Source organism: Alosa alosa, chromosome 18 (assembly GCF_017589495.1).
Source record: "Alosa alosa isolate M-15738 ecotype Scorff River chromosome 18, AALO_Geno_1.1, whole genome shotgun sequence".
Lineage (NCBI taxonomy): Eukaryota > Metazoa > Chordata > Actinopteri > Clupeiformes > Clupeidae > Alosa > Alosa alosa.
In genome coordinates, this window is record NC_063206.1 from 22582915 (window position 1) to 22686169 (window position 103255).

At 42.0% G+C, this 103255-nt stretch overlaps 6 protein-coding genes across 14 annotated transcripts; 2 read left to right on the forward strand and 4 right to left on the reverse strand.

The window, feature by feature from the left end:
- Window positions 1–817: 817 nt before the first annotated feature.
- Window positions 818–15747, reverse strand: LOC125311481 (chitin synthase chs-2-like). The gene is made up of 19 exons (XM_048269574.1): window positions 15654–15747; window positions 13099–13234; window positions 8016–8198; window positions 6813–7903; window positions 6610–6699; window positions 6364–6519; window positions 6066–6240; window positions 5781–5882; window positions 5435–5576; window positions 4711–4911; window positions 3963–4247; window positions 3584–3763; window positions 3036–3459; window positions 2672–2718; window positions 2515–2579; window positions 2273–2383; window positions 1919–2136; window positions 1664–1763; window positions 818–1514 (listed from the first exon to the last, which is right to left on the reverse strand). The coding sequence occupies exons 1-19, from the start codon at window positions 15740–15742 to the stop codon at window positions 1494–1496; spliced, it is 3816 nt and encodes a 1271-aa protein (XP_048125531.1). The 5' UTR covers window positions 15743–15747; the 3' UTR covers window positions 818–1493.
- Window positions 15748–18765: 3018 nt separating this feature from the next.
- On the forward strand, window positions 18766–23108 carry irf1a (interferon regulatory factor 1a). 4 transcript variants are annotated; one of them, XM_048269579.1, is made up of 10 exons: window positions 18773–18790; window positions 18879–18937; window positions 19178–19314; window positions 19617–19743; window positions 20975–21154; window positions 21321–21404; window positions 21802–21954; window positions 22043–22095; window positions 22186–22279; window positions 22601–23108. In XM_048269579.1, the coding sequence occupies exons 3-10, from the start codon at window positions 19210–19212 to the stop codon at window positions 22678–22680; spliced, it is 876 nt and encodes a 291-aa protein (XP_048125536.1). In that variant the 5' UTR covers window positions 18773–18790; window positions 18879–18937; window positions 19178–19209; the 3' UTR covers window positions 22681–23108. The 4 variants fall into 4 exon arrangements, with proteins under 4 accessions (XP_048125533.1, XP_048125537.1, XP_048125535.1 ...); XM_048269576.1 differs by having other exon boundaries at window positions 18766–18937; window positions 19035–19314; XM_048269580.1 differs by having other exon boundaries at window positions 18766–18937; window positions 19035–19314; window positions 19644–19743.
- On the reverse strand, window positions 22950–35597 carry ddx21 (DEAD (Asp-Glu-Ala-Asp) box helicase 21). Its single transcript, XM_048269575.1, has 15 exons — window positions 35444–35597; window positions 34274–34492; window positions 34003–34155; window positions 32228–32300; window positions 30607–30785; window positions 30343–30460; window positions 29976–30161; window positions 29276–29421; window positions 28761–28910; window positions 27933–28094; window positions 27088–27281; window positions 26389–26548; window positions 24765–24899; window positions 24609–24653; window positions 22950–23432 (listed from the first exon to the last, which is right to left on the reverse strand). Exons 1-15 carry the CDS (start codon window positions 35522–35524, stop codon window positions 23178–23180), a joined length of 2256 nt encoding a protein of 751 aa, XP_048125532.1. The 5' UTR covers window positions 35525–35597; the 3' UTR covers window positions 22950–23177.
- Window positions 35598–36890: 1293 nt separating this feature from the next.
- Window positions 36891–40081, forward strand: LOC125311758. Its single transcript, XM_048270072.1, has 3 exons — window positions 36891–37019; window positions 37586–37973; window positions 38166–40081. The coding sequence occupies exons 1-3, from the start codon at window positions 36960–36962 to the stop codon at window positions 39686–39688; spliced, it is 1971 nt and encodes a 656-aa protein (XP_048126029.1). The 5' UTR covers window positions 36891–36959; the 3' UTR covers window positions 39689–40081.
- Window positions 40082–45264: 5183 nt separating this feature from the next.
- Window positions 45265–68239, reverse strand: vit (vitrin). Of its 6 annotated transcripts, XM_048270411.1 has the most exons (23): window positions 68016–68239; window positions 62021–62114; window positions 61475–61540; window positions 61224–61380; window positions 60429–60562; window positions 59926–60003; window positions 59084–59317; window positions 58447–58494; window positions 57662–57694; window positions 57461–57514; window positions 56296–56361; window positions 55248–55310; window positions 52951–53025; window positions 52581–52643; window positions 51971–52033; window positions 50989–51051; window positions 50474–50521; window positions 50022–50090; window positions 49558–49705; window positions 48618–48721; window positions 47323–47549; window positions 46437–46950; window positions 45265–45630 (listed from the first exon to the last, which is right to left on the reverse strand). In XM_048270411.1, exons 2-23 carry the CDS (start codon window positions 62052–62054, stop codon window positions 45452–45454), a joined length of 2520 nt encoding a protein of 839 aa, XP_048126368.1. In that variant the 5' UTR covers window positions 62055–62114; window positions 68016–68239; the 3' UTR covers window positions 45265–45451. The 6 variants fall into 6 exon arrangements, with proteins under 6 accessions (XP_048126368.1, XP_048126369.1, XP_048126371.1 ...); XM_048270412.1 differs by lacking the exon at window positions 57662–57694; XM_048270414.1 differs by lacking the exon at window positions 52951–53025.
- A 1259-nt stretch (window positions 68240–69498) lies between these two features.
- On the reverse strand, window positions 69499–80745 carry LOC125311806 (opsin-5-like). Its single transcript, XM_048270142.1, has 6 exons — window positions 80461–80745; window positions 79372–79577; window positions 73881–73980; window positions 71541–71645; window positions 70748–70971; window positions 69499–70114 (listed from the first exon to the last, which is right to left on the reverse strand). The coding sequence occupies exons 1-6, from the start codon at window positions 80627–80629 to the stop codon at window positions 69635–69637; spliced, it is 1284 nt and encodes a 427-aa protein (XP_048126099.1). The 5' UTR covers window positions 80630–80745; the 3' UTR covers window positions 69499–69634.
- Window positions 80746–103255: the final 22510 nt, after the last annotated feature.

Sequence of the window (103255 nt, forward strand, 5' to 3'; positions counted from 1 at the left end):
TGTTGGACTACTTTTTGCACCTTCACCATGACACTCACTCTCTTGAGCACCTTACCCTAACACAGAACTACAGGCCAGTCCCGGCCCTGTCACTGCAAGCGTCTCATGCTTGATCACCCTCAAGCACACTGTGGATTTCATTTATATAGTATATTTAGTATTTAGTTTTGTTTTTCTTATCTTCTACTGTCTCTATTGTACAGTGGAGTTTTGTTATATGTTTATACTTATATTTATCATTTCTGCTGTAAGTGCATGTTGTGTGTGATGTCTGTATGCTACTGAGACCTTGAATTTCCCCTTGGGGATCAATAAAGTATCTATCTATCTATCTATCTATGCTCCATCGTGAAGTGCTTGTGGCTAGACAGTACATTTCAGTACATTTTCAGTAGTATCGTCAATAGGTTTAATAAGACACTTTGCAAAAGGAGGGCCTTGGCCAGAACCTAGTGGTATTTGGGAGGCCTTGTCATGGAAAAGTTTGGGAACCCCTGGCCTAGGATTCAGACAGAATGAACATTTGTCAAAAGGTGCCCAACATGAATCATCCCTTTTGTTTTTTGTGCACACAAAGAGTGCGCTCTCTTTAGGTGGTCTGTAGAAACAACGATGACACATTTGTATTTTTCGTGGACAAAAGACATCATGGTATTACTGGTAAATGGTTTTGTGATAACATAATGGCCATAGCATGCACAAAGAACAATTGGGCTACCTAATTAAGGTGTGTTACATTTGGCTCCCCATACCTTTCAGGAATGTTGAATGTAGTGGTCAAGTACCAGATGACACAAGTAATTGCAATGAGACTTCATTCATGAGATCATTTTTTATTTGTGGTTAGTGGTTGTCATATATTTTCCAGAATTGTTCTCTTATCTCAGTTGCTTTCATCTTAATGTTTGTACCACACCCAAACACTGGGTAACTAACTTATTCAGTAGGCAACGGCATGTACAATGAATTATTCAGTTTTGTGCCACACAGGAGTGGTCATACAACTCTATGAGAAAGTTCATTTTGCAGTGCATTAAATTGAATTACCAGTGCATCGGTTATCACCCACTATTCAAGGACGAGGCTTATAGAAATGGATAATATTGACTACATTACCATAATAATAAAGTGCTACATCAGTCTCTTCTCTGTAGTTCCAATGGTAAATAATAATAATAATAATTCAAATAAAACATTCAAAGTCAAACAGTTTAACACTGTAACATTAAAACATCAAATTACAACACATATTTTGAACTTAGTGTGTTTTATCTCAGAAAGCATAGTATTAAATAATTCTTTAAATGCCCATTTCCAAATTATAAGTAAAAATAAAACCACAACACTCCCATGTTAACATAATAGGTGCAGCTCATAAGTGTTATTACATAAAATTAAAAAAAAAAAATGCACATAATTTGTGACCAAAAGTGCTTATCTTGCTACTGTCTTTGTGAGCTTGTCAGATGGAGATTATCCGCTCCATGGAACTGTCAGAGAAAGTGCTGGAGGTTCTGGAATGTAATAGTGTTAAGACATTAAAAAGTTGGATTCACATTTATGTATTGAATTAATCTGTATACACTTAGGCAGCGACATCGATTACATTACCAAATGCAAAGCCAATAACTGAGTTTAGAAGATTGAAATATGTTTTATATACCTTTTCATTGTTTAGATTCTCGTAAGACTTATTCAAATTATTTTTGAAGACTGCAGACTCAGTTCCTTGGTAGGCTATGAAGTGGATCAACGTTTGTAGTCTGGGGGAATAATGAAGGAAAGGATACAGGTTTTGACTAGATCTTGACAGAACTGTTGCCTTGGATATGGGAAGGTTTACCATCACTTGTAATGGCCAGAGAGGACATTATTGGCAGACAATAAGAAATGAAACAGTACATTTCAGCAAAGTTACCTGTGCCACAGCATTGCGAAAAACTGAATCGACAGTAGCAATGCAAAGCCAATGACAAACATTAAGCCAATGGGATCAATGAAGATTTTTGCATCACGATCTGTCGTCCCATTGGCATAAATCTTGGGAATCTGGATGCTGACAGACCCTCCTATCTCCTGCAGAAAGAACGTCGCCACAAGCCAGAGGGCATTGCAGATGAAGAACACAAATGTGGCCTGTAGATGGAGGTAAAGGGATGAAATGTCGTTTATTCATTTTGAGATATGGACATTACAAGTTCTTGTCCATCATGAAATTATTTTGATGGATATGTGTATTGATAGATAGATGAATCAATAAAAAGAGGGAAACCTTGTTTCTTAGTTCTTTGAGCTCTTTCTCAATTCTCTTCTTCTGGTCCTTATCCTCGTCCAGAGGTTTGAGATAGCGTTCCTGTAGACCCTTCCAAAACTGCACTTCATCCTGGAATATCAATCACTCAGTTTCAGATTCAACCTCCTAGATCGCCGTTCAATTAATATGATTAAAAATGATAAATGCAAGTGTGAGAGAAATAATCTTGAGATTTGTGGATTTTTGGTCTTGAAACATACGTCATTTAAGACATTTCTTTCCAGCTCCAGCTCCCCAGATCGTTTCACCAGCTGTTCAACCCAATCTGACAAAAAACACATAAAAGCATAGCAAAGTTGATGCATGAACCCTATTCAGTGCGCAAAATATCTTAAGACAAAAATACACAATACTTACAACGGTCTGGATCTGGATTGGGATCTGGATCTGGATCTGATGATACACTAGAAAAAACATAAAATTACATTGCATTACATTTAGCAGACATTTCTTGACCAAAGTGACTTACATATGTCAGCTATATTACAAGGAATCACATTGTCCCCGGAGCAATTTGGGGTTAAGTGCCTTGCTCAAGGGCACAGCGGTGGAAGCCGGGAATTGAACCGACAACGTTCAGGCTACTGCACGCTAGCCTAGCTCCTTAACCACTACACTACCACCGCCCCCAATAAATAAAATTAATGTTAAATTGAATTTAGTATTGTAGACGTCACATTAGCAGTAGTGTTGGATCATAAATGATATTCTGTGTAAATACCTTTTCACCTCCAGTGGCTCTTTGGGACTGTCTGGAACAGGTTCGGTCTGCGGAGCGCTAACAGGCACAGCCTGTTTCACCTCCTCGTACTCGTTGACCTGGAACTCCAGGTTCCAGCTGCAGCACTTGCACTTCTTTTCATACTTGGTCTTCTTCTCGATCTTTGTCTGCGTGGCAGCAGCACCGCCAGCTTTTTTCGGGGCGGCGGTCTCTCTGGTTCCCCAGGACACGTTGTTCATGTTGACCATGGAGTAGATGGCCAGCAGGAGGTAGCCGCTGGGGATGCAGAGGACGTAGAGGAAGCCGTAGATGATGAGGTGGAACTCGCTGGGGTGGAGCAGGGCAGTGATAATGTACATGGACACTATGCCGATGAAGAAGAGACCACTGGGGGTCACGAAGGTGCCCTCTTCAACCATGTCACCTGCACAAAGAAGTGTGTGTGTGTGCATGCACATATGCAAATACATTATGTGGTACCCCTTACTGTAAAGAGAGAGGAAGTTACACTACCATGATTGTGTGTTTGTGTGTTTTATGACACTTACCAATGATTGAAAGAATGCTCGCTGTCATGAGGAAGGCATAGATGATGCTCATAACGGCTGCAATGGTGATCTGGGTGTTTGACTTCAGGAGGTAGCACAGAATCAAGTAGATGGCCGGGGGCACAATAGCTAGTACAAGTGACCAATTAGGTGAAACGTCAAAGACAAAGGAGAAGCTTCCTGGAAGAAAATAATTAACAAGATATTTTAGATTTACATTTTTTATCATCTCTCATATTTTACATTGAATATTTACATGTATCCTTCAGTACCATACTTTTCAAATAATTTAAGAATTTACAATTTGTGACTACATACACAAACCTAGAAGGCATAAACCTCCACCCCATGCATTTTTGAAAGCATGCAGTTTCCTCACCTGCAATCATCAGACAGACAGTAGCTGGGCCGAGGATGGAGGCTCCCATGGTGAGGGTCTGGTAGAGGATGAAGAGGGTGGAGATGGATTTGTTCTTCTTCACCGTCAGCTCACCACTGCCCAGCAGGTCCAGGGTGTTGGCCATGGTGGAGGGCCCCCAGCGGCGTCTCTGGTTGTAGAACTCATTGAACTCCTGCGGGGCATTTGTGTAGGAGTCCGACGCAGCGTTGTACTCCACACGCCAGCCCTGCTGCAGCAGTAGTGTGCACAGCCAGCGGTCCTCACCTTTCAAATTATAGAAGGGAAATACAAAGAAAATGCACTTTAAGAACTAGTCTGCATATTTGAGGATTTACTGCAAAAAAACTAGAATTCAAGCTGAACTTATTGTATTTATGCACATACTACACATTCATGCACACTAGGACTGCAACAATTAATCAATTAGTTGCCAGCTATTAAATTAATCACAAACTATTTTGTATACTGTATTACTGTATATCAGTAATTTCGTTCAGGAAAAAGTATACTGTATTACTGTATATCAGTAATTTCTTTCAGGAAAAAGACTCAACATTCTCTGTTTCCAGCTTCTTAAAGTTAAAAATTTTCTAGTTAAATTTCTACTCTACTACTATGTGATGTAAACTGAATATCTTTGGTGAATGGACAATTATCAAGTGGATTAATCAATTATGAAAACAATTGTTACACACAAACACACACACACACACACACACACACACACCTTGATCATACTGCACATAGTGGCCTGCCTCTGATGCTGTGGTGGTGTACTTCTTCATAATGTTGTCATCCATGAGAGCAGATGCCCGAAAGAGGCTGAAGCAGCCGGGGCTGCACAGCACGCAACCAAACACATGCTCTGCTGACTTCTGTAGCCAGTGACCCACGGCATACTCAAACTTCTGGTACCAAACCATCGGCCCTGTGGTGGACAACAGTGAATGGTGGGTGGGTGGATTAACTCATTGCATTGGACACTTAGGGCCCTATCTTGGCGATCTGAAACATTTGGTCAGAGGCGCAAAGTTTAAAGACATTTAATGCATGTCCAGTCCAAATTCACTAATTTAATGGCCTGTTTTGTTTTTTGGGGCGCATTGTTCAAAAGGGGTTTTCTTATGTTTCTTAATCAGTCATGGGTGTGTTTTGGCCGTAACATCCTTTAAAAGCCAGCAGCGCAACATCAAACACCCCGTTGGTATTTTGACAGTCAATGCATCTGAAGGAATCTGCTTGCACAATTCCACTAGTAGTGGAGATCCTGCAGAGGAGTTGTTTGGTACATGCTTTTAGAGTCTTAGATAATTTGCCATGAGTGATTATTGTCTTACATTTAGACCTTACCTGCACGGCAAGGTCCATACTCTAATGAAAAAAATCTTTCATACAAGCAGCTAATGGACTGTTTTGGTGTTCAGAGTGTATCTGTCAACATGAGATCTTACCGGTGCCAGTGGGATGAATCCTTCCGCATGCAGCCCCCACCTCAGGATACATTCTGAGACGGTCCACCAAGAGCATCACAGCCGAGGGCTGAAAGTCAGTGTCCCCATCCAGAGCCAGAATGTAGGTGTTCCTTTTATCTTTCTGATAACAAAAATGTAACAATTATCATTACCTGCTTCACTGAATAAAGCTATTCATGGCTAATTTAGCCATGTCCTATCTAGACATTTTTAATGAAAACATTTAATTGTTAATATAGAAATAGCAATCTGCTACTGGCACAAGCTACTAGCAGCCCTTGCATTAGTTAGTCTATTTTGTCATGAGAGCAGTTTTGTCCCCTACCTTCAAATTCTCTTCCACAGTCATCCTGCCAATACCACTCTCATAGTCCTGATAACATTTCCTGTGGAGTTTCCATCCCAGAAGGTAGTACAGGTACATGATCTTTTAGAGAAAAGTATCAATAATTCATTACTTGTTGCACTTGGTGTCTCTTAAAGCTGATCAATCACACACACACACATTACATATCATCCCCTTGGAATTATTGGGTTCTATTTACGCTCTGAAAAATTCTGAGATATTGAGCCAAAATGTCTGATACGATATATATAAAAAATAAATTACTTGAGACCATCTCTTCTTGTGCCTAATTCTGTGTTTGTCCTTAAAGTGAACTGTTAGTGTGTTGCCACAGGGTAGCGTGTACTGCAGTCGGCCACCATAGGTTGTTGGGATTATTTTTTGTTTCATAAGTAGCTTTGTCTCTTTGAACGTGCTTGTGTCCTCTTCAATGAAAATCCTATATGTGCAAACAAAAACATAACAAATGATGTAATGATTCCTGTTTTTCGTCATAAATAGTAATGTTGGCATTTATAGCTTTGATGAAAGTAATCAAAGAAACAGATGGAGTTAGCCTTACGTGTATACTTCTTTGATCACCTCTACTAGAGTTTCTGCATATTCATTCACAACACGATTCCCATCATCATCTTGTTGGAAAGCATCATCAAAGTAAATGTGAGCATCGAAACTCACATCTTTGAAGTTGTTTCTCTTGGGCCTGAATTTGTCCAACCTTTAAAGAGCAAATGGAGTGTTAAGTTCACAAAAAATATAGTTGTCAGTCTTCAGACCTTGATTTCCATTGGTGAAGAATAAGATGTACCTCATCATGGAGATGAGCATCTTCATCATCTCATCTTTGGTCTCATGCCACATGGTAGCACACAAGTAGATGGTCATCATCTCATTCTCCCTGTCAGCAAAGACAAAATTTGTTTTTACATCATAGGGCACAGAGGGCATTTGCTACACTTTGAAGCCATAAATCCAAATGACAAAGACTGAAAATCATTAGTGTATACATACTTGATGCTTTCCTTTTTCAGCTTGGAAATGTTGAATTTTGTGTTGAGAAGCATAGATTGCTCAATGAAGGCTGCTTCATAGAGGCTTAACCCAAACAGTTCCCGCGTCCTCTGGATGCGACTAATCCTCAAGAAGCTGGCGTAGATTGTACAAAGCACCAGCCCTAACCACCAGCTACTAATACAGCTGGCCAGGAGCCCTTGGCCCAAAAGATCGCCTTCATAGAACATGGGGCGTGAGCACAGGCTATGGGTGACGTCTGAATGTATTAAATCAAAGGTGTCAATGCTTTGGAAAAAGACGGTGTAGAAGTCAGATACATTATAACCAGCCACGATATTCTGGCAGTAGAGTGGGAAGGAACTATTCGGTAATGTGGCAAAATTTGCGTCCTTGTAGTAGGGGACCCAGATGAACAAAACAAATGATGCCAACACAGTTGGAGAGACAAACCACATTGGGTAGACAAAGCTGCGTTTTACGGCATGCATTTTACACGAAGCAACTGCAAACCAGCGACATAATGCAGAGGAGATGGCCTGGATAGCAAACAGGCTCAAGACAGTCACTTTGTCTTTCTGTGAGACCGACAAAATAGACTCCCATTCCTGATCAGAGAGTTTCACGTAGACCCCTAGCACTACCGCCGTAACAGCTATTCTGATCATGCTCGAGAGAATTGCCACCACGTTTCTGGCTCTTTTCACATCTTCAGTAGCGTCTTTGAAGAATTGAACGTTAAACAGGCTAGCGTAGTTTTCCCACCAGTTGGAAGACACACAAAATGTACATGCAATTGCTAATCCAATCCACATTGCAGTGTTTTTTTCAGTCAGTTGATTTCCAGCTTCTCTGATGTAGCCTGTTACAAACAGGGCAGATCCAGCAAGAAGTAAAACCACTGCAATCAATGAAATGATAGTAAATCTTTTTCTTCCTCTGGCTTTTACATTGGCAATCACTTGGCAGACAGCAGACAGTATTCCTATGCTGTTCAGGATCATCACATTTGTTAGGATGTCAAAATGGGGCATCGTGACAAGGGCGAGCACAGCAGAACCGAGTGACACAACTATGTCGATAGAGCACACCTGTTGAAGAGAAACAATATGGCCATTAACATAATGTTCATTATTAGAATTATAGTTTAATCAGAACATGTTAAAATATGTAAATGTAATGTGAAGCTTGAGTATCAATTACCCATAACAATGTTTTTCTTGAGGGAGTCTTGGAGTCTTTGAAAGAAATTTTCCACGTGTTCTTTAGGAGGCTTAACACACTGGGTGCAGTGAGAAGTACTCCTATGAAGAGCGAGGCGTACGGCTTTGTAGAAATGGTGATTCCGTCCGGATTTGTTATCGTTATCAAGATCAAAAATGATGACTGTCGAATAGGAAAAGGAAACAGACAACACTCAGTTTTACAACAAGAAAACATTAGCATTTCTTGAAGGCTATCATTTAGCAGACTCTTATCTACTTGAAACATCTCATAGAAATCTCATCACTATGTGCAGTTCCTTGGTAGGAAACAGATGCAGGCATTGGTAAATACAGTAAATACACATGTTGCAGTTCCAGCGTTATGGATGTGACAATTGGACTCATATTGGTAAACAAAATGTCTTAGAGTGGGGGCAAAATTAGTATCAGTGAATTAATTTGCATAACTTTTAATGTAACCTCTGTCCTCTGAATACTGAGAAATCCTCAAATTTCATATAATCTATTTCATCCTAAGAATACAAGGCATTTTATCAGCGTTATGGATGTGACATGAAATGGACACACTTTTGTGAGAGATTACAAGTTTTCTACAAACTCTGTGAATTTTGAAGGAAACTGCCGAAACTATGATATATGTAGCATGAAGGAGACTTGAATGAAAACAAAAAGTGTGTTTTTGAAACTATGAGTCATTTTCGTAATGCATTATGTAGGAAAACTTATGAATGTGACGGTTTCACGTTATGGATGTGACGTGTCTGAACCAGTCCTTGACAAACTACATAAAACACATAATTAAGTAGTGAATTTTGATATGAAACAATTGAAATAGTAATCATGAAAAACTAGCGATGAAAGTATTGCTTCCTCAGTGCCCACTAAGAGACACAGGAAGAATCAGGACAACAACATTTAAAATATAAAAAAAAAAAAAAAATATATATATTTTACCGTCATCAATTTTGGTCAGTGATTCCCGGGTTACTGAAACACCAGGGAACATGAAACTTGGTGGCCACTCCCTTAAATAACTAGCCATACCTGAACCGTTGCACCCAAGATGACAAAATATTTATGGTATGTTAGTCTCAAGAGCCCGCATCAACCTAACCCATACCCACTCATTTGTGATTTGCACACATGAAGTAGGCCTACATGTGCACACACGCACATGCACACACACACACACACACACACATGCACGCACAGTCGCACACATACAGACAGGCAAGCACATAAACACATACAGACAGGCAAGCACACACACACACACACATGCACAAACAAACACCCACATGAATGCAGACACATAAACACAAACACAGGCACGCATATGCATGTGCGCGTGCAAACACACACACGCACACACACACACATAAACACACAAACAAAGGCACTCATACGCACATGCACACACACAGACACACACACACACACTTATAAACAAAAGCAAACTCACATATCACACACTCATTTACATGCACATGACAGAAAAGGGATGTAGAAAAGGGAGACAAATTGACAAGCGTGATTTATTTTTGCGAAGAGAATATGCAGGACTGAGAGGCGGTCATATTTTGTACCGCCATGCGGTACATCTAGTTTATTGCTGCCGTTACTTATGTTACTCTGTGGGTATTAGCTACAGAGGACCTGACACTTCAAATGCTGGCATATCGCGTCACATTTAAAATTAAACTGTGTTAAGCAGACGTGAACGACAGGCTGAACAGATCTGCAACAGAAGGAGGTTGCTATGTTAACTCCAGCTGCAAAGTCAGCCATCTTCACCAGCTAACACGATAATCCAGTTATTGTACAACAGCTACAGGAAGATAATCGCTCAGATTTTCGTTATTAGGCCACTTGAAAATAGGCTATGGCTAGGCTAATCACTGGAGGTATTTTAATATTATGTTTGTTTTGCTAATGGTTAGGCAAGGCCTCCCTGTGGTTTTGATCAACCTAATAATCTTTGAAATGTCAATTGTAAACACTAAGGTGAAATGCGTTGAAACTGACATGCCACCAGAACAGACATTTTATCGGCTTTGAGGTATAATAAAGTCTCCAGTCTTGTAAATTCACATTATGTAACATCCATAACGCACCATTAAAGGTTTTAAAAGCAAGAAAGTGGCACAATTTGTCAAAGTCAAAGTCAAAGTCAGCTTTATTGTCAATTTCTTCACATGTTCCAGACATACAAAGAGATCGAAATTACGTTTCTCACTATCCCACGGTGAAGACAAGACATATTTTACCAATTTAAGTCCACAGACAAACATAACATTCAAGTAAACAAAAAAGTAAGTAAATAAGTAAATAAGAGGGCACATATAATAGTGAAAAAAATAAGAGCAGCAAAATTTGGTTGAAATTGTGCATAGACAGTCAATAAAATACTAGTGCAAAGTCAGGCCAATAAAAGGCTTGGGTAGTTCTGTTTGACCTAAGAAAGAAAGTGGCATAGTGGTGCAAGTTATGTAAGAGCAGCAGAAGTGTTGTGTTTTCAGGACAACAACAACAAGTTGTAAAGTGTACAAGTGTGCAAGTGGAGTAGTGCAGGCGGCCATTGTGGGTCCAATGTCCAGGATGTTATGTAGCTGAGGGTGGAGGGGGGAGAGGAGGGAGAGAGTTCAGCATCCTTACAGCTTGGTGTATGAAGCTGTTGGTGAGTCTGGTAGTGCGGGAGCGCAGGCTTCTGTTGGTCATCTCACTTTACATTAATATAAATCAGCTTTGCACAGACACTATGGACATTGTCGCATCAACACTGTACACTAACAAGTTTAACATAAAATTTACAGCAACTTGCTGGCAGCAAATAACCAGCAAGTTGCTGTATTTCACTCTACAGTACACCTACTGTATATGAAATCACAGTACCTATGCCTGATACTGTAAATGCAAACTACAGTAGTACTACCAGAGCTGTAATGTATACAGTATTGAATTGTCTACCGTATTTTTAATCACAGTACTTATGGATCATACTGTAACTAAGTACAGTAGTAATACCAGTGCTGTAATATTATAAACAGTAATTTTGTGAAATTCATATCCTGCTTTATCTACAGCCAGGATACATTTGGCGAGGCCTAGGTATGGTTTAGGCTACACAAACTTGCATAAATTACCATTGACAACTTGTTATCAGTTTGAAAAGCAAGTACATTTATTCACTTTTTTCCGTTTAGAAATTCTCGTGTGCTACATCCTAACGTTAGACCAACGGTTGCAGTCAGCCTGATCCACCAGTAGCAGAGTGAAGCAGCACCTAGCAGAAATAGAAGAAAAAAAGATAAACAGTGTTAGATAACAATTTTCAACTGAAACTGAAGGCTACTTACAAGTGAAACTTTAGAATAATCATTTATATATATATATATACTGTATGTTTTTTGAGTTTACTGTCAAATTGCCAGGCTGAAGATGGTGTTAGCATAACTCAGTTTCACAAGGTATATTTAACGTTAGCCAGCTGGGTGAGCTCATTGATGATGTTTGCTTGCAGCAACAGCCATTCGCGCTGTTCGTCCGAACAACGGTTAATGATAGTCAGATGTGACTTAAAGTTAACTTATCAATATTGCTAAAGTTAGCCTATTAAACTCACAAAACCGTACATGATTACGAGGAGTTAACGTTACATAAGTTAGCTGGTAGCAGCTAAACCTCCACGTTAACGTTAACCAGCAGCACATCATCTTCAGCCTAACATTGTGACAGTAACATACTAGGCCTAGCACTACTAGCGAATGTTTTATATATATTATATAAATGTAATAAACTGTAACTTACTGAGAACTAAGGTAGGCCTAATATAAATGAGACTTCCATAACGTTAACGTAACATAAAACATTAACGTTAATGCCACCGTCACAGCAACAGCAACTATGATAGCTAGCCTAACGTTACTTAGTTGATCCAACAAGCATGGATGAGTTTGTAAGTTAGACAGTACAACGTACATAGACTGTACACATGCCCGAATTTAATGTAGTACAATGAAACATTAACGTTACATAAATAAATGCTTGCTTACCATTAAGGTGGAGCTGCGAACTTGACAGAGTGCTGAACACCGTTGGTCTGACTCTGACTTGAACTGTTGCTCAAAAATGATCTCCCGCCGGACAGTTCAAACGTCGTCGCGCGGTGCACGTTTCAATCACCACGTCAAAATTTCCCAGTAAACCATAAATCCATGACTTTTCAATATCTTTTCAAAATGATGATTTGGATGGAAAATCAACATAATATCAATGTCACCTTGCTATCTGGGAGCTTAACTTTGTATTTATGTGCAAAAAGAAAACAGAAAACCCCAACTGATTTTCCGCCATGTTTTTTCAAAAAGCTGACAAGTGAGGGAGGAGTCAGATTTATTACTCTGTTATGATTCGCAGCAAATTTTTATTACTGTAGCAGAGAATGTCTAATAAGTAGACGGGCTCTGACTGTAGTTTGACCATTTTTGACCATAATTCATAGCGAAACCACAGCAACATACTGTATTCACAAATACAGTACACATTTTTATCAGAAACAGCAGTGATGCTGTGAAAATCACAGAATCTTGTTACAGTGTGTGTAGCATAAACGTTTCCTATAAAACGTTATGGATGTGACATGGCCATGGAACTTGCTGACTTAAAAACAAAATCCTTACAAATGTAAGGAGTTGTGCTCTTAAAGGCAAGCTGAGCATAGACATTGCTCTACCATTCCATTGTCAATCTGGAATTTGTCAAATGGCACAATTTGTTTGAACCTTGGGTCCATTTATCCACTTTTTACATATGTATAATATTACCATGTGAAAAATGTTGTTTCTGTATGGTTGCACACCATATTTATGATGTAAAAAGAGTGTAATTCTCCATCAAATTCAATCAGATCAGTTACAAACAATAAATAAATATAGACCTAAATGAAGATTTTAACAACAGTTCTATTTGCGTATGCACAACTTTTTTTTTCCATGGTAAGGATGACCTTTGCATGGAATTGCCCCATGACAAACATTTGGTAAATACAGTAAATGCCTTACTTTGCTCAGAAATGCCAGTCCAAACATGATGAGACCAGCTAGGCTGGTGACTAGAAAATGAACGAAGCGCAGCATTTTTCTTGGTTTCTGTTCATCCTGGATTGTGGGCACCTCTCGTGCACAATCCCACGATTTCCTGCCATTAGAAAAGTCAATTTAATTTGATTATATAACTGTATATGTAATTTGCATTAAAACATGCCATTTTAAATTCTTCAGTGCATTTGGTTTCTTACAAAAGGACATTTTCATTCATTTTATTATTGTCATTTTGACATGTAATTTGTCACTGTTGTTGTTATCATATTCGTATGAAACATAATGTTATTTAACTGTTAGACATTCTCATATGTCATAGTTGTCTGATATGGTCTGGTAAGTCATGTTAAACAGTGGATAAACTAAGCATTCACTGGCTGAAGGTTGTGGGGAGGAATAGAAAGGCTAGTTATGAAGACAAGCTCTTCCCAATCATGAGAGGCCAGAGTGACTCTCTTCACAAAGTGAAATGAGGTAGGCTACTGTACATTTACACTACGAACCCAAATTGCTACTTTTCATGAAACATTGTTAATTTGGCTATGTGTCAACTGTAAGATCTGATTTTATATAATGATTAAATTAATACACCGCGGGGTCCTGCTTCCCCTGCTGGAGCGAATTAGATACAGGTGATATAATTGTGTGCTGTACACACATTTGTATGTGATTATCAATTCACTCTATTTTGTTTTGTTTATGTGATTATGAATATTTATTGTGTTCAAGATCTGTTTCATGAGGATATGATCTGTAAATTAAGTCATAATTAAGAGTAAATTATATACAGTGATGTAAAAGTCCGGCTTCAGAAAGTAAAAGTCCTGCCACATATTTACTTCAACCATTCACTAAACCAGCTGATTCTAATTGGCACAACTCAACTTTTACATCTCTGATAGGGTATATAACAAATTCCAAGAAACCCCATCCATCATTTCTGCTTATTTTTCTGATTCTGATGGCATTCTTGAGTAAATGCCAAACATGCCTTTGTGCGAGACCTGTATGGCATGTGAAAAATCCAGAGATGACACTCTCATGCATAATTGATGTGACCGTAAATTAAGTCAACAAGGAAGTTGAGGCTTAAACATTTGCCCAGGGAATTTCAAAATGCAAATGAAATGGGGTGCAGTAAGTAAGCAAGTAAGTACAATTTATTTCTAAAGCACATTTATAAACAGCTTGCACTGACCAAAGTGCTCTACAGAGTGCAATCAAAACAGAAAAAAATAAAGATAAAATAAAATACATATACACATACATATACATAATAAACAAGGAACAGCAGGTCACAGAAAGCAAACATAGCAAGTTAGAGGGCAGAGAAGGCGAGAGAGTACAGGTGGGTTTTGAGCCTGCATTCAAAATGGAGTGGGCAGTTCTTATATCAGGTGGCAGCTGATTCCATAAGCATGGGGCAGCATCTGCAACGGCTCTGTCACCTTTTTGTCTTAGCCAAGAAAGGGGATGTAGAGAAGGTCAGAGATATAGGTTGGAGCCAGATCATTTTGTGCTTTAAAAAGCCATTAACAGAATCTTGAATTGGATCCTGAAATGGACTGGGAGCCAGTGAGGTAACTTCTGTTTTTTGGTACCAGTCAGCAGCCTTGCCACTGTATTCTGGACCATCTTAAAGCATGACAACAGTGATTGAGGGAGGCCTAGGGTTGTATAATATTTATCTTAAGTGTCAACTTTTCTGATGAAGTTAGCATGTAATTAAATGTAAATTAAATTATAATCATACAAGAATATGATTGGTTGCAGTTATTTAGTGCATTTTAAATTCACAAAGTTTGGAGTACACTTTTATGTTCAGAGTCAAAGTCAAGACCAAGATGTCAGAGGAGATGCAGTCTTGATGGGAAGCAACAGTTACTGGGCATCACAGCTGGGCTTATGAGCACCATCCCCATAGCTACATTAAATTGAATCATAAAGCTCATTTTTCATTGGGGCAACCGTGGCCTACTGGTTAGTGCTTCGGACTTGGAACCAGAGGGTTGCCGGTTTGAACCCCGACCAGTAGGAATGGCTGAAGTGCCCTTGAGCAAGGCACCTAATCCCTCACTGCTCCCCAAGCGACGCTGTTGTAGCAGGAAGCTCACTGCGCTGGGATTAGTGTGTGCTTCACCTCACTTTGAGTTCACTGTGTGCTGAGTGTGTTTCACTAATTCATGGATTGGGATAAATGCAGAGACCAAATTTTCCTCACGGCATCAAAAGAGTATATATACTTATACCATCCCCATAGCTACATTAAATTGAACCATAAAGCTAATTTTTCACTTGTGTGATTCAGCATTTTTCTTGTCTTTAATGTTTACTGCTGTGAATTCTTTGCTGTTTACTGATTATAATTCATGTTGCATTTTGATCTTGATAGCAAATTAATCATTCATAAATAGGAAAAGGGTCATATTATTATTGTTATTATTATTAATAATAATATTGATATTATTATTATTATTAATAATAATAATAATAATAATAATAATAATTACAGATACCTGAAAGTTGTGTTCCTCAGCTTCAAATCCTCCTCCATGTCCCACTCCTTGTCCCCGCTCTTCAAGTACTCCATATCCACCTCCTCCATGTCCTCCTTTACCAGCTCAAGCACAACTTCTTCCTCTTCCTACATCAAACACTTTATATACACCTGCTGTGGGTGGTTCCAGTTTCAAAGATAACTCTCAGAGAAAACAAGTTTTACAACCTTTATGCTAATGAGAGATGTAAAATGTGATACATCCAACGAGGTTTGACTAGCTTAAAATATATTCTTCTTCAAATACAGTATACATAAATGTGTTGTTTTAGTGTGATACAGATATACAGAATAATGATACAAAACATATATTTATTTTTAACAGTACAAGTATTCATTTTGTGCTGAATGCGCTGGGAAGGTTCTCGTGACTATACTGATTAATCTCTGCTTAGACCATAAGGCTACAAAACTGGCATATGATAATACCAAAGATCCTTAATATTTATCAACCGTCTCTGATAATATTATAATATGATGTGCTTACAAAGATTCAGACAGTTCTTGACATCATAAGAGCCATGAGGCCGTAGGTTCCAGGGGTTTTAGAACACGCAGCAGAAGGCTTACTGGAGCGGTCCAGAAAGAAGAAAAAAAACTGTACTGACAATAACTGTGCTGTAACCATGGGGAAACAATGAAAAAAAAAAACCTAAAACAAACACGAAATTTGGACTATCATCAATCTAAAATGTGACAGCATAATACTGTAAGTCTACACAGAACAAACAGATAACTCACAGAGCAGTCACAGAGAGACAAGTATATTATGATTAAGGCCTTGGATTTAATTGAAATTGAATTAAGGCCTTTGCACATAGTGCATCGACACTTTCTGTCACTTGCCCACTAACACCAGCGTTAAATTTTTCAGCTGAGAAGCATACATAGAGCCCAGGAGATATCATTGCAAAATGTTTTTGTATATTGAGAGAATGTGCGTTTGTTTTACTAAATTGTGTGCTCATTGGACTGATAATGCACACAATTTAGTACCGGTATATTGTGTGCTCGTTTTACTAATTTAGTGCACTTTAGTGAGCTCGTTTTACTAGATTGTGCGTTCATTTTAAATAAGTGCACTATTTACTAAATTGAGCACACAATCTAGTATAATGAGAGCATAATTTAGTAAAACGAGTGCACATTCTCTTGATATATGTGGAGTTGTGTAGATAAACAATGGATTTTATGAGTAGTGGCAACAAATATTGAGCTGAATCATAATCTACAAGGTGGCAGTGAAAGAATTTGGTGGTGTCGTGGAGGGTTGTATTGGAAACAATGGAATCTAATGGAATCGAAAGTCGAAAGTGGAGTGTGCCACACTCATGCGTCATTCAGTGTGCCATCACTACAGTGTTTTGTAAGCTTTACTTCGATTTTCTTTGCTTCACACTTAATCATTGAGTTTCTATACCCAAACACTACATAACAAACACTTGACCACTTTCTGAAATGGTGTGATGGTTGGTGCTATAGGATACGTCAGAATCAACTGGTTCCCTTATCATGGTTAATTTGTACTCACTGTACAACTCTGAGGGTTTAGCATGAATAGTTGTCTCTAGGCTTTCTCCCCACAAAGGGTCTTCAGTGTGTTTTGCTGTAACATGTGTAATATGTGTATTGGATTAAAAAAATATTGGTTTCAAATGGGTGGAATCAGAAGCTGGTTAATTGGTCTCCCTCAAAATGCTGTAACTGTAATGTTTGTTTGTTTGCAAATTCTCTGGAATCATTGTAAGTCTCAATTATTTCAATAATTCCCTTTGTGTTCAGGAACTTGTTCAGTTTACATTTTCTGACTGTAAAGTTTATCATGGATATGCAACAGAGACATGCATTACAGAAGGGTCATTCCACGTCAATTCAACCAGGGCCCACGCACTTAGTTCTCAAAAAATTCTGAAAAAATGACCAGGTGTACCTATGTTACCCAGGAGACACACTGTAAAATTACTCTTATGTAAGATCAATACTTTCCAAGATACAGCCAGTTTTACAGGGGGAGGGGGGTGTCCTCATTCATTCAACATGAATTATAATCAGTAACTAAACCATGTAGGAGGCTCAAATTTTGCATACTGGTACATAAATAGGAATAGTATGTAGCAAAATCGTCACGTTTGGTCTGGATAATCCTGCATGGTCATAGCTGTCCCTCAAAGTTGATACAAATTTTATTGGAGTTTTTGGCTGGGCTCTGTTTAAGCCTTCAGAAGACATATTTGTACTCAACATAGGCTCTTGATTTATTTTCCTTACTGAGATAAGTAGAAACACTCTCACAAAAAACAATGAACAGAAAATAAATTCCTTCAGGGTCTGAACAGCAGACCTTAGAAGTCTAAAAAATCATTTTGGTTCTCATTTTCAGAGCACCTAAACACCTTGTGGGAATATACAAAGATTTGTTTTAATATTTTTTTCTTTATTCTCAATGATATTTTCTTTTTAAAAACACCAATTTGACTTGTCTTATGCAAATCTTTCTTTTTCACTTTCCACCCTGAACATGGGCAAAATGCACCATTGACATCAATATGTTTTGTATAGAGCTACCACAGGTTACTCTATACAATCACAGGTGGCAGTGTGGTGACTCTATATAAAACATAATGATGTCAATGCACAGCCAACTTAAACAAGGTGCTGGTGGATTGCAGGTTTTAAAGTTCATATATAAAAAGAGGTGGCCACCGCACACTGTTATATTTTTTTAGTGATTTTTATTGAGCAACGCGTTGTAAAAAAAAACTGTAAAAAAAATATAACAGTGTGCGGTTGCCACCTCTTTTTATATAGAGACATGCATTATGTTAAGCTCATCTATTAATTCCAGAAGTCAGTCAATGATACAAAACTATTTCATGAGATAAATTAATTCCCCCCCTTCCCAAAAAAAGTGGTGAAAAAGAAAAAGAAGCAATGAGCCAAGCCCTAGTATGATCAGATGCAAGCATGTGACAGTGGGAGGTAGTGGGAGGAGAGATCTACAGGAGGGGGAAAAGATTAGGGTAAGTTTTTGTCTGACCAAGTTCATCAGAAATTCTCAGGTAGAGAGCTGGAAGCAAGGGAAACCTGTAAGTTCAGGTGAGCCATGCACTGATTATCACTCTTCAGCCTTGCCCACACCAGGAAGAGAATAATTTAACCACTAGATGTTTTCCAATCTGTCAAGTTTCGAGATGCACCAAGTACTTCTGGGAAACACTGCTGACTCTTCAAACTAAGGAGAAGGTAAGACATGGCTCATTTAAGCGCCTTGGACTGCTTCCATGTAAATACCTGGTCTTTTATTCTTTTATTGATAATAATGTTTCTTTATTCTCTTAAGGTGACTTACTGCCTAGCTTTAAACTTCAGATTTACCATCAAAAGAACTGCTTGAGGAAAACTGACTTATGACAACTATTTATGGAGTGAGAGTTTATTAGTCCCTGGAGAGATATATCTGAACCTGCACTGTGTCTTGGTCAGCACTGAACGTTGGGAGAACTCCTGGTGATCCAATGAGGCATCAATCAAGGATGCACCAAGGTCGTCTACGACTTCGCCCATGGCTAGAGGAGCAGATTCATTCCGGAAAGTACCCTGGAGTTGTTTGGCTTGATGAGGTAAGCTGTGGGCATTTAAAATGTGATTCATGGGTCGCAACTTAAGTAGCCTTCAGACATGCTAATTAATAGCATTTTTTTGCACACAAAGAAAGCTGCCATACCTAGGAAACATTATGAACTAGAGCAAGATTTATTAGCCGTTTATCATCTCTTAGATAGAATATTTTTCATGAAGATCAAGACTACACTATTGAGTAATTCATCTTGATTAAGCACCTTAATACTTATCAGGTAGTCTCTTTAAATATGTATGAAAAACTTCATAGCATTACACTTTGTTTTGTCAATCAACTCTACAGATTGTTCAATTGTTTAATGCACTACAGACTGCCAGGGTTTTCCAGATTCCATGGAAACATGCTGCTCGACATGGTTGGAATATAGACAAGGACGCCACTCTGTTTCGAAACTGGGCAATTCACACTGGTAAGGGGCAAGTTCAGACAAACAGCGACAAGAGCAAGGATCTCTAATTACACTTTCTCAAGCATGCTGTCTAAGGATGCAGATACAGTTGCATGTGTAAATATCAGATTGCCAAGCCAAAACAAGCACTCCTATCCATCATTAGAGTTGTGTGCTTGTGACAGTGTGCAGTCTAATGATGTTCCTGTATGGCTTCATTATTCCATGGTTGGACTTCCTTGACAGTTGAAAGAATGCTGTAAAACAACAATGTAGAAAGCAAGTCCCTGGCTGAGTTACATTTGAAAATACTCTAGTACTGGTTCAAGTTCAAGTAGTTTATTGTCATGTACTCATAAAAGGAATTATAAGTAATGGAATTCTTGTGCTCCAGAGCCAGCTCAACTTTAAAGAATAAATTAAAAGTAGTAATTAAAAAGGTATAAAAGCAACAACAAGCGTGTTAACTAGTGAAGCACTGATGGTTTCTGATAAACAACAAATTAAGGATTTTAAGGTCATTCTTAGCAAATTAGACCATGAAAAGACCAGCCTGTATAGAACTTTGCTTGACCATCAGGGTTTGTTAGTCCTATTTATCTGAATTCAACAAGATTTCCATTGTGATGGCTTAGACAGAGCTACGCTGTAACCAACTTGGTAGCTACATAATGCCCTTTGTACTATTTGACAATTCGCTTTGTATGATAAAATGTAAGGGGTCACATTTTTTTATACTATATTTTCCAACTAATCAATGCTCCTATTTCCTATTCCTATGCAGATGTGTTAACACTTTGACAAAAGGGAAATATATATAAAGGCATCTTGAATTTCAACTTGTACGCTGTGGTTTATCAAAATCCCTCCCCAAGGTAAACAACATTCTAGCAGTCCTGAAACAGTTCAGATCAGCGTAGATAAAAACAAGTTGCACTGAGCTTCCCAATCAGTCAATCTTCTATATTGTTTTGGTGTATTCCGAAACTGAATACAACCAAAGGCTGACAACAGTGGTAGCAAGTAATGAACAAAGCAAATATCAAGGTTTCATGAACACCGCCGAGTATGCTTGTATTGCCTGTGTTTGCTGTGGGTGTTTATTGATGAGATTAGGTGGACCATGGTCACTTCATATCCATATGCCAAAAAACAAAAACAGAATGCCAGAGCAGGCATGCTCAAACAGAAGTGACTGCCTTATCACTACAGATCTGTTTTCATAGTAAACGTTTCTTCCCATGCATCCAAGGCAGGCACAAACCTGGCATCGACAAGCCAGACCCCAAGACATGGAAAGCGAATTTCCGCTGCGCTCTCAATTCTCTGCCAGATGTGAGGGAGCTGCATGACAAGAGCATGAAGAAGGGGACCAACGCCTACAGGGTCTATGTGATGCTACCAAGTGCCAAGAGCCAGAGGAGAAGGAAAGGCAAGCACCAAATGTCACTCCATAATCTTAAATGTGCTTGTCACAGGCTCCTAATCATGGAACAAAATTAGTCCAAGACCACCAGAAAACGTCAATGAAAAACTTTTATTTACTACAAGATTTACTACATGCTGAATTAATGTGTTGGAAATGTTCTTTTTCAAAGGTCTGCAGCAGCCTGATGTTGACATCAAGAGCCGACTTCCCTGTCTGTCACCAGTCACAAATGCTCCACTGGAGAGATTCACAGGTAGCGCAGAATTTATGACTGTAACAGGTCTTGTGCAACACTGACATTCACTCTCTAGTATAGTGGTGCACATACTGTACATCAATGACATGATATTGACAGCAGGCCCGAAGGGAAAACGTAAACTTCAAAGCAGAAGTGACATCATTCAGGGGTCACCATGTTCTTGTTTTCAAAAGTAAGAATAGCTTTGGTGTCTCAACCCTGTTCCAGTGGTACACCTCAGTCTTTCTTTTGCAAACTCATATTGTTACAGTATAGGATTGTTTAGCACCATAAGTAGCTGTAATGGACCCTAAATTACCTTATTTTTTAACAATATGTCCTTGGAAATAAATTGTGAGTTTAGGCAACACTAGTTGCACGGTCCTCTGAAACAGTTTTTGTGTCTTCTCAGAGGCTTTCTGTAAGTACAGAAAAGATGAGCCTGACCCCATATCCAACATCTTCTGCAGAAGAGATCATTTTCCCACGTTCAATCCCATAAAGGAAGAGGACAGGTCCAAAGATGACTTCCATTCCCTGACACATTTCAACACTGAAGCACATGGTAGGAGGGCACATAACTAACTGTTCTATAAGAACCTCTAAGTAGTCTTGTGGACACATCACTCACAGCATTTCTGAAACCCCCACAGATGGCCAGTTTGTTTCCAGTGATGACCAGGAGCAGGCAGAGGCTGTCTTGAAGGCAAGTCTTAAACCTTATTTATGCTCCCTTTGCCTATGAACATATTGATTCATTATTGAAATGTATTTAAATGGACTTTCAATTCAACAGATAGTTGATCATCTCAAAAGTGTGGACCACTGGAACCCCGCCAGTGAGTTTGACAGTAGCTGGAGGCCAGCAAGCTCAACGTGGATGGACTTCGGTCAGTATCACCGATTAATACTCGTGATGCAGCAACCAAAATACACTTCCAATTCAGATTTACTGAGATGACCAATTTTGGGTAGAACTATCCTCAGCCTGGACTAATTTTGCACATAACAGTACACATTCATGAATGCAATTGGGCAGTGTATGCAAACTTAAGATGTAGATCTGACGATAAACCATTTACTTATTAATTAAAATAGTGTTTGGTTGTAACAAATTCATAGAAGTAATGGTGTGTGAAGCACTGCCTGTTACAAATTTCAAACTGTATGAATACCTTGTTAAAGTTCATAATGTTGATGTATATTTGCAGGTGACACCATGGACAGTCCAGGATGCCCCTTACAAAGGGACGGCCAATTCAACACCATCATTCAAGGACAACTTTTATAGGTGCAAGAGTGAAGACAAATTATGGATAGAATATTTACTTTTTTAAATACATTTTATACATATTTTATTGATAATTTGTTATAATGTGAATGAAGCCAACAAGTTTAACCTTCAATGGCTGCCTGTAGAAAGTACCTATTTAGCTTGTACCAACACTGTTTCCCTTCCTAAATAAACTCAGTTTTGCCTGTTAGTTTAGTCATGGATGCTCTTTCTGGTGACTTCCTACACCCTAATTATGAGGTAAAATGATGTACACAAAACCAGGATTTCTTATAAGACCATGTTTAATGATTCATCGCATTCAAGTGAATGGGCTCATTAAATTGTGACATTTAAATACCAAATTGCAAAGCAATCAGCTCATAGCATGAACATTTCGGGGAGAAACTTTCCGGTATGGAGTAGCTTTCCCCCCAAAAAAAACATCCCAAAAAAGCCAGCCTGAGGGGCTGACAACAGTCACCTCAAGTCCAAATGTGTGTGTAGGCCCTTGGTTATTCAAAGGCCTTGCTGAAGCTGCGTTTCTGTCCGAAACCCCCTCTTCCTCGACTTCCTCCTCCTCCTCCTCCCCATCTGTTGTTGCCGTTCCTGTTGCCAAATCCACGGCTGCCGCCTCCTCCCCTACCACCAAAGGAGCGGCCACCAAAGCCGTTGGAGTTTCTGTCACCACGGTTACGCATGTTTTCCTCCATATCGGGCAGCTCTGTGGCAATGGTCAACTGACACCGACGACCGTCTGTCCAGGCGTCCTGAAAGTGCACAAAAGGGATTTTATTTCAGTAAGCGGCATTTTCTAGAGATGGGGAATATTTGTGATCTGTTTTCTAGCTCAAAAGATCTGTTCATTCTCAAAAAACATGTGAACTTACTTCTACAAGTCAGCAGTACTGACCCAAAAAGCCTGGGCCAGAATTATCCATAATCTACTAATAGCCAAAACTGTCTCTTCTCCACGTAACCAGCAGTGGACCAAGGATCATCCATATTTTACTATGTTTAGGTCTTACTTAAAAATAAGTCTGTTTGCCTTAACATACGTATCCATATTAACAAAAATCTGTTAGTAATAGTAAGTAAGTATAAATTTATATGACCCCCAAAATATATATGCATATATGTAGTCTGTTAGACTTGCTCTTGGCTTGATAGCGTGCATGTAGACTTCTGTCATCACGAACAATCAGTATTACCACTAAGCTTGCAAGTTAAGGCAGCAACATTAACTGAAGCATTTCATTGCCCTAACCTCTTTCTCACAGAATTGAGAGCTGACCATATTTAAAAAAACTGACTGATACAGTCACTTACCCTATCATTTGATTTGGAGTTTTGTAAAAGAACTTCCTGCTGTTCTGACCCTAACTTTCACACTGAAGTCCAATAGCTAAAACAAGCACTTGTTAATTCTCATCCTTACTTGCATGAAAATGGAAGGCCATTCGAAGCAGGATTAACTGCGGTCACAGAAAGTACCTAACAGGGCAGCGTGGCATTAAGTGCAGTTTGAAACGGATCAAACACAGCTAGCATACTGTACATCTATCACAGAAAAAATGGCTAACATACATCTGCTTGACTCGGACATGGACTCTGCAATATACACGTTAAGGCAAGAAAACAGTCGTTGGACTGTTGTGTAATTTGAAGACTGCGAAGCCTCACATCCCCAAGCTTGAAATAATAATTTGCTGTGTACTGGTACTCTGCAGCTGCTTGGAAAATGAGCTTGTGTGTACACACATGGCATTTACAGGCTTGCATTCCAAACATTTGTCACTATCCAGCTGATCAAGGTAACCAATCAAAATCACCCCCACACCTTACCTCCCTCTTCTGCTGGTTCTCACCCCCTAACACACACACACACACACACACACACACACACACACACACACACACACACACACACACACAGGTTTTCATACCTGATAGCTTTTCACCTTGTCGGACGGAACATCAAAACAGACACCCTACAGAAACAAAATCAAAACACAAAGACAAAATTGTTACACCAAACCAAAATCACCTTGAAAGAATACATTTGTTTTGATGTTTAAATGTAGGCAAATTCAGTGTCTTACCTTCCTTCCTTTAAGGAAAGTCATGCGCTGGATCTTATCGTCGATATCCTCCCCCAGTTGTTCCTTCAGGCAGCGCCAGCCGTAGCTGATGCTGTGCATCTCAATAGAGCAGGTCATAAGCATCGTTGTGTATCCCTGAAATGAGGCATACACCAAGCAGTCATTCAACAAAACACTGTATTTAGAACTAACTACAAGTGCCTACTCCTACTTAAAAAATAAAATACAGACAACTGTTGGAAGGCCATTTAATTATTTAACGACACTAGGGCTGGGATAAACTATTATTTTTTTAAACGATTAATCTAGCGATTATTTTTTCGATGCATCGATTAATCTAACGATTCATTTTTTCAGTCCGATTCGATTATCTCCCCATTAATTCACTAATAGCAACTTATACATGTTTATTTACATATCTGAATGAAAAAAACATGAATTCTTTAACATTGCAATATATATGTTTATTGCTCTTAAGATTCCAAAATAAAAGACTATAGAAGTGCAAAGTAATGCATTCTTAGTCAGAGGTAGCATTCAATAAAGTTCAGTAGTGTATGTCTAATTGAGTGCCTGTCAATTTAAGACGTTCATGTGGGAATCCTTGCAATTAACATTAACACAGTTAAAAGGCTGCTGATGTGTGGATGCAATTCATAACGTAGTTAGTTCAAATAACGGTTCGTACTTCTCCTTTGGACAAGCACTTTTGAGTCTTGGAAAACACTTTTCCATTTACATCGAGATTTTGCAAACATTCAGAGTCAATAAAATGAGCCCTGCATTACGAATACAAGCAGCTGCAAGTAAGCATGCTAAACTTGACACCCAAACAGTATTCTAACGTTAGCATTGAGATACTGCTTGATTGCATACTGTAACTTAACTTAGTTTAGTCTCCTCAATGTACTTTGTTGTGATAAGACCTTAGCAGAGTTCACTTTAACTTTAATGCAGTAGTTTTGAACAAATTTGCGCAGCATGGTCACAATGCTAAGCGGATTTAATAGCAATTTAGCCCACTGTGTTCTATGCGGCAACAACAATCCTTCAACAATCGTGAATATTTTGTTAAATACACATGCAGAGGAGAGCGGGCGGGGCGAGGAAAGACTGTGTGAGTAAAAAGTGCACCTCAATGAAATTATTTTATCTTATCTTTAATTTAAATAGGCCTTAAACATAGAACATGAATGTGTGGTGGCCGGTTTTGATTTCGTGGGGCCCAGCCACAGATTAGTCAACGTATGGAAAACACTGAAGGTGTAAAATAAAAAATATTTAGCAGCACACGTTATGCTTGACGAATTGACGCTCATATTTTGCGTCGACGTCATCAATCGACGCAAGCAGTCCGCTGATGTGCATGTCACAAAACATTTAAGTGAAAGTTCATGTATGCAATAAAGGCATAATAATGATTGTGATAGTGATACTGATAATTTGATGGGGGTGTGGGGGGTGTGTGTAGATGAGCCAAAGTCTGCCATGACCGGGCCTCAGGTCAAAGAAGTTTGAAAAAGGCTGGTCTATATAACCTGCATCAGAATAAGGTTTGCAATGGTGCGCCTAAGTCTAAGATGACCTAAGTCTCTTCCACACGTACACACACACACAAACTCACCGATTCAGAGTTGAGGAGGGACCTCTGCTCAAGGCTGGTAGCCCCAGAGATGTGAGCAAGGGCAGCCGCCAAGGCCTCCACCGCCCCCCTCTCCTCAATCAGCCTCTCCGCTGCCTCCCGGAAATATCCCACAGCAGCTGGAGGAACAGAGTCCAGAAATCTGCGAGACACACAGAGTGAACACCCCCAAATTAGGACTCGAACTAATGGAGATGGAGTCAAGGACATGGGCAGCCGTGGCCTACTGGTTAGTGCTTCGGACTTGTAACCGGAGGGTTGCTGGTTCGAATCCCGACCAGTAGGCACGGCTGAAGCAAGGCACCTAACCCCTCACTGCTCCCGAGTGCCGTTGTAGCAGGCAGCTCACTGCGCCAGGATTAGTGTGTGCTTCACCTCACTGTGTGTTTACTGTGTGCGGAGTGTGTTTCACTAATTCACGGATTGGGATAAATGCAGAGACCAAATTTCCCCTCACGGGGAGGATTGAAACCCCTTTGGTTTGTTTGATTGTGTTCCAATTAGCAAAGTACTGCAGCAGAACCATTAAGCTTCTGTACAATATACACAACAGTACACCAAGAAAATATAGCAAAAAACACTGTACGGTGTCCCATCTACAATGCAGGCACTCTGATTATTAAACCTCTTCCTGAAAGAGCCATGCCATCCAAGTCCCTCCACAGATAGCTCTGCACTCACTTCACGGCATCTTTACTGGACGATTTGATGATGTCATTGGCTGTGGGCACACCGACACGCTTGAAGGTGATGCCCGCTTTCTGTTCGACGTTGCGGAGCTGGTCTTCCTCTTTGCGCTGGTAGAAACAGATACACACACCCGTCCTGCCCGCTCTGCCGGTACGGCCAGAGCGATGGATGTAGGAGTCCACGTCCTAAAGTCCAGGAGAGAACAATACGACATCTACTTCAAAATGCTGCCTCCTGTGCCCACCGGTCACCTTAACGTGTAAATATTTACAACTTAACTAGTTTGTTTCACTTCTTTGTGTTTCTAATATCTGTCTTAGTCTATCTTAGTCAGTGTCTTTTTTTGTTTCCCTGCCTTCATTTTGGTTTGCTTTCAGCTTTACAACATCATTTTAATGAATACAAAAGAGATCAGAAACCCATTCCACCTCTGCTTCACTGGACTGGCATTCTGGTCTAAAACTGATGAGGCACAAGAAACCTTGAAGCAATGCTGCAGGGCAACGTTTCTGAGTATTGGGTCATGATCATCCAATCAAACACATAGAACCGGTTATGTTGTTGCCCGGCAGCAGCATTGCTCAAAAGGTTGACCCATGTATCATCACCTTAAGTGAGCCTTCATCCACCTTCAGTATTCAGGGTGAGGCTTAATTAACGGATAAAATGAAATGTCACCTATTCCCTTAGATCAGTCAGAGCACAAAGTATGCACGTAAAGAAAGACACATTGGCATACCGGCTGCGTGCTTGACCTTATGTAATGTATGAATCACCAAATCCTAGTTCCAAGAAGGAGACAAAAAAAAATGATGGGGGAGATAAGAAAAACACACCTTGGGAGGAGAGCACTGCACCACCAGGTCAATCTCTGGGATGTCCAGTCCTCGCGCAGCGACATTGGTGGCTACCAAGACCTCAAAGGTGCCGTTTCTGAAGCCCTTTAATGTGATTTCCCTCTGCTTCTGAGGAATGTCCCCGTGGAGGGACTGACAACTCTGTTGAACAGTCAAAGATGGAGAGAAAACATCACACACTAAAAAGATATGGCCTGAGTGGAGAGGCCACCTCCTTACCATGGTTTTGCGGAAATTAAAGAGAAAAAAAATGCAGTAATGAGCTCAACTGCAGTAGGCATCACATGATCGCGGTATTGCGATCGCGATGTGGATATCGTCACAGTCCTACTCTCCACAAATTATGTAAGTTCTCTGACTGAGTTATATGGAATTTTAAAGATGTGGCATTGCTATTTAATTATTCATTACGAGTCAATCAGTTTAGGAGATAATTAATTCCATTTCCTCATGTTCTTCCAATGAAGGAAGAAGAGTGACAAATACGTCACGCAAAGGGGCAATCTACATATAAATTAAAAGAAAAATATGAAAACAAATCATAAAAATAAAAAGGCCTAAGGCTCGCTCGCATAGTAAGACTACATTAAGGACAATATCAATAATAAACAACAATGTCAAATGAATCAACAGCCTAATGGAAATAAAACAATATTATACAAACCATAACACATAAGAAGTGCTTAATGAACTAAGTTTATATATAGTTTTACATTTTTATATTTTTTATCAATGTGTAAATCTGTTAATTTGACCAGCAATAAGAACCCTAGCAGATGCTAAAGAGATATGGGGCTTGTGGGGTACCTGTTTGACGGCGCTGTGCATGGCGAGCTCGTTGGCCTCTTTCTTGGTTTCACAGAAGATGATGGAGCGGCCATGGCTTCCGCTGTATACCCGCACCACATCTCCGATGACTGCAGCCCTCTGAGACCAGTGGCAGGCAATGGCCAGGTGCTGAGGACGCAAGGGGGGAAATCACAAGATCACAAACAAAGCATACTTCTTAATATCGGCTTTTCAGACCTGTTTATTTTGATGATCACATCTTTCAAGAACCAGACTTCAAGGCCAGTCATGACGTTTCAAAAGGTTGAGATTGACTTGATGGATGATAAGGATATGCAAGACCTGCATAGTTCACCCTTATTACCGATTCAAGCCTCAGGGGAAGTTCCACTGAGGGCATTTTTTAGAAGCAAGAACGAGGAAGGAAAACTACTGTGGAACCATCAAGTTGCCAAAGTTGTCATCATCAACAAGTCAACGAACACCTAAAGCATAACACCATGCACCTGTTCACACGGTCATATAGAACTTACTTCAACAGTGGTGGCAGCTTTCTGGGTCTTCTTGCCAATCAGATCTACATGCATGCACTGAGGTCGCATGTACTTTTTGGCGACGGCGTACACCCATGATGGGCAGGTGGCAGAGAAGAGAAGTGTCTGAGGGTTGCTTGGCGAGTCTGTGAATAAATCAGTTTAGGTTCAAGTAGACCATGCTGATGTTTGCCAACAATAAACTAAACAAAGACAAAGGAATCTAATGGGTCAGGTTTCAGGGCAACATTTTATGAGCCTTTCTTTTGTTTGCATATTAACATGCATTGCTTAATTGGCTTTCTTTTTTTTTTTTTTTTTTTTTAAATGGTAAGACTGTAAATCAGTTTCACTGAGAATTTGTGATCATGAATTGAAGTAAGATGTAATATTTCTTTTATACACACAAATGGCTTATTTCACTGAAATGTTTTTGTTCAAATCTGTGTTGATTAGCACTTCACATAGATAAATCATTTACCAGACAAGTAACGTTAAAAGATCCTGATTAAAGGACAATTCCGGTGCAAAATTAACCTAGGGGTTAAAAACACATGTGTACCGAGTTTGACCGTTCTCTAGGATATGTTTACATGCTAATCGAATGTGACCCATGTAAAATGTAAGCAAAATGTGTTGTTTATATTTTTGTTCAGTATCACAAATATGCAGAGTTGAAAAAAAACTGTCCTAAACAGACCTTTTTGATATGAGGTGGACAGAATCTCCTCCACCGAATCTGCGAAACCCATGTCAAGCATTTGGTCCACTTCATCCAGTACCACATGCTTCAGCAGGGACAAGTCCAGTTTGTTGTTCTCAAGATGGTCTTTGATTCGTCCAGGTGTTCCCACCAGCACATCAATACCATTTCTAATAGCGTCGACTGAGTATGACAACAAAGACGACAATATAACTTCACCAGATAACCATGCACATGATGTCAAGTAACAAGGGAAAAACAAATTAACAACAGGGTCTCTTTAGTTCACTTCATCCGTGAAGAAAAATTCATCCTCGGAATTCACATTCAAGTATGTGATTATCGACACCAACATCATACTTACTCTGGGGATTGTAAGAACTTCCTCCATAAAAGCATGTAACAGACAGTTTCTTGGTGACATCTTTGAAGTCTTTAGCCACTTGAATGGCCAACTCTCTTGTTGGAGTCAGAACCAAAACCTGGAGGAATACAAGCAGTAAAAAAAAAATCTAAATTCAAAAACTCAAATATTTAAAAACTTAAATTCAAATAGACCCAAGGGACTACTGCGCTCTGGATACCGATATAGGCACACAAGGGTGCTTTTGAGTCTGCCAAGTCATACCTTTGGGGCTCTACCCCTTTTTTTGTCCTCTGCATCGGCCTGGATTTTCTCCACAAGGGGGATGGCAAAGGAGAATGTTTTTCCCGTCCCTGTTCTAGCCTGGGCGATCACATCTTTTCCATCGTACACATGGTTAAAGGTCTTCGCTTGGATGTCAAACAGATATGTAACTCCTCGAGCTGCAGGCAGATGGCACCATAATCAAGCACATCATTATTTCAGTCAAGAAGCAACAGTATACAAACACAGCCCTTTACACAAAAAAGCAGAACTTAGAAGAAAAAGCAGGGGTCCAGAGAATTTCCATGACTTTTCCATGATTTGACAAATTTACATGACCTTATATTCCTCAAAACATCACATCAACTAGCCTACTAGAATAGAAACCCATTCTTTTGAAACAGTCTGGGAAATTTGAATTGAAATTAGGCTTATCTATGTATTTATAATACAAAAAAAAAATATAGGCCAACACTGACACACCAGCAGGCACATTAGGCTATATTTAGGCCCTACATTAAATTAAGCAAAGTTGTGTATTTCACTTTATTTGATCACCTACTGTAGACAAATACCCTCACATACCCACACCTTGAAATCCTGATTAATGTAATAGCCTGACCAATTACTAATCATCTCTTCTTCAACTCTGTCGGTTCATCATGACCAGTATGTAATTGCCTGTTTAATTCCTGCAGCTTTGTAGCGCCACACACACTGGCTAGTGAGATGCAATGCTGAAGTTACGGGGCTGTAACCTGAAGAACCCCAGTAGGCAACCACAAACGCAAAATGCCATCCAGCTGCAAACCTTCGCCTACATAATTTGTTGGCACACTCGCTACTGATATGCTGACGACAACCCATCCACGTTTCTGAATCTTCACAAAATTGACACGCAACAGTGAAAGAAATAATCTCAATGCAAACAACGTGGAATAGGCCTTACATGGCTAAACAACTGATTAAAAGGTTAATGTGCCAAACGTAAGCTGACAATTATAAAAAACCTGTTTTATTTATCCAAGTAAAGCTAGACGTGATTAAATTGGTAGCCTATTTTCCTGGCATAGCACATAGCCTAGTACAACACTGAATTTAAAAGTTCAAAGATAATTGGGCTTTCCGAAACATATTACTCCACCCTCCGACTCCTATCCACCGTTTGTGTGTTCTACGGCAATGGGTGAGTTGAATGAGTAGAGGGAGGGCAGAGTAGTTCCTTTCAGAAAAGGCCAATCTCTGTCTCTGCGCGAAAGACATAAGAAAGTGTGCAACATGATCTGCCCAAACGCGATACATTTCAGTTGAATTGCAATGGGTGAAGCAGGCCTGGAAATTGCCATTTTCAAATTCCATAACTTTTCCAGTTTTTTTTCAAACATAAATCTATAAGCACAATTTTTTCAGATTTTGTGTTTTCTCTAAATGACTTGTCTGAGGACAGATTCTCCCACATTCTCAATATCCAGGGTGATAATTGAAATCACTGCCAAGGTCATATTTTCATATCAAAAGGAAATAAACAGACTTCTTTACATAGGTTACACTGGCAATTTCTTCATATGACCTTGGGCCATTCTGACCAACAATGTAACCCTTTGATTACACAAGACTTTACCTTTGAGGAGATTGATTGTGTTTTGGGATATCCTGAAGTTTTTGAATGCTCCTTCTTTCTGTTCTGGTGTTTCCTTTTAGTTTATAGGGAAAGAGAAGGCAAGAGGAACACAAAATTTAAACAATGACTTGTAATTTCACAACCACTGTTTTATAGGTTGTACAACATTCTTTTTAATGCAGATTTAGCCTCAATGTAATCATTACAGTGGTTTCTAAACTTTTATGGCTCACGGCACCCCTAAACATATCTCTCTCTCCATCCACGGCACCCCTATTTTTTTTAACTTTTTACTCTCAACCTCCTTTTGTGCATTATTTGTATAACATTTTATTTAACCATATGTTGGATAGGCCATGACTGCTTTTATTATAAACGCATTACTATGAGAAGATGAGGTTTCTCATTTTTGTTTTATTTAAATGAACCATTCTCTTTAATTCAACTAATTTAATAGAACTTTTGAAAAAATAGTGAACAGAATATGAACAGAATCAGAATCAGGAATAGGCCTTCAACTAAAGGCGAGACACTACAGGTGAATAGGGTAAACTTTTTAACTATCAGATAACACTATGAAACTTCCCCAGTTGATTACTTACATTAATATGACAAAAAATGTATTACAAGTTTTCTGTAATTTATAAATATGCAAATTAGGTGTTATCATATTATGTGCTAATTTGCATACATTTTAAAACTCGAAATCTGAGCTTTGGATAAAGCCAGGTTCAAAATTATTATTTCATTGTGTTCAATTATTAGATGGGAAAAATACAGAGGGATTTACAGATATCTACTTTTGTAATCCTGTAAATCAGAATATACTGTAAATAGCCTTAACAAAAAAAACCTCAGCAAAAGTCTTGTAGATATAGTTACGTACTGAAAAGTTTGATGTATGTACTGTAAGTGCTTCTGAAATGGAGATTTTGTGCTCAGAGTGTGAGGAAACTCAATTTGAGAAAAGAGTCTTGAAACACAGCCAATGAGATTCCATTGTAAGCCTAGACTCGCCCTTGAACTTCTGCGATTGGCTGCTGATACTAAGGAAGTGTCCATATTTGGATTGCACATCGTCATGCAGGAAAAACAGCTTTCCAACGGTACTACACATGATGTTTTGAATCACGGTCGTGGTAGTGCATGAAACGTTAGAATACTAACTTTTGGTGAATTTAGGAGAAATAATGGCGCAAGTGGACAAAATATAATGAAATAAACACCTAAATGTGTAAATTAGACTTTGTTGTAGTAGTAGTGTGAAAGAATATATGCTAAGGTAGCAAACTAGCCCATAATCTCGAAATTGGCCAGTGCATTAAAAAACAGTGTTTGTACCTGCCGTGTCTAACCATAAAACGGTCTGTCCTCTCTCACAACTGTATTTTAAAAATTGATATTATGGCTAATTTCTTTTCTTTTTTTTAAATAAAATAAAAATAGATCATTAAATGATCAAGCTTTGGACCATTCCGTGGCACCCCTGAGTATACGTCACGGCAAAATTTCCAAAGAATGTTTGTTTGTACACTTCTGTTAAGCAGATGTTTGACAGGGTTTGTTTCTGGGTCGGTATGGGGGATTATGTATGTGCTTTTGAACTTGACTTAGAAAATAAAAGTAATTGTTCAAAAATACAAAGAAACATGGATCCTTGCATGACAATTAGCTTGCATAGTGCAAGGAAAGTAGGGGGCATATACTTCTGATGGCAGAGCCTTGAGGATATGGCAATATCACACACAAGAGACTACATCAAATAGGGAACGTACCATTTCCTTCTCACTGTCACTGCAGGAATCCTCACTAGACTGTGCTGGTGTGGTAGATGTGGAATGTTCATTGGTTTTTGCTATGAGCTTAGGCGTCACTGCCAGGTTTCCATTGGCTGTTGATGTTGCATCTTTTTTTATCTTTTTCTTTTTTTCTGAGAAAGAATTTCAAAAACGAATTTATAAATGCACAGTACATGCTTGTGATCTCACAAAGTGGGTATTGGCAAAAACAATACATGGAAGTGAACAAATAATGGAATAGCTTTACCACAATAATTTGGTCTTCTATTGAGTCCCCATCAAGCCCTTCAGTGGAAGACTTCACTTTCGTGTTGCCGTTTACATCAGTCAAATCTCCCAAGGCTGTGTCCCGTTTCTCCTTTTTCTTCTTTTTGGGAGTTGGCGGCTCACATTCATCAGGTTGTTCTTCAGCCACCTGTTTCTTTTTCTTGATCTTTCCATCCTTGGTCTTATCCTTCTTGGCTTTCTACAAATTGTGACATAAGACATTAATTATCAATGCAGGAATGTTCGAGAACACCAAAATATCTATGGGTTCTCATCACAGGCTCAAATCGTAATTGATTAATCACAACATAGGCAATGTTAATTATATTGTATTTCAGAGAATAATACAATTCAAAACTAGAACTCCCAGAAGAGGTAGAAAAAGGAAACACTACAAATAAAAAAAGTTCAGAGTAGATATCAGTACTGTACACTGACACATCAAGTTCTTCAACTACAACAAATGTTTACTAGTATACTAGTAGGCTAATCTAATGTTTTTTTTTTAATGCCCGTACGTTTAATGATACACCTTCAATGTCTGTTTGGAAGTGCCAGGTCGCAAAACATACTAAAAAACAATTGACCTCACAACATCCTGGCATTTACCAACACCACTTGGCATCATCCACGACCGCATCCAAGCCTACTGTAACCTATGTAAGCTGCTACATAGTGTGTTGAACACAAATTAAACTATTGCTAGCCGGCTAAAATACACCTGCCGTTATCTGTAACGCCTCTACAACTTCCGTAGTGGAGTCGGCTTCATCTACAAATATAAAATATCCATCTAAACTTGAACTTCAATACGACAAAGTTGGCATATTTAAATGGCTAGTCAGACACGTGGCTCGCCTAAAAGCCTTCATGTGTTTTCAGGGCCCCGGTCCACGTGCATCACACACGTACATGTCTCAGACTACAAACAGAACATTCGGAATGTCTGGAAGAAAATTACACACACATCTGACCCTTGATTGATATACGATTAAGATCGAACAATGTTACTGACACGTCGAATGCTATTTTGCTTTCGAGAAAAAATCTAAGCCGCAAACTCTAACCCGATCGTAGCTAGGCTAACGTTAGCCAACTCGTTTGCGGCTACAAAGCGAACGTGTTGATATGATCATGACATTTTTCTTACTTTTACTTTTGCAGGCGTATCCATATCGTCAATGCCGATTACAGTGGCGTTTTCAGGATCTTCAAAAAGTTTTGACGGCATTCTTGTTGTTGACCCGCTTAGGTGGACACAGCCTGATTCCACGGGCGAGGTCCGGAAAAGGAAGTTGTCTTTCGTACTGCAAAACACATGCAGCGATACACTACGGCAAGTGCTAGTGGCCAAACCGAGCAGCTCTGCACTTGGCAGCTCTGCAAATGGCCTACCTGCAGAATTTGAAGAGATGCTTTAAAAAAAAAAAACTCAACAAATAATCGGAATGAATATTGATCTTTATCTACATCTGCTGCAACAGTTGAACTATACCCCGAGGCAATACAAATGTTTTGTATGATCTTTGAGTAGGCTACTCGTCTAATAATAGGTGTTGGCCCTAGTCCCCATCACAAGAGCCCGAGTTGAATTTAGAATAGGGTGGCACGAGGTGGGCATTTGAACAGTGGAAGGGGGACTCCTCATCTGATCTGTACGTGAGCTTTGACAGCGAGTGCCCCCTCAGTGGAAACGCACGTAGCATGTCAGACAAAAAAAAGTAGGGCAGCTTTCATGGGCACACTGTGTTGGGTATAACTTGTGACAGGGCGGACGCCCCTGTCTGAAAATAGTCTACTGTAACATGCTTCTGGCTGCAATCCGCCTGGCTGAGATTTTTCTTATTAGGCCTATATGTTTCTTTTCTTTTCACAGTTTTTATTTTCATTATTTATCTCATGATTTTCTTTGTTTAGTGACAATTCATCGAAAGTCAGAATAAAAGCACAGCGCTGTGCACATGTTTTTGGACAGAGCAATGACCTACGATGAAGGTTTACATTTGTCCAAGGCAAGGGTTTCATTATTCACCTTTTGCCTGCTCAATAGGCCTAAACTTACACTCTGTTGCGTGATAGTCAGACTGCTATCATTTAGTCATTTTGATTTGATTAGTTAACTTCACCTCACGTTAACCTAAACATTTCCAATTTGCAGGAATTATTCCTACTTTTCCAAGAAAAACACACCGTGCACATCTCACGTTTATTTTCATTCATTATTTCATTACTTCCACCACTGCATTGCGACTAATATATCTAATCCTGTCACAACTCTCACCAGTGGTATTTCCATTGCGATTCAACTGGAAAGCAGATCCATGGAATTACGAGGATTAGCGTAACTTTACACCATGTACAGTGCCCGTGATGTGAACAACACGTGGTTGGTCCACTTCTTTTATGGAGATATCAACAAATCGTCATCGAGGGCTTGCGTAAAACCATGGTACTTGAGAGGACAGTCTCAGTCACTGCCCTGGAAATGAGGGCGTGGCTTTACCTTATAGGGACTCGGAGACATTGACGTCATGGCTGGGACTCCCTAAAAGCAGCTGTCAAAGGGTGTCACGTCGGGCTCGTAGGCTACTATGAAAACCTTGTGATTGTTTTCCGAATGAAAGCGCACGTAGCCTTCAGAGAGACTATATACTTTGGCTACATTCATGACAACTCATGCAAACTTCTACATGAAAACTTCTCTCGCCTTGTGTGGCAGAATGAATGTAAGTAACACTAACACTGGTAGCATTAGAGAACTTGTTGATTTGACTATTGTTAGGACGGATGCAGAGATTAATGATAACGACTAGGCTTTTGCATGGAAGACCCATCGGATATTGATACAGTTAGGCTACAGTGAGCCTACCCTACCATCAACAAAATTAGTTTATTTATGTTTGTACAAGCCTGTAGTAGGCCTAAACAAACTTTGCATACAACACCGTAAAATGTATTTGTGTTGTATGTTATTTGTCACAGGTTGTATTTAGGCTATGTATGAAGCCTTCTTATCTCATTTGCTGCCGATCTTGAACGGGACTCCCTAGCAGGAGAGATGTAGACTATTTCAATTGAACCTTCATGGCTAAATAGCCTAGAGAATCCATTTAAAAAACACTATATAACTGACCAAATCTCTGTGTATTTTCTGAGACATATGTCCATGAATCTCTGCACAGTGAGGACATAACATTCTTTATCTATTCGGCTCCTTGTGAGTTATGGTCTAACCATCTTAAGGTTTCTTGTAATTGTGAGCTACTTAAATATTTACTTATTTTTGTTTTAGGTGGCAAATGAGCCCTTAACTGACTGCAAACATGCAGTGGCCCTCTTGAGGGGGCTAAACATGCAGCGAGAGTTCGGGCAGTTTTGCGACTGTGTCATACAGTTGCAAATCAACCCTGGAAGGCTCTTTTTAGCCCATAAAAGTGTCCTGGCTGCATCAAGCCCTGTGCTAGCTTCTCTCATCACCAGTCAAGGAGCACTTTTGGATTTGCAGTCCCCCTGTCTCTCTCCAGAGACCATGGAATACTTGTTAGACTTTATCTACACGGGCAAACTACCTCCAAAAAGCCAAGAGGACTCTGTACTGTCGGTTGCTGTTGACCTACAGATGCAAGAACTCCAGTATGCATTGATCTTCAGGAGAAGTACACTGTCTGAGTTTTTGAACAGTGAGTAGTTTAAAGTTTGTAATGCAGTGCATGACAAAAAAAAGTGTTTTTAAGAAGCATCATAAATGCATTTTGGAATTGCAAAATGACATTTGTCATCTGGCCAGGCTCCACAGCAAGCCATGTTTTAACAAGAGTGTTTTGTCTGTGGCAAGCATTTTGTATCTTATTTGGTGTTCCTTTGTATTCCAGTCCAAGATAAATTGAACAGAAAGTGGCCATTTCCTGAGGAGCAACATGAAGAAGGAAACCGTATGTCTCCATCGTTCCCACACGGATCAAAGAGGCCTTTGCCATCCTGCTTAAGTTGTGAAGCGGTACCTGTTATTCGTCATGCAAGTGCCTGCAGGAAGTTGTCACCGATGCAAGAATCAAGCACACCAAATTATGACCTGGACATTGCCTCTGACCTGCATGGCAGGGAATCTGACAGTAGCCAAAGTGTGCACCTTCCTTCTTATAGACATAAACTACGTGATCACAACTTTCAAAACATGGACAAGAATGATGACAATTCATTTGAGCCAGTATCCAAAAAAGCTAAGGTTGTTTCCCATGTGCTTCCTTCAGAAGTACTCTGTCACCAAACTGAAACTCCCAAAGACTTTGAGGATGAACTTTTGGAATCAGGGAGTGAGGCATTTGTTAAAACAAGCATTACTGTGTCTCCAAAGACGGTTTGTGTGTCTGCACAAATCAGGCATGCTATACACCAAGAGGAGGACTTGAGTCCACATGCAAAGGCCAGCAGGGGTCTTGTCCTTAGCGATGCCTCAAGGAACGATGGCTGTCATGGCCATCTTCATTTGAACAATTCACATTATGAGCACAATGACGATGTTTCACACCAGTTCAGACTTGCTGAAAATGACCACGGCGAGTCTCATGCCTCCCTAGAGTTTTTAGATGTTTCAGACAATATTCCTGTGGACAACTCCCACTGTATCAGTGAAGCACACGCTGAAGCAGGTCAGCGCAATGTTTTGTGTCATTTGCAGTCAGAGGATGACCAACCGTACGCGGTGCATGTTGCGATAAGCAGGGAGAAATACCACCAGGCTGTTGACTTGCAGAGCAGTAGGCCGTCTTCTGATTCTAAATCATTGTTTGATTTAGATAGGTGTGATGCACAAGGCGCAGTTGTTTCAAATCACAGTATTACAGCAGACACTCCTGTAGTCCATGAATCAGCCCAAGATGATCGTAGCAGCACATCTGAGACTTCCAGCATTGATCAGGAGGATGACTATGACCTGTTTGGCCCTCAGATCTCTAGTATGCACACCTACCTAGGACAAGTGAGGTATCACTGTATCAGCAGAGAGCCTCAACAAGTCACAGGGTCAAGCGATTCAGACGAGGAAGGACTTTACACAACGCCAGCGGACACTGGCAGCGGAAAACACGGATCCGTGCCTGGCATTCCCCTCTCCGATGCCTCCGCCAGTGAGCCATCCATGGGAACATTTGACCTTGGCAAGGCCCAAGTGAACCCCGGGCTGAACCTGGTGGCGCAGCCGTACCAGTGCACCATGTGCGACCGGGCCTTCAGCCAGCGCGGTTCCCTGAACAGGCACATGCGCTCCCACCTTGGTGTCCGGCCGTACTCCTGCCCGCAGTGCCCGATGACTTTTTCGCGCCAGTACCGGGTCACTGAGCACATGCGGGTCCACCAGCGTGGCTGTGAAGACCTACAGAGGGCAGGGCCCACCTGAGTCCAACCCAAACTAGACCACGTGTGCCCACTCAAAATGTACGATCTAGCTCAGCCAGCTCAACCATGAGGTGGTGTTCATCTAGGATAAGTACAGGGTTGCCAGCCTTTAAGTATTGTCTTGATGTGGTAGATAGAGTACCTAGCATTTCTGTTTATGAAATTACAAAACACACATGGACCTGGCTGTATGAAATTCAGGAGTCTCACATCAAAATTGGGGGAGTTGGCAACCCTGTAGATAAGCATTGTAATGTGGATAAGCTGGCAATCTTTTTTTTTTTTTTTTTTTTTTACTTTTTTGATCCCGTGAGGGAAATTTGGTCTCTGCATTTAACCCAATCAGTGAATTAGTGAAACACAAACAGCACACAGTGAACACACAGTGAGGTGAAGCACACACTAATCCCGGCGCAGTGAGCTGCCTGCTACAATGGCGGCGCTCGGGGAGCAGTGAGGGGTTAGGTGCCTTGCTCAAGGGCACTTCAGCCACAGCCCACTGGTCGGGGCTCGAAACGGCAACCCTCCGGTTACAAGTCCAGAGTGCTAACCAGTGGGCCACGGCTGCCCCAATCTTGCCTGTTTAAGTACAGTGACCTGTCACAAAAAACGAACCCTATTCGGGTACTCATTCATGCCAAAGAGCCAGATAGATAGCAGACAGAGATTGACCTTACTCAGCACGTCTAGTTTTTCACAAGTTCTTACATGTGAATGGCATGATGTCTATTCTGTTGAGATGTGAGATTTTCAACTAGAACCAGATATGAGTAAAATGGCTGCTGGACTTCCTTTGGAGAGGTTTTATATTTTAGCTGCAAATCTGTCTGTAACAATGTAATGAGCACTGTTTTTTATCATGCAGTCACATTGCTCTGGTTACCTTTACCTTTATTTTAAACATTGTGACCAAACGGTTTTGCTGTTGCCTATTGCTATAGGATTTCTGCAGTAGAAATGAATTGAACCAATTAGGCTTGCCTTTGGGGAATACATGTTTAACCTAACTTTGCCAAGCATATATTTAAAATAATGCTTTGTTTCAAACATGAGAACACATTTTAGATTAAGCTTGTACTTGCTGCATGCTGGAATTGTTGTATTGTGTTATGTTTGACTGTTTGATTGTAATGTGTTAATGTATGAAGCTAGACCCAACCATTTATAATGTAGCCTGCCACTTATGCCACACTGAAGTTTCTATATTCAGGTGCCTTCAAAAGTGTTCATGAAGCCAAATAAAAGACATCTGTTTAGGTCATCACACATGTCTTTGACGAGAGACAAGTATTTTAATCTGTTTTATTATGTAAAGGGAAATATTATATAAAACATATTGATACATTATTAATAAAACACGTTTAAAAACATTTACTGAAGTTGTGAATATTCTTCATTACAAGTGTATGAATATATGAACACAGTGTTGCTTAGAGATTGTTGTGACCTGTAAAAGTTTATCATTCAGCTGGTGGACAGCTCTGCATCACAACAATCGCGTGGACAGAAAGACCATTTCAATTAGCCAAACTCTGTTTATGGATCCATTGTACTCTGATGTAGGCCTATGTGATCTGTCAACAATAATACATTTACCTTAGTGTTACTGGATCGTAATGCAGCTCTTGCAAACCATGCATGGCTATGAGAATAGCTCCACCCAAAAGACTTTGAAACATGGCCAAACATTGCACTGTCGTCTACTGGTCCTGTGAAACAAGTGTAACATTTCAACAAATGCAGTGGCTGCATCAGAGCCAAATATGTGAAGATGTGCGAGGAAAGATGCATACAAAATGGCAGAGAATCAAAATGCATTTAAAGTGCATAATAATAACAATTTAAAGTGAATAATAATAACAATAATTGTTAAGATACAAGGATAACATATGATCAAACAGGAACTTGACTTACCTTAAATTGTCTTATATATATATATGATCTGTCATATTATTTTCTGTATCAAAGGAATCTTCCAAAAAAAAAAAATTCATCGATCCATATGCAGAAACCTACTCCAACTCCACATAGAGAGACAATACTTAAAGCAAATCCGGCAGTAACCTGCAACATTTGTAAAAACAAAAGAGAATGACTTGAAAAGTTATTTACAAAAACCCTTTACTAACTGACCAGTTCTAATGATTTGAAGATACAACCCTTTCACATAATTATGTGATATGAACTCATCAAAATATCTGAAGAGACTTGCACAACCGTCCCAAGAAGATGAATTATGCATTCAGAAGTAATAGGTTAAAGAGATACCACTTACAAGTTGTTTTGTGATATTCAGTTCTGTTAGTATGAATAGGATGCCAGAGGCAATGAACTGCAGATAAGAGACAGATTGCAAAAATAACAATTGTATGTATATTCATAAATATGACATATAGGTCTACACACATTGTACAGTACAATATTTGACCTAATAAATAACACTTTAAAAAGTTTTATGCATATTACAGATACAACTGTATGACACAGAACATTAAGTATAATTAAGTCTAAGGGGTTTCATTTGGGTACAATCCTACACATAGACTGTTCTATACAGTCTATCATCCTACACGCTTACATTGGTGAACTATCATGCACAGACAGCATGTCCACCCACAGACGAGGAAGTTCTCTGCAAATTAATTCCTTAGCCACACCATTTCTGTGAACCTTATAAAAACATAGATGACTTTAACTTTAATTTCAACTTTAATTTCAAGTCAGTCTCTGTCATGTTCTTCTATGAAGAAGCACTACTTTAAGCCATTTGTTCTAGATATTTGTATTAGCAATTACTGATATAGCCTATTTGATATTAGGAAATATTAATACTGTGGTTGTCACAGTGCCAAAGCCTGTTTTCTGTGCGGTTGCATATCAAATTAAAGCCTTAAAGCCAAAAGTCTTTGCACATGCATGTAGGATATTATACAGACCAAAACTCCAATCACAAATGGGTGCAAGGTATGACCGGAGAATTTGAAACAGTTGAAAGGGTTGTGGGACCAGGTTGGTAGAAAGCATATAATAAGCCTGTAGCCTAATAAGAGCAGTCCAGTGACTGCAGATCCCCAGCCCTCTTTTACATTGTTAAAGAAACTAAAACCGTATGCAGATGATGATGTTATCATGTAAGATAAGTACATTAGACCAGTACTTTTTAAGATATGAGAGTGGACACATACACAGACAGACAGACAGACAGACACTGAAACTGAGCTTATTGTTGTGCCTCCTATACTGCCAGCTTTCCATAACATTTACCCAAATGTGTTGCATTGCTGGACAATTTATTTGCATTTGAACGGACAATGACAACAAAACAACAACAAAATTAGCTTTGGACAAAAGTGTCTGTCAATAACCATAACCATAACAAGTTTATGGACATCTCACCCCCACACACTTGGGTTGTCCTCTGAGAAAGCGATGCAGAGGTCTTCTACGCCCTCTGCTGGAGCATCATCAGTCACTACCGTAGCAGACATCGTGCTGAAAAGCATGGCGTACACACATAGCAAAGTTGTTGACTGGGAATTCCACCTGTAAACCACATCAACCTCTTTTTCTGCTCATAACACTACGAAACAAACCCCTTAATTTCACGTCTTATAAATGCCTTACTTTTGGGCTTACCTGAAATGTAAATAGGCCGAACTATAGCCACGCATAACATCACATAACAGCACATTGCAATGTATGAAGTTTTGCGTTGCTGATTCAAAAGAGTGATTCAAACAAACCCCTCCCATTGCAAATAGCGGATTAGTTTAAGTTGTAGCCTATGTTGAAACAAGAGAGTGCTCGGTAGACTTAAGCACACAAGCATGTAAACAAACACTTCTCATATCCCTCAAAAATTCTCAGTAACTAGGATGCTAGTGTGTCAAGAGAGGGAGAAAACTACCTGAGAAAAGACTTCTAGAAAGTCCAGTTGTGTTATATAATGGCTGCTGAACAGAAGACTGGTGCAAAAGTGAGAGAAGGCAAGCAACTGGGGTTTGGAGGCGGAGACAGAGTGATTTTTTTTTTTTCACTTGAGAATCCATTCTATTCTACTCCACTGTGTTAATATGGATATCTAGTTGGATAGAAACTATGCATTGTTGTTAGCATTTAATTTTTTCTTTTGAAACTGCTCTTCCATGGTTTTTTTGAAAAGGGGGTAGAACGCAGAAGAAAAGACTGGGAAGAGAAGAGGGGGGTTGTAACAGACGACCACTGTTTCAACCCTCTGTTACATTTAATGATACTTTGTATGTTGTGTTGTGATACTGTGTTGTAACATTCCGATTCATTTAGAAGAGAAGACAAGAAGACTGTTCTAAATGTTCTAAAATCCTAATATATTTTCACATAAGTAATAGTCCTAAAATCTAATGGGATGGGCCAACTCACAATTCCATAATGTAATTGTTATGACTATTCAAACAGCTGCAGAGTAAATCAAGTCCACTTGAGTCACCACAGCCAAATGACCCCCTATTTCCCATGAGGCACTGTAGTCTCCTATAGGTACTGTTGTCAATTAGAATTTTGTCATTTAAATTGCAGAAAGCTTAGTAATGCAAAGTGGTGAGAAACTTAAGGGGTAGATGAAGCCGGATCAAATGTATTACTGCAAAGGAAACCCAAACGCATACGTATAAGACAATGGTAGAGGACATTTTACTTTACTGAGTGTTTAATGAAACAAACATAGAACTGAACTTAGGTAATCTTTTTTTTATTACAAATCGCATTAAAATCGGAATCATTTTGGCAACTTTTAAAAATTACAAGCAAAACATTTTAATAAGCATATGTACAAACTGGACAAAATTACACAAAAATTACACACTGAGTGAAAAAAAGGCTGTCTGTGAAAGGCTCTTGAGGGACTAGGAATGTTGTTTAAGTATAAATTGTGGTATGGTATTTGTGGTCTATAGCAATTACACAATTTCCTATCAATCGTTAGGCAAGCATACCTAAGTATTTTCATTTAAGCAAGTGAAGATGGCATAAGCATTATGAAGACATGCTAAAAGGACACCCTATTATTTTCTGTCTCTTAAGTTTCCAAAATTTCACTTCAAGTCTCTCCTGAGAGAGAATCACTGACACATTAGAGTGTTGCTCTCTTCCGTTGGTTTTTCTGTCCAGTAAATTGGATAAATTTGACCTTATCATCTATATGCTCTACACATCTCACAGTAGTCTGTCATCTCATTCTGAGCTACTGCACACTGTGAGACAAATATGTCTGTCAACTGCTGGAGAGAATATGTTATAGATAGTTTAGCATTGTAATACCTATTTAAATATGCAGTATTTAAAATGTGGTTATTTTTGTACAGTTTTACTTCTTCCTGCTCAGATTTTTTGGCCTGTTCTGTCTTCCTTAAATGGCCATCCATTTAAAGCGTCTTCTGCAAAAATGTGATAAACCACATAAATGTGATAAACCACCTCATGCTCACATTACACTTAATCACATTCTCTCGTTCTGCCCCATTTACTATCTGGCAATCTGTTAGAACTCCCCCCCCCCCCTCCCCTCACCTTCGTAAAAAAAAGGTACACCTCTATGAAATCTTTACATTATGGACATGTAAATGTGTTGTAGTACTGTGTTGTAATACTGGATGTTCCGGTGATGGTTGCATCTTTTTTTCCTACTGTGTTGTGTAACAGCAGATGATCTTGTTGCAATGTGTTTGTTAAGTGTCCCAGCCCTGTTATCTGCAGTTCCTTGCGAGAGTCCCGGGGCGCTAAGCTGCGCTCAGTTTCGAGGCTGGGAATTGAACTCCTGGCAGATGTTCTGTATGATCTTGGGCACAAACTTGTACAGGTTGTCAAACTCATCCACGAAGTAGGAGTGCTCCTTGTCTGGATCTGTGGCAATGTACTCCAATTCATCCTGAGCAGCCCAGGCAATACCAATGGAGTAAGCGATTACTCCTGGAAACAAACACAGAAAAAACAAACAATGGTTTGTACAGGACTCCAAAAATACAATTTGCTGTTTGATTTTGGTGTATATGTAATAAGGAAAAGTACAGAGACGGACAAAATGTCAAAATGTTTAGTCGAATGCATTCTGAAAATAAGACCGGATTAACCTCAGAAAGACCTTAAATGGAAAATTACACTAAAGTAAACAGCCAAATGAGGAAAGCCACAAGCAAAAACACATCTACGTTGTTTTGAGTTGTGAGTCACAAAAGAAGGATCACTTTGTTGATCTGTTCATCTCACCCATCTTTCCCGCTTTATTTGTTGGCAAATCCAAGAGAGATGTTGTGATTGAAACATTGTACTGAAGGGCGTTTTTCTCATAGGCCAACTCACCTCTGACATTTGTTTGACCACAGCAATGATCAAAGCTGTGCCCTCAATGAAAATACGATCATCCTTCATACTGTGCACACCTCCTCATATAACACTCTTCCCCCACTTGTTTCCTCTTCATGGTGCTATTTTCCCTCATGTGTTTTTGTTCCCTCAGTCCCCCTGTGCTCCAGTTCAAAGACTGGACTAAGAGGGCAGTGAAACTCCATTGTTTATCTCCTCTCTGAATCAAAGCCCCTCACTCCTCTGTCACCTCTTCTAACACTGGACGTTTGACCACAGCAATGCAACCTATCACAGCTTTGCAACTACCACATGTACAATCTGCATACTTCCTCACTGCACCTCTTTCGAACTTTGACCATTTCTGTTTGCCCCCCCCACCCATCATCCTTCCCTCGTCTCTAATGTCTCACCTTTGCGGTGAACGGCGAGCGCTGGTGCCCTGACATCGTCGTAGGAACGGCCGTCGGTGATGACGATCATGATCTTGCGCTTGTTGGGTTTGGACTTGCTGAAGAGCTGCTCGGCGGCGAAGGTGATGGCCGCCCCGGTGCTGGTGCCGCCGCTCCAGTAGTTGATGCGCTTGATGGCGTTGAGCAGCTCGGCCTTGTTGTTGTGCTGGCCGAAGGCGAACTCCAGCCGCTGCTCATAGGTGTACTGGACGGCGCCCACGCGCGTGTCCGTGTCGGAGATCTCAAACTCGCGTGTCACGTTGGCCACGAACTGCAGGACGGTGCGGAAGTTGCCCGTCCCCACGCTGCTAGAGCCGTCGATGACGAAGGCAATGTCGTTGGCGTTCAGGCATGTCTTGCTGCACATCAGGCGGTCGGTGTCACATACACGCTTGACCAGTGGCTGCACAGTCTTACGCAGACCAAACCAGCTGGACACTGGCAGGGAGTAGAAGCCATTGGTCCGGCAGACGGCCTGGATGTAGAACAGACAGTCACTGGGAGTGAATCTAGAGGGCCAAAAGCTGACCTGCAGCAATCTAAAAAATCTACCCTACAACAGTGTGCTCCAGAGATAGGGGATCAAATCAAACTGACCTCTCTACTTTTAAAGCCGTTTTCAGAAAAGAGAAACTCAGGTTGGATTATACCTGAACCTGAACCTGAATGGTTATTCAGGCAGTTTATGGTCTTCTGGCCAATGACACACAAACACACTGCATACCATACCTTTGTCACATGGTAGCTTTGAATACAGTATTTTAATCTCACCAGACCTACGAGATGTTAGGGATGTTATGCTTATGCAATGCTACGAGTTTTCATACAGTCTTGTTGTTGCCTGTACCTTATCCACAAAATTGGGCTCCACCACGTTTTGTTTTTCATTCTCATCTGGACCCTCAATGGTGACAAAGAAGATGTTGATTCCAGATTCTCTGGCTAGCCTGGAGGCCTCCTCCACCTTGTCAGTAGGCCAGCCATCTACCAGCACCACAGCCACGTTGGGCGCTCCTCCACGGTTGCCATTGGCATCGCTGAAGTAATGCTTGTTGATGTAGGAAAGGGCCTTCCCTGTTGGAACACAAGGGGGCAGCAAAAGGACACAGTCCTGATCAGATTATAGTTGTTGACAGATGTGTGTTTATAATGCACCAGTGGTTTGTGTATCCTACTCTCTCTCCCATAAATGCCTCTCTTACAAATTGTTGACATTCATTAGGAAATATAAAAAGGTGCCACAATCTCTTCTAGAAGATCTTCATCAGTAGATGGTTTTCATGCAACAATTTCATGTGAAATTAAACTTTTCAATATTGACAGATTTCAAAGTCATTCTGGAAATAAAGTCAACAATCTTGATCTGGACCATTTAATTGTATGGGAAATATCAGCTTCTGAAGTACTGCAGTCTTTCTGAACAAATGCAAAATGATTTACACCAGTGTCTGCCAGGCTTATTCCATAAAAAATAGGCCCTATTTGATTTGAAATTACAAGCTCTCAACCCTTATTTATTCGCCTCATCGTAGCGTGTTCCTGGTAAGAAGCTGCATCTGGTGTGTGGTGTCTGAGAGAGCTGCCCCAGAGATGGCAAAGTGCCACTAGGGCATAAACTGACCCCCATGATGGATGAAACTCAAACAACACTCGGTTAGCTTACTGGGGGAGGAAAACAAAAATCACCCCTCGGGCTACCAAACATGTAATTTACCAAACAGTTCCTGCATCAAATTTAGATTTAATTCCTAGCTCACATGTGCATGGCCGGTAAAGAGGGCCATCTCCACGATGCGATAATTGCACCCTTTCAATTTCACTTCACACTACAGTGGGTCATGCTGCTGAGACTCTGTAGCCCAGGCAGATGGCATGTGTCTCACATTATCAACATATCACATCGGCTCCTATCAGCAGGGTGTCTCCCTCTCTCTCTCTCTCTCTCTCTTCCTCTCTCTCTGTCTGTCTCTCTTTGCTCTCTCTTTCTCTCATTCTGTCTGCCAGCATCTCCCTCTCTCTCTTTCAAAGTGCTCCCTCTAGTCTCTCTCTTGGTGCGTCTGTCTTTCTGTCTCTCACTCTCTCTTCCTCTTCACCCCTTTCTCTCTCTCTTTCTCTCTCTCTTTCTCTCTCTCAGTAACTCACCCACATTGGACAGGCCTCCCTTCTGTGTGATTTTGTCCACGGCCGGCTTGAGCTCCCGCGAGCTAGAGTAAGCCTTCAAGTTGAATTCCGTCACAGGGTCATCTCTGTCAGAGAAGCAGAGAGCAGAGCAACAACAGGAAGAGGATGAGGTAAGTCACCCTGTCTATCTCAGCCCTGTAGGAAAGCTATCAGACTAACATCAACCCCTACCCACCCATTCCCACCACCACCACCCTCAACACCCCCTCAACCTCAACTTTGATCTTTTTATGGTCTCCAGGGCTGCCGTCGGGCTGTCTGCCAGGCTCGCCTCCCTGGGGGAAGGATGGGAGGGGGAGCGGAGTTGAGCCCAGGCGCCTCCGGACTGGGCCTCTCAGATGATGACGAAGACGTGAATCTGTGGATCTGGGAACCTTCCTGCTGCCCTGACTGGAGATCCCTCAGGAAGGAAGGGAGCAGGCCCAGCTCTAGCCCACATCTGGCCCTGATCTCTGGGTGGCTCAACAAGGTGGGGACGAGGTCTGTCTGTTTGTGTCCAGTACCTTGTAGGGTGTGCTGGTATGTGTCTACATGAAATAGCTTATCAGCCCTCCCTGAGAAACAATAGCGTGCTAAGTAAATGGTTGTGATGAAAAGGAATTTTAACAAAGCCGTTTCCAAAGCACCACATCAATAGACTTTTTAAAAAAAGCAAGTTTACATCTATTGATTATTCCTACACCACCTCTATCCAAAGTAAAGTAAACTGGGGACATACATTTATGTAGGAAACATCTCCCATGGAATCTGACCCTCTGAGATTGTCCATATGTATAAGTATAAGTATATATGCTGTGATCAACTCCAGCAGCTGGTATGAACCTTACTGACTAGGCCTGGTTGTAAAATCAAACCCCAGAGAGCTGCCTTCATGTGTAAAGGGCTGACTAGTGAGACATACCCATACTGGATGATTCCCATCATGGGACCGACAACTCCCACATCCAGCGCCTGAGAAACCTCAGCCAGGAAGTCCTTCTGGATCTTAAAACGCCTCTTCCCAATGCTCCAGCTGCCATCCATAAGGAAGGCAATGTCCACTTTACAGTCTACGGATGAGACACAAACAAATCAGTCACATGTGTAGCACTTAAACATAGACTTTCTAAACCCACAAGATTGTATTGGCAACAACCCTATTGTCTGTGGTTGTCTGAGCTACAGTGTCACATAATGCACAGCCTGGCCCCTATTAATGTGAACCTGATGGAGGTTCAACCATTCCTGTAACACACCCAGAGACATGACCCAAAAACAAGCTTTTTTTCCAGACACAAAGTGATAGAAGTCAAAGGCCATTTCCATTGAGACGGAGAAGAAATCGAGGTGCTCCATTAACTGCGGTTCAAAACAATCCCAACGTACTTGGATCTCCCTGGGAGACGACGGGCTCAGGGGCCCTGGGTATGGAGTCCTGCTCGCGCACGTTGAAGCCTGCAAGGGGTGAACAGGGCAGTATTAGATACCAGAGAAACTGCTGACCACTCTGTCTCTCACCACATTCTACCCACTGCTTATGCCCTCTGTGGAGACAGTCTCATTGTACATGGCTAATTTCTTTTTAGACTTTGAGCAAGTGGGTGGTACCAAAAGCTTTAGAGTAATATAGAATGACCCCTTAAGACTGAAAAGCAGAGAATAGAAGAGAAACAAAATGGCGGCGGAAAGCTACAGTTTCACCATTGGCTTGAGGCACCTCTGGTGTCCCAGCATACTGACAAATTGCTGGAACAGGAGAGGTGTCCGGTGGCGCAGGGGGTCGGAGATTGGGGAGTGAGGGGGAGTCAGTTGAGCAGCGACAGTGCAAGCCACCTCACCTGGGTCGAAAGGGTTTACTTCGGGTTTCCAGGCATCCAGCGGCTCCACTGTGTTGACAATAGCATACAAGCTTGAGTTACCAAAGTCCTGGATCACTACATCAAATCCCTAAGCAGCTTGCATAGCAGCACCCATTGCGTACCGGTATGTGTATTTGTCTGTTGGTGTGCATGTGCCTCTGTGTATGTGTGTCTGTCTGTGTCTGTGTGTGACAATGTATGTGTTTGTGTGTATGTGTGTATGACTGTGTGCATAGCAAGGAAACACTTCAAGATTAAAACCTTTTGTTGAAACATTAGCATTATGCATCTGTATGCAAGCTGCATGATCGCCAGGGCATTTAAAGGACCACTATAAAGCATTTGCTATTAGGCCTTACGCAAGCTTGCAAAAGCCTTAATGCTGTAAAAATGACATTACCCACGATTGGGAACATGATTCTCTAGCCTTACACTGGCCTTGGGTCCGTCTGGGCCTCAAGTACAACAGGGTGGCACATGTCAGCGAAACCTACCTCTGGTGTGTGTCATCTCAGGGAGCAATTTACGAGCAGTGTCTGTCTCAGGGCCTCGAGGCGCTGAAAAAACAGAGAAAGGACAAGTCAAGGAGTGAGACGGCGTCATCTGTAATCTTTCCATGAGGGAATTACAGAGCAACGAGAAGTCAAATAACGAGGCAAACTCCACCACAGCCGTTGCACTCTGTTTGGCTCTTCCATCGCTGTAACTCTGGACTTGCAACGCTGGTGTTTTTTTTATTTATTTATATGGGCGTCCTCAAAACAGCCTCACCCGTTGATCCACAAAACCCAAATCATTTCATTTAAATGCCATGACAATGTTGCATGCCGAGCAAAGCAAAATGGCCTGTAATTTTCTTAAGACTACAACTGACTGACAGGATGCCATTTGGTGTCTTGTCATTGGTGTGTCATGTGTGGGTTTTCTGGGCTTCCTTGATTTGTAGCTTGTTCAATGGTATTGGTATGAATGGAGATGCTAAATACAGGGGAGGCCCTTGAAGTTTAACCTACTCAGCTGCAAATTCTCACGCTCGCCTAAGCTACTCAGCCTATCTGGAGACTGGATTGCAAACCAGTTGTTAGAATATAAAACTATGAAGCCTTTAGACACAAAGAAGTGAATTCCTGTTCCTCAAAGATCTCAAATCTATAAACAGATGGTAACACATGGGGTGTCATTTACTTCTGCCATTTCCAGGACGTAATAAACACTTCCAAAGATGTGGGAAAGCTGACGGCTATGTGGGTCATTCCTGGTGTCCAAGACAAACCAGATCCCTTCCCCTTACTATCACTGGTTGTGACTTCATCTCAGAGCAATCTTAACATATCATCACTGAACATGAGCATTCCCATGTTTCCATTCATCACCACACAACATTATAACAGCATCATAAAAATGAAGCATAGCATATGTAATGGCAGAACAAACAAGACAAACAGAGGTCTTTCTTTGGAAAGAAAGGATACTTACGGTACTGTCCAAAGCTATAATACCAGCGTTCATAGTCTGTGATATCAGGCCGTGCATCCCGGCCTAAAGGGAGAAAGCCAGCCATTTCAGATGCACTTGGTTAGTGTTGCTAATCATGAGAGGTGATTGACTGTCACACTGATTGACAGTGCACAGTCAATTACAAAGCTTTAAGAAGAGGTGACTCTTTTCATGTCATGCCCATATGGCTTTCATACACTGTACTGTGTGCACACATGTGCATGTGTACAGTCAGTGTATTTCGCATATGGCCAGGACATATTACAACATCTTGAACGGTGCTGTCATAGACTACAATCACAGCATGACAGAATAGAACACACATTCCACCAAAAAGCTGCAGATAGTCTTGTATATCAATGCCTTTGGACATGGTATATACAGAAACACATACATATGCACAAGCACGCACACACACACACACACTTATACACACACACACACACACACACACTTATACACACTGACAGAACCAAATATAGATGCACTCTCGGGTGTGTTGAACCATGTCTGTTCAGCAACAACCAACATGTGCCATCTACTGTGTTGGAGTCAGTGTTGGGCACAGTGTGTTAGCGTGGGGACTTACCTGTGGTCTCTGCTGTGTCCCCCTCAGTCCATGTGTATCCCATATCTGGAGAGTGATTAACATCTAAACATAGAGAGGGGCAGGCATGAATGTGGCCATTAAGGCACAGTGGTGTCATTAACTATTGAGAAACATTTAGAACAAGGGGATTCATTTTTATTTATTTTTTTGTTTGATCTTCTTTAGATTTCGATTTTAGATTTCGTATTAATTGCATTTTACTTTAAATGAATGCCCTCACAAATCAATTTATACTTAGTTTTAGGAATAATTTTATGTGATGTCTCTGGTTAATGCTTTCTGCTGTTTGTTCCCATGCATTGCTGGAGGGGACAAGAAAGAGGCTTTTCCCCAGGGTTGGCAGTGGTACCTGTAGGTCGCCTAGCTCCGGGATACCACTCAGGTCGTGGGTAGCCGTAGGGAGGCCAATCCCTTCTAGCAAAAGCTGCAAGGGGGAGATTAGAAAGCTGCTTGTCAGGCATACGCCAGCACTGGCACAAGTTTACAACACTAAACATTCATTATCAGAGAACACTGCCGTTGCTCTACTTCAACAGCCAAAGGCTGAAACATCAGGCCACATCAAGCAGATGGCTGATTTCAGCTTGGTGTGAGATTGATGTTGTTTTACTGTTGTCTCCAGCTGCAACTAATGTGCGTTGTGCTGAAGGATATCACAGGGACTGGCGTGTGCATTCATGAGAGTATGTCTTATGCTTACAGGGCTTGTTCCCTGCACTTACCATCCTGTAATGGCTGGCTGCACCCTTAGAGAATTGCAGTGGTAGAGGCTAGCGGAACAAGCATGAAGACACCATGAATGAACCCCTGCCCAATCCACTCCTCTAATTCCTCCAACTTCCGGAGTATTAACCCCATCATATTGTAGAAGCACTGTGACTATCATATCAGTGGCAAGTCATGAGAGCCCAGCACGCCAAAACAACAGCGAGAGGAAAAGCCTTTCCATCCCTGACCAGCCCGCCTGCTCACACCCGCACCCACCCCACCCCACCCCCTACCTCCCACTACCCTGCCCTCCACTCTCCCACAGTCCAGGAGAAGTGACTGATGAGGTCCTTAAAACAACACAGGCCCACGGGCCACTGGCTCCTACAGTGGCGGCCACTGATGCATGCCGGTGTTGACTGTGTGCATCCCGCTTAAATCAGGCTCGGCGCACCCCTGCCGCCAGCCAGCCAAGCGTGGTTGCACTAGGGGCTGTTGGTGGGGCGAGTCCGGGTCCTGACCTCTCTGCTGCCTCAGTCACCGCCGCTGTGTGTGTATGTGTGTGCAATGTATGTGTGTGTATGCGTGTGTATGCGTGTGTGTGTCTGTGTGTGTTTGTGTGTGTGTGTGTGTGTGTGTGTGTGTGTGTGTGTGTGTGTGTGTGTGTGTGTACAACTTGACCCAGACCACAGAAGAGCTCCCTTGGCGCCTCCCAAAGCCCTGGCATCAGGGATAGGATAGCATGGCACAGGCTGCCTAGCGGGCAGACAGACACACAGACAGAGGAAATGTTCCCTCTGCCAAGTCTGCTGTTTGAGACTTGAGCTGCTTAGAGTGGAACAGAACAAGCTTAGGGCTCAAGTATGTCTTCCTGACAAAGGAGTCCCCGGTATATTACAACAAGAACTCTACAAGTCTTCACAGAGTCCTTGGAGAGAAATTTCTTAAAATAAGATTATTTGAGTTAAGTTTTACAGGGACTACTGAAGAAAACCAGGGCACTACATACAAACATTTCTGTAGAAAGAATATGAGTTTCCAGCAAAGAGGGTCTTCTTTTCTAAAAAACAATAATACCTTTATTCTAAATGCCATAATTTGCAGGACATATCAGTAGGGTGTAGATATGATTTTGCCTTTGCCATAGGAGGGGTGTTTGACAAAATGCTCCAGGTTATTTACAATCTCCCTCACATCTTAAATTTATTTTAAAGAATTTATAGTCTTTCTAAGAGACATCCTGCAGTTCAGAAGTATGTGAAGTCAGCTTGGGTACACCACAAAATTGTTGACTAGAGAGTATCCCTAGTTTTTTTTTGAGAAGGAGAACATAAAACATAGTTTGAGACTTGGTAGGATATTAAACATCCAATCCCTGCCACGCAAACAATTCTTAAAAATATACTGCCACTTGAGTAACCCTAAAATGCCTTTGAATTCTGCAGCTCTCAGTTGTAGCATATTGTATTCATTTAGTAAAACAGACCAAATCAGATGGATTCTATTACAGGTTATTACAAGAAGTTCCTGTGATCTCTTTGATGACAATTAAAATAAAAGGTTAGTCAATAAACATTCTACAAGCAAATACCAGAAAGTCCATGACACTATCTATGCTCAGGTATCAATTCTGAAATTTCGGTTTAATCATACTTATAATAAACTTTTCTTCCTTTCCATTTCGAAATACAATATGCCAGAATGGCATTTGTGCACTCAGAATTATGTTTTGAAAGCAGGGCAGGAAATGACATCACTTTTTATTTTTCACTGTAGAATTTTAAGATTCCCCGGTTACTGGCCATGTTGAAATCGATCACATTTATGGGGATCTTTTGTAGGCACACTAACCATGAATGGGAGCATACTGTTTTAATGTGTGTGCCGTTTGATGTTCCGCTCACGTGGTCATGCCCGGACCGTCCTGCACATACTTACTGGGGTTCGTCTGAACAGCTTGCTGGTTCCTCTCAGGCTGAGCCAGCTGCACCCTGTTGAAACCTGGTTACCAATGTAAAACAGGCAGAGAGAGGGGGGAGGGGGGTGAAGGAGAGCAAGGGCAAGAGGGGGAGTCAGAGTGAAAGAGTAAAGCAGAAGAGAGGGGAGAGAAGTAGAGAATTAAACAGGGCAGAGGGAGAGGGGGAGAGAGAGAGAGAGAGAGAGAGATTGAAGGGGTGGAGTGGACAGAGATGAATAGCTGGAGCACAGCTGTTTCATTTAAGGGTGCTAGGTGTCTGCTTTTCCAGTGTGATCTCTAGTGATCTCTGAAGCATGTTGACATGTCTTTATAAAAAAACACCTTTACATCAACAGTGCAGAAGACATAATGCATTAGTTAACTAATATTAGATATTGCACTTGTTAACATACTCTCTTTGATAGATAAACTTGGAACATTAATTCAAACTTGTAATTCACATTAACAAACCTGTCAATAAACTAAAAAAGTCTTATAGTTAATATTTTACTTAAGGTATGTTAACAACTGCATGAAATCAATATGTGTTAAGGGATTTGTTGCATTCTCAAGCATTAACTGCCAGCCCTTTCGATCTTTACAGGAAAGGCCTGGATGGTTTAAAGAGAGGAACCTCCTCCTGAGTCCTTATATACTGTATCCTCACTTACTGAAACCAGGGGCAAGTGCTGGGGAGAGTAGCGCTGACACAGGTCAAAGCATGATATACAAACCCACCACCTCCAGAGGTCCGCCACCCTGACTCAGCTGCCTGAAGGCTTTTACCCAGTTCAAACGGCACTCACACACTAAAAACAGTGAGATTTACGGTTCCTCTCAAAAGTGTCCAAGAAGGCAGCCTGCACCCTGGCAACAACCCAATCATGCAGTGATTCTGCCGATTTTGATTATACAGCTGTAGGTCGCAACTGAAATATCATGCTAATATGTGAGACCAGGTGAGTCCAGGCAGCCTGAACTTTCTGAAGTTGCGTCCATGTGAGCGTGGTGCATCGGAGAGGTGCTGACCTGTTCCAGCGGGGGATGCCGGTTGTCTCCTAACGGCTGACCCAACAGTTTCTGGTCTTCTCAGACCTACCACAGGGAAACATGTTCAGTGTTATGGTGTGTCTTAAAATCCAACTGGCTGTTATCATTTGGAATTTAACTTGAATCAGAGACGGTTGATAAAGTTAGGCATCAACAGGTCACTGTAGGAGTCACATACCATGTTTAAAGCCTTATGACAGAGGATTTCTGATGTTATAACAATGTCATATCATAAGACATCTTGGTGCTATAGTCAACATGTATATTACATTTGTATCTACATAATCTATGTACATTATTTACTTAAGACTCTGGATTAACATGGTATCTGCATCTAGTTTTAAACAGTTGACACCTACCTGTTTTAATTTTCCATTTTCATTCATGGAGCAAACCATTTTATCAGTACAGAGTCAGTATTTACATTACTGAGTTCCTGAGGAATATCTACTGAATGTGAATAACAAGTGGTAAATGGGATTGATGAATGGGGTAATGAAGAGTTATGTGCTGCTATTATGAAGACATGGTCTGGGCTCCACACATCCTCACACAAATGGCTCAAAAATAAACACTGGTGACGAGTGTGTACCATGCTTTTCAGCCACATATATTTATACATAGAGGCACTGTGTCTCCTTGGGTGTGTTATGTGTGTGTGTGTGTGTGTGTGTGTGTGTGTGTGTGTGTGTGTGTGTGTGTGTGTGTGTGTGTGTGTGTGTGTGTGTGTGAGGACCATTCATAGGCTTTTCCACATGTTTGGCAGCAATAGGGGAAGTGCTGGACAGGTATCAAGTGCTTTGAAACAGGAGGATTTGAGGAACACACACCAAAAGAAAGAAAAAAAAACCGAGTGGTGTTAGTTTTATACAGGAAGGTGGACGTTCCAAGTCCGCAGGCTGGCTTTAGGAGAAGGGGGGGGAAAGACAAGGCTGATCATGTCCAGGATATTAAACATTTTGTTGGTGCTCATCGAAACGAGACAGCTGTTCACATAGAGAGTAGAAGCACCATGCAGAGCAGAGAGGTTTGAACCCAGCTAGTAAAAAGGAACAAGACAAATAGACAGTGGATTTGTCTCAGAAACAGGCCTTGATGCCAGGAATGACAAGGATATTATTAGGATGGCGTGAGAGGGATTTACCTGTGTTTGGTCGAGGTGAAAACCTATTCGCAATGGCTGAGCTCCCTCTGAATGCTTTGAAGAGATTTTATTGTCACATTAGTTTGAATGCTTCAGTGATGAACGGCGGACTCAAAAACAAATGTCACTGAATAAGACGCTGCAGTTTCCCCCTGAGAGGCTGAGTGTCAGGTTAAAACGTGGATGCAGGACCAGACATACCTTGGGCTCTTCCATGAGAACTCTGTGACTGTCCTACAGTAAATGTTGAGAATGAGAGGTTTGTTCATGTACAGTGATCGCAATCATAAACTACCCTTACCCTTACAGTAATTATTTAGAATACTGCAAACATTGTCTTTACAAAATGCTGTCCAACTGCAACTATGGCAAAGCATCTACGGAATGAACCAAACTACATAATGCAATCCATGCAAATCCAGTTTTCAACTGGTCTTGCAATGGCATAGAACATCTATCTCATGCAAAACACACTGACACTAAGAGTTTAGCCCAAACGGGAGACCAATAGCTCCACAAATATAGATATTTGTGGAAACTGAGATACATAACACTACAGTTTACTGTATGTAGTAACTACCAGCCCAGAAAATGATTACATTTATGTAAGGCATAGAACATCTATCTCATGCAAAACACACTGACACTAAGAGTTTAGCCCAAACAGGAGACCAATAGCTCCACAAATACAGATATTTGTGGAAACTGAGATACATAACACTACAGTTTACTGTATGTAGTAACTACCAGCCCAGAAAATGGCTATGATTACATTTATGGAAGATTTTTTTTTTTTTAAAAAAGCATTCAGAAATATCCTGATGGATATGGCAACACTGAGATGTGGACTAGAACAAACTGACAGGAGAGCCACCACCGGTGATAAACTAGAGAGACTGAGTGACTGTGATAGAACCCATATGCCCCTGAGAGTCCCTGACACCACAACGACGGCGGTCCATCATGCCATCACTGTCTGAACTTACTTGCACTGGCTCCTGAGGCTAAAGACGCATAGTAGGGGTGGACACTGCCTGGAGCAGAGAAAGAGAAGTGGGATTAAAGCAGGGAATGAAAGAGAGAGGGGAGAGAGAGAGAAGTGAAGAGAGACAGTGAAGAGAGAGAAAGAGAGAGACAAAAAGACTAAGAGTGATAGGAAGTGGGAGAGAGAGAAATAGGTGGGATAGAGAGAGAGATAGAGAGAGAAGGAGGTGGGATAGAGAGAGAAGGAAGTGGGATATAGAAAGAGAGAGAGAGAGAGAGAGAGAGAGAGAGAGAGGGCATCCTGATGTTGTGAGGGTGCTGGAGTAAACTCCAAACCATTTTAAAATGACATTTAGCTGTTTTTGTTTGTTGTGCTTGTATGATTCAAAGACCGTGACAGCCATGATGGTCTTTTCCCAAAGCAAACACAAAAGCAAACAAAGCCCATCTGAGTAATGGTCATTTTAAAGTACAAATTAGAGGAGGTGCAAAGGATAGCCATTACTGGCCAGGACTGAAGGTTTGAAATGACAGCATCCATTCACTGCACTGGGTGGAAATGCACATAGATCCAATAAATGAGAATGTGCAATTAAATTGCGAGCGAATGACAACCACAGGTTGTCATTCGCAACCCACCTGCGTCGCGGACTTTGTGCACAGCAGCGCGTGGTTTGGCTGCGGCAGTGGTCGTGGTGCTGGTGGTTGATGGCGGGTTGGTGGCGGCCGGCGTGGTGATGGGCGTGGTCGGTGGGGGCGTGGTCGTGGCAGCAGCTGTAGTGGTTGGCTCCACCGCGGCTGTTGTAATTGGCTCGGCCACTGTTGTCGCTGGCAACGCGGAGGAGGCCGGCAGTGCTTTGGCTTCCTTCTGGCCTACAGGGGTGACAGATGGGGAGAGTGGCAAAAATAAGCTTCCACAGTGACTCTACTGTTTCAGTACATTCCTGCAGAGACAGACCCCGAGGTTTGGATGCACCCATAGCCTCTGAGGACAGCAAGCGCACTGCACATTTTTTTTTAGTTGTTTGGACCCTAGAAAGAGAGAAAGAGCGTGCTATGACTTTATTTTTTCACCAAAGCAACAACCAAAAAACTCCCTTACTGGAGTCCAAACTAAAAAGTTATACTTAGATATGCACTGCTGAGTACAACAAAGAGAGGACTGCTGAGATGTTCAAAAATGTTTGTGATGTTCACACAATGTTCAAAGATTGTGTGTGTGTGTGTGTGTGTGTGTGTGTGTGTGTGTGTGTGTGTGTGTGTGTGTGTATGTGTGTGTACGTTGTTAACAGTGTTTCAAAGTCTTTTTAAAAGTGTATTACAATTGCTAATGCACCTCTTACTGGTCACTGGATCTATGTCAACACAGGACCAGATCCATCCCAAAAGCTGATCTCTGTGAATAATCTAAGAGGATAGGTGCCACATTTCTGGTAATGGGGGATCCCCTTGTATCATCTTCACCCACATGTCTCACTTACCAGTTTTCACTGTTGTGGGTCTTGATGGGCTGTAGTCCAAACTGGTGGGATAGATGACACCTTTCTTTGGTTTACCCACTAGCAAGAGGCAGGGGACAAGAGCAAGCCTTTAATTACACTACAAATCTGAGGTCATTCATATTTTACAGTCATATAAAAGTCCTGAAGCACTGCTCTCTGTGTGTCCTTTTACAGTTATTATAGCAGGCACTCTTTGATTGATGATGGAAAAAGTATTCAAGGCACATTTTCATTTTGTTGAACTATGCATAGCTTTTAAAAAACATTCCTTTTTTTATAAACATCTGTTTTTAAGGTCCTTCACTGACAAGCTATGATAGTAAAATCTTTTTAAAAGTTCCATAAACAGAAGATGGGCCTCGAGCTATTTCCACTCCCATTGCTAGAAACGGTCAACCTATTTTTATGTTAGATAAATTCCCCTCAGAGCATAGACCTCCATATTTCCTCCTGAAACAGGAGAGAAGGGAGGTTTGACTGACCTGCGACAGTGAAGGACTCCCTCCAGTTGGGAAGAGACAGGGAGCGGATGCCGTGGGCAAGGCTGCCCTTGTAGGATGCCTGTCCAGCCATCTTCCTCACGATCACCTTACCTCCAGCATTAGTGATGACACCACTGCAGAAAAAAACAAAACCCAGACACACACAGACACACACACACACACACACACACACACACACACACACACACACACACACATTCGTTTTGCCATCCACAGAGTAAAATACTCCTAAAACAATACACCCAAGGGAGGGAAATCTGCAACTGTTAAATCAGGTGCCACATTTCAACTCTACAAAGAAAAGCAATTGTTGTGCAAAGCCAAAAGTAGCAGCAATGTCCACTTCATTGTTGACATGCACTCCTGAAGAACAGCTGTGCACATATCCTCTCTATAGATGCTAATTCAAAGTATTTGAATATAGTTTAATCATCCAACTCAAAGTAAATATGGTTGAATTGTTCCAACTCATTCCATTCCAAACATCCAATTATCTTGTAAAGTAGTCTCATCCACTTTGTCAGTGAAACAACAATCTTTTATTTGAGACTGGTGAAAACCTCAGAGTACCACCCACTATTTCAAACCGTGAAAAATGTGTTAATGAGGAAAATGCTATTGCTAAATTGGATGCTTAACTATAATTCAATGGAAAGTGCTACTTATCTTGTAAAGTCAAAAGCTGGCTATAATGTCCCCCTTGGCAACAAAACAAAGACCTTCAAGAGGCCCTTATCAAAAGAGGCCTGGCATCTGTGCAGTACCCACAATTACCTGTGGATGGCAGCATTGCAAATACTGGAGATGGAGGCAAACACTCCTGTCCCATAGACCCTCTGCTTGGTCTCCTTACAGTGGGCTGGACATTTGGCAATGAATTCTGGGAGGCTGATCTTGCCTGCGCGTACATCACACTCAATAGAGGGTACCACTAAAGATGGGCGAATAGATAGATGGCAGGTTATTCATGACTGGTTTGGAAACAGTCTTTTGGCAGAGAGCTGCTGGGATGTGCAGTAGTGTACCTTGTTTTGGCTTCTTGTTCTTTTGGCTGTTGGGCTTTGCCAGGCTACCACTGGTGAACAGAATGACTAAACAGGGAGGGTAAAAAAAACACTATGAAAGACACTGCATGTGTTACATATGGTAAGGCTTCATGAGACGATAATGAACACAGAGCTTTTTGTTATCACAAGAGTATTTTGAGAACAAAGGTATTATGCTAAGGGATTCTTTGGTGTTGTAATGTTATATCCCCAAAACAAAAGTGCTTTTATGTGCAAACTCTTTTTTGGATAATGGCTTGTAGTATTAGATGGAGCATCTTCTAAACCACACCACATTACCACACAGAACAATACAAAACAGGGTTGACATTGAATTTTATTCAATTCGATATGTCCTATAAGGGCAATGAATGAGGGCAATCATGCAATGGTGCAATCATGAGTGATTCAATTGCCATAAAGGCAAATGTTTTAATAGTGACTGTGAAAGAAATCCATTAATCTACGATAAGTCATATAATTTAATGAATCACAACATCACAGCCATAACCCATAGAAGCCTACCAATACAGATGGCTGTTAGCGGTGCTTTGAGCATCTTTGCAGACAGGAAGAGTAGGCTGGTCAGCAAACTCAGTTGTGGTCTCCTAACTCCAACCTACAGGGGAAACGCTTGATTAATCATCTCCTTTTCATCATGTAGAGGATGGGAGTATCAAACAGTGTAACTGAACAGCATACAGCCCTGAAATACATGCTGTAGGCAGTGATGTGGACTCTGATGAACAATCCTACATCGAAACGTTAGTCTTTTGCTGCACCGTGTGATCACTGTTCTCCAGTGATCACCTCATTTTACTGCATGTTGTCTGACATTTCCAGAGCAAATAATCTATAAAGGGACTTCTATTAATTCTTATATATTCTGACAGTTATATTTACCACAGCATCTTTTAAGCTGTCTCTGACCAAGAAAGACTCTGTTGTTTGGTTTGGGGCAAGTAGCCAGAGATTGACAGTTGAATGATGAAGGTCAATGAGAACCTGATGTAGCATCAGTAGATATTTGTAGGGAACCATATCTTTATCAGACCATGCTTCCTCTTTGATCCAAACCATGCTTTCCCTTTACATACACATCTTATGGAGTAGCTGACTCTGGACCAGAGCTGGTTTAGATCTGGCCCCGTCCACAGGGTCCACAACAGATAGATACTTTATACAGATAGATATGTTTTTATTGCCACACAACAATGTTGGTTACAGAAGGATTTCGCTCAATCCAGTGAAGTAATAATAATAATTAAAAAAAATAAATAATAATAATAATAATAATAATAGTAATGATTAAAAAAAGGTTTAGAGGACCAGAATACAATCTCACCATGTCGGTGTCCCACAAACTCTGTAACCCACCCGTCTCAGGCCCAGCAGGCTTTAGATGTACCACAAATCAAACACATTCAGCTCTGATGCATGCATATCCCTCCTCATAAGCTAAATCAAGTGTATATGGTTAGGATTCAAACTTATCTTTAAAGGAGAGTAGAATGTGATTAGACAGCTCTTCTACAGACATATTACATATTTATCACATTTTTGTGGCATTTGCCAAGTCAGACATTAAACATTAGACAGCTCCAGTGTTGCGAGAGGTTTTTTTCCTCCAACCAGACTGATCTTCCCAGTCAGTCAATCAACTAATCACTGTCTGCCAACAAGTTGTTTTAGGTGTCTCCATGCAGCAGCAGATGGACTGTGTGGAGAAAGATGTCCTCAGCTTCCCCCTGCATTGACATTGCACGCTGTGATTCACATTCAGTTTTCCGAAGGGTTGTTGACATTTAAGGCCAACAACCAATGAAAATACACCCCTCCCCGTGCTCCTGAATCAAGTGTGATGATTGGCTGGTGATGATTCCAAGCCTCTATGTTTGTTTTCCATTTGCAGAGCCAGGACTGTGTACAAACAAACACCAATGTTTTTTGGGGTTTTTTTTGCAAAAACTAAACAGACAGCTATTGGACTGTAACGAGCATTTCACTGAATTTGACAAACAGTGTTGTGGATAAGAGTCACAGACTGTACCTTTAAGGTTCTTAGATCACACATATTTCTTCAGTGACATAAGCTGGCTTTGAATAAACCAATTATTGAAAATGTAATACAGTATAAACAGCATGACAACATAACTCTGTGTTTCCCTATTTCTCAATAGTGCTCCTGATATAAATCTGTAAGCACACAGACATGTGCAGACAGAACCACCTCACTCTCGCTCTCAGTTTCATACCAGCACAAACGCTCCCTCTTTGACAATAGTATCCTAGGTGATCATGGAGATGGCTTGTTTGTATTTCCATTACAGTGAGGCATTTATGACTCTTGAGTGAACCATATGATTGACTGTTCCCCAGACCCCAGCCACGATAAAGTATAGTGTTGAGAGAGACGTCAGGGAAAGTCCTCTACCTACATTTTCATCTCACCGAGATTAGGCTGCAGACAGACATAAGACCCGACAAGGCAGGTCAGCATATTTCCACAGTTGGGACACAACAAACGAGGCCTGCAATTTAGCCCTCTGCTATCTCTGTTATGAATGGTATGCTGAACTGTGTCTCGCGCCGTCCTGTCCTGTCTCTCAGAGAGACCATATTACAGCAGGTTAAAGATGATTAAATATGAGCACGTGCTTTAAATTTGACCCTAATATTTCGGGACCTCCTAAGGAAAGAGCCTCAAGATATGCTTGTAAGATGTAAATATGGATATATACGGTACATTCCTAGAAAATAAATGAATAAATACTGGATATTTAGTAGCACTCTGAATAGTTTCTTTGGTGTGAATTTAAGGAATGATTTTTAACACATCAATGGAAAACACTAAATAACACCAAAGTATAAATATCATTTTTAATAATTATTCTAGGACTTTCTGAGATATCTGTTTTGAGAGATTGTGTGTTAGTTGAGACCCAGCTCTGCCATTTCTTAGATATGTGACCTTTGTGATAGATTGCACTACTCTCCACACTCCGCACTCCACAGTGCTTTTTTGCAGGTCTATTAACATGATGTAACACCTGTCAGATCCTTTCATATGTCGAAACATCTGCAGTAGAATCCCAACTGCCTGCACTACGACACAAATATTACTACCTCATATCATGTGTCGTCATAAAAGCTATGCCAGTAAACTCCAAAGACAATTTAGCTGCATCATGTGATGTCCCAGGCTAAGAACAAACATGTCAGATGGCGGGTACAGTAACATTTTTATGGCTCTGACATGTTATAAGGTCAATGGCATGATATACTGTCATGCATGACGTTATTATGAGACACATTATGTATGAACAGAAAAACAGTAGCAGGTTATTCACAAGTTCATCCTTTGCCAGACAAATAATGAATTTTGGACCAAATCAATTTTGATATTTGACTTAGAGAGCAGGTCTGGTAAGCTTTAAGTATGTATGACAAAAAACATATGCATCTCTCAAAGACCTTTTAATACAAGACGTCTTTGAATGGAAAAAGCTGACAGTAGTATCCCTTTCAAGGTCTTCCAGAATTGGGAATGTCTCTAAACAAGCTGGGACAGATAGTCCATAAAATGAAGTCCTACTGGTTCCATGCGCCAAGTAAGGTCATCCCACCAAGGAAACTACAAAAGCCAAACACCTGTCATTATATCAACAGAAAATCCTTCTGTGTGCTTGTTCAGATTTTCCTTTTTTTTTCAAACAAAGAGGGAAAAAGGTGGCAGCATGTACACACTGAATTGAATAAACCAAATAAACTCCCCATGGGGGTTTCCTGGGATTAAGCACAGACGGATGAGAGCAACCAGGGCGGGTAGAACCAATCAAAGTAGGCCGGAGGCGTCCTGGGTGGCAGGGCCCTCCTGGGAGTGTGAGGGGAGGGAGGAGAGTACCAGCACCGAGGCGTTTAAAGGGAGGACACTCCCTCACACCAGCACTCTGAGGTGCTGTGGGAGAGGCAGCATACTCTTCACTCCCCTTTAAGACATGTAGAAATGTTTTTTTCCCTTTAAGACATGTAGAAATGTTTTTTCCCCTTTAAGACATGTAGAAATGTTTTTGTTTTTTTAAAAAAAAGGGAATTCAAAGGGGAAACCATTCACTGTGTACACACAGCCATTCAACTGAGGAATCACCCATGAACAAACATTGACATTAATAGGTAGAAAAACATTCACAATGTGAATGGTTCCTCTGATCTTTTCACTGAACATTCACATGTGCTTTAGGTCTAATTCATACCATGATGATGACCCAAGGCACTTTTCCCCCCTTTCACATATGACGTGATGATTCCTTTCACCTCAAAGCTTCCTATGAGATTTCATGTGAACACTTGCATGTGAAGGTTATCCTGCTATGAGCACACCCCAACATGCATATCACACATTTCTAAAATACTTACTAGGGCAGGGACTTTTCTTTTTCTTTTTACAGTCCCCTGAGCCAAATACTTCTCTGTCCACTTTGAACTCTCCTGAGCTCTACAATCTTGCATCACAAGACCAAGCTGTGCAAAAACACGCCGTGAAAAGGCTGCTGAGGTAAATCGTTCCTCTTTCAAACACCACTAAACCTCGGTCCCAAGGCTCATAGAATCATTTGGGTGCCATAGTTTGCATTTCACAATCGGTGGAATAAAGAACCGGATGTTTTAACCCAGTTTTAACCCAGGCTGGTGGAAACTTGATCTCATTCACTACGGCCGCTCCTTCCAACTTACAATGAGCCAACAAACTGTACCCATTGTCCACAGGTGTCCCTCGATAAGATAAGGACTAACGAGACTAAAGAAGAGGACCCGCTGAGATAGCCGGGGCTTGTCAAAACACACAAAAGACACACAAAACTGCTGAAGGTGTAAGAATGGATGGACTTGCACCTAAGAACACCTGGAAACCCACCATGCAGGTGCACACACACACACACACACACACACACACACACACACACACAACCCAGACACACACATACATGTACACACACGCACACACACACACACACAACCCAGACACACACATACATGTACACACACACACACACACACACACACACACACACACACACACACACACACACATACATTTCCTAGGGCTTCCACTATCAGTGTCACATAATTTCCTCTGATTACCTCCTCCCAAATCTAAACACAGAGCCCAGTCCAACCCACAGAAATGCCATCTGCTGCCTGCCATCCAGACAACAGTGGAGTCCGGATCAGCTCTTGCCCTGATCTGGCACAGATCCAGACCTGTGCTAGGTCGTGGTCAGGTCCGTACCATCATCAGCTCCGTACATATTTGAACCATGATAATAAGATCTGAAGCAGCAAACCCTTACCATAAAGAACTAACTCCAGTGTAATCTCCAGTGTATTCTACAGTACAACAACTGCAAATTCAGCAAGATTAGCAACACACTGACTGACTATTTGTTCCAAACAGTAGCTGTCTTCTGAGTTGACCCACAGCCTTGATGTGGTGCATGCCCATTCCAGATGAGGACCAGATCTTCTTTAGGGGTATAGCTGATATTTATGATGATACGTGTGGATTTTGTCAACTGCATGTAAATACATGTGTGTGTGTGTGTGTGTGTGTGTGAGAGAGAGAGAGTGATGAGTGAGGGAGAGAGAGAGAGATCACTGTACCAAAGACTGAAACCTCCAGCCTATCCAGCCAACCTCATCCCTTCAAACCAGCAGTGAAGACTGTGCATGGCCTTGATTCACAAAAAAGACTCACTAGTGTTCACTGTTGCCATGTGCCTGACAAGTGGTCAACAACAGGACTTCATCCCAGATGAGGGATTTTGGACACTACATGTCTTAACACTTGCACTGATTTAGTCAAAGACCAAATCCCTTGCACCTTTTTATATAAGTCCTTTGAAAATGAATCGTTGTTTCAATAAGGCACCATGAAGTCTGTGTTTTGTTTATGCTTGGCTCTGTCACGTTCTGCAAGTCCTATCAGGATTTTGCTACGGTCATATCGAATTTACGTGAGTCTACAGTCTGTAGCCTACAGCTGCAGGGAAAATAAATTAGTTTGATGACGTTTAAAGTGTCGAACACCTCTCGACTCGTTGACTGTCCATAAAACAAATTGTAGCCTACAATTATAATGTAAGACAATGTAAATGATAATCGACAGAGGTTTGTATTTCCAGCATTTTGTCATTTTAACACTCATTTTCTCTATGCATATTATCAGCTCTGATTTTCCACTGTGAAGGGCTGGAAATAAACTTAAAAGCACAAACCAGACACGCAAATTATTCCTCAGAAGTTCATATTAACTTTCTAACTCCAAAGGACAAAAAAGGATAACCGTCTTAATTAAAACCAAATACGTGTATCCTTCTGACATCCCATATTGAGGTAAACGCTGTATTAATATACCGGTATCCGGGCTTGTCCAGTAAGACGAGATGCCAAGCCTGACCACATAAAACAGATAAGAATGGTCCAAGTTCTGTCTATACTCCGTTGTGTGACTTTGACTTACCTTGAGAGGCCGAAGCAATGATGCTGTGCGGGTTTTCAGGTGAAGTACAAATTCCTATAGCTCATAAAAGTCCCATTCGCATGGCTGTAGTTACGGAGAATGTCGGGGGCTGTTGGTAATCCCGCGTGCTGCACCGCCAGCACACCTTAAATATTTTGTTTGCCTGCACAGTGATCTAAAGTCCTCATTATAGTGGGAAAGGGAGCCAGCGAAAGTAACTCCCTCTGCCCGCCCCACTAGGCGCAGAAATACCTCAGCAATCAAGTGCATACGCCAAGGGCACGACATGAGGAGATGTAGAATTGACGTAGGCTACTGTCAATACATGATTTAAGGCACTACGTTCAATGCGCAGAAGATCAACTCTCATGTCATTGTGTGGACAAATCCACTCAGTCCCTGCCAAAATGTAGTCTTTTGTGACTAATCGTTATGATTTAAACTGCAGGAGAATGTTGCAATACTACACAAGTAGGAAAGGCTTTAGGCTTACGACCAGTTTGTTATTTATTATCCATTGTAATTTTATGTGTATTTTGTAATATTAGGGTACTTCATTTGCTAATGTCAGAGTTGGTAGCCTACAACACTGCCTGCTTCCATGCCATGTGCAGGTTCAAAGATTGCCATGTTGGTGAATGTTATTACACAGGGACATCCACTGTTTGGTGTTGGCTCCGCCTTTGACAGCCACTCACCAAACTGAGTAAAATCTGGTAGGTGTGACAAATCAACTCAAATCTCTTTCTCTCCTTGGTCCTGGGGGAGGGGAGATCTCCCACCCACCTCATTAACCTATTGCCACAACCTTTACTGAGCACTTGGGGGTCACAATATGGTGGGCCATAGAAACTGGGGCTGTTATGGGTTACCCAATGCAGGTGTACAGGGTAAGCACTTACTTTGATTTTTGATTTGCTGTTCCCAGATGGGACTCAGTAGTAGCCTACTGGCACACAGTGGAACGATTATGGCTCAGCAAGACAGAGTGGGCAGCAAGTTAGGGGTATATTAGGCTATTATCCTGGGAGCAGTTACTTTTTTAACAAAGCATTAATTATGAACTCAGTCTGTGAATTGTATGTTCAGTTCAATTAACTGTTGGCGATACTTTGTTTCAGACTGTGCCTTAAGTAATATGCTTAGAAGTGGACTGCTGCGCTCATAGTTTTCCGATTGAATCTACTAGTTGATCTGGTGATCAGTTTATGTGGGGTGCTCTGGTGTGTTCTGATGCTCGCAACTGGAAGAGAATGCTCGGAACTCAGAAGATATGATCAGAATGCCTGTTCAGAGACACTCATAAAACAACCAGCCAGTATGGAGACATCAACACAGGATGCCCATTTGAACAGAGGATCAGTGATCAGTGGCTCTTGTAATTTGCTGGTTTGACTGAGTAGAAGCAGGCTTTTTTTTTTTTTGAAGGGCTTTCATTTGGCTGCAGAGAAGTTGCAGTTTCACTTACTTGTAGTACAACAGAGAGATATTTTATTGACAGCAGCAAGTCCATATTATACACAGTGCACAGTCCAAATAAATACACACAGATTAAGCAATGTATCACCTCTTAAAAAAACAACACAGAAAAAAAACTAAACAGGGAAACCCATTGGTGCTTAGAGTCGATCGATTTCATACTCTGCAGTTTCAAATGTGGCAGGAGGGAGTACACAGTTTATCTCCCGGCTGACAGGTGGGGGTGTGTGCTGGGGGTCCAGGAACCTTGTGGGCAGTTCAATGTCCAGCAGTTGCCCCACAGTATACTTTGTCTCCCCCTGGTGGTAGTAGAATTGGCCTGCGGTAGCGGTGGGGATGGCATTGGCGGCGCCATCCTTGGGCCAGAGGTTGTTGAAGCTGCGCAGACGCACCACGTCCTTGTTCTCGCGGGTGCATGGCAGCAAGGCGCGTACGTCCCTGCGGAACTTGGCACTCATGCCGAAGTAGATGAGCGGGTTGTAGAAGCTGGCGGACTTGGCAAACATGCGGGTGAGGATGCTAGTGATGTTTGGCACATGGTAGCCCCAGGCTGACCACAAAGACACTGTGGCATAGGGTGTCCAGGCCATAATGAAGGCAGTGCAAATGACAATTGAGACCTAAAAGAAAGAGTATTTTGATATTATTTACTTTACAGGGTATTACATTTTATAACACTATAATATACAGAATCCCTGATAGAGGCAATGGTGAAGGAAAGGACATTAAAGTCAATTTAATGATTTACTTAAATGTCCAGATGTCCCATTGACGTACAGTATGGGCAGACACCAACAATCACCAAAGCCATTTTCTCAGAGACATTCATTGTTGTCGCCATATAATAACCCTTACTCAAATTCCAAATGAGTATTTTGAGACCATTTTACAAGCAATCAGGCAGTCTGCATTTAACACTTGGATTAGTGCGGTCTGTTTCTTAAATGCTCTGTTTGAGGCTCCTCACTTTATTCGTTTGCACGTGGAAGACAACTCTGCCACTCCTGTCTGGTGTCTGCTGTGTGCATCTCAATGACTTCTTGGTTAAATAAAGAGGAAAAAAACACCCACATTTTTGAAAGCTGTTGATTTGGTACAATGAATATTTACATAGACATAATGACTCATGAAAGGATTTGGAGGACATGTCATGGCACGTCTAACCCTTGTGCTGTGTTAAGATGATTCAAGACTCGAATAAGATGGATTTATTTTACCCTTACAACAAAGGGCAGACAGCGGCTTCAACTCACCCTGGTGACGTCTCTCTCCACCTTCCGGATGTGTTCGGTGATGAAGCCATCGGCGGTCATGGTGTTGCTGGTCTTCACCATAGTGATAATGGACACGTAGGAGAAGAGCATGATCAGCACCGGCACCAAGAAGCAGGAGAAGAGGATGGAGATGATGTAAGACTTGTAGATGGTGGAGTAGTTGGCCTTGTTCCAGTCAATCTCACAAGTGCCATAGCCATGGTCTGGGGAGAACATTTCAGAGGAGATGAGTTCCTCATGTCAAAAATCCTTGGTTTATGAAAAGTGCATATAACACACACCAAAGATTCTTTTATGGGGTACTGGCCACTGGTAAAAAGTTCAATGATATAGGGAAGTGCCGCACACTCTGGCTCCATACTGTATGAAAAGGTTTATTAGGTAATGATGTTTCGGCCTATAGGGTCTATAGGTATGATCTGATGAAGGCCCTATAGGCCAAAATGTCATTACCTAATACACCTTTTCATATGGAGCCAGAGTGTGCGGCACTTCCCTATCTTTATCTCATTATTCCCAAAATCTTTGGTTTGCCTAGAACTGTTGGTCTTGTCAATTATGCTTTAGCTTGTAAGCTTTATAGAAATAATTCAGACTATATTGAGTGTACTTAAATACAGTAGACATCAGGCCTCATGGAGAATGTAGTGTGAGCAGGTATAATCTTTCTTTCTTTTCTGCAGAAGCCCTTGTTTGACAAATACATGTTTGCCATAACTGGTCACAAGTCAGGCAACAAAGGCAAAGGAAAAAAAAGCTTGACTTTTCCCACCTTTGTAGCTGCCCCAGCCAATGAGAGGCACCATAGCCCAGAAGAAGGCTCCAGCCCAGATGCACATCAGAGAGACATGTATGGTGCTGGTCCTTATACAGTATGCTGTGAAGGCAGAAAAGAAACAGGCAACTCCTGGGTCAGGTTCACTTCCTCAGTCCTAATCCTGATACTCAGGCCTTAGTCTGGGTAGGTGCTGCCAGTAAGAATGGATGGTTGACTGATAAATGTACTTTTTTGTTTTGTTTGATTGTGAAATAGTTGTTGATGCATTGAATTTTCCCAACATGAGTCATCTGAATAGGGGCCTACATGGAATCTTCAGTAGTCTTACATAACACTGTTATGTCTTTGAAGTGTTTCACATACAAATCTAATGTTATTCAAGGGAAACAAAAGGTCAGCAACCATAAATTTAGCAGGGTCAGCAAATTAAACCTAGCCTGGACTGCATTTGTTGTCATATCCTTATGCTCTCAATAAGTTTTATTTCATATCATATTTGAGAAAACATTGTGCACTTTTTTGCACAGCTCTGCGAGTTGAATAGGACTACTGTACTGGACATGGTGCTACTCCACTGAATTGGGTGTGTGAGTATAAATTGCCCAAGCGGTTTCACGCCTGCTTGAGGCTTATATCTCTGTAAACATTATCGCCGTGCAAATGTGGTGCAAAACAAATGAGGGGAAACCTTAAGTGTGCCATTCTCTTGTTGAAGTTATGAATGTCAAATTGTGGCATTTTACGAACAATGGGCTTCTTTCTCGGCTGGGCCAGGAAGTGGTGATCAGTGAAAAGGCCCTCTGTTAACAGAGCGCATGCAAGTTTATGCTCTGGGTGAAGGAAAAATCAATTTTGGGAAGCACAGACGCGCAATACATGATTTGTCACCTTTGCAAGATGTGAATAAAAGTGTATGGGCCCAATTGAAATATAATATAATATCTAACTGAGGTCAGAGTAACATAAATAAAATGAGTTCAATGCAGATCATGTCTATATTGCTTCAGCATGCCTCCTGTGCCCTTCAGTTTGATGATTCCATGCATTTTTGTGACTGAATGTTTGTATTGCAGTATGTCTCTGCCTTTCTCCTCCATTCTAATCAAGCCTAATTAATTAGTGAATGAATACTACTGTAAGACTTTTCCATGGCAACAGTGTAATGTAAACAGCAGTCAGACAGGAATCAACAGGTAGTGGAAAGAAACCCAAACCCACACACTTACACACAGCCATGCACACATGCAAACTCTGTATTTCGTCTGCCTATTAAAGGGAATTAGGTGTTAATTAATATTACTATGCAAGGTCGAAGTACTCCCAAGTGCTATTGCGCCACACATTGTAGTTCTCCTGTTTATTCGCTTGGAAAATCGCCACGTTTCATGTTGTGTGACCTTACACATTTTTATCAACTACTCGTGCAACTGTATTTAAGTAGGGAAAACATGGATGTTTTAGATTACCTCTATCTTCCTCCCTCTATGGCTACGTCTGAGCCCGCTAGCATAGCAACATGCTAACACATTCGCGCCGCGCACCAGAGCATTTGAGTGCACGTACCGACACGGGAGAGGTATGACTCAACTCGTGAAAGTTAAGGTAAGAACATATATTAACTGACATTGGGTGGCGTGTTCCTTTAAGATACACCCTATTTAAGCAATTGCATTCATTATCAAATTTGCTATGGAGATATCATTTCCAAGGCGTATTCATGCATGGACTGTTTGAGCTACTTCAACATATCATTTTAATCGATGTGTCTGGTTATTGTGCACCTATCATTACATTACATTACATTTGGCTGACACATTATTAACCAAAGCGACTAACAACATGGTAAACAGTTTAAGTTTTAAAGCAATTCTCAACCATTTTAGGACAATTTAAAAACAGTAGAGTACAGTAATAATATGTGCATCAGTGAGTGCTGTTTTTAACAGTTACGTGTCAGTTCAAGACGGCTGGTAAGTGCTAGGATCAGCAAGACTTGTTGTAAGTGGTGCTATGAGAGGAGATGTTCTCTAAAGAGCTGGGTCTTCAGGAGTTTTTTGAAAATGGAGAGGGAGCAGAACCGGAGACTACTTTGTAGGCAAGTGTTAGAGCCTTGAATTTGATGCGGGCCGCCATAGGTAGCCAGTGTAGCTGGATGAGCAGCGGGGTAACAAGTGCCCTTTTGGGTTGGTTGTAGACCAGGCGCGCCGCCACGTTCTGGGTCATCTGAAGGGGTTTCACTGCGCAGGCTGGGAGACCTGTCAGGAGGGCGTTGCAGTAGTCGAGTCGTGAGATGACTATTGCCTGAACCAGAAGTTGGTTACCTATCAGACCTACCTCTGTTGGGATGGCAGCCTTTGATGTATCTGGTGGCGCTGATGACTGTCAAGGTGTTGATGCTGGCAAGGCCAAAGAGCAGCGTGAAGAAACCATCCACCTGAGGGAGGAAAGAAAGAATTGGGGAGGATGTGGAGAAGAGGAGAAAAAGAGAGGAGGAGAAAAAAGACAGCGCAAAGATCAGCAGGATGTTTGAGTCTCAAATTGCATCTGCCATCTGTGCAGTGCCGCCAGCTCCAGACTGTCTATCACCTGGGGCTAGATTACTGTCACACAAAGCTGGCCGCCCGAGTGCTTTGATCTCTTTGGCATTAATTTAGTTAGCTTGATTGTTGTTTGCTTTTGTCTGTGTCAGATAGTATCTCAGTCAGGCCCTCAAGGCTTTCACTAGGCCCTCTGCTACATTCTTGTCCATCATCGCTGGGTCTCACACAACTCTCAGTAATGATGGGGTTAATAACATGTCCTAGAGGAAAGTGTTAACTTAAGTACAGCTCTGTTTAGAATTAAGTTCTGTATACCAGTGGTTCTCAACCGGTGTGCCGAGGCTATAGGCCTATTTTTTTAAATGCATCAGTGGCACAGCTTCTTAATTAAAAAGCTCAGTCAGTACAACTCTACTGTAGATAATGATGGGGTTAATAACACATCCTAGAGGAAAGTGTTAATTAAGGTACAGTTCTGGTCAGAATTACGTTCTGTATACAAAGTGCTAGCCCTTTGCTAGGACGTAATTGCTTTACATCAGTGTAAGAAGAATGCAGATATAAACAAACTCCATCTGGTACAACAAAGTTAGCATATGGAAATGACTCTGACATTTAGACGATGTATGCATGGGTAGAGAGATTTAGGATGGTTAACTCCAAAGTTAAAGTCAAAAGTTGATCAAAATGTGAATATGGGTCCTTAAAACTATTTCCGAATGTTCATTCAGTTTATTGGTATCAACATTCCAAGACTCAGGAAAGAGATCTGCAACAGGTCAAGCAGGAAAGAGAGCAACACAACACATTTTCATTGTTGATAAATTAGTTTTCTAGCCTGGGAATCCCCATACAAACCTTCAGCAAATTTGTGATTTGCTCTGCAGGTCCATCTGGCCAAGAGGCCATTGAAACCCATTTCCAACATTCCGAAAACACGGGCACGCAAATACAAATGCTAATCAAGGATACAAGGATACAAGGAAGTTTATTGTCACATGCATATAGTTACTGGAAGTAAGAAATGCAGTGAAATTATGTCTGGCCTATTTGTGCATTTATGGGGGTTTAGTAGATTAAGTGGCAAGGGCTGCATAAGAAAAGTGGGGGAGGATTGGAATGGGGGCACCAACAAGGAGCACCCAAGAGCAACAGGGGCAAGGAAAAACTCCCTTAAGGAAGAAACCTTGGGCAGATCCACGGCTCAAGGGGCTACCCCAACTGCCAGGGGTCTTGGTGTGTGTTGGGGGGATGACAGGGGAGATGGGATAGTGTGCTGTGTATGTGGGGAGAGGGCAGTGTGCAATATGTGTATTGGAGAAGCTTCCTCATGAGACAATGTGCTGTGTATTGGCAATTGGGGCAGTGTGCTGTAAGTATGTTGGGGATGTGTGTTGGAGAAGCTTCCTGATGAAATAATGTGCTGTGTATGTAGGGGAGGGGGGGGGGGGGGCAGTGTACTGCAAGTATGGTAAAGGGACTTACTATTGCAAGCAGAGTACTGTATGTATGATGGATGTGAGTGATGACAGTGAAGATGTGTGTGTGGGCGGGAGGGGAGTGGAGCAGTGACTGTGTGTGTGTGTGTGTAGTGTGTGTGTGGGTAGCTGGGGGCAGTGTGCTGTAAGTATGTAGAGGATGTGTGTTGGAGAAGATCCTGAAGACAATGTGCTGTGTATGTAGGGAGGGGTGGGCAGTGTGCAGCAAGTATGTAGAGGAGGCTTACTGTAGCAAGCAGTGTGCTGTATGAATGTGAGGTGATGACAGTGATGATGTAAGTGTGTGTGTTTTTTGTGTGTGTGTTGGGGATGGGGGTGGGGTGGGGTGGGGCAGAAAGGCTAGGCAATCAAGGACATGGGTAGATGGAGGAGAAATCAAAAATAATAAATAAAAAGTTCTATGGAGATGTGCAAAAGTTGGAGAAAGTCAGATATGTGTGTGTGTGTGTGTGTGTGTGTTTTGACATGTGATGAAATAAGAAAATAAATAAAAGGTCTGTAGCATAGGGAGATGTAAAAGTGCTAAAAGTGTTGTAGGTGTGTGTGTGTGTGGGGGGTCATGAGTGCTGAGGATTGAATGTGTGCAAAGTCAGTATAGTGTGAGTTCAGAGTTCGGATGGCCTGGGGATAAAAACTTCTCCTGAGTCTCTGGCTTTGTGACTACATAGGAGTCTTCTTGATTTCAGCGGTAGGAATAATCCATTGTTAGGATGAGAAGAGTCCTTCAGAATCTTTTGGGCTCTTAGGAGTACTCCTCTGGAATAGATATCTTGCAGAGCAGGTAGTTGAGTTCTTATAGTATGTTCAGCTGAGTGCACTACTCTCTGCAGAGTACTACAATCTCTAACTGTGGAGTTCCCATACCAGGTGATGATGCTACCTTAGAACACTCTCAACCGCTGAAGTGTAGAAGGCCTTCATGATGGATGTAGAAACTTTGAATTTCCTTAGCTGACGAAGGAAGTAGAGTCGTTGTCTGGACTTCTTCAGAACATATTGAGTGTTAACAGTCCATGTTAAATCTTCAGTAATGTGGACACCAAGGTATTTAAAACTCGTGACTCTCTCTACAGGTTGCCCGCTGATCATTAGTGGGGTGTAACTGTAGTTCTGCTGCTGCCTTCTGTAATCCACTACCATTTCCTTGGTTTTATTGATATTCAGTGTCAAGCTGTTAGATTGACACCACTGTGCCACCTCATCAACCTGATCCAAGTAGAACTGTTCATTGTTGTTACTAATCAGGCCCAAGATCACTGATCAAGATCAGCCCTAATCTGGCATGGACGTGTATTTCTTTTGAACTGAGTGAACAACTGCATTTAAAACCTTCGTTTACAAGATTGTTATACCCTACTTCTGAAGAGTTGAAAGCACCGATTTAAGTTTAATTTCACTGCTAGTTACGCCCCTGCTGAAAGTTCGTCAATGAACCTTTTCCAGACCCACTCTCAATTGAGAATGGTCTGGTGCCAGTGAGTTTTCAGGTACATTGACACTATTCTCCATTATGTTTATGTTTCCCATTAATTCCAACTTTAGGAACAATTTTCCCACAGTATATTCTTCCTGAAGCATTGCTGAGTACGTAGTACATGTGGATAATTTATCATCAAGTTTCCCTGGTCCTTACTCTCGTTCTGAACCCTCATTTAGAGCAGAGGGTCAAACCCTGTCCAGTAAAAACATTTTTGAGATCTCACACCCCTGGTAACCATTGACATTGCAATGGATACTGCCCTGATGCGGAACCTATTAGAGCCAGATCTCTTCACAAGTGAGCAGCTATCTCAGGAAGTGAAGTGGAATGAGGTTATCCCAATTTACATGACAGAGTGCAGTAGGCACCCAGGTCATCTATCACCCCTGAAACCCGCTCCTCAAACTCTTGCCATGCCTGAACCCTCTGTGAGGCCATGACTACTCTCCCGACGTTCCCAGGGCTCCAGTCCTTTCTGCCCAATCAGGGCCCATGAAGACGTGAACGGAATTCCAGGACTGTGCAGACCGCTCCAACCACCACCTCCCCTTCACCCCCCATGCCCCCAACATGTACCTGTTCGTGTCCCGTCACGCTGATGCAGTAATCTGCTAATGCTTCTCACATGCTTGTCTCACTCCCTCGCTCTCCTTACCTCTCTACCTCTTTCACTCGTCGACTTCATTTCATATTTCTCTCTCTTTCTCTCTCCCTCTCATTTTAGTTCCCTCACTTTGCCACCTTTCACAACAGAACCTTTAATCTCTCTGTACTGCTGTCACCTCTCTTTCTGCTCCGCCTCCCCCTACAGGCCTCTGTCACTTTTCCCACACACTTTCCTTACTACCCTTCTTTATCTCTTTCTCTCATTCTCTTTCCCTCCCTCTCTCTCATTCTTCCTCCCTCTCTATTTGTACGTTTTCCTCACCCGATTCTCCTTCTGTTCTTCCATTGCTCTATTCTCTCCGGCGAAGTGGGTGAGTGTTAAGGTCAAACATCGGCAAAAGTCTCCATCTTTCCCTCCCTCGGGCTTGCTCACTCCCTCCCTCCCTCCCTCTGCAGAACAGGCTGTCATGACTGAGAGATGAGCTCATGACACGTGCTCCGTCTGGAACAAAGATGTGTTCACCTCGCCTCGTTATCTCCCTAAACCGGCTTCCACTTATACAGAGGACCTCTTCAGAACTATGATTGAAAGGACCCAACCTGTTGTTGTTACAATATTTTTTTCCTCTCCAACGCCTCTCCTCCATACACACACATACACACACTCACACCTTTCACACTGTAACAATATCATGGGCTCCCCTTCACACTAGCCCCAAGCGAAACAAAATGAGCTTTACAAATTCCAAGTGGAACGTGAGGTAAGTGCCAACTATGTCACCGCATCCTTAAGTTCTTACGCTCAGCCCTAGATGTGGCCACGCGCTGTTGTTTATGTAAATGGAAAGCTTTTAGGTTAAAGCTCTAGCTCCGGTTTCATTCCGTTCTTATAGTTCCTAAAGGGACATTCCACATAGGCTACTCCACGTAAATATGTGTACATCAGTCTTTATGTACTTTCAGCCACAGACCTCTAGACAAGTTTGAGCACTTTTCACCAAAGTCCTCACACATTTAACTGGTATTGAAATAATCCCACAACAGCTTCAGCTTCTAAAGCCTCAGAAATGACCGTCCTGCCACCCAATTGAATGTGAAGTTTATCTCCCTGCTCTGGGCCAGGTTCACACGTTTGCAGCCAGTGAAGTAAAGACCAGTTTCCCCCGTGCTACCCCACCAACGGCCGCCAACTCCCGCTGGCGTAATCTTATTACAGATTAACCTCCTACCCACATGGAAGCACTGATAATCACTTAATTCACGGAACCCCTGCCATTCACTGGGGTATTGTATTGATTAAAAGAGCGCTCTTATTAACAAATGTCCTGAAGCTACTACAGTTTAGTCCCACTGTAACCATTTATCCTTGCAGGAAATTGCGTCCAAATGCTGGTCAAATCCAAGCTTTCATACCATAAATAACTAGTATTAAAATAAGCACTTTGCAACCCATTGAAGGTGAATTTTGGCTAAATTGCATGTCGGCCATCGACACATAACAAGCCAATTCAAGCAATCAAAATAGTTAGATCTGAAATTACCCTGAGGTATCTGAAAATAGTTTTACCTTCTAAAGCACTAAATGTCTTTATGTCCCCAATTCATTTCTTCATAATGCACTTCAATCAGTATGAGAAGTTAAAACCAAACAGCCAAATGCAAAGCTGTTTACCCAGCTGTTTACCAAGTTCAAATCATACCTGGCAGGTCCAAATCCATTTTATTATGAATCCATCATCCCGAAAGATATTGAAGATCTCTATGATTCCTCTGGAGTATCCAAACACAGAAATGCAGGCATCAGATATTGCCAGGTTGAAGGTCAGATAGTCTGTTGGCTGTAGGGAAGCCCTCTGCTTATATAAAACAAATATAACCACACAGTTCCCCAACCAGGAGAGGCAACCTGTAAAATATATACAAACACTATGCTTAACAACAGTAAGATATCAGAAAAACATTGTGCATAAGCAACAGTTATAATTTTTACTGGCAAAAGGACTGCTTTGGTGCTGTGAGGATATTCACCTTGTGTCTAAAAGGACTCCTATCATAGTCTAGAAACCACATTTCTGATTGCAGGCTGTCGTCAGGAGGACTTCGCCATCAAAGAGGAAGTGTAGCTGGACGCCAGCCACAGTCTATTGGTCTGGTGCCCAACTGAGTTCACCAGGAAAGCTGACTGACATTGAACCTGTTTCAATTATCTACATGCCAACCACTCAGTGGACGGTGTGTGATAATAGGAAGTCCATGCTGTCCTTGTGATTTTTATGTAGTTCTCTATATACTGGTAACATTAGTGGGCACATAGTGCTTAGTCAGTGGTGCAGAGCAAGTGTTTGAAATCACTATTTGAAAAACTATGATTGATATTTAAAAGGTGCGACATAATGAAACATATTCATACTCCACATTCAGACAGCTAAAGTCGAGTCAAGTCAAGTCAATTAATCTATATAGCACATTCAGTGGTCTAGCTACCTGGCTTCCATACAGTCCTTATTTGTACTTACATCTGAGTAATTGGACTTGATAAGGGGTTAATGGGTGCATGCCAGCTTACAACTTTACAACTATAGCAGTGGTAAATAGCCTGGCAGCAATAACAGATTTATACCTTGTGTTATCATCAAAACCATAATTACATCATCCATACACAAAAACAACACACACACACACATTATATTCACACACAAACATGCAAACACACACCTACACCCACAGGCACATATACACACAAGACACACACAAGAAATGTGTTTGTGAGAAGTGAAAAGTAAACATACCTATGACCATCAGGTACACCCCAATGAAGAGCTCAGCCTGCTCTGACAGAGGAGGCTCTGTCTCCACAGTAGTGAGGTTGTTGTTCCTCCAGGGGATATTTACGATCTTCACTGGGATCTCCACTGACATGGTAAAGTCAGGGCCCTTGCGAGTGATGAATGAATTCATAGCTGCCTAAATAATGCCACTGACCCAGTTTCTGTGGAAATATGATAGTGTCCCATGCGAAAGATCATGGGCACTTCTTCGAACCGGCAAACTCTGGAGTGCCAGGGCACAGGCTGGCCAATGGCAACGTGAGCAGCTCTAATCCAATTTTTGTCTTACGGATGAAACAGATGGAGTCACTGAGATAGGGAAAGCCGGGTGCCGCGTGCTCATTTGGTGACAATGGAGTAGATTTGAACGCTTAGAACAAAACTGAAATGCTACACAATAAACAGTTTGAATATATGAGGTATGCAATGATGTGAAGTGAGAAATGTGTGATATTTAATTAGACTGACAAAAGTGCTGAGATATAACTGTACAAAAATAACATAGTTAGGTGTACAGAGATTATTACAGATGAATCCCCTATCCCTCTCAACATCATTTAATTTGATGAGGGGGATAAAAGAAAGCTGATAAAAAAAATTCAACAGAATCAGAAGGTACAACTTGTTTATCAAGTCTGTTTAGACATCCCACAATTGCTAAGGTGTTTATGTGTAATTATCTCTAAGTAATCCTACAAGAAATATTTTTTGGGATTTACATGATGTGATCCCGTTGAGTAGGGTGATAATCTCATTAATGTATTATCCCTGTCTGACTGTAACACTCTCCAGTAGAGATCGGTTCAGCCACATCTACACTTTTCCAGTCCATTAACTCCACCAAAACATTAGAATTTACTGTATTTGTTTTAATATTTGTCATTCTATTGAGACGATAAAATACAGAGCCATGACCCACAATATCAACTGCACTGCCAGTATAGTGATATTAGCGAGAGCGTAAAGCATGGTGCTGTAGGTACAAACATGAAGGCTGCTTGAGCTTCAGGCATTTCCCTGGAATAATGCACTAAGTGTTTGATACTCAGCTGCACTGGTAACAATTTGTGCAGGTCTATTAAATGGAAATAGTGCCACAAAATGCCATCTTATCCAAATTACTGCCGAGAAAAGACTTTGTTTTCTTTAATTGGACCCATTTAGTTAGATCTTACACTTTGTTCATTTAGAATGACCACCCTTGTCACACTTACTGTAAATGTTTACATGTGGAGAGTTCTGGGGATTTCTCCTGATCAGAACTGCTAGATATATCTGTTGGTTTTGTAGCAGGTATTAATATAGCTTTGTCAATGGTGCAGATTCCTCTGGTATGAATGAAACAGGAGGACAACCAATACATTTTACACTTTGTTTCCATGCCCCCACAACACACACCTCCTCTACATGGTCCAACAGCCCTCTAAACCACCACCACCCTACACCCCCCCTGGACCCAGACTGAGCCTCTCTGTGAATGCTGGCCCCGTTGGGGTAACCCGAGTCCCAGGGCCAGCACACACCTCACAGTGCGCACCTTGTTTCGGGGGACTCAGGGGCCGCTGTGGACCAGCCTCCCCCTCCACCCTGTGCTCCGGATGTGGTGGGCAGGGCTCCCAACAGCTTGACCCCCACCACCACCACCTCCCTCCCTCCAGCGCACCCCTCACATCCTCCCGCTTCCGTCCTCCGCCTGGCCTCAACCCCTGCTTTGAGTGGCAGAGAGACCGGGCACTGTGGGAATGAACCCCTGACCCTCACTGTCTGCCATCTCGCCACAAACGCACCTCTCACTCACACCCTTCTTCCACTGCCGCTGCACCTGAATGAGGCCCAGTGGCACTGAGGAGCACAGAGAAATGGCATCTGTGGATTATTTTAACCTCCATTCAATCAGGGTTAAGTCAACTGCAAGACACATTCTCCTCTGCAGTGACACACAAGCACAAAGCAGGGAAAGGCAATGATACAAGATCAAAAGAACACAGCAACAATAAACCTCCTGTAGCAAACTGAACACAGTTCAAATCCTTCTTGGTCTTACTTTGAATCAAAATGAAGCAAAACCATGATTTTGAGTGTTTTTAATTTGTGTGTATGCTGGATATGGGCCTGTGAGCCAGGAAGGCGCTGGGTGGGGTCCAAATAGGCTAATCTGTTAGGTTTTGTCTCACAGGACACGTTTCACATCCAGGTTCGCCCTCTATATGAGTGCAGGTCGGACCGCACTGCGCTAGGAAAGCACAGCGCGGATATCCATGCGCTGGCTAATCAGACTATGTTTTCCTTGTCAGCGCCATTGGTGTCAGATGGCAAACCGGACTGTTTTCAAAGGTCTTGGTGGGAAGACCTCACACACACACAGCGCCGGCCCAAAGACAGACGCACCACTGCTGCAGACTCCACACACTTCACCCGCGAGGCCTTAGCTGTGAAAGTGATGAAGCAGTTTTTGTCCCCCACCCCCTTTACTTTGTTTGTTATTAATGCCTTTTTTCATTTCCTGCACGGGACCAGGGATGAGAGTTTAACTGAAAAGGAAAGTTCAACCAAGTTGAAAAAAAAGGGATTAACATGTCAGGTGAGAATGACATCTGTTTCCAGTGGCCACCCTGGGGCCACCATGAGCACGAGGGAGAGAGATTACTGAGCTCATGGCCTCAGAGGTTAAATACCTGTTGCTGTAAGACTCTTCTGACACAGATGAAACTACCTGGAAAGGTAACTCTGATGAAAAGAAGCCAGACGATGAGAGGGGGTGTTTTGGACATCAGATAATGAGAGGGGGTGTTTGGACATTTTCCCACATATAGTCGCTGCCAAATGAGTGTGGGAATCCATGAACTAATAGGCACAAGTTTCTCCAATCACTGAATGGAACTCAGTGGAAGACAGGTCACAATGTATATCTCTGTTTAGAGGGCAGCAGAGAATGACTGTGAGAGATATTAATGTTTTCCCTACATGACATATCGCTACATGACAAATCTATGAGTCGTTCATCTGTTGTGGCAAGGCAGACAGATGTCACATAGGTTTGTGTCTATTTATAAGGGCCTACAAGGGCCAGGTGCTGTGGCCTACTGGTTAGGGCTTTGGGCTTGGAACTGAGCCCCTTTGGCCGGTTCGAGCCCCGAACAGTAGAAAAAATGTGGGCAGGGGAAGTGGTTGAGCACTGCTCTCTCATGCCCACATCCATGGTTGAAGTGGCCTTGAGCAAGACACCTAACCCCTAACTGCTCCCCAAGCGCTGCTGTAGCAAGGCAGCTCACTGCTCTGGGTTATTGTGTGCTTCACCTCGCTGTGTGCTCATTTTGAGCTTCACCTCACTGTGTGTTCACTAATTCACGGATAGGATGCAGAGACCAAATTCCTTGTATATGCAAGTATACTTGTCCTATAAACCTGATTTACATTTACGTACTCACACTGGACACAGTTCATTTGTACCGTGGCGGAGTACGGTTCTCTCCCATTCTTGGTCCGCAATCACACTGCATATTATTAAACTGTACCCAGGCACGGTTGAGCTAACCTGACCCTAGCCAGATGAATGTCGTTCCGCTTAGCTCCGCCTAGCTTCACTCAGATCCATCTGGGACCTCTTCCATTGAGAGTGATTTCTCCAACCAACTGTATGGTTTAGCCAATCAGGACGCAGGGCGGGAGTTTCATAGATGTGACATAGCGTAGAAGCGACTGTGAGTCTGTTATTAGCGTCACGGGTTGGCTTCAATGTGAGTGGTTGAAGTAGCACGTCAATAGATGACGGACAAGTGGCTTATTCAATCATATGCAAGCATTTTTTGATTAGGCCCAGCCTTCTGAAGCAACACTTCAATGGATCGGTTCCAGATGGATGAGTGGAGCTAGGCGGAGCGAAATTCATCTGGCTATTGCCAGGTTACGGTTGAGCTGCTGTGCTCTAGAATGTTTGCATAGGCCCAACGGTATTGTGCCCGAGTCCACCTCCTCAAGCGGAACTCGCACGAATAAGCGCGCCGAGCACGGGTATGGTACAGAGCGATCACACTGGTAAAACGAACCGGACTTTGGAGTCTAGCATATGTAACCTGCGTTGTGTTGAACCTGCGCGATTCAGCCCTGCACACGCCCGGACCCGAACCCGCGAACAGCAGCACCTCGGATCGGGAGGCGAGCGCACTAACAATTGAGCCAATAGCCCAGGCTACTGACTCGCATGCCAGCAGCACTCTTGAGGCGTCGGGGAGTGAGGTTTACCAACGTTCCACAAGCACAGCTAAGCTAGCTAGCATCCGTTACACATAGTCGGGTACAGTACGGATGGCATAGTGTGAGCACGCCCTAAGATGCTCCTCTACAGAGAACGAGTAGAGTATTAGATATTTTAGAATATGCAGCCATATGTTGACTCCTGTTTGAGAATGCGTGAAAAAAAAAAGCCCACACACACAAAAAAAAAAAAACACGTTTGTGACTCACATTTCTCATAACGCTTGTGCTTTGACCTCTGGTCTCCACCCCCTTGCGCAGCTTCCTCTAGCCTCTCTCCTCGGGTGCTCCGCTCGCCTCTGCTCCTGCCCGGTGATGAGACCTGACAGCGGGAGGTAAAAAGAGCCTTTCATTTTTTGCTCTCCGTGCGCCGAGCCACGGCCCTCAGCGCCAAGATGCCGTTGCATGGTGTCCTTGGCCTGCACCGGTGCCACGCGAAAAAAAAAAAAACACAACAACAGTGCGTCTTAGTTCTTCCTGAGAGGCTGGGGCTGGACATGCTAATCACATTTGAAGCATGAAATATGCTCTGTTGGGCCACTTGGGGAAATGGAGTGGGGTTGGGGGAGGGGGGGGTAGGGGAAGAGAGGGTGGGCAGGGAAAGGACTTGTCGTGATTCGAGCCCGGAGCTCTCCGGGTTGACTTTGGCACCAATCACTCAGAGGCGGTAATCACAACAACGCTGTCAACGTGATTAAACCTGCGCACGCGCTGGAAGGAGCACAGGATGCGAAGAAGCAAGTTAAAGTAGCTATACAGTCGAAAACCAATTACAGTAACGTCAAAACACGCTGAGTGATTGTGCTCCGTCTGTATGGAGGGCTGAAAGCAGCGAACAATGAGTCACTTCATGAAGAGAGACGTTACGAGGCCTGGAAATTTGTACCAGACACACACACACACACACACACACACACACACACAAACACACAAGCTCTGAAAGCGAAAATCATTCTTTCCTGTCCAATGGAGAGTGTGGTTGATGGCCAGAGGCCTTCTTGACACAGTTTTTTTTTTTTTTTTTTTTTTTTGTTCACACTGCCTGTAAAGGGCTGCTTGTGGGACAGTGTGCACCCAGATGTGTCATCAGTTACTTCACTGGGTGTGTTATACAGTACTTCTTAAGCTGTCTGGATGAGGGGGAAAGAGTCAAAACAAATTAGTTGTCTGTGAGTAGTTGATAATTAGTTGTCTGTGAGTAGTTAAGGGAATAAATGGTGTAACATGTTTTTTCCATTTTCGAAACCTACTTAACAATGACATAGGCCTTTATCCCATTGAGTTGGAGTTTAATATCAATAGCATGGAAGGGACATACAATGAATAGTCTGCCTAAATGTATAGGAATATTCACATTTTTAAAGTATTGAACATAGAATTAAACAAAGTCAGTAGTGTACCAATGTTCTATAAATGCATTTGCTGCTTATTTGTCTGAATGTTTTATAGCTGGACTCAACCCAACCACAGGGTGAATATGTACAGTTGCACTGACAGGTGCATTTCCTACATTTACCACTCCTAAAGTCCTTGCTGTGGCTTTAGTCTATTTGAGGTGAGGCTATCATGGCTAAGTATGGGCCTGCTGAGTTTCACTTCTCAAAAACCACAGCTCTCACCCTGTCCAAACCCAGCCACAAAAACCCAAGCCTTTTTAAGTCTGGCCGGATGCCCATCCTTGACAAGTCTCTGCTATAGCACCAAACCTTTATCTCTCCTCTTGTGATTTTTGCACCACAGTGAAAGAAAACTCCATAACGTGGTATTTTCTTGTTTTTTCAAAATGATTTTCATAGGATTGTTACAAATGCTGGTTGTGGCAGAGAATATGGAGATGATGTTGACCAGTAATATTCCATTGAACTGATTTATATGGGGCACGTTGACTGGCATCTGTGAGAGTTTACTGTATGTGTGCCATGTACTATGTGAAGTTCAGAGACCGGCATAGATTAGTGCAGAGCTCAAGGTCTTTGGCTCCAAACCATGGGTAAATATTTATGTGGGCACTGCATTCAGGTGGCAATTTCTTCTCCAGACCTACTGTTTATTTAAGCAGGTAACTTATGTAAGTAGGAACCATTTAAAGGTGGAATTTGGGCTTGTCCCAAAGGGAGCTAAACATCAGTTTATACATTGAAAGTATATTTTGCCAAAAAATAAACCGATTTCCACAAGGAAACCGAAAGGTGTAAATTCAACTAAATATCCTGTGAAAGTATAGATAGAATCATGTTTGCATGGAGGGGTCTTCATAGAGATGATGTTACAGTGTAAAGGAGTGAATGGAAATGTACAGAGAAATAGAGACCGTTCAGAGTGCTCACATCCAGCTGAAGAGCATCAGTTTTGTATGTAGATATTAACTTGTAGCGGGAGACCACAGGAAAAAACAACCCAAAATCCATGAAATAAATGCCAACCTCTGGCATCATGCCTCTGAACACTGTGGACACTGTGGGTGTGTTTCTCGGGATCTTGCCTGGCATCTGTTTTATAGATTAAAGGAAGAGCAAAGACCCCATTGAAAGGCTGCAAGAAATGTGTATATGAGAAAGAGAAAGCAGAGGACGACTCCAAAGAAGAAAAAGTGGCAGATAATTGTCTTGAATTTTACATCTTTAGAGGTCTGTTGAATTTGAAGACTAAGAAAAACATCTATACAACAACAATTATACTGAGACTGATGTTATATTGCACTGCCTGATGATGCCCTGTGGTTAGAAAATCTGGTCACACAGAGATTTCAGAGCAAATACATCTACGACCAGCTGAAAAAGCACACTGAGCCTGAGCAGAGTCCTGGACAATGGCTGGAGCTGTATTTTCTTGTGGATAAGCCTCCCAGGGTGCCAGTCTGTAGACATTTGACCAGTTCTGACCTCGCCCTATCTCATTCTTCAGATGGGAGCACAGTGCAAGGCAGGGATGGATAATCCCCCTTAAACCCAAGTCTTTGTGGGGTTTTGTCTATGGTAAGGCCTGGGCACTGGGACTAGGGTTCTGCCCCCCCACCTCCGCCTCCACTCACATACCTCCCTCCCTCACAAAGCTCAAGGGAAGGAGGGAGATGAGGCTCCTCTGTCCTGACTGTAGCTGAGAGAGCTTCTAAGGCAACAACTAGAACTCTTGTACTTTTCAAAGAGTTGATCCTATGGCTCATGGGGCTCAAAGTGTAACAGACCATATTTCGTGTACAGACCAGCATTCTGTGCTATGAAATGCATTCATTAATTATGAAACCATGTCACACCATAATGTCTTTTGTCCATGAAAAAACAAATGTGTTAAAATTTTATTTTAGAAGTTGTGTTAGAAGTTTAATTTTGTCGATAGATTAGATTAGATTCAATTTTATTTTCATTGTGCAGAGTACAAGTACATAGACAACGAAATGCAGTTTGCGTCTAACCAGAAGTGCAAAATAGAGTAGCAGAGACTGATAAAGTAATTTTGTCCACTTGAAAGAGGTATTAGGCCAATAACATATTTACCTTAAACTTCTGGAGATGTCCTTGTCTTCTTAAGTACAAAATCAATTATGTCCATAGCAGAGATTTTTCAAAAAGGCATTCAGAACATGTTTAAATGATGATGGAGGTTATTGTCCAGTGTTTATAACAATACCAGTAGTATCGAATGGTTCCTATAGAGTGTTGAGTATAAGTATATATACTCTTTTGATCCTGTGAGGGAAATTTGGTCTCTGCATTTATCCCAATTCATGAATTAGTGAAACACACTTAGCACACAGTGAACATACAGTGAGATGAAGCACACACTAATTCCGACGCAGTGAGCTGCCTGCTACAACAGCGGTGCTGGGGGAGCAGTGAGGGGTTAGGTGCCTTGCTCAAGGGCACCTCAGCAGTTCCTACTGGTCAGGTTTTGAACCAGCAACCATCCAGTTACAAGTCCGAAGCGCTAACCAGTAGGCCGCGGCTGCCCCGAGAGGTGGATAAACTCTATTTCTGACATTTCAGAGGGGATAAACTGTGTTTACTTGCGTTTAGCCTCCACTACATCCCTGGTCCATAGGCTGTATTACTGAAAGTATAAAGTGTAAGAAAAGGTCCATTCCATGGGTTGGGCAATTAACACATCCACAGTAGCAAAGGCTGCAGTACAGAGGCTACTTTCGTCACAGTAGCTATGTACTTTAATATGTCTTCAAGAGTCCCATGTGTTCCCATGGGAGTCATTGTGTTTCAAATTCTGGCGACAATTATGTATAGGGAATGCACGCAGTGGATCATATTTACCAAATTTCTACCCTGTCATTGTGAATCAGTGTCTAACTAATAAAGGGCATTTTTCTGACCGGAATCCGACCTCGGGTGAGGTCCTGGTGGACTTGATGCCGCCCGACCTCCTGCTGAGGGAGAGGTGCAGATCATTTGTTGTCTCACCTGTGCCCTGTGGTGACTGAGTATGTCCTCTGCCACCCCTTAATGGAGCCAGTTCAGTGACCTGCTGGGAGCCCTCGTGTCTGGTGGAGACTCACACGAATTGGGCGAGCGGTCCTATGACTAATCCTTAAGGACAGGACATCTCACATTCATCTTTCATCTATAGAGAGAGGCCCCTCGTTGGGTCATTCAGGTCAAGGTTTGCTCTTGTGCAGACAGTTTATTCTTCCCAGAAAGAGACAACAACATGAGGCATATGTCTCATGAAACATATTTCAAATACTGGGTAGAATGTGTATTATGTAACAGGCCGAATGGTCAAACAAGAAAATATCTCAGAAAAAGTACCATCACTGAAGAACCAAAGAAGTGCCTAATCATATGGGTCAACACAGCCTGTTTGAACATTTCAGAGGTATGAATAAGTAGGTAGTCCAAACATCTATGCTAAAATGGCTCCATAGCACGGCATGTAGCAGCTACAGAGGCACAAGATTATTGTGTTTATCAGTTAGGTCTAAGGAGATTAGAATTGCCATTCATTAATAAATCTCATGGCTTTAGATAAAAGGCTTTCAACACAGCAACAAAGAGCACTGATTATCCAATGTAGGCTACAATTGCCTGTAGATCTCAAATTCACTAACTAGATGCAGAGCTACCAATAACTGATTAGTCTTGCACCCAATTACATGCTCATTCTGCTTTCCTCAAGACTGCTTCTGTACATGAGAATAACTAGTCAATATGGTGCAACTTTGGAAAAGAACAAAGATAAATGATTCATTTTTTTCTGTGATGTTCTGCACTACCAAGATCTAGGGGCATCTTTCTCAGAATAGTATTCAGGAACAACACCTTAATATAAGTAGTGTGTCCAAACACCTGTGGCTTGTTCCATTCCAGATATCTCCTAAAGGCCTCACCTCTGCCAGATGCAACCCACCTGGGCCCTGGCAGAGAGATGCCCGACACAGGTAAAGCTGACATGGGTTAAGAACGGGAAGGAAATATGGGAGTGTTCTGAACATGGACAGCTATGGATCACAAACATTCTGCACTGCTGACAGGCTCCCGGTGAGCTGCTGGCTTTGGAGCAGCTTCAGTGTTGGACTGCTCTGGGATCTGGAGATCAGAACTGGGCCAGATCCAGACCAGATCAACCTCTATCTGAGTTTGTATTTGTACGCACCTGTTTCATTTAACAAATGAAGTAACCGGCCATAAAATTTCAAAATGGCCCATCAATTCATAGAGGCAATGATAGGACCATTGGACAGAAGGAGATTTACAACTCCTCTCTTGAGCTTCCTGGTACATCAAGAGTTGGCACCTAGTCAAGTCCTTTCCCATGTGGAGTGGATGCTGTGTTCCAAATGCCAAGAGGTGCATTATATCACTTAGGCCCATGCTAAACAAAAACTCAAAAGACCAAAGACAAAAACGTCTACTTCCCCTCAGTCTTGTCCGCCGCAGTTAGAGTAAATAAGCTGTGTTAAGTTGTCCACTTGTGCCTTGCTGTCAAATTTGACTTGGTAGCAAAACGTTTCTCAAAACAAATGTGTGCTAAAGACCACCAATTTACTGAAACTGTTTGTTTGCCTTTACGCGGCTGCAGCAAGAATGCACCACAGGGCTGAATTAGCTAAGTGTTCCAGAATCTGAGGGAGAGGTCATGGGAACATATTCATTTTTATATGTTACCAAGTTACATGCTCTCCAGTCCTACAAACTGGCCTAGAACTAGCAAGCTATGCAGACCTTGCAAACATTATCCCCAGCATATATTGGATGGCTGTTGTAAATGGCATGTGTTTATCTGTGCTTTGCATAGTGTTGCTTTCCTTTTGTAGCAAGTGGCAGAAAAATCTTCAGCAGCATCAGTAGTAGCACTCCCATCATCACATCCCAGGGCCTGAAGCGAATATGCTGGAATGACTTGCGGTGTGTAACACAGGAACCTGTGCACTTAAACCAGGCAGGCCCCTTCAAGAGTCTTTGGAAAGAGACAAGAGCCTGTGATCAAAACACATGCTGATGAATGCAGGAAAACATTTCAGGGGCTCAGGAAATGCCTCTTTGAGTCTGCACTGAAGATAATCGTTTTAAGGCACTGTGAAAAAATCAGAGTATTTTAAGTGCGGTTAGAGGGCTTTTCATTTGTCAACTATGAGGCCTTAAGGCAAATTCAGATGTTTTTGTGGGGGTTGATTGTACCAAACTGTAACTAGATGTACCGCATAGCGGTACAAAATATGACCGCCGCTCAGTCCTGTACATCCGTTCCGCGAAAATAAATCACACTTCAATTTGTCTCCATATTTTACTCCATCCCCCACTCTTGAAACTTTTGTGTATGCTTGTTTGGCATGCCTGAGTGTGTGTGTGCGGCTGCACAGAAAGTACCCTACTGGTGCTGAAAAGGTGAATAGATTGTAGAATAGCCAAAGAAGATGTAGAATTGTTATAAAACCTTTAAAATCTCTAAACAATCACAAGTAGAGCAGTTCATCACAGTTCATCCATTGCAACTGGATTGATGAAAGGTCACTTACACCTGTAGGCTACATTGTATTTGGGAAAAGCAAAAGGTATCAGCATAATGTTATTTATTTATTTATTTTTATGTATTTATAAACAAAAACATCTCTGTCAGTTCCATGCCGTTTTTCAACAGCTATCAAAAACAAAGGTCATTTTTGGATGGATGGATTTTTTGTGAATGTTTCTTCTTCTACATAAGATTTTAGTCATCTTTAGTTCATGTAATACTTTATTGTCAATGCACAAATTAAGTAACAGTAGTCTGAAACGTTATTGTTAATGCACAAATTAAGTAACAGTAGCCTAGTCTGAAAACGAAATGCTGTTTTACATCTAACCAGTGGTGCAAATAACTGACATGTCCAAATGGGCTTTGATGAAATGCGCCGCTAGACTGTTCTTACACATTTTAACGGGCCAAAGTTGAAGAGCTTTTGTCCGTTATTGTTAGTGCAAATATAGGCTGATTCATGTTCCCCTTGCATTGTTTAACTGAGGTCCATGGCTAGTCTGGCTTTCATCAGACCAAGCTCAATCTTTTAAGAAATCAAAAATAAATAGCGGGCAGATCAGGTGGGTTCACCCAGCCTAGTCCATAGGCACCGATATTGTTTAATTTTTCCGATTGAGATATACACGCTCTGGCTATTCTAAATGCAAAATGCATCAGGGAGTTATGACAAAACGGTAACTAACAAACTAGATCCTAATAGAAAGTTGTTAGCTTCCCCTAAGCTACAGGTAGGATTATAAGGTAGGCCTATTGACAACATAAATTGTCAATAGGCTATGCTGGCGACATAAATAAAATCTCCTTTTGAAACCAATGGCTTTACTTTACAGTATCAAGCCGGACTTAAACTGTCATATCGTATGAAAAGTTGTAATAACATTCACGCAGCTCCATGAGTCAAGGAAAGCGCGAATGAAGTAGCCACTTCTAAATGGGACCCACTACACAATAGCTTAAGGTGTTTTGCTAAAGCAGCCATAATGAAATGAAGGTGTCATTGTTTGATACTTCACACACACGCGTGCTTTTTAATTTCACAGACTACAACTACCAAGCTGTAATCAAAGCACATTGATTCCCCCTCACACCCTGCACGCACTTAAAACTAAATAAACAGGCGCCTCAGTCTCACGATGTATAGGCAAAACTGTATCAGACCGTGTAACGTTAGTAAATCTTCCATTGCACAGAATGATTTTGTAGCACGGCAATAAATGACAGTCGAAAGATACAAACAGTGCTGCTATACATTTGCTTGGTATAACCGCATTTATAGTTTTCTACAAATGCAATAAATCAAATGCCTCCATCACTCAACCAACGCTTAACGGTAACATTACCTAGGTCCTTATTGATATTACAAGATTAACGCATCTGCAGTAAAACCAAGCATGTCCGATAAACATCCTCAGATTTATTTCGCTTCAAGAAGAAATGGGAATTACACTTCATGTGAACATCGCCCTATCCTTATTAGATGTTCGCTGCTGTAAATTACAGTCCTTGTATGAAGGCCCATTGTTTTTCCAACCCACTTTAACTTCCAACAAAACTACGCCTCACTGCAACGCTGCGCCATCTAGTGGACAAACGACTACTTCGCCAATACTGAAAATGCAGCCATGATGATGATGATGAATATTTATTTTGGCTTTCTTTTTAATCCTACTGATTTTCATTTTTTTACCGGGGCAAATCACAAATGAGTGATTATGAGCCAGGTTGATTCTTTGAGTAAACTGGAATATTGTTGATTTAGAAGCGAAAAAAAAAAAAAAAAAAAATCTGACTAAACCTATATGACCATCGCTTATTATGACCGCTAGGCAGCCAAGCGGCGGTCATATAGGTTTAGTCAGATTTTTTTTTTTTTTTTCGCATGTCCAAATTTCCGGCCAATGATTCCCGTGGACACTGAAAGACCGGGTAGACAAAACTTGGTGGGCATGTAACCCCATATGGATAGCATGGAACCATCGTTTTCGTTTTGATCTGTAGCCCCCACGCTGGACTGCACCCCGAAAGGAGGGTAGGGCAGACACAGTTTTCTGTGAATATCTCGAGAACCGTAAGGTTTAGGAGGACCATTATTTTTTGTATGTTGATCTCAAGGGGCCATGTCAACGCATTCCATAACCACTCATTTCATGTATAGCGCCACCTAGTTAAACACAAAAAGTAAAAATGAGGTGGTGTAATTGAAGGTATCTGTGACCTAACATAGTCAAAACTGCACGAAATTGGAAGTGTAGGATCATTATGACACCCTCTGTATGCACGCCAAGTTTTGTGGAATTCCGTTCATGGGGGCCACACAATAAATTAATTTATGTTACTATACACCAACTGGCCTGTAGGTGGCCGGAGACAGTTTTCTGTGAATATCTCGAGAACCGTAGGGCCTAGGAGGTCCACCTTTTTTTGTATGTTGGTCTTAAGGGGCATATCAACCCATCCCATTACCACTTATTTCATGTATAGCGCCACCTAGTTAAAAAATTAAAAGCATAAAATTAGGTGTTTTCATCTCAATGTCTCTGGCTGACAAGGTCAAAACTGCACAAAATTAAAAGTGTAGGATCATTATGACACCCTCTGAATGCATGCCAAGTTTTGTGTACTTTCGTTCATGGGGGCCTTACAATAAAATAATTTATGTGTACATTTAGTGATGTACACCAACAAGGATTCCCGGACACTGAAAGACCGGGTACACAAAACTTGGTGAGCATGTACCCCCACATGGATAGCATGGAACCATCATTTTTCGTTTTCATCTGCAGCCCCCGCTGGACTGGACCCCGAAAGGAGGGTAGGGCAGACACAGTTCTCTGTGAATCTTTATGGTATGTTGGTCTCAAGGGCCCACATAAACCTGGCTCATAATCACTCATTTGTGATTTGCCCCCAAAAAAAATGAAAATCAGTAGGATTAAAAGAAAGCCAAAATAAATATTCATCATCATCATCATGGCTGCATTTTCAGTATTGGCTAGAAGTAGTCGCTTGTCCACTAGATGGCGACGTTGCAGTGAGACGAATTTTGTTGGAAGTTAAAAGGGGTTGAAAAACAATGGACGCTTCATACAAGGACTGTATTTCACCGCAGCTTAACATCTAATAAGGATAGGACGATGTTCACATGAAGTGTAATTCCCATTTCTTCTTGGAAGCCTCTAAATAAATCTGAGGATGTTTATCGGACATGCTTGGTTTTTACTGCAGGTACGTTAATCTTGTAATATCAATAAGGACCTAGGTAATGTTACCAAGTAGCTTGGTTGAGTGATGGAGGCATTTGATTTATTGCATTTGTAGAAAACTATAAATGCGGTTATACCAAGCAAATGTATAGCAGCACTGTTTGTATCTTTCGACTGTCATTTATTGCACGTAATACAACAAAATCATTCTGTGCAATGGAAGATTTACCAACGCTATAACCGGTCTGATGCAGTTTTGCCTATACATGCGCGGAGACTGAGACTTCTGTTTATTTTGTTTTAAGTGCGCAGCAGGGTGTGAGAGGGGAATCGATGTGCTTTGATTACAGCTTGGTAGTTGTAGTCTGTGAAATTAAAAGCACGCGGGTGTGAAGTATCCAAACAATGACACCTTCATTTCATTATGGCTGTTTTAGCAAAACACCTTAAGCTACTGTGTAGTAGGTCCCATTTAGAAGTGGCTACTTCATTTTGCGCTTTCCCTTGACTCATGGAGCTGTTGAATGTTATTACAACTTTTCGCCACGATATGACAGTTTAAGTCCGCTTGATACTGTAAGGCGAAGCCATTGGTTTCCAAAGGAGATTTTATTTGTGTCGCAGGCATAGCCTATTGACAATTTATGTTGTCAATAGGCCTACCTTATAATCCTACCTGTAGCTTAGGGAAGCTAACAACTTTCTATTAGGATCTAGTTTGTTAGTTACCGCTTTTGTCATAACTCCCTGATGCATTTTTGCATTTAGAATAGCCAGAGCTGTATATCTCAATCGAAAAATTAAACAATATCGGTGCCTATGGACTAGGCTGGGTGAACCCAGCCTGATCTGCCCGCTATTTATTTTTGATTTCTTAAAAGATTGAGCTTGGTCTGATGAAAGCCAGACTAGCCATGGACCTCAGTTAAACAATGCAAGGGAACATGAATCAGCCTATATTTGCACTAACAATAACGGACAAAAGTTTCTTCAACTTTGGCCCGCTAAAATGTGTATGAACAGTCTAGCTTAACGATTTCATCAAGGCCCATTTGGACATGTCAGTTATTTGCACCACTGGTTAGATGTAAAACAGCACTTCGCTTCAGACTAGGCTACTGTTACTTAATTTGTGCATTAACAATAACGCTTCAGACTACTGTTACTTAATTTGTGCATTGACAATAAAGTATTACATGAACTAAAGATGACTAAAATCTTATGTAGAAGAAGAAACATTCACAAAAATCCATCCATCCAAAAATGACCTTTGTTTTGATAGCTGTTGAAAACGGCATGGAACTGACAGAGATGTTTTTGTTTATAAATACATAAAAAAATAAATAAATAAATAACATTATGCTGATACCTTTTGCTTTTCCCAAATACAATGTAGCCTACAGGTGTAAGTGACCTTTCATCAATCCAGTTGCAATGGATGAACTGTGATGAACTGCCCTACTTGTGATTGTTTAGAGATTTTAAAGGTTTTATAACAATTCTACATCTTCTTTGGCTATTCTACAATCTATTCACCTTTTCAGCACCAGTAGGGTACTTTCTGTGCAGCCGCACACACACACTCAGGCATGCCAAACAAGCATACACAAAAGTTTCAAGAGTGGGGGATGGAGTAAAATATGGAGACAAATTGAAGTGTGATTTATTTTCGCGGAACGGATGTACAGGACTGAGCGGCGGTCATATTTTGTACCGCTATGCGGTACATCTAGTTCTAATTATATGGTGATTTTCGCAGAATGCTTTAAGGTAATGCACACCTCACTTTAAGGTTTGTTTAGTAATATGGGTGTAGGCTATAGGTAATTATGCATGTAGAACACTACTCATTCCATAAACGAAAATGACACATACACTTCTGAATTTACATTTCATTGTTAAAGCATTAGGGTTTGATAAGCTTTTAAGGTAATAAGCACGTGTAACCTGTTATCACCTTAAAGTGGGTCTCCTACTCTATCACTCATTTAGGCATTTTACAGATACTTCCTGTTATGCAGGAAATGTGGACCTCACTCCTATTAAATCTATGTTTAGGGCTCGATTCTGCATTTATGTTTAAGCAGACTCTTTTTCTACACCACATAATTCATGGTTTTGGCAGTATCTCTCTCACTTTCTCTCTTTCTCTCTCTCTCACTCCACATACTCTCTCTCTCTCTTCTTCTCTCTCGTTCCTTCCCCCAATAACCCTTGCTTTGACCTGACCACTGAAGGAACGCTCTGTTGGCCATGTCACTGGGGTCATGTCATGTTTTTTCTTTTTTTTCTTCCTTTTCTGGCAGGTCTGGCATATTCAGCCAGTGGTCTGCCAGGACTGGACCATTAGTCTTCAGCATCTTTAGCTGCAGAGCAAGAAGAAAGATGACCTGAGAGGACCTCACTTCCATTCCAGGCCCAAGGCCTAAAAGCATTTCCCGCTTGGGCAGGACCCAGGGCAGCAAAGGGCTCGTCTGTAATATTTCACCCTTGTCCAGGGAGAGCAAGAGAGCTGGTGCAGATGCAAGACAACTGAGACAGGCACTGAGAGAAGGAACGGTTGCGGAAGAACAGGTGTGAGCACTCCAATTCTGTTGCTGATGACCTCTTGAACTGTCTACCTGAACATGCTCAAGGATTATTCTTCTCCTTGTGATGTAATTGTGCTTTGAAGCTTTCCACAGCAGTGGGCCTAGACATGTGCATGATGGACTTAGGTTGGCCCTTCTGTTGCGTGCATGATGAGACCACTGAAAATAAAATTCACAGAGCATATAATTAACACTGACAGAAAATTAAGAGGATGAGTTTCCAGCTGGGTTGGAAATGTCCCTAGGAGTGATTCCTTAATTACGTTTTGGTTCTGGTGAACTTATCTGTGAACTTACCCTTTGAGGGATATTCGGGGCAAAAGTTGAAAGTGGGGAAATTTGTTCCATCACAACCTCTGCCACCTCAAGTATCTGTAGATGAATGAATATTAAATTTCTATAGATGAACATGTGATTTTAGTTTAGAAGAATGATATTATATACTGCTCAAAAAAATTAAGGGAACACTTAAGTTTTCCACAATTGTTAAAACACATTTTTTGAAACCTTCTACCCTTTTCTCCATCCTCAAACTACATTAACAGAATGTCTGACAGTTCTTGCAAAATAAAACATTTGCCTCAAAAGTTTTACTTGTGCTCAGAACCAAACAGTGTCACTGATCCAGTGTATGATTGAAGTGTTCCCTTAATTTTTTTGAGCAGTATATATTATTACATGTATTATTAAATTAAATAGGAATCTACAACAAAACCAGACTAGTGTTGTTTTGTATGCAGGGGGAACACATACCTGAATTTGAACCCCCAAAAAAAAAGGAGAAAGCCAATGTGTGCTTCTTTTACCAATATATTTAACAATATATTTTGCATTACTTATCCGAACAACGTCAAACTTGGCACTGCACTTGTTCCCCATAGCCTGTCAAGTTTGAAATAAATCAGACAAACGGTTCAACAGATATGCGAGCCTACTGTGTGAGAGGGGGAGTGCACATTAGACCAGAGAAAGCTAATGTGTGCTTCTTTTACCGATACATTTAACAATATCTTTTGCATTACCTATCCAAACAATGCACTTACTGGCACTGCACTTACTCGTGCCTGTAGCAAGACACCTGCCAAGTTTGAAATCAATTGGACGAAAGGTTCGAGAGATATGTGAAAAACAGACAAACAAACAGATAGACAGACAGGCAGGCAGACAGACAGACAGGCAGACAGACAGACAGACGTTCATGTCATTTACAGATTTACACATTATAGGCTCGATTTATAGATAGATAGATAGATAGATAGATAGATAGATAGATAGATTATAGATTATAGATAGATATTGACAAGATGGACTCCTTCAGGGAGGTGTTAATTTAGTGTCACTAACTAAGCTGAAAATCGTGCCTACCAGTAATGCAGGATAATTGCAGGTCACTTGAAGAGGTTAGAACTCTTAAATCTTCAAGTCAAAGGTAAAAGGTCACAATTATCTGTGCTGTGTGCTTGGAGAACTGTCCCTTCCAAGAAGGGTGCAAAATGAAGTGTGATGTGAGAGAAGGAATGAAGACGGACTGAGAGAAAGAGGGGCCAAGGCTTAAACAACCCCTAAACGAATACTCTTATGCACATTGCACATACACATTACCACACTCAATCACTTCATATAAATGGCTACTATGATCTGAGTGATGGGCAAGCTACTTACAAAATGTAGCTTAAATTAAGCTTTTAGGAGAAATCTGGAATGCATAAGGTTCTTGTCCTTGAAACTTACGTTGCATGTGCTTGTGTGAGAGTTCTATCACGTGGAGGGGAGTGTGAAATCATGAGGAGTCCAAATTTCAGTGACTCATCAACTTGAGCTTGAAGAACATATATCATGAATGGAACCTAGGTGTTAACACCAAGGTTCAGATTTCACTTGAGAGTGAGTAAAGTTTGGTGGATGTAAAGTCAGAGTAACTGGGAGACATGCTGTAGACGGTGCTATCACCTTCCATCAGGGTTTCTGTCTTCCAGGCAGCAGGAATGCACCGCGAGGCAGCCTACCGCTCATCAGCACGGCTTGGGCCAGCGTCTCCCAGCCCGGCTCCACGCCCCAACATGCCCCTCCAACATCATCACTATCACCTGGGAGGAATCTATCTTCTTTCTGTCCACTGAGGGAGACACGTTTAATAGAGCCCATGCCACAGCAGAAAGGCGTGAAAAGAAATCAGTCAGGAGAGAAGAAAATGCCTTGCCTACTGTCACTACTAAATGCATGAGAAGCAGCTTTTGGTGTGCCGCTCAACTGTAGATCCAACCTCTTGAGTACAGTAACAGTAGCCTCAAATCTACATTTAAAAACCCAATTGCTCTCAGATGCTTTATGTTAATTGATGATGCACTCACAATTATATCAAGGACTATTCATTTTTAATCATACATTTTCTAAATTATTTGCAATGTTTTAACACATTTTACCTTTTATAGGATATTTTATTTTTTGTGTTCATATATCTGCTCATTATAAAGAACTTTGAATTAGTGTTTGTGCTATATGAATAAACTGGCCTTGCATTGTCTTGACATGCCATGCACACATAATCTCTAATCTTTTCAATGCACACTGTGTGTCATGAGCTCTCTCTCTGCCTGGTAACACACGCTGATTGAAGTCTGATGACCTCCACCTGTTCCTGCTCTGCTCTGCTCTGCCTCACCCTCGTTACCTACCAGCTGCACTGCATTCACCACTCATCATGCCCTGTATATAAAGCCTTGCTTTTCAGTCCACACTTGTCAGATCGTCTGCAACCAGCACCAGTTACCTGCCTGTTTTGGAAAACGCCGCTGACTCTTTGCCTGTGATCCCGGACCCGCTCGACTACTTCTGTGTTCTCCAGCCCCGGTAATCTTGACCTGCCTTCTGTCCCTCTTCTACGAATACCGCCTAGTCCTTGACTGTACTGCCGCTTCGTTTCAATTGCTGTTGTGTGTGTGTTTCCCCCAGGACTTCCCGGATCATCCAGCTCCTGCCATCGCTGTTTGGCTACTGGGGGAACACACACACGCAGACTCTTGGAACTCCCATAATCCCCAACCCTTAAATAAACTTTTGAACGTGACTCTTTTGTGGTCCTCGTCCTGTTTGGTGTCTGACAGTACGATCTGACCAAACATGGACCCAGCGACGCGGTTGAACCAACATGGAAACCGAATTTTAACCAGAACCACCCACCGCCATGCAACGCCTGGAAGAGACAGAGAGAGAGGTAAACCGCAACACTGCTGACATTGCCTCCCTACTTCAAGCCAGCTACCAACAGCGTCAGCAGTTCCAGCAACAACAACTTGCAATGATCATTCAACTTCTCACCAACCTTTCTCCTCTGCCTGCTCCCACCGGCCCAGCCCCAGCCAGCCTGCTCACCGCCCAGCACCCGAAGTCTCCTGCCCAGTCCACTGCTGCCGCTGCTGCCGGAGCCCCAGAACCCAGGATCGGCAATCCAGAGCGGTTCAGCGGCTAATTCAACCCAGGTACGGGCGTTCCTGGACGAGCTGCCGTGGTCCAGTTTACCCTGCAACCCAGGACTTTTGCCACTGAAGGGGCGAGGGTCGGTTACGTGATCACTCACCTGACGGGCGAAGCTCGACTCTGGGGAACGGCGGAGTTCGGCGCCAGACCCCAGCATGTGCGACCTTCAACCTATTCGCAGAGGAGATGCTCAAGGTATTCGATTTGGAATCCACAACAACCGCAGGCATCTCGACCCTGATGAGTATTCGCCAAGGCAGAAGGACTGTTGCGGGATTACTCCATCGACTTTCGAACTGTGGCAAGTCGGAGCTCCTGGAACATGGAAGCATTGGTGGATGCCTTCCTCCACAGCCTGGCGGACTACATAAAGGACGAGCTGGTTTCCCATGATCAACCCCCCACTCTTGATGAAGCCATTGCTCTGGCTGTCCGCATCGACCGCAGGATCCAGGCCCGCCGTCGTGAGAGGGTGCCAGAGTCCATCCACCAGCACACGGAGTGTCCCAACTGCCCTTCTGTCCTCACCTGCCACACCATCTAGCCAGCTGGACCAGTCTGAACCGATGGAGATCGGCCGCGCCTCCCTAACCCCTGCAGAGCGCCAGCGACGCATCACCTCCAACTTGTGCCTGTACTGTGGTGGTGATGGTCATCGAGTCGCCACCTGTCCAGCAAAAGCCGGAGCTCACCAGATGTAGGGGGAATCCGGATGAGCTCAATGAACATTCAGCCCTCCATCAGCCGTAAACCCTCATCCAAGTCTGTCTTCACCTGTCTGATTCCACCCACACCCTGGCAGCCCTGGTGGACTCTGGCGCAGAAGCAAACATTATTGACACAGGACTTGCTTTCGTCAGCTGGGCTTGGAAAGCCATTGCTTGTCCACTCCTGTTCCAGCCCGGCCCTGGACGGTCCGCGCACTGGCACAGTTACCAGCATCACAGCCCCCATCTCAATGATGGTGTCAGGGAAACCACCGAGAGACCATCCGCTTCCACCTGCTCAGCTCTCCAGGCCAACCCCTAATCCTGGGCTACCCTTGGCTCCGTCTCCACAATCCTCACCTCGATTGGGCCTCCGGAACTGTGAAGGAGTGGGGAAATGCCTGCCACCTGACCTGTTTGCGTGCTGCCTCGCTGCCCCCTGGCTCAGTACCCCCCAGCACTGCCCCCGACATTTCTAATGTCCCTGAATATTACCATGGCCTCCGAGAGGTGTTCAACAAGACCAAAGCCACATCTCTGCCCCCCACACCATCCATCCGACGACTGTGCCATTGATCTCCTCCCTGGGACTGCTCCACCCAAAGGTCACCTCTACTCACTATCCCTCCTGAAAGAAAAAAACTATGGAGGATTACATCAGGGACTCCCTGGCAGCTGGACTCATCCCCCTGCCTTCCCCTCCTGCTGGTGCGGGTTCTTCTTTGTGGGAAAGAAAGATGGTTCTCTTCGGCCCCTGCATTGATTATCGAGGTCTGAATGGTGTCACAGTGAAGAACCGGTACCCTCTGCCTTTACTCACCTCTGCTTTTGAATTGTTCCAGGGATCCACTATTTTCACTAAACTGGACCTTAGAAATGCTTACCACCTAGTGCGAGTAAGGGAGGGTGACGAGTGGAAGACTGCATTCAACACCCACACCGGCCATTACGAGTACCTGGTAATGCCATTTGGCCTCACCAACGCCCCAGCGGTATTCCAGGCGCTGGTGAATGATGTGCTGTGGGACATGCTGAATAAATTCGTCTTCGTGTACCTGGACGACATCTTAATTTTCTCCAGAACTCTGTCCGAACACACCCGTCATGTCCAGCTGGTTCTTCGACGGCTCCTGGAGAACTCTCTTTATGTCAAAGCGGAGAAATGCGAGTTCCATGCTCAGACTGTGTCATTCCTGGGATACATCGTCGCTGAAGGCAATATCCAGATGGACCCCGCAAAGGTCTCGGCAGTTACCTCCTGGCCAGTTCCGGGGAATAGGAAGAAGTTGCAGCAATTCCTCGGTTTTGCCAATTTCTACCGGAAATTCATCCGGAACTACAGCTCCTCACAGCTCTGACCAGCATCAAACACCCCTTTTTCTGGACCCCAGAGGCCAACACAGCCTTTCATACCCTCAAGGCCCGGTTCACCACTGCCCCCATCCTCCAGATGCCGGATTCAGACCGGCAGTTCGTTGTCGAGGTGGATGCCTCAGATGTGGGAGTCGGGGCCATACTCTCTCAACGGGCAGAGGAGGACAAGTTGCACCCCTGTGCA

Excerpts from the sequence above, each read along its gene's own strand:
- LOC125311481 (XM_048269574.1), bottom strand. The coding sequence starts at position 15,742 with ATGGAGGAGGTGGATATGGAGTACTTGAAGAGCGGGGACAAGGAGTGG. Across the intron at positions 3,460-3,583 it reads GAGCATTCTTTCAATCATTG|GTGACATGGTTGAAGAGGGC; the intron begins GTAAGTGTCATA and ends TTCTTTGTGCAG. Across the intron at positions 1,764-1,918 it reads TTCGCAATGCTGTGGCACAG|ACTACAAACGTTGATCCACT; the intron begins GTAACTTTGCTG and ends TTATTCCCCCAG.
- irf1a (XM_048269576.1), top strand. The coding sequence starts at position 19,210 with ATGAGGCATCAATCAAGGATGCACCAAGGTCGTCTACGACTTCGCCCA. Across the intron at positions 21,955-22,042 it reads TTTCAACACTGAAGCACATG|ATGGCCAGTTTGTTTCCAGT; the intron begins GTAGGAGGGCAC and ends AAACCCCCACAG. Across the intron at positions 22,096-22,185 it reads AGGCAGAGGCTGTCTTGAAG|ATAGTTGATCATCTCAAAAG; the intron begins GCAAGTCTTAAA and ends TCAATTCAACAG.
- ddx21 (XM_048269575.1), bottom strand. The coding sequence starts at position 35,524 with ATGCCGTCAAAACTTTTTGAAGATCCTGAAAACGCCACTGTAATCGGC. Across the intron at positions 29,422-29,975 it reads GTCCACCTCATATCAAAAAG|ACTCGCCAAGCAACCCTCAG; the intron begins GTCTGTTTAGGA and ends ATTTATTCACAG. Across the intron at positions 27,282-27,932 it reads TGCAGTGCTCTCCTCCCAAG|GACGTGGACTCCTACATCCA; the intron begins GTGTGTTTTTCT and ends CCTGGACTTTAG.
- LOC125311758 (XM_048270072.1), top strand. The coding sequence starts at position 36,960 with ATGACAACTCATGCAAACTTCTACATGAAAACTTCTCTCGCCTTGTGT. Across the intron at positions 37,020-37,585 it reads CCTTGTGTGGCAGAATGAAT|GTGGCAAATGAGCCCTTAAC; the intron begins GTAAGTAACACT and ends TTTTTGTTTTAG. Across the intron at positions 37,974-38,165 it reads ACTGTCTGAGTTTTTGAACA|TCCAAGATAAATTGAACAGA; the intron begins GTGAGTAGTTTA and ends TTTGTATTCCAG.
- vit (XM_048270411.1), bottom strand. The coding sequence starts at position 62,054 with ATGCTCAAAGCACCGCTAACAGCCATCTGTATTG. Across the intron at positions 50,091-50,473 it reads AGTAAACCCTTTCGACCCAG|GCTTCAACGTGCGCGAGCAG; the intron begins GTGAGGTGGCTT and ends CACCCCTTGCAG. Across the intron at positions 49,706-50,021 it reads CGTCTCCCAGGGAGATCCAA|ACTGTAAAGTGGACATTGCC; the intron begins GTACGTTGGGAT and ends TCTCATCCGTAG.
- LOC125311806 (XM_048270142.1), bottom strand. The coding sequence starts at position 80,629 with ATGAATTCATTCATCACTCGCAAGGGCCCTGACTTTACCATGTCAGTG. Across the intron at positions 71,646-73,880 it reads AGGCTGCCATCCCAACAGAG|CATACTGTATAAGGACCAGC; the intron begins GTAGGTCTGATA and ends CTGCCTTCACAG. Across the intron at positions 70,972-71,540 it reads TGGCTGGGGCAGCTACAAAG|ACCATGGCTATGGCACTTGT; the intron begins GTGGGAAAAGTC and ends TGTTCTCCCCAG.